The following is a 144179-nucleotide window of genomic DNA, read 5'->3' on the forward strand; positions in this document are numbered from 1 at the left end:
TTCTGATTCCTCCATTAGAAAATTGCTCTGCCATGCTCTTCCTTACCACTTTGCTGAATGATAATAGCCAAGGTGGACATTCCATCTTTCATCCAAACCATTGTTCAGGCTCACTATTAAGAAGAAACCATATTTATCCTGGGAAACCTGGATCTGGGTCATCCTATTAATAACCAATCTTTATTGCAAGTTCATATTGTTCAAGGCACATACTAAATTCTGTGCATGAATTATCTCATTTAATTCCCACATCAACCCCATGTACAAAGTGTCTCCTATTATCGTTATGTAACTGAGGAAACTGAGGCATAGAGAGAGTAAGTAACATTTCCAATCCATTAACCTTTTCTTTGTATAAGTGGCTTTAAAATATAGCATTCATATAGGAATATAGAATATTCCTCTTCTGTAGTTTTCTGGGTCATTATTCCTGATTTAAATCCTTTAAGCAAAGCCCCCATGTATGGCTTCCCTATAAAGAGAGACTTATAACCTAAGACCAAATTTGAAATAAAATTCCTGATGAGTTTTATGTATATCTTCAAGGTCATTGAGGCAAAGAATATTGTTGAGAAGCCAAGATTCAGAAGGATTCTCAGCAATATTCTAGTAAATACTTAAACCATATTCTAGATCCAATAATATTCTTTTCCTTACTCCCTGGCTCTTGGTCTGACATTCTGTTCCCACCTCCTGGTCATTTGTTACTCTGGCTGAACTAAACAATGTCAGTAAGGGAGATCTGAAATTAAAACTTGGCCATCTGTACTATGATTAAATTAATTCTTAATAAGGGACTGCAGAGTCCATGACCCCGAGCTCTCAAAGGAGATGATCAACTATAACTAGGCTATACAAAGAAAGAGGTATTGTTGATCCAAGTTCATTGAGCAGTAAAAATTTGGCCAGAGAGATTTTTGATCCCACTTTCTTCCTCCTTTATCACATTGTACCAAGTTGAAGAACCTTACGCAGTAGGTCATCTTGACACCCTGGAACTCATAGAATAACAAGAGGTTGCCAAGATAATGATGTGAAAAAAGCAAATGATTAATTAATTTTTAAAAAAGAGACACTTAGATTAGTTTATTTAACTACCCTTAAAATTGACAAATCTTAGGCCTAATGTCCTGTCATAAAGTTTTAATAGATTCCTATAGTTTAAAATATTGAATAATTTGATAATAATAAGTAGGACAGAGTCGTTAACAAGGCCCAATAGTGCTCTGGGTATTAAATACAGACCCAACTTGCTTAGAAATGCGAAGATTTCTGTTAGAATTCCCAGCTTTTTGTCCCTGGCTCAGCAGGGTAGGTTGTATAGCTTCCCTAACAAGCCACTACTTACCACTGAACATGGAGACTTCAAGATGTACTTAACCTTGATGGAGGGAAACCTTGTATCTAATAAAGAGGAATAAAAATTCCGAATTACTGCAAAGCACTGCAGCAGGCAAGCTGCAATTCCAGTCGTATAAAACCTCTGTTTACAGTAAAACGATGATATGAATCACAATGACTCTCATATAAGGATTCAACTGTCTACCTAGTCATCTTCCATATATTTATAATATATAATTTCATTTCCATACAAGCTTATTACACATATTAAAGCAATACTTTTCCTTGTACAGCCAAGATCCATTGATAAAACAATGAAGTGAACTAACACCCTTCCTAAATAAAGTTTCACCAATAGCACCGTATGTTAATGGACCTATTTCATTGTTAATGTGACTGACTGCTTATTGATTCTTGCAGGAATCCAGCAAGGGCTTCAGAGCACAATTTAGTTTGGAGAGCTCTGGGTCCAACATCTATGCTCAATTACAACTTTCAGAAGGGGAGATCAATAAAATTTAAATTGCTTATGGTAATCACAACTTCAAATCATTGCGATCAGCATAAGCAATCTGCTGACCCCAGCCAAGCTCCTAAATTGAAACTTGTAATGAGTGGTCATTTAGTTTGGGTCCATTCATATTATTTTGGAGGCAGGTGATGAACAATTAAAGATCAGCCAGCACCTTCTCTGCACAACATTCCCATCTTTATTCCCAAAGTATTAATATGCAGTAACCCTCGGGTTCACGCTTTTGCACTCCTTTAATGGGTATTCTGTATGAATAAGCAATTATATTTTCTATTAAACAATTTCAGTGTAATTGAATTAGCAGTTATAATATTGCTAGGGCAAGCAAAAGCTTTCCTAGGGAAAAATTAAGTGATATTGGGTAGTGCAAATTAATTTATAGAACTGAAAAATGTAACCAATTAAATAGAATTGCCTTAGCCTCCCCCTCCTCCAAAATACAATTAAGCAGCACATTGTTTCAAAGAATATGTTTCAGAGCAATTTGTTTTCAATCATAATAGCTGTTTTTCATTCATTATGAAAAGCTGTCTATTATAATGAAAATTTCATAGGCAGTTTTCCTTGACAAAGCAGGTTGCAAGTTTAAACAAAGATAGCCTACAGATTACTTCCTTGATAAGGAGTCACCTTAGAATTACATTTTAATAAATCATTGAAAATAAATCTTCTGCATTACAGCATGAAGGTTTAGAGGAAGAAAAAGCAAATAGAGAGAAACTAATCAATGAAAATCTCCTGCTGCCAATATAATAATAGATGGACCAATGCTAATATATAAAGTGTATTACACTCACACACACGGCCCAAAAGAAAAATGTAAGATAAATATCACGGAAGTCAACTGTCACAAATGAGACTTGAGTAATAATCCCATCTTTACCATTCATCATTCCCACTGTGCCTCCTCCAAGCACTTTACTGAATTATAAACTAGGGTATTTAGGGCACATTTTTTGCAACCTAATAAGATGAACATCTTTGCAGTATTATTAAGGTTGAAAGCATACTTCTTCCCCCAAATAAAATAAAATGTAAATATATACATATATGTTATATATATACACATACACACACACACAACACTATATTGTATGTACAAATATTTCTAAAGGAACTTAAGACTATATTTGGAGCAATTCTAAATATTTAACAATGATGCATTCAAAAGAAAATTTCAGTGAAAATATCTAGCAAAACTGATATCATTTTTTTTTCATTAATGCTTGGATCTTGGAAGACCAGTGCAGAATCCAAGAGTCTCTATACAACAATTCCATACAAGAATGGTTCAGATGTTTTTGATAGTAGAGAGACTTAAAAGGTGTCTGTGTGAAAAAGACAGGTCAGGTTTGGAACATAGGTGCAGTGAGGACTTTAAAAAGAGGAGAGTTTATCTTTACATGTTCCTATGTAAGTTTTTTTAACTTAAAAAGATTTAATGAATATGTGTTAATTTACATATTAATGGATATTGATGTAATATTTCAATAAATGCATGCAGAGTACACTGTCAAATTCAGTCTGTGAATTGGGCCCATTGTCTTAGAAGATAAGGCTTCTGTACTTGGACAGATTCTTTTTTCAAACTAAAAATATAGCTATTTTAGGATTAGAATTTAAGATTTGAAGACCGCCAGACTTGTGGCTCATGCTTGTAATCCCAGTGACTCAGGAGGCTGAGGCAGGAGGATCGTGAGTTCAAAGCCAGAATCAGCAACTTAGTGAGGCCCTAAGCAACTTAGCAAGATCCTGTCTCCAAATAAAATATAAGAATCGGCTGGAAATATGGCTAAGTGGTCAAGCTGTCCCTGGATTCAATCCACAGAACAAAAAAAAATATTGAAGACATACTATCACTTCCTTTTCAAAATACAAAGAAAATATAAGATATGTTACACTTTCTACTCAGCACCTGAAAATCTAACAATAAACATAATGCATACTACTTTGGGTTGCAAAATATTTTGTCTAGCATTTGGAAAACATTTGTCAGAAATTTATATTCATTTAAAGAGGAAAATATAAAATTTCTCCAATTACAGAAAAATAATAAAGCTAAATGTTTCTAGGGTTGATATTTTTAAAGGTTAACAAACGATAACTACAAGATTCAATTTTTTTTTTCATTTAAAAAATATGAAGACATCGTGGCGCCATTCTGTTCCATATCAGGAACATAGTAGAAACTCAATAAAGCTAAATATGTATGTACATTTGAAATAAAAGCAATTACCCATATATTTACTTTTCCACACATTAAGGCAATTGTGCATATATCCAACAATTGTTATTGGTACCCAACGTTTGTGAGTGTGTGTATGGTGCTGGGGACCGAACCCAGGCCCTTCTGTATGTGAGGCAAGCACTCTACTAGATGAGCTATATCCCCAGCCCAGTATCCAACAATTTTGATGAAGTTATTTTGTCATTTAATAATTCAATATGATTCTTCATACACACACCCCCATGCATGCACACATCCATGCATGCACACACCCATGCATGTACACACAAACACACCAAAGTAATTCACACATTATCCACTTTATTTCAGTAACTTTCAGTTGACATTTGTATGATTATACAGTATTAGAAACTCTATATTTGAAAATTTTTGAAATAGATAATTGCAAGACATATATGAACTTCAGGAATAACCCACTTTCCTTGGCTTTCATGGCCATTATTATCTTAAATTTCTCTACTGATTTCTGAAGTTCAAAATCTGATGAAGCAATAGATGATGAGGTATTTCTCTTTCTACACAAAGATGCCATGTCTATCCATGCTCATACATAGATTATTTTTCACTTGACTCTGCTGTTTCCTTTCATTCTTTAGCATCATCTGCTTTATCCTCTGAAGACTCCCCTGTGCTATACAGCATTTCCATGCACCCAATCCTTAATAAAACATAACTTAAAACTTCAGTGTGCTTTATCCAACATTTATTAAATACCTGCCAAGTGCTGTGCTAGGTGGAAAAAAAAAACTGAACTAAATTCCTTCTTATAACATTTTCTCTTCCTTGCTGAAATCAGTGGTTAAGAATGCTTTGCTCTTCATAATCCAGTGGACCCCTTACAGTGGAGCTTCTAAACCTTGTATTTCACATTTATAAAATGGAGATCAAAATGGTATCCACATCATAATTTTGTGGAGAGAATTAAATGCAATGTTGTCTATAAACTATTTAAAACAGGCTCTGAAACATAGCATGTGCTCAATTAATGTCAGCTACTATTTTCTCTTGAATGAATTAATTTTTCAAACCACTAGGTCAGCCTATTATAAAACTATGTATGTTTGATACACTCAATCCAATTATAGTTTGCAAAGTTCTATGAAAAATGCCCTTCCATAATCCATTTCAATGTTTTCATTCAAACATTTTTATACATACTTATTAATCACTTATTGCAGTTAAGACACTAGAGATACAAAATTGAATAAGACTTTTTCCAGTCTGAAATTTAGTTCAGTACATCTTTCATATTGATGTGAGATACCTCACACTCCTTTCTTGGTTCTCTTCAAACTCCCACTTCCTTCCTCCTTGTCTATTCAAACTTATTGACTACTTTTTACATTAACCACAAATTCCACCAACAGTTAATTTTGATGCCCTGAACTTTCTCCTTATACACTTTCATCAAAGGAGCATTTCTACTCACCTAGTTGTTATTTTTCCAACAAAAAAAATCATGTCTGACATGAGTTATCTCTGACTTCTGCTTCCTCTACATGTTTGCAAATTATTCTGTGATGTAAAAAATGTGGCACAGCTAAAAAATTTAAGAAGATTAAATATTGTCATTGAATAATTTTGATATATTGTTTTTTAATTATTTTTGTTCTTTTTAGTTATACATGACAGTAGAATGTATTTTGACATATCATACATACATGGTGATGTATTTCTCTTGTGTAGCTTCCAGAATTTTCACATAAAGTGTGTGAAACATATTGCATTTCTTTTTGTGTTTCCCTTTATGAGGATGCAAGCCCTGTGAAGGTAAGATTCAGAATACTTTTATCAAATATGAGACTCTGATTGGCCAGTAACTAAAAGAAACAACCAGCTATATACATTTTCATTATAAAAAAAAGAGCACAATTGATAATTTAGGCCCAGTTTTTCATAAAACCTTTCTCCATAAAACTACTAAAGGATCTATTTTAATTGAAAAGTTTCCATTTTAAGATCAGAAAATGTTAATGCCTTGTCACTTATTTGAATGTAGGAAAGGATGCTTCTGTTTAAAAAATATCTCAGAAATATCTTTTAAGACATTTTTTTACTTTACATAAATTTATTATAGTAGTTAAGAACATCAGCTCTGGAGTTAACTTAGCTCAGGTATGTGTATTACTAATACTGGCAACTTTGAAAGTCTACCTGAGGAATAATGAAATAATATTGTAAAGTAGGAAACAACGTTATCAAATGCTTGATAACTCGTCTGTAGTGATATTAAGGGTATTGCCGAGCTTTGAGTTGTGTTTAGCAATGAAAAATTTTAGTTTGGTAGATAGGGTGCTTCCAGGTGATCATAAGTTCAACTAACCAGGTTCAATTTTTGTTTGGCTACTTCCTGAGTTTCTGAAGGTTAAGATGTGATTTGAGAAGCTTTGCTGGTGTATGACATGGCATTCTTGCAATCTACGTGAGCAGAGGTTCCTCTTTAGGGAAAGATCAATTTATTACAGAGAGATATAATAAGAAATAAAGACATGAACTGTAAACAGTTGCCTCTAATTGAATATCTCATGAAAAGAAAAGCAAAAACTTTGCAACTCTCTACAGTTCTCATGATTTTATACACTGCCCACGTTTAGTTCCTCTGTCAGACCTGCCATTTTATGTGTAATATAATACTGCTTAAGGTTATCAATCTTTAAAAAAGTATACCATTGCTTTATAGCCACTCCTGCTTTGCAATACAAATGACATAATTACTTGTTCTGGCTGGAGGGGGTCCAGTTCCTCTAGTTCATTTTTTAAATGCAAATCTTATTAAGTATTTTATCCTAAAATGGCTAATGCAAAAAGGGCAGTCCTAGACTAAGATGGACAACATGCCTAAAAAATAAATACTAGGCGAGTAATGAAACCTGAATTAAATCAGCGTACTGGAAACCAAATTGATTACTTATTGAAATATGTTAACATGGTGTAATGGGTAACTGCCAAAGTCAGATACACAATAATATTACATGAATCATTGTCAGATAATCACAAAGGTTTATAAGAGTACTAAGAAATTTTAAAACCTTTTTTATAAAAAGCCTAGATGCTCATAAAAAATAACAAGTGGTGATCTGTGTATTATATGGTCCAATTAAAATGACCCTTTAGTTTTTTACAGGTTTTTTTTTTGTTTGTCTCAAAAATCATATGTCTGTTTTCAAATAAAATAATGGGTAGTTTTTTCTATTAAATCTTGCCAGAAACTTTGAAGAATGCTAAATGCATTGTCTTTACTTGATTTACTTCAAGATTCAGCTATGAAACTGATTTTTAAAAAATTCTTTTAAATTTTAAAGTGTTGTATATGTAAAGTGTTTTTGTATGGGTATAATGTGTATATGATTAAAAGAAGAGTAAATAAATAGCACTGTATTCCACTGTCCTCACCCAAGAGAACATGGTCTCTTCTTGGAGCTGCCTGGTTGGAACAAGTTCTTTTTAAGAGATTGCTTTAATCTTGAAACTATGCTGAAAAAAAAAATTACATGAAATTGTTTGATTGCTTTAAGGTATAAATTTCTAGAGTATATCCATTACTACCTAGTTTTAAGAGAGAGATTGTCAAAGTCCAGTTGAAACAAACAATTTGCGATGTAATTTTGAAAACTGGAGTATGACAGTTCATACCTTTTGTTTGGTGCTTAACAATTACAGAGCATTTCACAGCTATTGTTATTCTCCATATTATTCATAATCCTAAAAGATAAAGTTCTTAAACAGTGTTTATTAATTTCCTTCATTTAAACAGCAGTAGGAAAAGATTAGGCAGAAAATCAACTACCTTTGAAGTTCACCTTTGGTACTTTCTGCCTCAGTTTCCCCATGTATATAAATGAAAAGCATCCTTACAACCTCCAGGATTGACAAGATATTCAAGTATTTTGACTGCCTGATCAAAGAGAGCTCAACGAAAAGGGGAAAGCCCGCTGATTCACGCTGAGAAGAAAGTGACTTCATTAGCACATCCTAGGGGTGCCCCTTTGAAAGTGTGTTAAATTGTGCTAACAATTTGGTTAAAAGGTGGGAGTGTGACCAGTTTAAACTTGTCTCAGTAATATACTAGTGTGATTCCAAGTTGAATTTTGCAAGCCTGTTACAGTATTTTCTCACTCCTCTCCCTGGAATTCCTTACACTTTCTACCTCCCAGCTTCTAACTATTATCAAGGCTCCGTTCTTGAGTGATTTCTAGCCCTAAGACTCTTCCTTTGTTTCCATCATCGGAAACTGTGAGCAGCTCTTTTTCCCAAGGAAGGGCCGTTTTCCGTTGTATTTGTTGTTTCAGCAGCCTTTTGTCCTCCTCTTGAAGGAGAAATGAACCACCATGCTTTCCAGAGAGGAATGCACCATGGAAGCATATTGCTTTATGTGATGAGAAATGTCGAAGAGGCCCAAGTGACTGGACACACACACCCTAAGGGTTATCCATGCAACCAATAATTAAGTTCTTAGAGGCTGATTACTTTCTGTTGCTTAGATGCAAAGCAAACAGAAGTGTCGTACACAGGATAAAAGCCAAAGAGCTGAGTACGTGTAAACCTCTTTTGGAAGATTTATTACATGTCACAATGCGGCTATAACTTATTCTCATCTGTCCCTCTTGGCACTTACCAACAGTGATGAAAATGGAGAGTCTTTATTCAGGGAACTCTTGACTGCATTACTATTAAATTATTTGCATATTGGTAGCACAGAGGGATCCTAGGATGGCATTTTTCCAACTTTCATTACCCTTACCCTCACCACTCAGTAAGAGTTCCCACAATTCCAGTGAGGTGGGCAAAGAACGGGGAGCTGTTTGCCTTGTGAGTATTCCCACTGTTAACTAATGAAGAACAGAGGTGAATGCATTACATGGAAGAAAGAAGAATGGAAAGACAGAGAAATGAATGGAAGGACTCCATTGTTTATTAACAAAACTAATTGTATGATTCTGGGGGGGAGGGGAGAATTTATGTGAATGAGCACAATTTTATCACAAAGCCACAGAGCTCCGTGTTAGTGTCATAATATAGCTTATCCAGCTTATTGTCATTCTGTTCTGATGAACAGTTCCATCATGGAGCAATTATGTCACAAGCATACAGCCATGGGCTTACCTCCATGCAGTTGTGTGCCTTTCACTAACTAAGAAGCACATCCACTAGGATATCACCTAGTGTCATACCTCACCACAACCACCTTAGCAGCCAAACTTCCATAGAGTTCAACATAGACTGCATCACGTGGTTATTCTGCCTATCTCACTGGGTTTAAAATCACCAATATTCTTATGGGATATTTTTTGTCATTGTTAGCTTGATATTTAAATATCTATCCTTCCCCCATTCTGCTTACTAAAAGACTGAATTTAAAGTGAATATTTTTCTTTAAAATCAACTGGCATAATATTTCCCACTTTTCTCCTTCATTTAGAATTTTCCACTCTGCTCTTCTTCCAACAAAGTAATGCATTTCATTAGCAGAATCAAGATAGCTTGGGGCAAGGTAGGGATGGAAAGAAGGAAAGGTCCTCCCAAATCCTCAGTACCTCTGAAAGCTATCTCAATTTAAAAAGTCACTATACTTATTTAAATAAGAAGTGAACTCACAAACACGTGTTTGAAATTATCAATCTGATTTTATTTTATCTATCTAAAACCCAGACTTTAAATTTTACAAGTGTGTTTATAGAAAAATACAGCCTCTAGCTACATCTCACCTGAATCTGCTTTCAACCACATTGTTGACCTAAAATTCTCACAGTATGAAAACGCTGGAGCTGTTACTATTGTATTCCACCCTGATATTTTTGAAACTGATTTCCTCATGTGCATCACAGTAGCAAGTTTTAATCCTGCTCATGTTTAACTGATGGCTGAATACCCTATCCCCTACATCTATGCCATTTCATAACACATTAATCTTCAACTTTAAACTCTTACTCTTGCAAAAATGCATTATTGAACCCTAACCTTTGACTCACCTACACATTCACATTATCCCTTCTTTGTTAATTAATTATAGAATAATTTCAGTAAGTATTTGTTAATGTAAATTGCAACATAGAAAATGTTTGTTACTCTTTTTCAGTCTTTTCTCAATTGTTATCCTACTGTCCTATAAATATTTTTGTTCCTTAATTTTGTTGTTGTTGTTAAATTTTTTCTCTCCTTGGATTTAGTACACTATTTCTTGGAAAATCTCAACAATTCATTTAGTTTCTTTAAAGTATTATTCTATACAAATGACTCCCAATGCCTTCTCAATGTATCCCTCAGGACATATCAGAAGATTCTCAAATGCAGCAAATTAATTTATTCAGCAATCATTTATTAAGAGATTTTCAATTGTTGCTATCACAAAGTAGCTAATTTCTCAAAGCAAACAATTAGAAAATATGGAATAATATATAAAGGAACTGTTTGTAGACACCATTGAACAACTGGGGTAAAGTTGTAACCCATGAAAAAGGGAAGGCAAGCGGTCAGTATCATGATCACCCATTATGATTTTGAATATCTCCTGGACCGAACATGTGCCAGGAGAGCCTCCAGGATTCCTCGCTGAGAGAAGCTGCCTGGAAAGTGCATAGAATGTGTATCTAAATGTTGTCCTTTAATCTATGTCAAGCTTAGAGCTCTTGCAAGGAAAACATGGGACCCTGACTCTTGTGATAAGTCTTTTCACAAATACATCCAAAAACTTGGGTTCCCCAAACTCTTCTAAATCAGATTCATGAGAGGTAGTCTAGCCCTCCTTTTAAAAGGTTGCACTTCCTCATAGCAGATTTTTGCCACCCCCCCAAAGTAACAGAGTCACCTTCAGGATTTCCCTTCATCTCCTGTCCTGAAGGTCAGCTAAAAAATTGGGGTTAAGTCATCCAAAGAAATTCAAGGAAATACTGAATCTGAGCAGTGAGGAAATTAATAGACCTAACATGAGCTACAATAATTATCCAGCAGGAGTAGGAAAGAGCCTGGGGAATATCTGAGCAACTGGATTGTGAGGGTCCTGATCAAGGGAACAGGACAGAAACTAGGTAAAAGTGAGTTCATTGTTTTAGAGACCTTCTTTCTGGATATGAAAGTAACACTTGGCAAAGGTCTCTAAAGATAGTATAAACTTGCTACCACAGTGGCACTTAGAAGTTTGGAGAAAATAGTGGGCCATACTGAGTGAAATTACAATGCTTTAGTTACTATAACTGAATAAGAAAGGGATAGAAAGGTTTAGGGAAGTAAGTGTGCTGGGGGCTTATAATATGTGGGGCTAGAAGTCTCACCAGAGGATTAGGATTCATGGAAAGGTCCAGAGGACACACATTCAACAAGACCATCAGGAACCTTGGGTCCTTGTGATAGGAACCTTGGAATTGATAAAAAGTTCAGTTGTGGCTCTGTTCCCCAGGCCATAGTGAGCGATAGGAAGGATTGTTATGGAGTCTGGTTTGTCAGAGGGCTGAAAAACCAAATAGAGAAAACCCTGGAAGCAATAAATGCTAAAAAAAAAAAAAAAAAAAAAAAAATTAATCACCAGATGCCTGGAAGTCTCAGTTAACATAATGACTGGTGAGGGTGGAGTGGTAAACATGGGTGGATAATTTCTGGAAAGTTGTGGAAATGATTTATAGCATAGAACAGCTAATATGGATATTTCATATATATTATATATATACACACACATACACACAAAGGAATGCAGGAATGGAATGGATAAGCAGAAGGTTGTGGTTAGCTACCTCAATAACAACAACAAAAAAAATTATGTCCTTTTGTCCAATTCCTGGACTTGACAAAAGTTTCAGATCCGAAATATTTTAACTTAAAACATAATTATGTCTCAAAAAGAAAAGTCTCTTTAGCACCTTATAAACATGTATTTTAATAATCTCTAATCATTCCCCAATAGTTCCAAAACTATGGCTATTTATTTGGGTAATTATTTACTAGGCAAAGGAGCATACCCAGATATTGGTCTTTTAGACACAGGCTTTAAATTGATATAAATTCTTTGAGATCTTAAATATCAACATTAGAGTAAGTAAAAAATGCATGAAGAATTAATGAGCAGTGTAAATGGCTTGACCAGACAGTTCAACAACTGATGAAAGTGTGTTGGAAGATCAAATGTAAAATGGTCAGGAGGAAGACATGTGCATGGATACAGAGAACACATGTAAGATATGAAGATCTAATTTATAACTTTATGCCAAAGAAAGCATCAACAATGAAAGAGGTGTTTTAAAAAAGTTCATAAAATAATTCAGCCGATTGAAATGAGCCTTTGTCATTATCCACTTCAGAACTAGCTCAATGAACATGCAGAGGAATTGCCCACAGTGGTACATATATACCTATGAGACTATGAGACTATGTATTGCACAGCATCGTGGAATACTACTGCCCAGCACAATTCTTCTGTCTCATTCTCCCAAGTAGCAGGGATTGTGGTGATTGTGGTGTGCACCACAGAGCCTGGGTGCTTCTTTTTTCCCACCCAGGAAAGAGCTACTCCTTTAAAAAGTATGAAAAAGTGAATCTACTGGTGATGCCAGAGGGGAATGATGGTAGTCATGGGATTTTGCCTCTCTGATAGCCTTCAAGGAGCACTTGCTGTTCAATTGTATTCAATACAGCGTCAGCCTCCACGGCAGTGCTTTAAGGTTGTACTTAACTTTTGAGCCAAAGCTGTGCTTTCCCAGTGACTAAGCACAGCAGAGATAGTATGGCCTGCCCATTTCTAACTAATTTGGGACTTTTCAAAAGGGAACTCCCCAAAGAGCTGGCCAAGGCTTTATTAGATTTGTGTCATAGTGTCAGGCATTCTTCCTTCTTCTTTTATATTCAAAAGTGTCACATTAGCCTTGTGACATGACGATTCTGCTTTCTCCTTTTATATTTTTTTACAAGAATTACCCTCAACCCCCAATAAACCTTGCATGTTCCTTAATATTGCCCTGATATCTGACATAGTATGTAACCAGAAAAAAATCTGTGTAGTGCTAAGGAAAAAAGTGTCAATCTAGCATGCTAAATACAATTAAATTATCCTTCAAAACTGAAGATAAATAACGATATTCTCAGACAAAGGGGCAAGAAAGGCAAGAAAATTTGTCACCAACAGCCTCACATTAGAAAAATATATTACAATATTTATTCCAGGCTTAAGAAAAATCAACCAAGATAAAAGAATCAAGGTCAAGAAAAGTAAACAACTCTGGAATGGGAAAAGAGATGGATGAGTATGAGACTACTGACCATTTAGGGCAGCAGTAGTAACATTTTGGAGGTTGCTCTTTTTTTTTTTCCATTGGAATTAAATGCATGACAAAAATAGCCAAACAGCACAGATGAGGGAGCATTAAGTGGGGTACAAGTGATAGAAATAGTTTGCATTATTTAGAATGTTGTAAAATACTAATTTAAGTCAAACTACAATAAATTAAAGAATTTATTTTAGAAAACCATGATATTAAATGTTATAACCAAAAACTAAAACTAATAGAGGAGAAAAATAAGGAACAAATTAATGAATCCAACAGAAAGGGAAAACAATTAAGGAACAATGAGCAGATGGATGATAGACAGCAATATAGAAAGCTTAAATCTAACCATGTTATAGTTACATTACATGTAAATTGACTAAATTCCTGCTAAAACACAAGGCTATCAGGCAGGATTTTCAATGATCAAATCGTATACTATTTACAAAGATAGTATTTACATATAAAAGTAAAATTGAAAATAAAACAATGGAAGAAAGGTATTTCATACAAATACTTAGCAGAGATTCTATTGCTAAGTCAATATTAAGCAAAATTGCATTGAAATCAAAAAGTGTTACAAGATAGAGACATTTCAGTGAGATAAAAGAATCATTTAACAAGAAAGTACATAAACCTAAATTTGTATAAATCTAAATAAAGTTTTGGAATATATAAAGCAAAAAATAACAGAACTAAAAGTACAGACAGGTTGTGTATATTATTATGATCGGAAATTTTAGTACATTTATCAGCAACTGCGTCTATAAGCAAAAAAATAGTAAGAGTATAAAAGACTTGAACAATATGACATACCCAACTAATTTAATTGATAGAATGTTATAAGATTTCAGTCCAATTCTCTCAGTAATAGAACCAGCAGACGATAGATAGATAGTAGATAGAATAAGGAAACCCCAAAACAGCAAAGATGGTATTGAAGGACCAAGCTAAATATTACTCTTACTGTGCAGTCTGGCAGTCTGGAAATTCCTATCCTTGATATTTACCCCAAAGACTCGAAAACTTGAGTCCACACAAAAAATCTACTCATAGAAGTTTGTAGCAGTTTTACTCATAATTGTCCATGCTTGGAAGCAACCAAAATGTCCTTCAGTAGGCAAACATGAACTGGATATACAAGGCAATGGAATATTATCCCACACTAAAAAGAACAAGCTATTTAGCCATGAAAACACATGAAAGAAACTTGAATGCATATTACTAAGTCAAACAAGCCAGTCTAAAATGGTTACATACTGATTCCAACTCGATGAAATTCTGGAAAATCCAAAACCATGGAGACAGTACAGAGGTCAATGATTATCAAGAGGTAGGAGGGAAGCAGGGAGTAGTTAGGCAGAGCCAGGAGGATTTTTAGGGCAATGAAACTCTTCTGTATGATACTATGATAGTAAAAACTTCTCATGAAGCCTTTGTCATAACCCATGAATGAATACCACTGAGGGAACAATGAAGTCAAATACAGACTTCAGGTGAGAATGACCTATCACAGCAGGTTCACGGACCAAATAACACTCTATGGGAGATATTGATGGTGGAGGAGGCCCATGTATCAGGGAAGGGGCCTATGGGAAATGTCTATACCATCTACTCCATTATGATGTGATCTAAAACTGCTCTAAAAAATATTATGTTATTATCTGGGCATGGTACATACAGCTACTCAGGAGGCCAAGGAACAGGGTCTCAAGTTCAAAGTCAATACAGGCAACTTAACAAGACCTTGTCTCAAAATAAAATTTGGAAAGAGCTGAGGAGGAAGCTCAGTGGTAGAGCAATTGCCTGTTCTATACAAGACCGCAGGTTCAAATCGCAGCTATGAAAATAAATAAATAAAATCTACCAAGTCAATAAAGTAAGAACAGCATTTCAAAACTGAGAAAGTATACTTTCAGTATGTACACTGGACAAATCATTTGTATCCATATATATAAAGAACTCCAACATAGCAATAGGAAAAAGATAGACAGCTCAATAAAGAGCATGTAAGCCTGTAATCCCAGCAGCTTGGGAGGCTGAGGCAGGAGGATCATAAGTTCAAAGCCAGCCTCACCAATTTAACAAGACCCTAAGCAACTTAGTGAGACCTTGTCTCAAAATATAAAATTTTAAAAAGCTGGGATGTAGCCCAGTGGTTAAGTGCTCCAATCTTTTGGTAACCTCCCCAACTAGAAAAAAGAACATATTAAAAAAAAAAAAAGGTAGTTTTTAAATGATATCCAAATGACTAGGAAGTACAAAAAAATTGATTAACACTACTTCTCATTAAGGAAATGCAAATTCAATCTGCATTGAGATATTACCATAAAACCACCAGAATAGCTAAAATCCATAGCTGATAGTAGCAATTTTTGACAAAGGTATAGAGCAAAGCAGAACTCTGGAATTTAACTTTTGAGTGTAAATATTGATCCAGTCATTTTTAATAAAAAAAAAACCTTTCTGCAACCCACCAATCCAATATTTAAATATATACTCAAGAAGAATAGTAAAAAAAAAAAAATCCATGAAAATGTTGGTTCCATTCCAAGTTTTCCTAAGGAATCTCCATACTGCTTTCCATAGTGGTTGCACCCATTTGCAGTCCCACCAGCAATGTATGAGGGTACCTTTATCCCCAAATTCTCACCAACACTTATTATTGCTTGTATTCTCGATAATTACCATTCTGACTGGAGTGAGATAAAATCTTAGAGTAGTTTTGATTTGCATTTCTCTAATCGATGGAGATCTTGAACATTTTTTTCATATATTTGTCGATCAACTGTATATCTTCTTCTGAGAAGTGTTTGTTCAGTTCCTTAGCCCATTTATTTATTGGATTGTTTTTTTTTTTTTTTGGTGTTAAGTTTTTTAGTGCTTTATATATTCTGGAAATTAGTGCTTTATCTGATGTGTGTGTAGTAAAGATGTTCTCCCACTCTGTGGGATCTCTCTTCACATCATCGATTATTTTCTTTGCTGAGAACATGCTTTTTAGTTTGAATCCATCCCATCTATTGATTCTTGATTTTTATTTCTTGTGCTTTAGGTGTCTTGTTAAGAAAGTCAAGTCCTAAGCTGACATAATGAATATTTGGGCCTGCTTTTTCTTCTATTAGGCGCAGGGTCTTGGACTACTTCCTGGGTCCTTGATCCACTTTGAGTTGAGTTTTGTGCATGGTGAGAGATGGGGTTTCATTTCATTTTGCTGAATATGGATTTCCAGTTTTCCCAACACCATTTGTTGAGGAGGCTATCTTCATTGGTATGTTTCAGTGCCTTTTTCTAGTACAAGAAAGCTGTATTTATGTGGGTTTGTCTCTGTCTTTTATTCTGTACAATTGGTCTATATGTCTATTTTTGTGCCAAAACCGTGCCATTTTTCTTACTATAGCTCTATAGTATACTTTAAGGTCTGTTATTGTCATGTCTCCTGCTTTACTCTTCTTGCTAAGGATTGCTTTGGCTATTCTGGGCCTCTCATTTTTTCAAATAAATTTCATGATTGCTTTTTCTATTTCTGTGAGAAATGTTGTTGGGATTTTAATTAGAATTGCATTAAATTTGCATAATACTTTTGGTAGCATGGTCTTTGCCCACTCCTCAGTCTATATCGAAAGTTCTTAAAATCAGCATACTATAGTGACACAGCCACATCAATGTTCATACCAGCTCAATTCACAATAGTTAAACTGTGGAACCAACCTAGATGCCCTTCAACAGATGAATGGGTAAAGAAACTGTGGTATATATACACAATGGAATATTAGTCATCATTAAGAGAATAAAATTATGGCATTTGCAGGTAAATGGATGGAGTTAGAGAATATCATGCTAAACAAAGTAAGCCAATCCAAAAAAAAAAAACAAAGGCCAAATGTTCTCTCTGATAAGTGGATGCTGATCCATAATGGGAGTGGCTGGGTTTAGGGACTTTGGACTGGGAAAGGGGAGGGTGGGAAGGGAGAGAGGTATGGGGGCAGGAAAGACGGTGTAATAAGAAGGACATAGTTACCTAGGTACATGTATGATTGCACATATGGTGCAACTCTACATTGTATATGACCAGAGGAATGAAAAGTTGTGCTCCATTTGTGTACAATGAATCAAAATGCATTCTGCTGTCAGGTATAACAAATTAGAACAAAAAAGAAAAAAAATCAATGAAATATAATAGAAAAATATTCATAGTAACTTCATTCCTTAGAATTAAAAATTGTATACTTTATGTGCAACCAGAAACGTAAAAAATTCTGCTCCATTTGTGTACAATGAATTGAAGATCTTTCTACGTCATGTTTTTAACTGATTAGAACTGATTTTTTAAAAGTTGGGGGAAAATGAGAGAAAAACTTTAAGAGATAAGTGTTAGTTATCTATAAAATTATTATTTGCTATGGAATGCTGAGCTGTTTATTATTTGAATAAATAAAAAAGAATTAAAAATTGTAAATTTCACATATTCTTATTAAGGAAAAGTGGATAAATGAATCATGACATAATTTATAAAGTAGAATTCTGTACCATGAATGAATTCCTGATCCATGCAGTAACATAGATGACTCAAAAAAAAAAAAAAACCTTATGTTGAGTTACAGAAATTAGTCACAAAATGACAAATACCATTTGGTTACACTGGTAGAGTTCATATGGAATTCAAGATCAGCAGAATTAACTTATTGCATAAAAGTCAGAAAAGAAGTTATCCTTGGTGGCAAAAGGAAGATATTGGTTAGGAAGGATCATGAAGGAATCTCTGGGAAGTTGGAATTTTTCTATATCTTCATCTGAGTTGTGATTCTGTGTCTGTATGCAAATGTAAAAATTATGAGTTCTATACTCAAGGTTCACATATTTGTATTAAGGGATAATTTAATCACATAATATAAACAATCATTGAGTCATCTCTTAAAATTACCACTGTATTTGAACTTGCTACTGTATTTGAATCAGGACTCACAAAAATGAATAAGCAACCTAGTCCACAGTTTGGTGGTGGATTAAGATAGCTATTTTAAAACACAAATTAGAAATGCACTTTCATCACCATGTTGCTGTGAAAATATCTAAAGTAAGAACAATCATATCTTTGGGGAGGACTGATGGAGAAACTTTACTGGAGGATCAGTTTTGTGCTTGGAATTTAAAAGGAAGTAGAAGTATTCCAGGGAGGGAGATTATAAGGGAGGAAGGAATTTGATATTCCAGTGATGAAATAATGTATCAAAATATGAAATTCATAAAATGTAAGTGCAATTCACAGATGCTGAGGTAATTAATGCAGTGAGTCATAGCCATATTACAAAGGGCTAAATAATTTAACACAAATGATTCCTAGACACAAGTCAGAAATCAAAATCATCCTGGAGAATTCTCTAAAATACAAATTATTGCAGAAGTTCTCTTATACCTTCTACCTCTCCATCTTGAGAAATGTTGCCATAGATAGCCACTGTGTCTAAAGTATATCAGATACCCACCAGTGTTTGGGGACAGAAAGGAGGGTTGAGATTCACTCTGGGGGCAAGGCTGTAGCAAGTCAGAAAAAAATGAACCCACTTTTTGTGAGTGACTTACTAAAGTCAAAGGCAGAAATTTTCAAGCAATTTCTGAATTAAACATAATAGGATTTAGAGTCTGTTAGGAAGTAAAAGATAAAGCAACTCTTCCAAACATGAAGAATATGTTCTTTGTATATTTCCTTCTGAGTTTCTCTCCTGTTACCATATTGGAAGACACTTTCTAACACACTTAGTTCTTAATAAAAAAAAATTACATTAATTGTGTGATGAAAATCTTTCTCAAAGTATATATTTTTGTTGTTCACCATGTCATACTTAGTATCTAATAAATGCAACTCTGAGATAGTCATCTGGTCTTGTGGCAGGGTTCCATACAGTCATAACAGAATACAGATAGCTTTCTATCTGGCTTTTTTACATGTCTTACTTTCTCCATACAATTTATATTACACTAAGAAGTTGGAGATTCCTCACGTTTCATCTATAAAAAATATTCTGTGTTGTCAGACTCTTTGAGCAGTACATTTGACAGGCTTTCATGTTCCATCTTTCCCATTAAAATCCTGCGCCATGAATAAATACTGCCCCCAGTAGTTAGTTAAAATAGTATCCTGCCACCTCTCACCCCTTTTGCTCACAAAGTAATCTAAACCTAGCACATTAAGGAGAGATCAAAGTGATGTTGCTGTTTTATGTACAGTAGGTGCAGCTAGCTCATTTGTGAGACACCACTCTCTAGGGCAGAGATAAGGCATGCAAACGGTTAGTTGTGGCCTTTCACCCACAAAATCGAGTTCATAGTGAAATATGCGTGATGCACAGAAGAGATAAATAGGAAGAGATGTAGAAATCAACATAAAGAAGGAAAAGAAGCAGAAACTAGACAAGATTTAAACATTCTCTAGATATTAAAATGTCACAGTATTTATAACGAATAATTATGTCAGAATTCAAATTTCTTTTGTTACGTGCAACCATGGGGAATAGGCTACAGTATCTCTGTCCAACAAAGACGGGACTGATAGACAAGGCAAAGTGTAGCCTTTCTTCATCTGCTAACCCCTAAAGTCAACCTGCTAAGCAACCTCTAATACCCCTTTTCTAAATTTCAATCAGATTTATCTCCCAAGTGTCTTCCCTCTCTTTTATCATCACCAGAGTCTAGTTCCAACATCAAACATTGTTCTTGGAAGAAGAAAATAACTCCCCACTGTCCATGTAATTTTATCCCAGTGGCTGAAGATCACATTTTCCATTGCAGGGCACATTTTGCCTTTCTTTTTGTCTTCCTCTCTTTTTATAGAAAACTATATTAACACCAGCCAGGATGTGGAATGCACACGTCCAGCCATTTCAGTGAAATTCCAGGGGAAATGGCAGGCTTGATTAAAGCAGACAGTGTTCTTTTCTTGCCATATTTCTTTTGAGGACACCGTCAGGTTTCTGCTACCTGGTTGATTTTACAAGCTGTGGAATATTGTGCTATATTTAGCATAATTCTGTCTTCCAAAAGCAGGTAAAAGCTTTTAATGTTTTTTTTTCTTTCTTACAGAGGTAAGCTGGGACATGTCAACTATTCTTAAAACAATGTGAACACTAGGAGGACAACCTGAGACTCAAAAGAAAGACACCCAAAGATACTTGAAATTATCTAGGTTTTTGACATTTTATCTGATAAACTACCAATGAGTCACCTGATAATGAAACATGGACAAATACACCTGCTAGGGATTAATTTGTTTATTCTAAATTTCACTTTCTCTTTCCGCCCTTGCTTGTCTTTTCCAGTCTTTGTGATCCCTTGCCTCAGAGCATGTGTGAAACAGAATGAAAGGTGTCTTCCCTCTCTTTTAGAAATACCTAAATTTTTGGAAGCCATCTTGCAAAGTGCCTGGACAGGGAGAGAAGAGGGTGGTTTGCCTTTGAGAATGACCCAAAGGAAGACAAAGCTCTTTCCCTCAGGCTGAGAACAAGTCTCAGGTCTCCAGAGTACAAAGAACTGGAAAAACAACTTCTGCCAACATTCATGGCAATGATAAGACTGTGGCCCACGGGGCTTGTTCAGGGAAGAATTTCTGAAAGCCACAGACCCCAGGGTGCAGAAGTCCCTGTTTTGCCAAAGATCCAAAAGCCACCAGACCTGAAGGATCAACAGGGGCTAAGTCATCTTGCCCCTCGGCACCTCTACCATAGGCTTTGGTTTTTTGTTTGTTTGTTGTTGACCATTGTTTAGCCCTCACGAGTCAAGAGCCATCATTTCAGGCAATCTCGCCTATACCTTTTCTCCAGATTAGAGTCACTCTACAATTCATGACATGTGTTCTCTCTGGGATATACGTTCTTTCTAACTGGACTAGTTTCCCAGGACTAATCTAAGTTCCTCTTCCTCCAGGAACCCTTCCCAGAGGACTCCAGGTTTAATAGTCTCCTCTTTCTCTAATTGATCCATTTATGCCATTGCTCCTTATTTTAAGTTATTTGCAACAGCTTTAACTTTACTGTAATTATTGTGATTTAGCTGTTTAAATGCACTGAAATTTTCAAATGTTCTGTTTAGATTCTAAGCTCTTTGAAGTTAGTGAGCATGTCATACGGTTCTTCAGATCACCCATACATGGTGCTTTGACAAGCAGTATTGTGTACTGGTGAAAAGCACAGATATGGCAGCCGGACTTCTGGGGTCAGGGGCCTGCCTCAACACTCTTGAGCTGCATGACAAGTTGCTGAACTTTTTTATGCCTTGGTTTTCTCTTTTGTGTAATACAAACATAATGATAGCAATTGTGTCAGTAAAGTTACTGTGAAAATTAGATGGGTACCTCTGAACGCTGTAAAACAGTACCTAATACACGTTAACTGCCGTAACAATTACTATGATCATCATTATTCATTCTCTGTTCACATTTTTGTTTCTGAAAGACCTTCTTTTGCGTTATATATGGGTTCAGATGTTCTCAAAAAAATGTTTTTTGAGTTTCCATTGAGTGAAAAGCACTGTTGTGTGGAACACAGAGACAGAAAGCCATGTGCAGCGTATTTCTTTCTCTCAATGAACCGAGAATGAGAACTGCTGTCCTTTAAGGGCAACTTGTTTCACTTCCTTCATTTAGTCCTTCTGGAAAGCCTCCTCTGAATGTAGCACACTAACAGATCTTAGCTTGCCTACCTAGAATGCAAAATGCTTGAGGACAGGGCCTCCCCTGTGGTCCACTTCAGCACTTGCAACATCTACCAGGAAGCTTTTTATGTTGTAAACACTGGGTAAATATTTGATTGAGTTCTTCTTATTTGTTATTATTTCTTCAGTGCAAATCTCAAGAAAAGCAAATAGCTACTTCTATTAAAAATTCCTTCTTGCTGAAAGAGGTTGTTTCCACCTTGTTGATCTTTGCAGTGAATGGATTAAGTGTTCTAATAATTTTAATACAGCCAAGCAATAAGTCAATTTCAAAAACCTGCCATGTATGTGTGTGCATGTGTGTGTGTGTGTACACATATACACATAGTTGAATTACTGTGGAAATAACTTCTTTCAAAGATATCACACGTGCTTTTTCTTTTTGGGTTTTCCTACAGAGATCTTATGACTCAGGGGCTACTGAAAGCTATTGAAAACTCGTATCTACCATAAAATATCCCCAGAGTAGTGTGTGAAGTAATAATGCAATAAGCACAAACTCAACAGCTGCTTCTACATCTTCTGATGAAGTAATAAACAACACAATCATGTATAATTTTTAATTTTCCACATTTGAGCCTAAGTGGTTAGTTGCTTAAACAATCTTCTTCGAGGTCTCAAGTTACAACTCTTTTCCCAACTTTTAGAATTATAGCTCTGATTTGATGACATGTCTTATCTTCTTATTATCCTATCTCCAGAATTCAGCATGTAAGAAAGAATGAATAAATAAATATTTGTTGAATGTTGAATGGATAAAAATTCTCTTATATGAATATCAGAATAGTGAGGAACAAGATACTCATTTGATGCATGTGTTGTAACATAAATAAATCAAAATTCAATAGCAAAATTTAACTGAAGCAATATTTATTTTAGCTATGTTTTTTTGAGTTTCCATTGAGTGAAAAGCGCTGTAAAAAAGTAAAGAAAATAAAATTTAGAATGCCAAATTTGGTGGACAAATGTTTTTGTAGATATGTTTTTCCCTGGAATTACAAAATGCAACAAACTTATACTGCAAAAGTGTTGCTGTAGGGTGAAATTATAAACAATAATTTATGAATTTACCCAGGCTATTTCAAAAATGCATTGATTTGTATTTATTCTTGTCTGTTATTACTATTCGTGTGCAATTGGGACAAATGAATAAAATTAATTAAGGATAAATAACAGGAGTGTGCTATTAAATGTTAGTATGTTAACTATTTCTCCAGGTCCAAGAATAGTGCCTGGTAGATTGGCATATAGTAGGTGCTCAATAAATATTGTAAAAAGCAAACTTACTGATAAAAAAGATAGATATACTGTTATTCGAATATTTAAAAGAGGATCTCAGGTAAGTTCAGAAATAAATAATGCCAAGTTAAGAAAGCTAAGTTTGTCACTTCTCAAACTTTCATAGCTTATGTTCTTCCAATTTCATAAGACAATTGTTTCTAAACCAAACTAATATCAAATGTGATCTGTGCTTATGAGAAAAACACAGAGCAGAAGCTATCAAAGTAGGGCTAAATTTGCATTCTGTCAAATCGTTTTACTCTAAGTTCTTGGAAGTCAAGAATGTTGGCTAATTCCCCAAAGAGGACTGAATGTTCCAAAAACCAATTCAGAACTCCCACTCTTTTCAACTAGAAAAATAAAAAAGAGAGGAGAAAGACAGCCCAGGAGGTAGATGACAAAAGAGAAAGAAAGGCTACTCAATAAGGTGACAATGATTCTTTGAATCATCCAGGGACTTAACAAGTCACAGAATAATTTCTTAGGAGTCTTTCCTAGCATCCCTCACACAGACACTAACCAAATCCAGTTGAGGCATGATAAAAGTTGAACAGACACATACACAGAAAGACATACACACAATTTGAAATAAATAAGATTTACTTGGAACTACAATGAGATGCAACAGTGATCACAAGAACCAGCAATTTCCATTGTTCAATCTTGTGTTTTAAACCCAGGAAGTATTTTATGTTTTACAACTCAACTACATGACTTTCTAGCACCATTCATAAAATGTGTTTCTTTGCACTAAAGATTTGATCTCAATGATCATTTCATTCATCTATTCATTGTTCACTCATTTCTCTATTCATCCATAAATATTTCTCTGTCCCTCTATGCGGAATATTCTTACTGGTCCAGGTAGAGTGGAAATAAGTTCATGCTAACATACATATGAGATATAGCTTCTTAACTGGCCAGTGTAATGTGCAATATAATAGGGATGGAGGAAAAGGGGTCAACAAAGTAAAATGAGTTTGGGAGAAGAATAGCGATTTTCTCAGATATAGGAGAAAGTTATTGATACATTTTAAAAAGTCCAGGTGTGTAAATAGACTTATTCCTTCTGATAAGGCAGGAAGTTTTAGTATAGTCTCTTGGCTTCATCTTTCAAAATCAACCCTGCAGGTATTAGAAAAGAGGAATAGAAACATAAATATAGGAAAGCAACATTGGACCTAAATGAATGCCTTAGAGAACACTGAAGACTGACTCAGACTAGGATATGTGTGTGTGTGTGTGTGTGTGTGTGTGTGTGTGTGAGATAGTAATTTTATGTGTCAACTTGACTGAACCTCAGAATGTCCAGATATTTGCTCAAATGTTATTCTAGATATTTCTGTAAAGTGTTTTTGGATGTAATTAACATTTAAATCTGTAGATATTGAATAAAGTAGATTGCCCTCCCTGATGTGGGTGGGTCTCATCCAATCATTTGGAGGCCTAAACAGAACAAAATCTCCAGGGTAAGAGAAGTCTTCTGACACTGACTTTAAATTGAGACATAGGCTTTCTTGCCTTCAAACTTGAACTGAGACATTGGCTCTTCTTCATTCTCAAGCCTGCTGGTCTATGGACTATAACTCCACTGCTGGTTTTCCTGGTCCTCAGACCTTCAGATGGAACTATGCACTGACTGCCTGGCGCTCAACTTGCCAGCTCCCCCTATAGCTCTTAAGACTTGTCAGCTTCCATAATGTCATGAGTCAAGTTTTTAGAATAAATTTCTTTATCTATCTATTCACACATGCTATTGATTCTCTTTTTCTGTAGAACCTAATAATGTGTGTGTGTGTGTGAGAGAGAGAGAGAGAGAGAGAGAGAGAGAGAGAGAAGAAGAAGAAGAAGAAGAAGAAGAAGAAGAAGAAGAAGAAGAAGAAGGAAGGAAGGGAGAGAGAGAGAGAGAGAGGAGACAGCATGGTATTAGGGGGATAAAAATGTATTAGAAGAAGGATAGGATGTTGACTAATTTTTAAACTCTATTCTTGGCTCTCTCCTATCTGTCCTTGAGAGAGTTGCTGCGCTACAATTACCATCATGACTGCAAGGTAGAAATCAATTTTTAAAAAGATTCAACTACTCAGGGTAGACTGGGTAATATTTAAGAAGAAAAAGAATTGCTGAGGCCTGATATAGACAAGAATAGATTTTACCTGTTGGTCAGAAACTTACTTATTCACTTCTATCACTCTAAATCTTGAATGACTATGAGTTTTTAAACTAAGATGCTGGTCTATTCCCAGGGATACTTCTTTCAAAGAGATTAAGGTAGAATCCCTATCTGAGAAGTGACTTGGTAGAATGACATCAAATATTGATGTGAACACCTTGTGGACCTTGGGGTCTTTCTATAAGACACAGTCCCTCATCTCTCATTAAACCTACCAGATGACTGTGGACCCATGATACACATGACCAGTCCAGATTCTGATATCTCCAGGATAAGATGAAAAAACAAGTGAAGTAATTAGCCACTTAATGGGAAGAATTTCAAATAGAGGCAGATGACAAACAAAACATAAACCACATCAGGTAGTATTTTTGAAAATGAACAGTGAAACGTGAAATAATCAAAGTAAACCCCTCAAATAGATTAAAGAAGAGATTTTGTAAATGCTGAAGAATAATAAAGAAAAAAATTTTAAGTTCAAACATTCAATGGTTGAAATAAATAATAAAAAATGACAGGGAATGACTAGCAAGAGCTAAACAATATGATTGAAGAAATATTCTAGAAGTCAACAGAAAAGGATGAAATGAGAGGAAATATAAAAAAATGGAAGAATTCCAGTTAATAATATAAAAAGATTGAAAATATTGTAACCACAAAGAAAGAATAACCAACAAAAAAATAATAAGAACTTCAACTGTTCAACAGCATGAGTGATTACATAAAAGCATTGAAGGAAAATTATTTTGAAGTAGTCAAACTATATTTAAGTGAATGTGCAATAAAGATATTTACAGAAGTAAAAATGTAGACATATAGGCTAGGGGTGGAAGTAGGTGGTAGAGCATTTACTAAGCATGCAGGAGCCCCAGGGTTTGATCCCTAGCACTGTAAAAAAAAGAGGAAAAGAGAAAGAAAAAAAATTCAGACATATGATACACGTGGAAATCACGTTTAAAAATACCCTTGATGAAAAAAGATAAATAAAACCAGAAAGTTCTGGGATTTAATGATGTTCAAATAACAAAGTTTACCGGCTTCTTAAAAAGGAAGGAGGAAAGACAAAAAAAAAAAAAAAAAACAGAAGTAGAGCATCAAAAGGCGTAACTACTCAAAGTAATTTATAAATAGACCTTGCACCAATGATGAGAATAAAGAGCAAAGGGGAAAAGATAACTAAATTTTATTATCCTAATTAGATGATGTTATGGAAACAGAAAAGATTAGAAATTACTAGGAATGAATTCTATCCTCTGGCACAAAATTTAATAAATGATTAGGAACAAATAATAGTTCATAAGTGAAAACAACTCTCATAAGGGTTTAAAAAATAAAATGTATGGGTTTTGAACAAGCCAACACTTGAAATCTGAAAAACATCTTAAATAAAATATTTTCATGTAATAAAATCAATAACACTAAATGGCATAATGTACTTAGTGAAGCATATCAGTTTTGAAATATTTTTAATGGAAAAATAAAATAAAATTGATCAAAATTTTTAAAACAAAAGGAAAACAAAATTTTGTGAAGATGCATTATCTGTAAACTTTTTGGAGTCTTCTATAATTCACTATAAAACCTAGAAGAGAAAAATAAAAAACCTACAACAACATCCACAAGAGAGACCAAAAAATAGAAATATACAAATAAAAGTAAGGAAAGGAGTCTAGAATAAGTAAAGAGGAAGTTTTGGAAACATGTACCTAGGAACATTAGCCTGTTCTACTCTTTTTAGAAAACATTTATTTTCTTTAATTTTTTAGTTGTAGATGGACACAATACCTTTATTTTATTTGTTTATTTTTATTTTGGTGCCAGGCATCGAACCCAGTGCCTCATGCGTGCTAGGCAAGTGCTCTACCACTGAGCCACAACCCCAGCCCAAGGAAAATTTAATTTACTTTAAGGGCTGGGGATATAGCTCAGTTGGTAGAGTTCTTGCCTTGCATGCACAAGGCACTGGGTTCAATCCCCAGCAATAATAATAATAATAATAATAATAATAATAATAAATTCACTTTAAAAAGAATAATAAGAAATATTGTGATAAATTCTCAAAGTTATAAGAAAGATGAAAAGTAGCATATCATTAATTAAAAACATGGCAAAATACATGGCCCTCCTAAACAGACAATATGTGTGTGTGTATTAAAGTGAGCTTTAAAAAAGAAATATTACAAAGAATACATGAAAGAACATTTATGAAAATAAATCAGAATTAGAAAAACTCAGATTTGAAGAGTTTTGAGAAAATGAGTTTTTCAAAAAGAAGTCACAGAACTCTAGGAAAGTTGGAAATGTAAGAGCAATTTAAGAAATGAACAATAAAACAGAAGGAACACAGGAGAATAAAAATGACATATAATACTTCAAGAGAAATAGAAGACCAAAAAGGAAAATTCAAAAAACAAAAATAGAAATAAAGACATAAATAAAATTATTCAAGAGTCAGTGAAAGCCATAAAAATAGCTTACAAATCCAATATAAATTGTTCCCTGAAAAAGAATACTAACATCAATAAGTTTAAAAATGTGGAATTAAATAAAACTTGAAACTACATATTTAAAAAGTCATAATGATTAAGTGGAAAAAAATTACCCCTAATATTAGTAAGTACCAAGTACTAAGTAAGTACCAAGTACCAAGCCATATTCCTCTAAGTATTGCTCTTTAATGGAAAAACAACAACCAAAAGTTTAGTTAACCAGGCAGAAAAGACCAACTCATACATAAGAGAAATAAAATTGTCTTATCATTAAACTTTTCAAAACAATGGACTAGCATATTTAAGATACACAAGGAAACAAAATATAAGCAAAGATCTTCTATCTTGCCAAAGTGAACACAAGTACAAAGGCCACAGGCAAACTATTACAAATATTTAAGAATTCTAAAATTTTTTTTTCACAAGCCCTTCCTGAGGAATCTATTAGAGAACAGGATTTAGATAACTCACTAACCTGATGGTCAGTAACAAATATATATTTTTGAAATGTATATACGTACATGTAAGTGTGTGTATACCTATAGATATACGGTGAGATGCTTAGATATATTAATTAAATTATATATGTGTATAAATGTTTACATAGGCGATATTATTGTGTGTAATGGCCAAATACTTATAAATATACAGGTGTAATACAATTAATTTTTAAATTAAGGAAAGAATTTTAAATGTTGGGAGGTAGGAAATAAGAGGAAGTGAAGAAGCGATTAGTTATTTCAATTTTGTTGATAGGAGTGAACCAATAGACAATAGCCAGAAAAAGGTAGAAAGAGTTAAAGAGAAATATTATATGAAGATAGTAATAGTAAGGTAGCCATTAAAACAAAAAGCATAAACTTCCCTAAATACCAAAAGATCAACACAAGTATAATAATCTATATTTGAAAGAATATTTATGAAAACATGTATACATTCAGACATTAAAGCCAAATGACACAACTAAAGTCATTTATGCAATCAGAACAATAAAAACAGAGATGCTTAACCCACGTAGGCTTAGAAATACATTTTAAAATTGATAACAAAGTATATCAAACACTACTCCCTACAGAAGAGCCATGACTGAATTTCTAAAAAAGATTCAAAAATTTTGAGTATAAGGGATGACTGAAGATATTTCAGACAAATATAAAATTTCAAAAATCAGGGATTATAATATTGGTGTCTGACAAGGTAAACCGAGAGCTTAAACAACTAATAGAAGCAAAAAGAACACTTTGCTAAGAACCACAATTCATAATAAAGAAAAAACAGTAATTAATATTTATCCACCAAATAATGCAGCAGCAATTTTCATAAACCAACACCTAGAAAATTTAGGAAGAACACAGTAATAATATGAAAATTTAACACCCCTCTCTCAAACTAAGACCAATAAAATGGACAAAAAAATTAGTATTAATATTGAAGACTTAAATGATGCAATCATTAGGGTAAATCTCATAGATATTCATTGAATTCAGCCCAGTAATAGAGAATAGATCTTTTTCTTCCAAATGCAAAGAGAATGTTTACATTAATTGACTATATTGTAGGTCTCAAAATAAAATTTGTGTTTCAAAGATAATAAATGGTATCAAAAAAGAAAACCCTCTGACAATAATTCAATTAAAATAGAAATTAATAACTTAAAAACAAAAGTCCTTCTATCTGAAAATTTTTAAAGTACTACCAAGTAACTTTTAGGTTACAAGAGAAATAATATAAAGTTGTAGAACAGCTTCAAAATAATGATAATAAACATTTCAAATCTATGGACTAGAACTAAAGCAGTTACCGGAGAACAACACACAGCATCAAATACCCATATCAATAACAATACATGGGTTAACAGCAAATCAAGAAACAAGAAAGGGGCTGAGGCTATAGCCCAATGGCAGAGGGCTTGCCTAGCATGTGTGAGGCACTGGGTTCCATCCTCAGCACAGCATAAAAACTAATTAAATAAAAAGAAGGAAGAACAACAAAGTAAATCAAAAGAAAGCAAAATAAAGGAATTAATAAAGATGAAAGAAGAAAATGAGTTAGAAAACAAAAAAAGAAAATCAAAGATAAAAATATCAATAAATTAGAAAAATCATTGTCTAATCCTGAAAGTAGGAAGAAAGCACAAATATACAAAACTGAAAATAACAAAACAATTAAAGTCTAAAAATCATAACACATTGAGGATTACATGAAATCAATACTTTGTAGAAAAATACAACTCATCAAAATTATCTCCAGTGGAAGCATGAAGTAAAAAAGAACTAATTATGGTAGAAAAGAGAAAGAAAGATTGAGCTTTCTCTGTGATATATAGCAGACTCGGATGGCCTCAATGTGAAATTGGCACCACCCCTAAATAGCCAGAGTAGAAAAAGATTTCCAATTCATCTTATAAAGCAAGTGCAATCGTATTTTGTGAGAGAGCACATAACAAAAAATGAAAAATAGAAATGAATCTCACTTATGAAGAGTGATGACAAAATTTTAAGTACAATATTAGCAAAGAGAATTCAATAGTATATGCTTTAAAATAATTTATATATGCTTATTCAATGAATTAAAATGTTTTAATACCAAGAAACCCATCATGTCATTCACTATATTTTAGAGACTAGAATTTAAAAAAAAAAAGTAGGTAACCTCCAGAGAAAAGAAGGCACCAGAAAAAATTCAACACAATTCATGATTTAAAACTCAAGAAAACAGAAAATAATGGATATTCCTTAAATTTGAAAACAGGTATGTTCCCACAATAGTGTCAAATACTAATTTGAAGCAAGTTTCTAAAATTGAATAATAAATACACGACTTGAAAAAAAATCATATACTCCCAATATTGACTTTTTAATTTTGTTATATTTTTATATACAATATATATGCCATAAATATATACATACACATATAGGTAGAAATGTTGCATGTATATAGCCTTGTTAATAAATGAGGGATTTATTAACAAGGCTATATACATTATTAAAGTGAAATCTCATTGCGATTTTAAGTCTCCATTTCATTTTAAAACTACTGTCAAAGCAATTAATTCTTTTCTGAAGTCATTCCTTTCTCTTAACATAACCAATCACAGCTATGCTAGTGTGAATTCATACTTTAAAATAGTTAGGGTCTGTTATGGCTTTTGTATTAATATATCCTTTCTACTTGTTTATATTTTCCTCCAATTCTTTTTGTTAGCTATGAGGGTTGTTATTTTTCATAAGCTATTTAAAAGATCACTGCTATGGTTTGAATGTGTCTCTTCCAAAATTTAGCTATTAACAATGTGATGGTTCTAAAAGGTAGGCCTTTTAAGAGGTGATTGACAGCAGAGATGCCCATCAACAGAGGAATGTATTAAGAAAATATGGTAAATATATACATTGGAGATTTACTTAGCCATAAAGAAGAATGACATTATAGTATTTTTCAGTAAGTGGATGGAAATGGAGAACATCATGCCAGACTCAGAAAATCAAGGATCAAAATGTTTTCTCTAATATGTGGAAGCTAAAGAAAAATAAGGAAAGGAAAGAGGAGATCAAATATTATGAAGATATAAGATAATGGAGAAGAACAAGAAGATAAGGAGGACAGATAGGAAAAGAGAAAAATGTGGAATTAATTTAATAACTCATTATGTACATATATAAATACACCACAGGGAAAATCACTTATAGGTGTGTGTGGATGAGCAAGAGAAGGATCAATGGAGTGGAAGTGGGGTAAGAAGTAGAGAGGAAGGGAAGAATGGTGACTGAAATACTGTTGGTCAGATTCCATGCAGGAATGATTTTCTTGGGATAAACCCAGCTACTATGTATAACTTTAATGCTCTAATAAAAACAAAATAATGATAATAATAATAAAAGAGGTGATTGAGCCATAAGGTCTCCTCCCTTATGAATTGATCGGGAATGAATACTACTCCATTTTCTGTTACTATAACAAAAATATCTGAGGCTAGATGTGTTTAAAAGATAAGAGGCTAATTTAGCTCATATTTTGGAAGTCCAAAAGCATCACACTGATATCTACTGGCTCTACTGAGGGTCTTTGGCTAGTGAGGATCTTTGGGGAGCACCTGTAAGAGGGAGGGATCACATAGTGAAAAGGGAAATCTAAGATTAGAAGTCAAACTTGCTGTCTTATAGCAACTTACTTTCATGGGAACTCATTCAAAAGAACAGCATTAATTCCTTGCAAGGGACACCCAGTGATCTGATCACTTTCCACTTGACCCCCCACTCTTATAAAGGCTCCTCCACTTCTTAATAAGACCATACTGGGGACCAGGCTTTTCACCCATAAGCCCTAGGGGGACAAACCTGATCCATACTACCAGCAGAGGTTTTACTCAGCATCAAAGAGCTTTGCCTTTCTGCCTTCTGCCATGTGAGGACAGTGTTTCTCCCCTCTGAAGGCTGACAATGATTCAATCAAACTAGAAATAAATAAACTATTTTCTAAAGCCTCTTCTACCAGGAAATTCTAAAAATACTACTAAATAACTTTCAAATTACATGGGAAATAACATTTTTAAAAAACTGTAAAATAGCATAGAATAGCTCTCACTGCACAACCAAACTTTCTGACACCTTGATCTAGGATGTTCCCATTTCTGGAACTGTGAGAAATCCATTTCTGTTCTTTTTCAATTACCCAGTTTCAGATACTTTTGTTACAGCAGCACAAAAATGATTAAGGCAGAAATTGACTCTGAGAGGAGGTATTGTGGTTTGGATGTGAGGTGTTCCCCAAAAGCTCAAGTGTGAGATAATGCATGATAGCCTTAAGCTAATTAGTGAATTAATCCCTAATGGGATTACTTAGTGATAACTGGGAACAGGTGGGGTATAGCTGGAGGAAACTGTTCGTTGTGGGCATGTTTATAGGGGGGTATATTTTATATCTCGAGACTGGAGACTCTTTCTCTCTCTGCTCCCTGATCACCAGGAAAGCTGGTCCCCTCTGCCCCCTTTTCCATCATGTTGTACTTGTCTCACCTGGAGACATGAGGAATGGAGCAGGCTGTCTATGGATGGAGACCTCTGAAACTATGAGCCTTCAAATAAACTTTTCCTCCCCTAAAATTGTTCTGGTCAGGTCCTCTAGTCATAGCAACAACAACAACAAAAACAAAACTGACTAAAACAGCAGGGTGTATTACCATAACAAATACCCAAAAATGTTGCCGCAATCTGGCTGGGCACAAATCAGGAGCCACTGAAGCAGGAACAAACTTTATTTCTGAACTCTACCAGCACACTCCACACACACTCCAGGGAAATCTGTCAACCGCCACACGGCTCCTCCAGGACCCAGCAGCAGGAAATATCCCTCCTCCAGCACTTCCCCAACCAATGGGAACTCTCCGGGAATCCCAGCGAGAGCTCAACTGGAACTCCGCGAGAACTCGCTGGCATCACCTCTCAACCACTACTTCTGGCAAAAATGCCATGCGTCATCCCGACTAGGCTGTGGCCCTCAACAAAATGTGGAAGTGGCTTTGAAATTGGGTGATGGGTAGAAGCTGAAACAGTTTTGGAGTGGATTCTGGGAACTACTGTATGGCCCTGAGTGCAGTACTGAGAGTCATTCTGGTGCCAGCTCTAGAGGAGGTCTCTTGCATCCAGGTCACTTAAGTGCTCATGACGACAAAGATTATTCTGATGATATCTCAGACCTGAAAAAGAGAAACAAGATATTGGAAACTGGAGAAAAGGTCAACCTTTTTATAGATTGGCAAAGAACTTTTATGTTCATATCCTGGGACTTTGTGGAAGACAGGACTCAGGAGCTATAAATTAGGCTATTTGGTGGAAGAAATCTCAAAGCAGCAATGTTTTCAGCAATGTTGTCTTCTTTAAATGCCTGTAAATGCAAGAAGAAAGAAATGATTTAAAGACAGACTTTGCTATCAAGAAAGAAGCAAAACAGAAAGATTTGGAAAATTGAGTGATCATGTAAAGGATAAAAATATGTGCTGAGGAGGAGAAGTCTAGGACTTGGTTAAGCAACTATTTGATAAGGAGACTAGTTGGTAGGAGGAAGCCAGATACTATTGATCAACGCAATAAAAGAATGACCCCAGAGGCAATTCAGAGATCTCCAAGGTTGTCCTCTCAAGCTCCAAGACCTGGAGCGCAGGACAGTTTTGAAGGAGGGGCCCAAGGCACCCTGAGGCCTCTGAACTCATTGCCTGAGATCACCTCAAGTCTCTGCTCCGTGATTTCTGGTGCAGCACTCTTTAGCCTCCCAACTCTGGTTCAAGTGGCTCCAGTTGTGGCTTGGCACACTACTCTGATAACTGTAGGCCATAAACCTTGGCAACACCCATGTGGAGCTAATCTGCAGGTGCCAGGGTGCATGACCTGGGGAGGCATGGTTATCTCCGCCTAGATTTCAGAGGATATTGCAGAGGGCCCTGGGGCCCCAAAAGAGAACTATGGTAGAAGTAGGGGCACCAAAAAGAGCCCTCTGGGACAGTGTCTGTTAGAGTCATAGGGGCAGGGATGTCCCCACAACCCCAGATCACAGGTTACAGTGCCAGCCTGGTAAAGCACCTCGCTCTATTATATCAGAGCTATAGTGTGGGATACACCCAGAAAAATCATGAGGTGACATCCCCCAATGTCTTGGGGTCTCCAACCCCTGCCTTGGTATGTCTGAAAGGAAAACAACCAGTTAAAGATTATTCTCACTCCTTAATATTTAATATCATTTGCTCTGTTTGGTTTTAGACTTACATGGTGCTCATGACACCTTTCTTTGTTTCTTTTTATCCCTTTTATGATGGGGAAAAATCTAACTTGTGTTCTTGTCTCACCAATGAACTTCAGAAGCACATAGAGTGTTTGATTTCACAGGTTCAAATCTGGAAAGCAAATTGCCTCAGAATGAACCACACCACTGGGTCTCACTCACATCTAATTTAATGATATCTAGATGAGGCTTGACCTTAGCCTTTTGAATTGATGCTGGAATGATTGGAGATATTGGGATAGAACATATGTATTTTGTATGTGAGAAGGACACATATCCTTTGGATGGCCAGGGTTGATATGACTTGAATGTGTCCCCTTCAAAATTTAGGTGTCATCAACATAATAGTGTAAAGAAGTGATTAGGCCATGAGGGTTCCTACTTCATAAGTGGGATTAAGGCCTCTATAAGAGGCTTCAGGCAGCATTTGGCCTTCTGCTTTCTGCCATGTAAGGACACAGTGATCCTCCCCTCTGAAAGATTCAGCACATGGCACCATCTTGGAAGCTGAGAGCAGCCCCACCAGACAGACTAATTTACTGGCACCTTGATCTTGGAGTTGACCTTGAACTGTGAGAGATAAATTTCTGTTCTTCAGAATTTACCCAGTCTCAGTTGTTTTCATTATAGCATCACAAAAGAGCAAGATAGCCACCCTTCTTATATGATTTTGCTGATTTTCTTTGGGCTGCAAAATCCAATCACAGAGATTGTTAGAGGGTATAAATTAAGATCAAATATGGACTGAATCCAGGGCTGATTTTTTCTTACCATTTTTATGCCTTTTCAAATTCCTCTAATTTCACTTTTGTTATTATTGTTAAGCTCACTCTCCAATATTTGGGATTTTTTTCCAATTTCTTTGACATTTTCATATCTTGATAAGGAGACTAGTTGGTAGGGTAAGTCTTTTAACACACTTGAAAGCCTCATTTTTAAACTGTGATAATTTTACCCCAGAAAAATATAAATGAAACAATTTCCCTTGAGTTTTAGGGAGTTTCTTAAACCCTTGTAGTATTGGTAATACATGGATTTTTGTACATATTTAAGATATATGGACCTTAGGTTAAGAAGTATGTAAACTCTTAGGTTATGAAATATACAGAGTAGTATCACAGTTTTGGTATGAGATTAAAATCTCTACTTAAACCTTTACAATCTTCAATGTTGGGGGACAGGGACCCTTGTGATGAAGAAATCTACGGTCTTGTGTTGGTAAAGGAGAAAGCGGTTATATCCAGTAGGCGATTTGTACTTTCCAGAGGAAAGAAAATGCAACTCTCTGAACTTCCTGAATCTAATACTCTTTTTTCAACACAGATAGGGAAAAGCTTTCTCCCTAACTCTACAGGGCTGAGCAGTTTGTGGAGACATTCTCTGCACATATTTTCTCTAAATCTAGAAACTGTAGCATTATGAAGTCCCTCCCCTTGCCTTTGTGTTTTGCTTCTTTTTTTTTTTTTCTTACCAGCAAATATTACAAGATTTACTACTCGATAAAGAGTGGCTGGGCACATTACTCCAAGTCCTGCAGGAAAAGTGTGTTACAACCACTCGGAGGCCTTCTCATTCTCAGCCCACCATTGTCATTACACCCCATGGAGGTCTTTGTTTGTCCATTTGCTTCTTCAGTCATTCAACAAATATTATCAAGTGCTCAGTTTAGATGTGATTTCTTACAGTATTCAATTCTGTTTTATGACTTTACGGTGAGTTTACCAGTACATAACCCCATGATAACACAAGAAACATCTGGGCTTATGATTGATTATTTGACATAAATTGTTTTGACTTTATAACACATTTATTAGTTACTAAATGCATTTTCTACTCATTTTTTACTTACAATGAGTTTATTAGATGTAAATCCATCTAAATGGAAGAGGATCTGTATATTACACTTCATCTATTTGTTGCATATTAAATCTATCAAATGCATATGATTTGGTCCTGTTGTAGCTACAAAAGTGAACAAAATAGAATTAAATTCATTCAATCATTGAGTAAATATTTATTATCATATGTTAAACATTGGACCAATTATAGGGAATACTGCAATAAAATAGACAATTTACAGATAATGAATTAAACAATTACACATAATTTACCATGAAGGAGATGTTCATATTAGGACAAGTATTTTTCAAAGAAGGCCAACATATTCCTGGTGCTCAGGGAAAACTTCCCAATGGGAAGAGGTGCTTAGACTGAGATCTAGAAAATGAACAGAAGTTGCCTCAGGAAACAGGGAATGAGAGGTAGAGGTCAGCAAAGGAGACAACTTGTCTCTGGCCAGACAATGTTTTATCAACACAATGGAATAATAGGCATTAAATAAGTGTTAAACTTATTTGGTATAAGTAGAGGAAAATAATTAAAAGAACACAGAGGGAAGAAGTGTTTAATTACACCTGGGAGAATCAAAACAAGTTGTCATTTTAGTTTTGTCAGGAAAAATAAATAGACTTTCTCACACAGAAAAGTGGAAGAGTGAGTATTTCAACAAAAACGAAGAGGTATTACAAAGCCACAAAGACAGGGAAACCTGGTACATATTTTGGAAAGAACTAGTTTAGCCAAAAGGCAAAGGGAATGGAACCCTATGGTAAGAAGCAAGAGATAAAGGGTGCAAAGCAAATATATAGTTGTAGAATCTTGATAGCAGAAGGAAAAATCATACTACATGAAGTTCAACCCTTAACTGGTGACTGGTTTCAGAGCATAACAATAAATGTCATGCTATGAAGTTTGAACTTTATTATAACAGCAATGAGACATAAATGTTTTGTTAAGCAGGAAATAAAGTGATCTGATATTGCTTTAGAGAGAAAAATCTGTTAAGTGTTGGAAGGTTACTGGTCTGAAGAAGAGACTGGATTCAAGGGATCAATGAAGAGTCTATTTAAATAATGAAGGCACAATGTATAATGCCCAAACTTACCAGTGACAGTAACAATGGAACAAGAAAAAGCAAAATGAATGAAAGTGGTATCTCAGAAATAGAACTGACAGGACAACTCACTGAGTTGAGATAAATGGGTTTGAAAACATGCTCATGCTTTCACATTTGAGTGAATAGAGAATATACAATTAAGAAAGGTTTGGGGAAAATCAGGAACTTGACTCTGAGTATATGCAAAAAAAAAAGTAGGCAGGTAGAAATAAGGACTAAGACACAAGGGAGCTCCGAGGTCCTGCTATGTGTACTTGAGCACTAGCTCTATACCTAGTTGTTATTATCAGGTTAGAAAAAGGGTCTGTATTAAAAGGCATAGCACTTTATAGTTTAAGAATTAATGATGATTTGGGATCAAAGAAATAGTCCATTTAATAAATGAGAATGCTTTTATAAAGGTAAGATATTTATAATAAAAAAGCCAAAATATTAACCACATTTAAATATATAATAACAGCCCACACAGTATAAAATAACAACAATACATAAAGAAAAAAGTCTAGATTCCAAAGTATCTGTATTTATATTTTTACATGGTCCTTCTTAGTACTTGTACATATAGGGTTTTGTGGCTATTTTACTGCCTTTGTTGGATTCACCTATCTTATTGTCCTTAATAGGTAGGATACAAAACACCAAAACTAAGCTAAACTCAAAGACTATGATGACTATAGGTAGAAGATCATTCATTCTAGTCCTGAGTTCCTCCTTCCTCAATTAATTAAAGCAAAATATTTTCAGATCCAGAAATACAACTGAGAAACAGTTGTATGAATCAGACTTCATTCCCTCCTATAGATTAATTCGATTACGTAGTGCTAAACTTGTCTGCTTCATTTCTCCCTTGGAAATGTGCACAGGTGAACCCAGTTGAAGAAAAGCCTGACTTTTGGGAACACGTAACTCATGTGGACTTGATCAGTATGAGCAGGGTAATAAAATAGGAAGTCAAAAATCTATCTTATTTTCCAAGTCTGGGGGATGATTCTCATTTTAATGATGTGCTAAAATGACAAGGTGACAGTTTAAAAGGTGAGGAGTTGAGTTCACTTTGTGCCAGATTTAGCTTTGATGGGGTGGCAGTATATGGATGTTCCCATGTCACACAAGCAAAAGCAGATGTAAAACTGAGCACAGCTGAGAAATTAGGCCTTGGATAAAGGTTTGAAAAGCATCCTCATATATAGAGTGGGGTCCATCCTTACAGAAAGTAAGTAGAGAAGTAGTAGAGCATAGATTTCAATCCTGGGCCTTAGAAGAACAAACAATTAACTAGAAGATAAAAAACATCAACACAAACACCCAGACATGAAAAGACGTATAGGAGAGAGGAGACTTAGTTGTTATCAATAACAACTTGCAGATTTAGAATATTTTAGACCAATAGATTTTTCACAGATTGGAACCCTTAGTAAAGTGGCATATGAACAATTTTATTCCCATACACTTTTGGAGGGAAAATACTGTCCATTTCTTCAAAGTTTTTTTCAATTATGTTTTCATCAAGGTCCAGCTGATTCTATGACTTAAAGACCATAATATAGTCATGCAAGTAGACAATATATCCCTCCCCCAAAAAGTGCCAAGAACATTTTATGGCTAACTAAATTTAATGCAACATTTATTTCACACCTTCAGTTGTTCTTGGTTCTTCAGAAGTCATAAAGATGAATAAACCATAGTTCTTGTTCTTCACAAAGAATATAAATAATCACAGAATAAATTGTATCACAGAATACAAATCTGGATAAGTTGTTTTACTGAATGTAAACAGAATAAATTTCTGCAAATGTGTTATGGAAAAGGAAATGTTTGAATAGATCAGAAGATATGCAGAACTGATAGGAGTCTGGAAACCAGGCTAGAGCACTGACACACCAGAGAGAGAGAGATGGAAGGCTAAGATGCCACCACAGAGGAGAAATAGAAGGAAGGATGTGATGGAGGAAGGACCTACTTACCAAGGTGGAATGGCCATATTTTGCTCACTGAGGGAGTGCATGATTGACCTACATTGGGTCAGTTGCCCTTGGATAGAGGAGTGGAATGAGAAACCATAATTACAATAACATAATTCAGGGAACCATTAGGAAGGAGCAATGAATTCTGCACAACTACATAACAAGCCCACAGGTAATGAGCATCATAAAGAGTATATGAGGTACTATGAAAGGACAGAAGATGGCTGAAATAATCCCAGGGTATAAATAATAAACATGGACAATGTGGATTTTCTATTCATAAATTATAGACATAAGGGATAATAAAATATCTGAGAATTGTTCCTTTTTTCACTTTAAAAATGATTGCTATGACCTCGCCTTATGTCCAATCCCAAATAATGAGAAAAAGAAAATAAACTGATAATGTTAAGATTGTTGAATCTAAGATGACATTAGAAGTTGAGGACATGAGCCCAAATGGGGACCAGATTTATATCCCCACGTGAAACAACCAAATTAGATGAAGCAATTGTTTTTAAACAAATCCAATTTTAGGCTCTGGGCTCTGAAAGATATCAGTCCCTAAGAAGAAGGGGGAGAAGGAAAAGGAAGAAGAAGAAAAGACAAAAAGGTGAGCCCTGTGATTGCTCCAGGTTGCTCTTTAGAGAGTTTTCAAGCTATAGTTCAAAGATGGGGAGCAGAGGCAGAACTCAGGAGACTTACATAGTTAAGGAGATAAACTGAGAGGGGAAAATAAGGCAGGAAACCACCTGAGACCCAGGAAAGAACCACCCAACTTAGAAAAGCTAGAGCTCACACGCAGAGAAGACTTGTCTCCTCCAGCCAGAATGGGAAATCTCATCATTCGTGAGCCTTTAGCTAGAACACTCAGAAAAGACTTTTCTCAGTAATTAGTCTTAGAATAAATTCTGCTCCTGTGTCCACTAATATGTCTTCAATGTGAAAACTTCAACAATAAAGCTCTCTCTAAGTAACTTAATTATATGAAATGATTTTGTGTTCAAAAATCTAAAGGAAATAGAATGATGGATGTCAGACACAAGCAAGTCTAGAGGCAAAAGCATCATCCATTATAACCGGGTAGCCCAGACTCTGTTGTCAGCTACAATTTTGCCCCTCAGCTCACTCCTCTGGCCTCATATGGGTTTCCTTTTGACCTGATAATGGAAATAGAAGAGGCTGCTCTTGGTCTTATGGCCTCAGCTGAGGATGGTCTTGTTAGTATAGGCATAACCAACTGAAAATGAACTACCTGAAAGAGAGCAGTAAGAGGAAATCCTTACCTTGAACAGAGATTTGGGTAGTACATCTGATAATCCAGGCTGCTAAAAACACAAGTGTCTAGGATTAAAATACATGTGGATTCATATGCAGACCGTGGAGAACAGATTGGCTGCTCAGAGAAGAGAGCATATGTTTCACAGAAATAGAATTCAGTAACTGTTGATAAAGTGACCTGATCAGATGATGTTAGCTTCAGCAAATGGTCACCTCAGTGTTAACATAATGGACATAAGAATGCAGTATCCATGATAGTAGAATAAAAACTAAGCATATACCTGGCATGAACATCCTCCTCAAGATTTATTTCACTACTGACACAGCTGATAAATGTCCAATCAGAAGCCACAGAGATCTACCAGTGATGGAAAGAGATCAATGAGAATTCCACATAGGGCTCCATCCCTCGGTGAGACCAAATCAACCACTTCATGTCAAGTAAATTACATTGTACTGAGGGCTCAGTAATGAAGCCCTAGCATGAAAAAGGTCTTGAGTTCAATCCCAGCATAGAAAAAATACACTGGACCATGTATTCAGGAAGGGGCTAGGGTTCCTTTTTTTTTTTTTTACCAAAATGGACACATATTTCAAGGATGGGATTACCTTAATTATTTTTCCAGTAGTTAGAAAGCATTTCACACCACTAACAACAGATTCCTTCTAACACTGCTACAAACCAGGAAACCCATTGTACAGAAAAGAAGACATAGAGTGAGTATTATAGCATGCAAATAACACATACCGCACAGTCCAGAACCTACTGATTTAATACAGTGATGGAACAGTTTTGTAAAAGTACAAGTGAGGTAAGAATTAGGAAATGATTCTATGCATGGAGAAAACAATATCCTTCACAAAAAGTGCATATTTGTAAATCTTCAACCATTTTATTGTATTGCATCCTCAGTAAATAAAATATATGTATCTAGAAACCATAAACTCAGTGTAGAAGCAGCTCCACTTGGGGAATTTTTGCTTCTCATTCTTACATTTCTGAGCTCTGTAGGTTTAGTAGTATTGTTCCCTCCAGAAGAATGCTTTCACTAGAGAACAAAACAAGAATTTCATTAAACTTAATGCCAAGACTGTTGCCTGGTCACATCAGGCTCTCCATGAAAAGAGACCAGCAAGCAAGGAAAGGAGTAGCCATATTGTTAGAAGTGATACAACATGATCAATAGAGGAGGTGAGGTTCTCAAACAAGGGGTATACATTTGCTACAAAGGACCTCATTGAGTGTCCAATTTTATTGGTAAATGGACATGTGCAATAGCTCTGGGTCTAGTCATTAGGGATGCCATCTCCTCAGGTTGAAAGGCTGGATTGTTTCATCAAGTTACATAATAGAGACCAAAAGAGATGGTAGCCAAGATTGTGGGGAGTAAGCAGCAGAGGGTAGTAGAGGAAGGAGACAACCAGTATCGATTACAGTATTAAGGACAGAGCTGTAATACACCACGCTAAAATTCCTTAGGCAATTTTTGCCCCCAAAAGATCGGATGGACTCCTGGAGGATTTTTTTTTTTTTTACAAAATTTGTCATATTAAAAAAATAGACTTATGAAACTCAGTAAACTGCTAGGAGCCTAAGCTAATGATTAAAGGAGCTCAGTTGAATCCTCTGGAAAATGCCCTTAGCAGAGGAGAACATGCAGTCTTATCCCAGTTCCCCTCCACTTCCAGTGGACAGCCATGTCTGTTGACTGTTTGATGAAGGAGGATGTAGGTCCAGCTCTGGAGAATCATCTCAGTTTTAGAACTCTCCTTAGGATCTGATGAGGTGTGTTTTGTTTCAACACATCTCTGCTCCTCCTTCTGCCCACTCTCCTTCCCCACTCAACCACCAGTGTGATCCTGATGGCACTCTCCAAAAGCCCTGCATAGAAACCTTTACTTACATTTTATTTCCCAGGAAACCTTACTTAGGATAGTATTCTATTTAGGTTAAAAATCATATGGAAAAAAAGTTATATTCTGAAAGATTTTATTATGAGAATCAGCTTATTGGTGTAATTTTTCATGATATATATGCTTTTACATGACAAGTGATATGAATTTTTTATAGATTTTAAATGTGTTCAGGGTTTCAAAATCAAGATGCCATTGGCCTCCTTGATCAAAAGATTTGGATCTGCAAGTAGGGTATTTTGCCCCAGATGGCAGTTGGTATCTGAATGATGTGGTCTGAACCATCAAAATGCCTCTGAGCATGATTTTTTAAAATACATATTTTAGGTCACACATCAAAGAGGTGATAAAAATTATTTTGCATGATTCCTAAAGCTTATATGGCAAACATTTAAGAAAATAAAATTTAAAAAGAAATGAATTGTTTAACATAAATTTTTCCTTCTAAATCATCCTTAGTCCTTCCACTGAAATCAAACTGCTTTTGGCATTTATATACTTTGGTTTTTCACCAAAATCTCTGCAGGCAGACTTCATCAGCTGCCAATATGTCTCCATCACAGACTCAAGTGGTCTGTTCATTCTGATTAGACTGTTGGAGCTAATTTAGAGTATGGCCTTTGTCTCTAGCAACCTAATCAGCCAGGAAGATTCTCTGACATTCCAGCATCTGATCCATCTCAATGTCACTGAAGCAGAATGGCAAAGATTATGGCCATCAAAGTATATCTTCAGGCTCAGATATAACTCTCCAAACTAGTTCTTATTTAAAATTGTCATGATATTTAAATCAGTACAAGGATATTCATGTTTCTGATAGAAATTCCAGAAAGCTCAGAGATGTCTCAGTTGTTTTTGTCTTGACTGCATCTCATTTCCCTAATTAGAGGATAAGCTTTTATGAATAGATCATGTTCCTCTCAGTATTCTTTACAGTACCATATACATAGCAGGGTTTTATCCATATTTGCATAACAAGGTACATTATTGCGAAAGTTCACTGTTATCCTGAGATTTCTTCTTTTTCCTAAAGCAATCTCATCAGAAAATAATGAAGGTCCCCTTCTACCAGAATTTTATTTCAAAACTTCTGGAATCTACCTTACCACCACAACGAGCCCCCAGGAAAAAAAAAGAATAGTATTTCTTCAGAGTCAGACAAAAGAAAATCCGGGAGAATTTGGCCATAGATGTTTGTGTTTTAAGAAGATACAGACTGAGATATCTGAGAAGAGGAGGAGATAGAAGATTTTGAAGAGGGAATGGTCCAAACTCAAAATTTATGGTTAGATCCCTAAAGCTAGAAAGCAGATTGTCATATTTGGATTTCTGGGATTGGTGGTGAACTGAACCTAATCAAATTAGTGGTAAAATTTTGAGTAAAAATGGCTGCAATTTAAGAAGTATGGGATAGCCCTGGAGAAGAGGCCTAATTTGGGGAGTACAGCCACCAACACTGAATGCGCCATATGAGCCCCAAATGATCCTCTTTCTATTTAAGAAACATAGTCTCTAAACATATGTCCTCCAAAAGTTGGAAGATTTTATGGATGATTTTCCACTCCAAAAATAGAGAAGCAATTTATATCTATTGTATGTTCTATTATATGTGTCTTTAAAAATAATAGAAAACTAACATTTGATGAACACTCACCATGAACTAGATAGTGTGTTAAGTTCTTTGTATGTATCATTTTATCTATTCCTCACGAATTTAGTAGTTAGGTATTATTACTAGCATTTCCATGGAGACAACAAAGGTACCTGGAGGTTAAATAATGTGTCTATGTTCATTAGATAGAGCAAGAATGGGATTTAAGCACAGACTATCTGCCTCCAGAGCCCATGGTTTTATCTTCCTACTTCCTAATGAATTAAAATCTCTCAGAAATTTCTCCAGGAGTATTACGGTTTGCTCCCAGGTCAGCACGGGGTAGTGAAGGAACCAAGAGTGGATGTGACAGCACTTTTTGAAAAGTGACTTTTTGATCAGAGAATAATGAAGATTACAAATCCAGACCTTTTTTGTTGATATAATTGTCAGTTTTGAACAAAAATCATAATGTTTTCCTACTTCCATCTTCCCTATTTCACCATCAGATATATTTTCTGTCATTCAAATCTTGCTGTAATCCTTGGAGATACCATGATAGGCTGCAAAGAATATAAACCTTAAAATTAGACCAGCCTAGTTCCATTTCTGGTTTTACTATTTACAAACTGTGTGTCCTTGGGCATAGTATTTAAAATATTTGAATTTAGTTTTCAATAAAATGAAGACAATAATGTCCTCTCTGTAAGGTGGTCTTGATGATTAGATGTCATAACATACATAAAGCTCAGGACCCATGGAAGATAGTTAATAACTGAGTGTTCCTCTTGCCCTGATTTCGCTGCTTTATTTTCCTGATGAAGGGACACATGTGCAATCAGCCAACAAGTCTTAAAAAGTCTCTCCCTACAGCAAGGAGCAGGAAGCGTTGTTCGAGCTGGAAATTGCAGATTTCCTATTCCCCATATGTAGATGTGCTTTAATTAAGTAATTAAGATAGGACCTCAATTACATTTAAATACTTGTCTTGATACTTAAAATGTGTGCTTTAGTGCTTTCGTATTGTAAAACTAATACCTTTGATGCTTTAGTACTTGTGTTTGAGGATGGTTCTCAGGTTTAGAATTTGATCCATGTTGTGGGGACTCAAAGGCCCATTTCCTCAGATTCTGCAAGTTTGTTTTTCATGGTCTCAAATACCCAGGTCCTCATTAACCTACCATAAGTCAGATGTGCTGATCTGTTTGCTTCACTGCCAAGTATTCTGCTGTGATATTGAGCAGACTTTTGAAATTCAGAAGCTTCATGGTTTGAATGTAAAGTGCCCCCAAAAGCTCATATATGAGACAATGCAACGTTTGGAGGACAAATGATTTGGTTATAGCCTAAACCTAATCAGTGAATTAATCCCCTGATTAACTGAATGGTAACTGAAGTGTTAGGGTGTGGCTGGAGGAAGTGGGAATTGGGCATGGCTTTGGGGTATATATTTGTATCTAGCAAGTAGAGACCTCTCTCTCTCTGCTTTCTGATCATCATGTGAATGGTGTCACTCTGCCACACTATTCTGCCATGATGTTCAGCCTCACCTCGAAAACACGAGGAATGGAGCTGGCCTTCTGAGGACTAAGACCTCTGAAACCATGAGCCCTCAAATAAACTTTTATTTTTCTACAATTTCTCTGGTGGGGTCTTTTAGTTGTAGCAGCAGCAAAAAAAAAAAAAACTGACTAAAACAAGAAGTCAGACAGCTTCTTGAAAAGAGCATAAATCAGAAACCGTTTCACCTGGGTTCTCTTGTTGGTTGTGCTACTCTCCATCAACAAGCCCTTGAGCTAAAAACTGTCTGAGCTCCTTACAGAGTGCATACCATTTCTCACTCATTATCATACTTGGAGTCCAGCAGAGTACCTAGAACAAAGTAAAAATCACACACACAAAAAAAATCTTGTTGAGTCAAATAATTTATTAATCAATCACAATCAATCAATATAAGAATTGTAGTCTAAATAACTTGGTTGATTTTCAGCTGGCTACCTTGTGATACTTCTGATCCATGCTTTTGGTTCATGCTTTTGATCTGGAAGTATTATAGGAGATGAGATGATGAATGTTAATTCTGCAAAATTGCCAAGATCAATTTTCAACAATGAAATTTCAAGAATGTTCAATCATATTTCTCTATTCATTGAAAATTATCTCTATGGTTTCTCTTCACACAAATATATCCAATATATAACATTTTTTTATCTTCACCCTCATCCATTTTGTTTATGTCCTCTGTGTAATGGACTGTATGTTTATATTCTTCCAAAATTTGAATATTGAAACTCTAATCTCCAATGTGGTGACATTTGGAGATGGGGTATTTGGAAGTTAAAGAACTCATGGGGGGAGAGCCCTTGTGAAGGCATTCATTATAAAAATAAATGTGAGAAAATTAAAAAGTTGACTACCCCAACATACATCAGGAAGTGAATGTTCACCAGAACCTCACCATGCTGGCTATCTATTCTTGTGCTTCTATCCCCAGTGCTAAGAAATAAATTTGTGTTGTTTAAACCACTCTCGGGCTATGGTGTCTTGTTATGGTAGCTCAAAATGACTAGTTTCCAACCTTCTATCCCAACACTACAAGCTAGTTCAATATTTAATTATACACCTTTTAATTTCTTTTCAGGCTGAGTGTATGGATTCAGCTGAACGTGACTGCAGCCATCCTGAGTGGTAACCTCCATGTTTGCCCCTGCGTAACCCAGACTGGTGTTCTCCACACAATTTCCTAGTGTACTATAAATAGACATGACCATTATAGTGGTATGTGGAGCTTTCCACCCAGATCCTGGTGCCAGGTATGTGTCTGACCTATTGATATTAGCTTGAGATAAATCAGATACCTTGTTTCAAAGAAGTCAGTTTTACTCTGACCATTATAACATGTTTCTGCTTCTTATCCAAATCACAGGGATCTGTTTGGTCTTGCTGCTGCCCAGGACCAAGCATTTCTCAGTGAGTCCCCCAATAAATTGTACTCTGTAGTATTCTGCATGTGTCTACCTATTTTATTCAGTCTCAGGGTACGTTGGGGCCAGTTCTCATGCACTGGGACCAGGTTGTTCTGAAACATGGAGTTAAACCATGTTTTGAAACTATTGTGTCCAGTTTTGAAACCATAATTTACATCATTAAAACCACAAACTTATAAAAGAATATTTATAAACAATAGGTTTTTTGGTTGTTGTTTTGGTACTAGGGATTGAACATGGAGGTGCTTACCCACTGAGCCACATCCCCAGCCCTTTTCCTTTTTTTATTTTGAGACAAGTTCTCGCTGAGTTGCTGAAGTCTTTGCTAAGTTGCCATCCTTCTATCTCAGCCTCCTAAGTCGCTGGTATTACAGGTGTGCACCACAGCACCAGCTAAACAATAGGTTTAAGTAGAAACATATAATAAGTTTCGAAAATAAATACAATTTGACTTTATAACCAGTGGAATCTGTAACTGCAAAGTTTTTTCCTTCCTCTTGGTCTTCTTTTATATCTTTTCCTCAGATCAATATTTTAATTATCAAATGAAAATGGTAGCTCCATCTGACTCTATGATATACAGTAAAGAAAATTATTCAGTTATTACAATGGGTCCTATATGGGTCCCACATCTGTAGATTCAATGAACTTCAGATTCAAAATATTTGGGAAGAAAATTGCATTTGTGCTGAACAGGTACAGACTTCTTTGCCATTGCTCCCTCAACAGCACATTATAACCACTACTTACTTAGTATTTATATTGATTTTGGTATTATAAGTAATCTAGAGATGATTTTGTTGGGAAAAGTATAAACGGCAGCCATACCCCAGAGAAAAAAACCCCAACATGGCGCCTAAGGACCTCTTCTTCCTACCTTCTTCTTTTCTGCAGTGGCGCGAAAAGTTCCCGCCCGTGTGAACTCTCCCGCCGGCGCCAATTTCAAATCTCGCTGGCGGGGAACCTTAGCCCCAATGAGAACTAATTCCTGGGCTCTGGAGCTGATATCTGGAAGAACTTGCCAATAAACGGGTTGCCTGCCATTTATCTAAGCCCTACCATCTCCCTCTTAGTTCTATATAAGCACACAGCTTTTTGCAATAAAATTGGACTTCTCCCGGCGAAGTGTCTTTGCGTGGGGAATTCTTTCATTCTGGTGCCCCGTGTGAGGATACGGGTGAGCTCTTTCCAACAAGAGCCCCGTCCCCCGCTCTGCCGAGACACTCCGCCCTGGTCCGCTCTTTTTAGACGCAGGCTTCCTGCACTCACCACTGATCTGGCTTAGGTAAGCGTCCCCTGACCCCAGCTCACCAACTCCCTTCGGGCTAATGCTGGTTTTGTGACCGTGATCGTCCGGCACACTCCAGACGCCCGGTAGGGGGGAGGGAATTCCCCCCACTAAGACCTTTACTGGCCACGTGGACCCTCTGGTGATCCGTTTCCCTTTGGGGCGTGAGGCTTCTGAGTTTACAGGAGAGGCACAGGGTTTTTCCTCCTCCGCTGCCGCTGCCGCTGCCGGCTAGAGTTGCTGTTTCCTGCGGGGCTGCTGTGTCTGGCTGAAGCTGCCTTTCTGCTTGGGGAAAACTGAACTCCCGGCCTGGAACTGCGTTCTGCCGGAGCCAGAGTTCTGTTTTCACTACTGACTTCTTCCGCTGCGGCCGAAAACTTTCCTGACGTCAGGTTGCCCATGGCTCCGACCCCAATGGGTCTCACAGATGGCACTTCACTGGTGACGACCGGTAGTGCCCTCTGTATTTCCTCGCGATGGCTGGTCATTTTGGGGACGCCCACCTGACCCCCGTTCGCCCTGAGCCTCCTGGAAGCCGCTCCAGCCCAGGTTTTCTCTTTGTCTCTCTCGCTTACTCTTATTCTCTCTCTCTCTCTTCCATCTTTCCCTGTGACTATGGGCACCTCTTCGTCTGTACCTGAAGCCTCACCTCTCAAATGTTTAATAAAAAATCTGGCCACACTCTCCCTCACACCAGACATCAAGCCCAAACTTCTAATCAAATTCTGTACCCAAGATTGACCTACATATCCACTGGATAATGGCAATCATTGGCCTCCAGAAGGCTCCTTAGATCCAAACCTCCTCCGGGACTTTTTTAACTATTGCCAGCGTCTGAAAAAGTGGAGGGAGATTCCCTGCGTTGAAGGTTTTAGCCTTCTCGCACAGCACCCTGCTCTCTGCTCCTCCTGCCCTCCCTCTCAGGTCCTCCTTGCTTGCAAACCCCTCTCTTCCCCTACTTCTACTCCTGACTTCGCAGATTCTTCCTCATTCGACACAGCAGATGAACCCCCACCTTATCCCCCAGCCCCATCTGCCCCTTCTCTCCCGCTATACCCTCCTCTTCCTCTGCCTGATTCCACAGATCCTCAGCCTTCCGTTTCATCCCCCTCCTCTCCGCCCTATTCTGCCTGCTCCACCACCTCCTCCTCCGCAGAGACACTCCCTTCCCCTCCCTCTCCTTCCTGTCCGCCGCCGACTGCCTCTTTCAGTCCTCCTGTTACCAGGTCTAAGGGACTCCTGCCCAACCCCAAGACAATCGCACCCCTTCGTGAGGTAGCTGGTCCCAAGGGTGTCATCAGAGTCCACGTGCCCTTCTCCATGTCGGACATTACTCAGCTAGAGAGGAAGTTAGGCTCGTTCACCACTGACCCCACCACTTACATTCGGGAGTTTCAATGGGTCCTGCAAGCATATAGCCTCACTCATCATGACATCTACATGCTCTTGGCCAATACACTTCTCCCCGAGGAAAGGCGACGGGTCTGGGAGCTAGCCCAAGCCCATGCTGATGAAAATCATAGGAACAATCCCAACCACCCCACGGTCCTCATCCTGTCCCAGAGCAGGATCCCCTATGGGATTACAACACCCCTGAAGGCTTATAGTCTCGTGACCTTTTTACATCCTGCCTCTTGGCGGGCCTAAAAAGGCCACCCACAAGGCTGTTAACTTTCAAAAGGTGCAGGAGGTCATTCAAAGGAAGGAGGAAACACCTTCAGAATTCCTGGATAGACTAACCAAGGCCCTTCAACAGTACACAAACCTCGACCCAGAAACCCCTGATGGCCGTCATGTCTTAATGACATATTTTCTGGCCCAAAGCTACCCTGACATTAAAGCCAAGCTTAAAAAGCTTGAACAGGGCCCTGCTACTCCTCAGACCAAAATCCTCGCTGTCACTTTCAAGGTCTTTCATGGTAGAGAAGATGAAAGCGAACGCCGTAGGCAGAGGGCTGAAAATGCCAAATTCCAAATGTTGGCCCAGGTCATTCAGAGAAGGCCATCACCACGCCGTCCCAATAAGACACCCCCTGGAGCTTGCTTCAAATGTGGTAAGGAGGGACATTGGGCCAGGGATTGTCCTTCGCCCAGGACATCCTCCACCCCCTGCCCAAGATGCCATCAAAGGGGACACTGGGGGTCAGACTGCCCAACAACCTGGAAGGGAGGTTGGTCAGCTGCCCGGCAACCTGAGCCTCTCCTGGGCTTGGCAGAGGAGGATTGACGTAGCCCTGGGCCTTCCCTCCCGACTATTACCATCAAGAAGCAAGAGCCTAGGGTCACCTTCCTGGTGGATGGACGCTTCATTACCTTCCTCTTAGATACTGGTGCCGCTTTTTCGGTCTTGAGGGAGTATTGGGGTCCTACCACACCCTCAAAAACTCCTATTGTCGGGGTAGGAGGTAAACAGATTTTCCCTCGAAACCCCCCCCCCCCATCATGTTATATGCAGGGATCCCTTTTGTCCTTCACACACTCCTTTCTCGTTATGAGCCATTGCCCCATTCCCCTTCTGGGAAGGGACATACTCTCACTATTGAAAGTCACCATTCACTTATCACCCCACACCTCTCCTACCTCTCATTTCCTCATGATGTTCCTAGGGGCAGATACACCTCCTTCACGCACTCTTCCACAACTATCTAAACCAGTTAACCCTGAGGTTTGGGACACAACTACACCCTCTATGGCTAAATGCAGTCCTATTCATATTGTCTTACGGGACCCTTCAAGATATATTAGTCAACCACAATATCCACTCACAACCACAGCCCTCCTCTGATTAGAACCCATCATCCAGGATTTATTACGAAAGGGGTATCTTAGGCCTACACACTCTCCTTTCAACACCCCCATTCTGGCAGTTAAGAAACCTAACGGGTCCTACAGGCTGGTTCAAGACCTTTGCCTTGTCAACTCCTCTGTGGTCCCCATCCACCCGCTAGTGCCCAACCCTTACACCCTCCTCTCTCAGATCCCTGCCACTACTACCCACTTCTCGGTCCTAGATTTGAAAGATGCATTCTTTTCTATTCCCTTGTCCTCAGAATCTCAGGATATCTTTGCTTTTACGTGGACTGACCCTCACACCCTCCAGCTTACCTGGACTGTCCTCCCACAGGGATTCAGGGATAGCCCCCATCTCTTTGGCCAAGTTCTTGCCCAGGACCTCACATCCTTTCACCCCACCTGTCCTGACTCTACTCTCCTTCAATATGTCGATGACCTTCTTCTATGTAGTCCCTCTTGGGAACACTCTCAATCCCACACCGCCCAGCTTCTTAATTTCCTAGCAGACAAGGGATATAGGGTGTCTCCCCACAAGGCCCAGGTTTCCCAGTCTTCTGTCACCTATCTTGGTTTTCGCCTTACACCTGGGAAAAAGGAAATAACACTGGATAGGAGGCAACTCCTCTCTGATCTTCCAGTGCCCCATACGAAAGCCGAAATACTATCATTCCTAGGACTAGCAGGTTATTTTAGGGCCTGGATCCCAAATTATTCTCTTCTAGCCAAACCCCTGTATGACCTAGCAAAGGGACCCCCTAGTGAATCTCTTGCCTCCTCCCCCAACTACCACTTCCGCAGGCTTCAGCAACTCCTCTTAAAGGAACCTGCCCTTCACCTTCCTGATCTTTCAAGACCATTTCATCTATATGTCCATGAAAAAGGGGGGCAAGCACTTGGAGTCTTAGGTCAAAACTATGGGCCTACATTTGCACCTGTGGCATATTTTTCCAAGCAACTAGACCCTACCATCCGTGGGTGGGCCCCTTGCTTACGAGCTCTGGCTTCTGGACAAATTTTACACAAAGAAGCCTCTAAGCTGACTTTTGGGGCCCCTTTAACTATCCACTCCCCACATCACTTGAAGGATCTTTTAGCTTATAAGGGCCTTCAAACCCTTCCTCCATCCAGAGTTCTGTCGCTCCTCACTTCCTTTCTGGAAAACCCTAATATTACTTTCCTCCCCTGCTCTGCATTGAACTGTGCCTCACCACTCCCAACGACCCCCACATCTGACACACCAACTCATAATTGCTTGGAAACCTTAGATGATTTCCTCCCCTGTCATTCTTCCATTTCTGAGGGACCACTCACCAAGCCTGACCTTATCTGGTTCACTGACGGCAGTTCCTTTAGGCAGAACGGCACTCATTACTCTGGATATGCTGTAGTTTCAGCCACTGAGATTATAGAGGCCAAAGCTCTGCCTTCAGGAACTACCAACCAGCAGGCTGAACTTATAGCAGCCACTCGTGCCTGCCTTCTAGCACAAGGCAAATCCCTCACCCTTTATGCTGACTCAAAATATCTCTTCCATATTTTATTATCCCATGCTGCAATATGGAAGGAGCGAGGCCTACTTACCACCAAAGGTAATGCGATCACTAATTTGGCTCTTATAACCAATCTGATAGAGGCCTCCCACTTACCCACCCAGTTGGGAGTTGTCCATTGTAAGTCCCATCAGAAGGACGGCTCTCTTATCACTGAGGGCAATGCCAAAGCTGACCAGGTGGCACGAATGGCTGCTACCACTTCCAATTATGGCCCCCCTGGGGGACATATAATGGCCACTTTAGACAGCTCATCTGAAGCCCCTACTTCTTCCAGTAAGAACAAGGATCTTTTCAAGTTCCTTCATACTCTATTCCATTCCAATTCTCAGTCTTTGACCCTCTTTTTACAGAGCTTCTTCTCCCTCACCCCCTCTGACAAAGCCATGCTACAAAATATAGCCTCTAACTGTCAGATCTGTCAGTGGACCAACCCTCATACTCCTTTAAGGCCCAAACCTTTCCCTTCCCACCAAGCCCGGGGACACATTCCTGCTGCTGACTGGCAGGTAGACTTCACCAACATGCCCACAGTACGGCACAATAAATACCTCCTTGTCTTTGTGGACACTTTCTCTGGTTGTGTTGAGGCATTTCCCACTTCCAATAAAAAGGCTTCCACTGTAGCTTCAATCTTACTGACAGACATCATCCCCAGGTTTGGTATGCCCACTTCCCTACAATCCGACAATGGCCCTGAGTTTATTTCTAGGATCACACAAAAGGTCTCTCAAGCCCTCTCCTTCAAGTGGCATTTCCACTGTCCATATCGCCCCCAGGCTTCAGGGAAAGTGGAAAGGGTAAATCGTACTCTAAAGGAAGTCCTTACCAAATTGACAATGGAATTAAACTTAGACTGGGTCAAACTCCTTCCCTTGGCTTTGCTTCAAATCAGAGCTCTCCCTAAGAAACCATCTTTACTGTCTCCCTTTGAGATAATGTATGGAAGACCTCTTATACCCCCTGGGTTGGTCGTTTCACAAGGACCTCTCACCCGAGATTTGTCTTTGCCTCTCTTGTTTCATCTCCGCTCGGAACTCTGGAAATATCAGGACTGGCTTCTTCCGGACCCAGTCTCCTCTCGAAACACTCCTCCCTTAACACCTGGGAGTCTAGTCTATTATAATACCCCAGAGGAGAAAGGGCCTCTTGCCCCAAAATGGGAAGGCCCCTATCCTGTCATTCTCTGTACCCCCACCGCCGCCAAACTCTCCTTACCAGACAACAGTCTCACTCCCTGGATTCACATTTCTAGGTTGAAGCCATATCACCAGGAGGCCCCACCTGCTGACGACAGGACCACCCCAGAGGAACTCCAAGAATCACCTCCTGAACCTCCCCTTTACTCCTGCTCTCCACACCCATCTCACCCCTTTAAGTTGCGGCTCACACAGTGTTCCCCGCAGCCCAATTCCTCGTAAAGAAGGCACAATGAGCTCTCCCAACACCCTAGTCTTCTCTCTCTGCTTGTTTTTTGTGCTCTGCTTATTTTCTGTGCTCTGTCAGGACTGGTCTTTACCCTCCTCTCCTACCATGTATTTATTCACTCTTCGGGAACGATACTCAGAACATGGCATGCAGAAGGTCTGCGCAGTGGATGCAACTACTTGCTTCATCCACAACTGCACCTCTATTTCCCTAAAATTGTCACCTTCCAGGACTTTCATCCCTGGTGGCTGGAACTGGCCTTTCATTTGCTTCCTTTTTGATCAAACCAAAGACTATTGTCATTGGTGGCCTGAGATATATAATGGGTGCCCCTATTTGTCATGCAGGTTCCATGATGAACGTGGTAGCTATTCTTACCACTCACTTGGTTACCCTGAAGGGTGGACTTCTAGTTACCTAAAATGGCATAAAGGCTCTTCATCCAATAACAATGGATGGTATACTTTAGATATACCTGACCCCAAGGCCAAACGTTGGGACAATGTTGAGTTTGCTGTCTATGCTCGGACAACCTCAGCCAGACCCACAGGGTGGATGACTGTTGGCCGCACCCTGATTACGCCACCTAAGGCAACCATCCAGGTAGTCGAACACATCAAGGAGTCAGAATCAAAACTTCGAGATCTTATCCATAGCCCATCCAAAGAGGATTCAGAGCCTTCAACCCCCTCAGGTCCCCCTCCCACATGGCTCAATTTGCTACACCAAACTCTTCGATTATTAAACTCCACCCCTCTTTCTGTGCCTGCTTCTCAGTGCTTTCTCTGTGCTTCACTTAGTCGTCCACTTCTAGCAGCGGTCCCATTAGCGGCAGGAAATATTTCAGCAAAAACCTACAATTTCTCTAAGAAAGGACAACCCCTACATGTGACACATATCCCACTATGGGAAAGTTATTCCACCAATACTTCATTCCCTTTCATCTGTTTCCACTTGCCAACAATGAATCCTTTACCCATTTGTTCCTTGAGCTATAGCACCCCATCGAGCCCTGCGTTTATGCAACCTGGACATTTCCTCTGGCGTAACGGGTCTTTAAGTGCCTCAACGATCAATGTCTCTGGCACCTGTTTCTTGGTTACTGTAGTTCCTCAGCTGTCTTTGTATACTCCCACCGAATTCCAACAGTTGGCCCTACCTTCCCGCACCCGTAGGGCAGTCTTTCTGCCGGTTCTGGTAGGCCTCACTTTAACAACCTCAGTGGCGAGTCTCGGACTCTCTGGTGGAGCTATAGGTCATGCTCTATGGGCATCCAATGACCTGCAACAAAAACTGCAGGAAGCACTCGATACCACTGCTGAGTCTCTGGGCTCCTTGCAGCAGCAGGTTACTTCATTGGCACAAGTGGCTTTACAAAACCGAAGGGCAATTGATCTTCTCACTGCAGAAAAAGGGGGTACATGCCTGTTCCTCAGAGAGGAATGTTGCTATTATGTTAATGAGTCTGGGCTAATAGAAAAAAATGTTGTTAAATTGCAGGAATTATCGACCCAATTGCTCAAACCCACCTCCTCCAATCCCATAACAGGGTACTTCCAATCCTCTCTTGCCACGTACTTACTACCTATCTTGGGGCCCCTTATTGGGATGCTCCTTTTTTGTGCTCTCTTGCCCTGCATAATGAAGTTCCTTCAAACCCAACTGCAAAAAATTTCTAATCAAACTTTCAACCAGCTTCTGCTTAGGCACTACCAGCCTCTGATGACCGATGAGCCCCCAACATCTCCAAGAGAACAGTTCACTCAGTGCTGAAGCTCACTACCAGGCACGATGGAATGCAACGGACATCAGACAGCGGGAGACAACGAGCTCAGAGAACCTCTTAATCTGCCATCCTGGATTCATGAGTCTTTATGTCCTTTTAAGCCTCCTCATGGCCCTTGGCCTCTTCTCTGTCAGTCCCCCAACATGGAACTTCTGCCAAAAATTGACCTTTGCTTTAATTTTTATCTTCATTCTGTTTTTATTCGCTCTGATCTTCTTCAGGTGCTGGTGATGTCCAGGCAACGCTTCCAGTATTTCCTAGAGTCTCTGTTACAGGACCAGTGGCTGATACCAACAATCTCCTCCATCCAGGACTGGTTCCATGCCATCGACAACTTGTGGCTTCAGGGAACTTTCATAGACTTCACCCCTACGGAAGTAGCTGTCTATAGCCACTGGGTTCTATTTCTGGCTGCCATGATATCCCCAGACCTGCCCCCAGAGCATGCCTCCACTTCCCTTTCTAGGCCCCACAGCGCCCCCACACAGCAGGAAGCAGCCGGATCTGACCAACGATGCCCCACTTCCTAAGAAAACAAAAAGGGAGGAATGTTGGGAAAAGTATAAACGGCAGCCATACCCCAGAGAAAAAAACCCCAACATGGCGCCTAAGGACCTCTTCTTCCTACCTTCTTCTTTTCTGCAGTGGCACGAAAAGTTCCCGCCCGTGTGAACTCTCCCACTGGCTCCAATTTCAAATCTCGCTGGCGGGGAACCTTAGCCCCAATGAGAACTAATTCCTGGGCTCTGGAGCTGATATCTGGAAGAACTTGCCAATAAACGGGTTGCCTGCCATTTATCTAAGCCCTACCATCTCCCCCTTAGTTCTATATAAGCACACAGCTTTTTGCAATAAAATTGGACTTCTCCCGGCGAAGTGTCTTTGCGTGGGGAATTCTTTCAGATTTGGTATATAAATGAGGATGTGTGTATATGCAGATATTGTACAATTTTATGTAAGGGAGTTGAACATTTGCAGATTTGGATATCTGCAGAGGGATCCTGGAACCAATCCCCTCCAGACACCAAGGATGGCTGTTGTGTGTAAACACACATGGAAAGGACCACTAATCATGTATTATTCTTTTTGCTAAAATCTCTGTATATGAAATGGATTTAAAGGTCATTTCTAGAATATAGATACAAATATTCATAAAAGACTAGAGAATTTTATCTGTGTTTTCTACTACTGATGTTTGAAGATAAGCAAGCCAATCTTGCCATTGAGAATTAAAACTTCCTCTCACTTCTGTGGTCAGATATATTTTATTGATTGCCAGGAAAATCTGGTAAGTAAATAAGAGAAGCTCCTCAGATCTATATCATTTAGAATGCATTCTCACTCACTATGGAAGTTAATACATTATAAAATAAACAATATAAAACTCAAATGTTACTAAGCAAAGTTATCACATCTGTATTCAAACTAGAAAGATGGCAAGACCCATATGAAGAGTAGAGTAAATATCTGAAATCTTAATATTGTGTATTTCAAAAAAAATGTATGTACCAACTATGAAATGCAAATTTAGTTATTAATATTTTAGTTTCTTATACAAATGTTCTAATGTGTCACAAATGTGAAAACATATAGCAATTATCAAAAATATTTTTAAATAACTATTTTGAGGCCTGAGAAAAATCAAGTAATATGGAGGAAGACATAAATTCTTCACATTACATCAATATTTTGAACCAAACAAATGTTTTACTAATTGATTGTGAGTCCCCAACCTATAGAGTATACATTTTGGGGATAGAAAATAATAAATCTGTGTACATAAAACTGAAAGAAAGTAGTTATAAAAATTGCCATTCCAAAGCAATAAGAGAACATGAAAGCTTAGGGGACTTACTTGTCTGGTCGGGTTTCAATATTACTTCTCTTGGTAGAAATTAGTAGCCCATCTTCCCCGGCCTACAATACTATTCCCAAGTTAACTAGCATACTCTTCTTGCTTTTTCATTATTTGGATGGGAAAAGTGCAACACCTAGTAGCTTTCGGAGAATTCAAAATATAAAAAGGAAATCTAGAAGCAAAGAAACATGACAATAAACAACACAAGGTACAATAAAAAATAGCATTTGAATCACAGTTTGCAATTTACAAAGAATTCTCAACATTTCATTTAATAAATGTTGAGTTGCATATTAGAGGTCTTCTTGATATAGGTGTTTGGAGAAGAAAAAGATTGTATGAGTAGAAATAGTTTCAAAAGTCTTCATTCTAGGAAAGTTTTTAAGGGGGCCTTGGGAAACGACCAAGGTGGTATTAAGCTAGAATGAGTGCTGTCTCTGAAATGGCTAAACTCTGGTGGAGACATCATCTGAAACATTTATTTAGGCATCAAAAAGCCAGCATCTGTAATTGGAAAGACTTGAATTTTCACCACCCATAGGATTCACAGTTGTATAAAACATCTTCTGTGAAATAAAAATCATGATACATATGTATTACCTTGAATATTACATTTAGACAGAACATCAGAATCAAGTTGGGGACTTTTAAAAAATGCAGGTATTTTCTATAACCTACTAAAATAAAATTTCCAAAAGGGTGAAGAATTTATATTTTTTGTAAGCTCCATGTGGTTGGTCAGGCTTGAAAATTACTAGATTTGAAATTAACATATATATTTACAATTTCTTAAGACAGTTTGCTTCAAATTGACAACAATGAAGTGCTGAACAGCCAATTCTGACAGAGCTTGCCAAACTTGGTAGCAGCACCCTCATCATTAAACTCATTCTGGGTCTCTCCTCTTTTTTTCCCTGTGTGCCTGTGTGGTGGCGGGGGAGGGGGGGTTACTGGGGATTGAACCCAAGACATTCACATGCTGGGCAAGCAGTCCATCACTGAGGCATGTCTCCAGTTCATGGGTGGCTCCTCTTTGTGGGTCCCTGCCCTCCTGGCTCTGGACTGTTCATGGGCCTTCAGGAGTATCCAATATGAAGGCAAATCCTACTATTTGCTTGACACAGAAAACAGAGAGTAAAAAGTATTTGGAATTGTGTTAGTGAGGGCCATTGGGAAGGTGGTCTAGAAAGGAGGACATAAATAAATGAAAAAGAGAATAACAAACAAGAACTACCTCAACTTTAAAATTAAAATTCCCTTACTTTAAAAGAATAATGCTTTTATTATTAAAACATTTGCAAGATGGCTTGATTTTAAAGAAATAATGGGAGTACTTTGAACTACTTTTTATTTTAAGACAATTATTAGTATATAATGAGGTTGAACTTACAATGCACTCAAAATTTTTGTTGAAACTTGTAACTGTTTCTCCATTTTTCTACCAACTCCCTCACACCCAGGCTACTGATTGGAGCTTTCAGACTTCTGAATCTTTGCAAGCTTTCATATGTGAGATGAAAATGTGGTAGAATTTCTTGTGCCCTAAAGATTAGGCCTCAAAAAGAGGTTTCCAGAATCACAGTAAAAGTTACTCTTCATAGAAAATGACTTACATTGTTTGTATAGGACCAGATGGATGCAACTCTTACCAGGAAAATATAATATTTGCCTACAGTTTTCAAAAAACTTATGTTCACTCGGACTGAAAGAATTCTGCAGAGCCTGGCACAGTAGTGTACACCTGTAATCTCAGCAACTTAGGAGGCTGAGGCAAAATGATCGCAACTCCAAAACAAACCTCAGCAACATAGCAAGACCTTAAGCAACTTAGCAAGACCTTGTCTCAAAATACAAAAATAAAAATGGCTGGGGATGTAGCTCCGTGGTAAATCAATCCTTGGTTAAATCCCCATTACACCCTCCCCCTACTCCACAAAAAAAGCAAATAAAAATTCTGCAAAGAGTAAGCCTTAATAAAATGCTTATGAAAAATAAAAATATAATATTCATATATATATTCATTCATTTGTTTGGCAATTACTACGATTCTTCTGTGTGCCAGGAATTATATGCTGGAGATGCCAAGATTAAATAACACTATTAATTGCATAGTTTAAAAGTGAAAACAAATGTAAACAAATATTGGCAACATTCTTTAACAAGTGCTTGAATGCAAGATATAGTGGTTATCCAAAAGGGAGGGGGTGGTCAACACTTCCTTGGGAATGTGTAGAAAGAATTAAGAGTATTTGAGACATTTGAGATTTATCTATAAGGATAAATAGGAATTCACTTACTGGACATGGGGAGGGGATAAAAGAGGATTCTTGTGTGAAAGGTATTTGACTACTGTCCTTTCCATCCAGATACTGGTGCTGGGAGATTTTTCCCTGGTCAAACTCTACACATCCACTCACCTACTACCCCAGGGATCACAAAATGACTAAGACATTAAAATTTGACCTGTTTCTTCACAATGTGGCTGCTTGATGAAGGTCAGCAGGAGATAGATGTCTTTTCTCTTGAAGAATCCACAGACAACATGCAGGCAGCCATTGATGGCAAGATTCTTAACAGCTACCTGTGCAGCTAGCCTGTCTCCTTACCACCAGTGACATGTGGTGGTCATCCAAGGCCACACAGCACCTGCAAGTATTAGTTTAATTCCTGCACAAAAAAACTGGGGTTAGAGAAGGACAGATGCTAATTTGTAGGCCTCATCTACTCTCCTCTCTCTTCTTTCTAAGCTGTATTCACTGTGTGCCATAACACTTACCCCCAAATAACCACCAGCACCACAGCATCAAGGGTGGGCAGAGTAGAAGTTCCCTCCTTATTTCCAAGCTGATTATTATAACAGATACTTTATATACTGCTTCCTTCAGAGTTGTCCTTCTGAATCTTAAGATCCTTTTCTTCTTTCTATAAAAGGCCAGGTCTTCCAAATTAAATACACATGCACACAAATATATATATATAATGTGGTAATGGTTAATTTGAATTGCTAACTTGATTGGATTAAGAAATGGTGCAGATTAAAGGCTTCTTGGTGTGTAGATGAGGGTGTGTCTTGGAATGACTGGCATGTGGGACAGCCAACTGAAATGGAGATCCTCCCTAAACATGGGCAGCAGCATCCAATAGATTGGAGGCTTGGATGGTATAAAAGTTGGAAGATCAATGAAGCAGCAGCAGATGCAAGCTGTATTCTTCTTGAACTGGTTCTTGACTGCTGCTGCAATCTCCTGAGGATATCAGACTCTTGCTTCTTCACTCTTCCAAAGCAGACTCTGCCAGTGATTTTCCAGGGAGTTTCCAGAAGCCCTCCTTCTTGGACTAGGGTAGCATCATTGATCCCTCTTGTTCTGAGGTGTCAGCATCTTGGACAACACAGCTACTTGTTCTTCCATATCTCCAGCCTGCAGCCAATCATTGTGGACACTGCAGCTTCTGGTCATGCAAGGCAATCTAATAAATCCCCTTTTGATAATCATATTTCCTGTTGATCCTATTCCTCTAAAGAACCCTGAATAATACAGTCTTCAGAACTACTGTTTGGGAACACCAAAAACCTTTCTGAGATGTCCAAAGTAAAACATTGTGTTGTTTCTTTCTCTAAATGCTTGTTATCCACAATTCTAATGCTCCTTAAAGTAATCAATGGCTTTGACCAATTTCCAACTGGAAATATTAATATTCCAAAATGATACCTCACTATATTTGGCAATGTACAAAAACAGGGGGAAAATGTGGAAGTAGACAATCTGATTGGAAAACTTGCATTATCTACTATATTTTGTAAGTTTAAAACAACCCTCAGGTGAGTGTTTTTGTCCCCCACATTATCAATGTAGTTGTTAAAATTCAGGTTGTGCCCAAGGTCACAGTGAGCTGGATTCAAATCAGAGTCTTCTGACTGCAAGTCTGGTGCATTTTTTTAAGTTTGATTTCTATAAAGAAACTAACCAGAATTAAAATAGCTCTAATTTACCAAGTAATAATGGCTAACATTTATCAATAGATGATTAGTCATCAGGCACTTTTCTATGTACTTTATATATTTAACTCTTATTATCCCAACAACAGCTTTATGAGGATGGTATTATCATTACACCAAGTGTCATTTGGGACTTATAGAACTTATGTAATTCTCCAAAGACCACAAAACACAAACTGTTTGAGCCTGAATATGTCTCACCTAATTCCCAAACCTATGCTCTTAATAATTATTTTACACTATGTTCACAGATAAAGAGAGTAAAATTTATTTTGTATCTAATAAACTTGCTTAAATCTCTTATTAATATAATAGATTACATTATATTTTCCTTTTACATGTGCTTTCTAAACTTTTTATTGTTTGGTCTGACAATATTTATAAATTTTTTCCTGTTAATTTTTTAAGGACACAACTTTTAGTTTTATCTTTTCTATCTATTTTCTACATTGTTAATTTCTGTTCTTTGTTGTATCATTTCCTTTCTTCTACTTTTTATGGATTTTATTTTCTACATTTTTACCTATATTTTAAAATGTATAATTTTAAATTTCTAATATAAAAATTTAAGCTCATAAGTTACTTAAAAGTATAACTTTGGCTTCTCCCTAAAATTTTTCATATATAGGATTTTTATTATCATTTGGTTAAAATGTTTAAAATTTTCATTCCAGAATCTTCCTTGGCTCATAGATTACACAGAGGTATGTTTATTCAATATTAAACATGTGAAGTTACTCCCCTCTTTTTCCTGTGTTTTGTTGGTTTTAGTTTCTGGCTTACATACACTGAAGCTAGAAAACATATGCATGATTTCAGCTCATTGACATTTGTTTAAATTTTCTTCATGGACCATTATATAGTCAATTTAACAAGTATTCTCTGTGTGTTTTAAAACAATGTGGAATTTTCAATTGTCTAACATATATATTATATATATCGAATTTTAATTATACTACTAATTTTTTCTGATTTTTAGATATCAATTATGAGGAAACGTTGTTAAACTCTTCCACTATTGTTGTAAAGTTGTACTATTCTCTTTATAATTTAATCATTTTGAGGATTGTTTCCTCTGGATTGGGGTTCATCGTATAGAATTGCCTTCAGTGTGGGTCTCCTGGTGACAAGCTCTCCGTTGTTTTCTTTTGAGGAACATCTTTATTGTATTGCCATTCTTGAAAGTTATTTTTATGAACACAGATTTGTAGTATAATAATGTTTTGCTCTCAGCATATTCCATCTCTCATCCTACTGCCTTCTCACTTCCATGGAAGCTGTTGGAATGAACACTATCCATCCAAATGTCATTTACATTTAATCTTTGCCTCTGTTTCTTATAGCATTTTGCTTTTCATCATGAATTTTTTTGTCCTACTTTAGATTTGTTGAGTTTCTTGTATTTGTGTTTTGGTATCTTTCATCACTTCTGGAAAATTCTTGTTTATTCAATATATTTTCAAATACTGAGGGCTCTCCTCTTTCCATTCTCTCTTTTTTGCTACTTCTGGACCTCTGATTTAATATGTGTTGGATCACTCTCTCTCCCATGTTTCCTCTTCTCTTTTTCATTTTTTTTTTAACTCATTGATAATCCAGGCTACATTCTTGATAGTTTCTCTTGACCTATCTTCAATTCATAGATTCTCTGTCAGTTGAGTCTAATCTACTCCAAAATTCCTATATTTAATTTTAAATTTTGATTATTATATTTCTCATTTTTATAAGTTTAGTTTTTTTCTGTGAATTACTTGTCATTTTTAAAGTTTCTGTTCTCTGAATATTTCAAATTTATATCTTATTTTTTAATCAACTAGAAATTCATATTTTATAATCTGTTGATAAACATCTGAAATCTTTGTGGATACTTCAGAGTCCTTATTTATGATGCCTAATTTCCTTGAACAATTCACAAAGAAATATGTGAAGAACTTATTCTCCTAGAAATTTATTTGTGGGGATTATTTAAGAACTGGAGTAAGGTAATGTGTGTGTGTATATATGATATAGGGATAGATATGATATCACACATATGTAAATATACACATGTATTCTGAAATAAGTTTCTGGACCATTTAGTACTCTGTTGGCTCTTCCCATGAGGGACTCATAACATACTGCTGCCCTTATCAAAGCACAGTGGTTCAGAAGAACTGCAGTTCTCTATTGCCTGAGAAGGAATAAGAAAATCTCTCTCATCAAAATGTGGAATTATGATTCCAAGAGTTTGGAGCTGAGAAGGCAATATATTTGCAGTCTTTATTTGGCCTGACCCATGGAATCATATAAATAAATAAATAAACAAACAAGCAAAATATATAGTTTAATTATATTTTTTAAACTATAGTCTGGTTTAAATGGTTTTCTGTCAGTAAACAGGACAATTAATCACCACTCTCAATGTTGTTATTTAGGCAAATTATATGCTTGCCTTACAAATAAAGGGCTTAATAAATGATTGTTTAGACATAAACTCTTGATGCGTAGAGTAAACAAACTATTTCTTTTCAGTTTGCACAGCTAAAAGACTCCTTTCTACTAATTCTATAATTGGAGCTGGTTTCTGGGTAAACCATCACACTATCACCTAGGTGTCTCTGTGACTAATTATTAAAATTAATCCAAGTACATGGTATTTGCCACCCTATACCATCTTCATTTTTTTCAAATGTGTGAAGTGGCACTATAAAGGCTTCATTTTATAACTAGAGATAATCTCTCTTCCATTATGGCTACAGAAAAATGAGTACATTTCCTCAAAACTGTTATGACAAATTGAATCACAAATTCAGTAAAACATCAGTTTTTCTCTCTTGATGAATTGTGACCATCTACTATAAGTCTTATTATCTGAATATTGGAATTTAATATTAAATCATGAGATTGTATTTGGCAAATCCTAGAATTGTTCACATAAGTTTCCTTATTTATTAAATGATTTATTCTCATAAAGATAGGAGTGAAATGGCATTTTCTGAAAAAGGTAAGTACTTGTGCTTTTTCTCTTGAGATGTGTAATGTAAGTACATTATACATTTGGTGAACTAGTGAGATCTTATCTCCAGATAAAATAAGTGCTAGGGATGTAGCCTAGCGTTAAATCAGTAAATTGTCCCTGGTACAAAATAACATCTATATCACTGAGTTTGTGTATTTTTACTCAATTCACAGTGGGCACTTTCTCATTTAAACTGTATGAATAAAATTTGGGAGCAAAAAGGCCTGAGCTCAATGACTTCAAACTAAAACTTATCTTGAACCTACCAAAGGAGGTCCTTGAATACTCATACAAGACTCGGAAACTGTAACTCTTCTTATTCTTTATTGTGAGTATCTCAATAGTGTGATAAAAAAAGGAGAGCATCAACCCAAAATTTATTTATAATTTTGACACAATTAAATGTGTTTCTTCTCATTCAAAAAAAATTTTAATTAAAAATTTGTTTTATTTCCCCAGAACATTCAGAAACTGCAAGAACTCACACTTTCCACTGCTGCTGCTTCCTGAGATCACCCATTGATTTCTTTTAAAGCAGCCTTCATTTGTAGATTCAGCATAGGGGCTCAGTGGAAATCCAGGCCTGGCCGGGAGCAGGATCCCTGGAAAGACAGAGAGCACACACCACAGCCCCTCTGCATTGCATTAGTTTCCATTCAAGTCTCCTGAAGCTGCCTTGAGCCTCTTTTCTCAAGGTCTGCTAGTTTTAATTCAAGGATATAGAAGTCAGTCTTAACCCTCAGAGCTGGTCTACAAACTTGTCAATCTATAACGAAATGAATCCCAAAATTGGAATTAAGCATTAAAAAAACATTCACTATCAGCTAACACTGATGGACCATCCAAGTACTTAATCAGTGAGTTGATGTCACTCACCAGGGAATACCCACTTTGGGTGTTATCAAACTCACATGTTGAGCTGCATGTGATGTAACTTCCACATTTCGAAGCATGTTCTTCGTGTTTCTTCATGCTAGACAGTTTTAGAAGCTTTGATCTAGGCTATCAAGAGTGGGCTAGGAGACAGGGAAAGCTTAATGAATACAAGTTGGAAAGAGCCCAGGACTAATATATTGTCCTGATTTCTATGCAGTTTCCTGATTCCCTGCATTGTGTGCCCTTGTTTGTTAAATCTGTGCACTAGGGCTATGTTGTGTGGAGTCGCAGCTTGGATGACATTCCACTGTAAACTGCTTCTTCAGAGCCTGCGGAGCTCTTTCCTTTCATCCAGCAGAGTGGAAATATCTTGCTGTATGTACTGCACTGATGTCCAAAAGAAAAGCCACACAGGGACATCTAGTGGCAATGGGAAATCACCGATCTGCTCAAAGGAGTTCAAGAATTTCCAGACCATGAGCTGCTTGGGTGCTTTAGATTCATTTTTTTGTACTTTATCTCACACCCTAGCAAATTACTTCCTACATTTGAAGAAAGACAGACAAGCGTCAGAGAAAACTGAAATAAAACTCTCATGCTGGCCAAAGAATCCACACCTAACAGTCCACTGTAGAGCAAAACAAAGCAGAGAGTGAGGGCAAGAGGCAAATTTTTCAGGCAAATGTGTACCCACAGGCAGGGGTACACATAGGAGACCTTCATTTTATGGGCAATTATTTCAATATTCTCCTTTTAGTTTACTGTAAAAGTGACCTGACCTGTGAGAGGTTAAATTAAAAAGATGCAAAACTCCAAAATAACCAAATACATTAAAAACAGCCCTCCAAACTTGCTGATCTATCAGTTAGCATCTGTAAAACTCATTTTAATGAGAGTTACTCATGAGTTTCTTAATAACACTCCTAAACCACATCAAAAGTAGCCCCCTAAGATTGTTCAACGAAGCTCTTCCAAGAGACCAGCTTCTCCTGAACTCTGATAGTAGGTAGGACTGAAGCTAAAATAGATAGAATTGCAATAGATTTTCGTTGTCTGAATCTGACTCTTTCACAGGCAGACAGATGTGCAAATAAGTAAGGTCTAAATTACCCCGTTAAAAAAAAAATCATGGATTTTATTTAAGAAAAAATATCCAAAGTCTACAACAACTGATTTTTGCTACTTCTATATGTGACGTCAAATATTTATATGCTACAACTTTTGCACCCAAATGTAGTTTTTAAGAAATTTTCTAACTGATGTGATTTCAAAGTACTCCTTTCAACCCTCCAACCCCCACTCCACCTAGTGACAAAAGAAAATTATTTATGTTTGTTTTTGTTTGGTACTAAGGATTTAACAAGGGATGCTTTACCACTAAGCCACATCCTCAGTCCTTTTTATTTTTTATTTTGAGACAGTGTATCACTAATTTACTGAAGAACACTCAATTGTCTAGGCTGACCTTGAACTTGTAACCCTCCTGCCTTCTGAGTAGCTGGGATTACAGGCATGTACCACCTCACACATCAAGAAAATTCTTAAGGGCTGGAGTTGTAGCTCAGTGATAGTGTGCTTACCTCACACATGTGGGGCACTGGGTTCAATCCTCAGCACCACATAAAAATAAATAAATAAAATATACCTTAAAAATATTTCAAAATAAAGAAAATTCTTAAGCTTGTCTATGCATGCTGCTAAATCTCCACTTGATTAGAATAGTCTATGGTAGTTAAATTCTTTCTGGAAACTACTTAATAGAAAAATTTCTCTGCTCCTCCTTCCCCAAGTCAAAATGGGGGTACAAGAGGAAGTTATTCTAAGGAGGTGAATTCTAATTCCTATGTTATAATTCTTCTCCTGGCTTCTGCTTTTCTGATGAGCTGTAACTAATTTCTCCTGGTCTCTGGCTTCAGCCTCGGCCTACATGAATCCCCTGTACCAAGAGCTTAGGTAAAGAAATCATATGGCCGCAGCATATTTAGTACATATTATCTCCCCATTCCTATCCATCCTCAGTTCCTTCTCTCTTCTCTAGCTCTGCGGCCCACATCCTTCTACTACCTCTGCTATGGCCCTCATGAGAGTCATCCCTCACTGCAGGGATCCCTGTGATGGGTCCACTGGTTCTCAGCTATTGGCTATCTCCTGCTGCCCACAGAAGCATGTCAGGACTCCAGAAAACTGTATGAAAGGAAGTCCAGAGAGATTTCAGAATCCTAACTTCTGTGTTTTACCCTTCCAAACGACCTGACACCAGTATTACATTCCTTTGGGCATCTCATATTGCACATGGATACCTTATGAGATGACTTCTCCCAGAGTTTGCTATGAAAAGTCTTCTAAGGCCTATCATAGGAAATTATCAGCAATTTAGTGGCTTAAAACAGAAATACATTCTCTTTTAGCTCTGGATCCCAAACACCTCAACATTCCAAGGGTGTTTATAAAAGATAGAAATGCTTTTTACAAACTCAATAGCTATCACACCTAAAAATATTTAAATAATTATTTAATATTCAATACTCATTCCTATTTCTTCAATTGCTTATCTTTTTTACTTTGTTTTTTGAATTAGAACTCAAACCACATCCATGCACTACAACCAAATGATGATAAATGTCTCGTTTCTTTTCATCTATAGATTTTTCTTTTCCTCTCCTTCTCTTTCCTCTCTCTGCAAGCTTTTGTTGAATAAATGAGCTTCATATACTTAAACTTTTCCTCAATCTGAATTTTTATGATTTGATTTTCATGGTGTATGTGTGTGTGTGTGTGTTTCCTTTTGATTTCTGGTAAATTTGTATTCAAAATTAGAGACTTATGCAGATTTTTGTTGGCTTTTTTATCCACACGACTTCATAGATTTTATTGTGTGCTTCATTCAGGAATAAATAACTTCTGGTTGTTTTTATTTTGTGATGTGAACAGCCATTGATAATCTTTGCTTAAATCCATTATCTCATTAGATGTTGAAAAGATAAATTATTTCTTCAACTATTAGTTGGTTTTCTTCTACACAGAGACATTTCTCTTTCATCAATCATTGCTTGTGCCAAGGTACAGTTTGCACAAGAAAGGTAAGAAAAAGGTTTGGACATTTTTGTCTATAAACAGTTTTCAAAAGTAATATCTTCCCTAACATCTTCAAAGAAGACTATATGTGTGTATGTATACACACATACACATATATAGTTTGTATATACTTGTATGGACATATTTTATGAACCCATGGATTCAGTGATACCTTACAATTTATTGACATGGGAGCTTATTCATTTAGGTTCAAGCCCTTTTGACATGGCACTATTAATCTTGAGTAGCATTATTATTGATGCTTATAACTTATATGGCAAGTTATACCAGGTTCATCTCATATTTCCTGCATCTGGCTACTAGTTCTTTTTAGTGGTGACTCCTATGTGTCTGTCTCCCCCTCCCCCGGCCCCATACACACAGCTAGCCTAATTCATACACACAGCTAGCCTAATTTTTTTAGATAAAACACATCAGTAATTCAAACTAATATTTCCAGTTCAAATTCAGGAATACTGAGTTTTTCCTTAACCTAATCAATTTCATATCTATCTCATTTCTGACATGCCCCAAACCTGGTTTTCAGTGACACTAAGATACCCAAATATTACTAATTTGTTTTATTCCACACTCCATTTACTACAGTCCCTGAATAATCTTGACACTACCACCAATGATATCATTCCTGGTGGAAGAAGGATTTGATTTTTTAAGTTTTTTTTTTCCATGAAGGATGTACAATAAAAAGTTATACTTTGAAGTCACAGTTCCTGAGGGAGGTTATGCCATCAAAAGAATCATATAGTTTTTGTTTATTTGTTTTATTTGAAATGTTTAAGAACTGCTTTTTGTATTTAATTTTATTTTATTATTATATAAAATATTTACATTTTCAAAAGCCATATTTTCAAAATAATTAAAATTAGTTTCTATATATTTCTCCCCTCATGATATTTTCTTCTTGCCTCTATAATTACCTATTTTTCTAAACTCATGGTTTGTCCTTGATTTTTGAAATATAAACACAAATACACACATACTTATCAGAATATGTACATATTCTTGTATTCTGGAGATTATTCCATAGGAAACACAATAACATATTGAGATTTTTCTCACTTTTGTAGATCCATAATAATCCATTGTATGAATTATCAGTTCTCTATCGGTGAATATTTTAATTATTTGCACTAGCTTGCTATTACAAAAAAGGCTCCAATGAATAGATTTGTTTGCAAATACTTTCAAATTTTTTGTCTAATGCTTCTCTGGGATGGATCTCTAGAAACAGGAATCTGTGTAATTTTTATTCTTCATATTTTGAAATACATATCAAAAAACTCTACACATAATGGTCATTGTTTTTGTTTTTGGCAAAGGAGTTTGGGGTGATGTTTGAATTAGCAGATTTAGAATTTGTGTGGCAGAGCAGTGAGAAGTCATGATGCTCCTAGTGGAACAATATGTTCTCTCTCCATAAAACAGTGATAAATTTAAATCCATCAAAGAAAGTAGGAGCAATTTTAAAAGCAATAACCATGACTATATTATATGTGTGCAATATAAAATCACCACCATGAGCATAAATGTCCCAGGAAAAAACAAAGATGTTAAATTAGACATCATCAGCTGTTTCTGAGTTTTCTGTTCATTTTCATTTGGCCATAGCATATTCTGCTCTCAGTTAATGTAAACTCCTTGGCATTGGGTATGAAGTGATTAAACATTAATGGTTTTAACTACCACTTCTGAGAAGTGAGTGATTTAATAGTGGAATGCTGGAAGTGTCATGATTTCTATATATCTACTCCAAGCAAAAAGAGACTTTTCCAGCCAAAGGGGCTTTAAAACTTCAATTTCCATCACAGTAACATCAAAAGTACTGATCTCAGAAAAAAGCTCAGCTACCAGGGAGAGCACACAGAAACTCAAGACATTCTGCTAAAAAGCTGTTTTCAAGGAAGAAAATTGGTAGTATCTAAATTGTTTTAACAATTGAGAAAATGCTTAAAAAATTACCAGGTAGTCCAGAATTTACCAGGATATATAAAGTGCATAATAACTTACAACAAAAATAAATAATTTGGTTTGAGGGTAAATACTGAAATAAAGTGACTTTCTTGGTCACTTTGATTAAATCCTGGTATCAGTAACAAAAAACTGAAGAAATTCAGTACCCTAGAGAAATCAGTAATTATATACTTTTTATTTGATTGTATATATTGGGGGTTAACAAACTTTGTAAATAGGCAGAGTAAATACTGTAGGATTTGAAAGACAGGAGACAAAGCTGAATGTGTTATATAGGTACCTATAAAACAAAACAAAAAATAAATGATCATGTAGTTTTTTTATGAAATTCAAAGGATAACAGTAATAATCGTGCACTTTTTTGGTAATTTGAGGAAACTAATGAGAAGAAAAATGGAATTTTTAATACAGGGAATAACATTTTGCTTAATTGAGGTTCTAGATTAGTATTCTTGGTCATCAAACTGACTGCAAATATTCATTAACAAACAGGCTTTTAACTTGTGGGCTATATACAAACATAGCCATCCAGATTTGGCCCACACACTATGGCAGACTGACCTTTGGCATAGCACATTTTCATTATAGTGTGAGGTCAGTCATTTCAACAAATCTTTTGCTTTCTTTCCAAGCCCCAACTTGAAATACCCCCTCTAGAATGCAAACTCTACAAAGGTAATTATATACTAAGCACCTTCAGCAGTGCCTGGCACACAAAAGGCCCTTAGTAAATTGTACCTTCATGAAAAAAATAGGCATGTCTTGCTATACAGATATTTGGACTAAGTTGAACCTGTCAAGGTCAAGATTTTGGGAGCCCAGAATGAATAAGACCAAGGAAAGCTATGTGATTGATTCATTTCTGGTCATTCTGTTTGTCCTACCATCAACCACCGGTACCAGTGACTGGTCTACTCCACTCATAGCATATTCAATTCTGAAGAGAAATTAATAGAAAAAAACCAATGCATTTACTTAACTTTTTTCTGAAAATTAACAAATGCTCATTTTGTTTTGGTGACATCTCATTAGTGATTCCGAGAGAATTTTAATTGTTAATCTAAGACATTGATAATTTTTAAAAAAATTCTATTTAATTCACAATCTCCGCTTTTTTTTTTCTTGGTACTAGGTATTGAACCAAGAGGTGCTTTGCCACTGAGCTACATCCCCAGCTCTTTTTATGTTTTGTTTTGAGATAGGGTTTTGCTGAGTTTCTTAGAACTTCAATAAGATGCTGAGGTTGGCCTCAAACTTGCAATTCTCCCACCTCAGCCTCCCAAATTACTGGTATTTCATGTGTGCACTACTGGATGGGGCTACAAATTCAGCTTTGACCTCATTAATAGAGGCTACAAGTTTTCTATTATTATTATTCTCACATGTTGATATTCATATTTTATCACTGGAGAAAGCATAGACAACACCTGCATCCAGAATAAACAGAATTTACAGAGTCTCCAGATGTTTCAAAAGTTTTCTAATTAAATATCTTCATTTTAAATGTAAAGTTATGAGAGAGCAGGAGAAGGTGACTTGTCTACTTCCCATGTATGTTGATGGCAAAACTGTTGTTAAAATTCTTGGATCATGCCTATTATATTATATTATATTATATTGTCAAAAAGTTATTTTAAAAAGGAAATTACATTTCATTAATTATCAGGTTTATAGATTGAGTAGCTCAAACAAAGATTTAACACAGCCCTTATTTTCATGATGAATACAACTCATAGAAGATAATATATAATTATTTCAGCAAATGCTACACAGTAACTTCATGTTTAGGCCAGTAATATTCTCTGGCTTACATTGAATATACCAATAGTTAGAAACAGATTAAATTTGATGAAACACTTGGTTAGGAGCAGGGTGCAGATGATAATTTCAAGAGAACAGACTGGGCACAGTTTGGGAACCAACTTGGTTATAGAGGCGATAAGGCTATCCAAATATTTGTTCCTTGTCCCATCTGTCTTCCTAAGGCAGCACATTGCAAATGAGAGGGAGAGGGCCAAGTTCACATAATCAGCACTGTATTGTTTTTTATTTAGTTATAACTATTACTATCTTTCTGAGCACATCACAATTATCATTAATTAAATAAAATAATGACCTTAGAATAAAGGCTATTGTAATTGCAGAATGTTATAATGCTTATAAAATGTTTTTACATGTGTCTGAATTTAACTTCATGATCACAAAGTGGGCATATGTGATTAATTGCATAAATAAAAGAATTTTTTTATTCTTTCATGTATCTACACCTTTGTGCAATGTGACTTTACAGTTGTTCTCACTGAGGAGTTGGAGTTCAGTTTACAGAGCTTGTTCTGAAGTCAACTATGTGACTTCCTTTGGGTAAAGTATTAATTTTGTCAGTTTAGAATTAATATAGGTGGGGCTTAAAGCAATGGCTTGTTGGTGGATGTGGATGCATGAAGACTCTTGATACGGGACTTACATAATTTCATTTCCTCCTTTGCTCCTTTGCCATCACCATGATAGTACACTGAGGCTAACCTACTGAAACAAGATTCAGCAAACTTTCTCTAGATATCCTTTGTTTTTTGGGCCATATGGTCTCTGTTGCCACTACTCATTTCTGCCATTGTAGTATGAAAGTAATCATAGAAAATATGAAAATAGCCGGGCATGGTGGTGCACACCAGTAATCCCAGTGGTTCAGGAAGCTGAGACCAAAGGATCATGTGTTCAAAGCCAGTCTCTGCAAATTAGTGAGGCACTTAGCAATTCATCAAGACCCTGTCTCTATTGGCGAGGATGTGGGGGAAAAGGTACACTCATACATTGCTGGTGGGACTGCAAATTGGTGCAGCCAATATGGAAAGCAGTATGCAGATTCCTTGGAAATCTGGGAATGGAACCACCATTTGACCCAGCTATCCCTCTTCTTGGTTTATACCCAAAAGACTTTAAAACAACATACTCCAGGGACACAGCCACATCAATGTTTAGAGCAGCACAATTTACAATAGCTAAACTGTGGAGCCAACCTAGATGCCCTTCAGTGGATGAATGGATAAAAAACATGTGGCTTAAATACACAATGGAATTTTACTCATCAATAAAAGAGAACAAATCATGGCATCTGCAGGTAAATGGATGGCGTTTAAGATAATGCTAAGTGAAGTTAGCCAATCCCAAAAAAACAAATGCTGAGTGTTTTCTCTGATATTAGGAGGCTGACTCATAGTGGGGTAGGGAGGGGGAGCATGGGAGGAATAGATGAATTCTAGATAGGGCAGAGGGGTGATAGGAAAAGGGAGGGGCAGGGGATTAGCAAGGATGGTGGAATGTGATAGACATCATTATCCAAAGTACATGTATGAAGACATGAATTGGTGTCAAGATACTTTATATACAACCAGAGATATGAAAAATTGTGCTGTATACATGTAATAAGAATTGTAATGCATTCCACTGCCATTTTTTTAAATCAATAAAAAAAGACCCTGTCTCTAATACAATATTTAAAAGGGGCAGGGATGTGGCTCAGTGGTTAAGCATTCCTGAGTTTATTTCCCAGTACCAAAAAAAGAAAAAGAAAATACCAAAATAGCCCAGCATGGTTGTGCTCCTGTAGTCTCACTACTTGGGAGGCTGAGGCAGAAGAATTGCTTAAGCCCAGAAGTCCAAGGCCAGCCTGGGCAGCATAACAAGACCCTGTCTCAAAATAAATAAATAAATAAAGACAAATGAGTACAGGTGTGTCCTAAGAAAGTGCTGTTATAAAAATACCCCATGGAGTGAATACGGCCCAAAGGCCATAGTTTGCTGAGCCCTATACTGGACCATGAAACATTGAGTATAGTTAAATCACCTCAGTAATCCTAGTTGAGATCTTTCTGAATCAATCAAACTTCAATCAATTTCCAGAAATGGGACAGACCTGACACAAATCCAGCAGAATTGCCTGCCCAGACCATAATGTGCGGAAGACATAGGTGTCAGCCCAGCCGTGATCAGCCCAACCCTGTAGAAATGTCAGCAAAGTCACTGAGTCACGGGATGGTGTGTCATGCAGAACTATCATAGCAATAGAGTATTAACTCAGTGGAAAAAGTATTAATTTTGTCAGTTTAGAGTTAAAGATGGGGCTTAAAGCAGCTAAATAACTTGGTCATATCTCAAGCAGCCAGAAAGTCTCAGGGCCACGACTCAGATACAGGTGTTATTCAAGTCTGGTATTTTATCACTTAAAAACTGCTTCAACCCTAAACTTCTGTCTTTATTTTGGGTAGTTTAATTTATACATCGATAGATATGTATGATTTAGTCTAAAACACAAAGAATTTTAGGTAGCTTTTAACTCCTCTGATTTCCCCTCTTAGATTTTGGCCCTTAAAAATCATGTTGCCCTGGCTTGAAGTTTGGAATATTTTCTTTGGGTTACTAATGCAGATGTCTTCATGATGTATCAGAGTCTGTATTGTCCTGGTTAGTATTTTCCAAAACTCCAGTAAAAAGAAATAACGTAAATGGCCTACTCTTGCACACAGCTCCTATCTCTCCATTTTACGGCTCACATTTTATGCAGGGCTGTCAGAGCTTTCTGAATTAAATGTGACTTAGGGCCTGCGCTTGCTGACTGAGGAGGCTCATAGGTCCTATAGCTCTTCCACAATCTTGTACTTGAGCTGTCAAGTATGAGAGATTGGTGCCAAATTCAAACCAACACAGCCCCTTCCCAGTAGTCTGCCTTCGACAACTCCTCCTTGTCAAATCCAACAGTTTACATAGAATATATAGTGAATAAAGTACCCTGAAAGGTACGAATGTAGAGGTGCTGCTTCAGCTGATAGCAGGAACACCTATCAGCTTCCCACAGGGCTGACATTTCAGGCTGGCAGGGGGGAGATGATCATAGGATTTTTGTGCTGCTGCTTCTGAATGGATCGTACGGACTCCCAAGGCAAATCACTGCACTTCTCACCATCTGCCTTCACGAAGAGTCAGTGGGATGCAACCATGTAACTCAAAAAAACTTTTTTTTTTTAATTTATAAAGTAGAGCCCTCAGGTGAATGGTTTATAGGACCCAAACAGGATTCCCTAGGAGTGTCCTCTCTATTAAATTTTAATGCTTTCGGTGCCAGAAACTCTGTGCCCTTCTCCTCACTACCTGGATAAACTTCTGGCCTTAAAATCATCAAACATTAAACCAAGAAGCCATAAGGTACTTGTTAGCAATGCTCAGGGAATCTTGAGAGGTCTGCTTAAAAAAGAGGGACCAAAGTTATACAATTACCCATTGATAGTTGACCTTCCAGCCAGCCACAACATTTGTATGTTGAGTCATTGACTTTCTGGTTAGTGTGACCCAAGAGATAGCCACTGCATCTTGATATGTTGAAAGAAAGAATGTTTCAGTCAGGAAAGAAGATAGCCCAGGAAACAGAAAGAGGAGGATACAAAAAGAGCCTTGGACCATGCTGTCCACAGTAGTAAAGGGTACATGTCATTAGACATGGCCACCCTGGTTCTGACTGCAAAGCTGTTCCAAGTGTGGAGGTGAACGTGGGGAGCTACAGCCAACTGACAATGAATATTTTTAGTCCCCTTCGTGGAAATCATCTCCATCTTGGAATGGATGTGTCAGACTATCTCAGCTCCATGCCATTTAAAGTTCAGTTCCTCTAACTCTCTGTAGACTAAATCCACACTCATCAAACACGTTTTTTTTTTTTTAAGTTAAGTTCATTCTTGTTAGTTATATATAACAGTAGGATTCATTTTGACATAATTATTAAAGCACAGAATATAATTTGTTCTAATTCGGTCCTTAGTCCTTTTCCTTTCCCTCCAATTCTTCTTCCCCCTCTTCCCTCCCCTCTACTGATCTTTCTGCTATTTATTTATAGTGCTTTTAATTCATGTTTTAGTACATGATGGTAAGATTCACTGTGATATATTCATATATGTACACAGGAAAGTTAGGTCAGATTTATTCCATTTTTCTTCCTTTATCCCATCCCTCCTCCCTCCCCATCAACCCCCTTCCTCTACTCCACTGATCTTTCTTCTGTTTTGATAGAATTCTGTCCCCTTTCCTTTTCCTTATTTTGGACTAGCGTCTGCATTTTGCACATAAGCTCACAAACAGCAATGAGCAGAGCACTGTGGTGTGGCATGACTCTGGTGTCTTTAACAGCGATTCTGCATAGAGTACCAACATGGATTCTCCTCTCTTATCACAATTTATCTGCCAGGGCAATTGACTACAGGAAAAAAAAAAGGGTCTAAACTCTGGAATTCAGAAAATCTGGCCATGGAACAAGTACAAGTGTGAGTTTCCCTGAAATTCCTGCCATTCTGAAACTCATTCCAGTCTCATTGATGTTTAAGTTCTTATGAGTCTGCCTCTTCACACCTGATCACATCTGCACCCTGAAAAGAGTAACTTTTTCATTCTTCAAAAATAGAGGGACTTGTCCACCTGATATTGATTGGACAAAATTTCCTCAACCTCATTAAAACCTCAGTCTTTCTATATACACGAAAATCTCATGATGGATCTCCATCTTTCAATGTGCCCAAGCCAAATATCAGACATTTCCAATAAGAAGATTCTACCTCATATAACATTATAAGAGAAAACAATAGGGCTTTGTACTATATAATGAAGATTTCATGTAATTTATATATACACATTTTTTATAAAACTTCTACCACTCTCCGTTTGAGAGTCTGAAACTTCCCCTCAGAACATCCATCATTGCCCTAGATAATTCCTCAGTAAGAGGTACAGAAAAATATCTTCTGATTTCAGTAGAAGGATCTTGATTTACTTATGATAGAGTTGGTTTGGGGCAGTTGAGAAGTGAGCAAGGCATGAATAAACAGAGATGGTATGTTTGAAGATGCAACAACATAACTTAATTACTGAGCATCCATAATGGTTAGTACTGGTTATGGTGGTGGAGGTGGTGGTGGTGTGTGTAAATGTATGTGTGTATTTCTGTGTATACAAATGCGGATGCACATCCAGATATAAATAAACCATAATATTTTATTTAAAAGAGGTCCAACTAAGGGGAAGAAATATGTTCTCTTTTGTATTAGTCATCTTTCCACCACTGTGCCAAAATACCCGAGACCAACAACTTAAAAGTAGGAAAGGTTTATTTTGTCTCACAGTTTCAAGATTTCAGTCCATGATCACTTGACCCTGTTGCTTTGGGCCTATGACAGCATAGCATATCATACTGTCATGATGTGCTTTTTCCCACTAGGCTCCACCTCTGAAAGTTTCCACTGCCTCTCAATAGCACCCCAGGCCCGTGACCAAGCCTTTTACACATAGACATTTGGGAGACATTCCAATGACAGCATCCTTCATAGGTAATGGTGCTAACCCAAGCTGTGCTATCCCCATGTCCCATCCCCTGTTAAAATCACCTACCAGATAAACTACTCTAAAGCCAGTGCTGTCATGTGGTTAGGTAGAGATTTCTTAGTAGAGCATGAACCAATGTTCTTCCCTTCCTGTCCCTCCTATATAAAAGCAGTTTCACTAATAAATCTCCCAACATCTAAAGATTCTCTTATGAGTGAAAAAATAGAAACTATTGTTGTTTAAAAAACATTTTTATTCAAACTTGGAAAGTTAAGTAGCTAGTCTCCAGGCTTTTTCCCCCTGAAGCATGCTCTGCATGTATAGTTTTAAAACTCTAAAATTTAAATGTTCTTTTATCCTAATAATTGTCTAGTAATGGATATCAAATATAGCTAATAATAATAATAGATAACCAATACAATAACCATAATCCATTCTGCTTCTGTTCCGAGAATCATTACCAGGGGAGTAGAAATTTTAAGAAAACAATGGAAACACTGACAAGGGTTAAATAAAGTTATTACTGAAAGCTCAGGAAAACTCAACTAAAAATGGGTCTTTATTATTAATAGATTGCTCTAGTGACACACAGAAAGAACACTTACCTGTGAGATACCATACTTTTTTCATATGCGTCAAATACATAAAAGCACATTACCTTGAACAAGTCATATAAAAAGCTTCAGGAAACTGTAGCTCAGACAAGGTAAGAGGGTTTTCCCAAATCCAGAGAACAGAAGAGAGAGAGTGTGTGTGTGTGTGTGTGTGTGTGTGTGTGTGTTTTCAAACCCAATCCTTGGATTTTAGATTTTTCATGTTAGAATTCATGTTCTTTTCCATTAATTACACCATGAAGATTTACTACAGTTCAGTCCACAGTATGCAGAGCTGCTTTTAACATTAGGAAAACAAGAGAAACCTTGTGAAGAAGTCTACACAGAAAACTGCCTAATAGGTTTTGTTTATAGACTTTAGAGTTGTTCAAACTATTAAAACTAAAATATTGCAGTAATTTTTCTCTTGTGTGACAAACCTAAATGAACATTTCACAACAGTCATTAAAGTACTACTTAAGAAATATGTATTTTAAATTGAGACTAATCAAGAGGTAGAAAGGAAAACAACTAACTTAAATTTAATGGCATGTATAGAAGAATATTGAGATTTAAAAGTTAACCCTCTGTTGTAAAAATTGAAATACACCTAGTTGCATTCAAGAGAAAAAAAATCTGCATTTATACAGATTAATGTGTTTATAGTTTATATATGCTGAATAAATTTTTATGCTTATTTACTTTATTGTAGAAATCAAATTAGGCATCACTGGGTACTAAACTCAGTGGGTAAAAATTATAAGGGGATATTATCCCTCATATGATTATAAAGACAAAAAGATATCTTTATAATAGACAAATCTGGTTAGTATACCCTTACTATGCTGATTGAATTTAATACCACTAATAATAGAGCAAACTGATGTCTTAAACCTGTTGATATAATACAAGAACAGCACATAACCAGACCCCAAATGTTTATTCTGAATCAAAGACTAAGAACATACTAAATAGGAAAAATCCAGAGTAAAGGTCATTCTGTAAAACAACTGGCATATACTCTTCAAAAAAAAAAACCAATGTCACGATAGACAAAAAACAACAAAAAAGTGAAGGAATGCTTCTATTTTAATGAAAATGTAACAGAAGGCAACATATAGGCCTTGTTTTATTCTTAGATCCTAAAGAAGTTATAAAGGTGGTTTTAGAAAAATTGGATAAATTTGTAGAATATATATGTCAAATACCATTGTGGTAATGTGACATTTCTTGGGTGTGGTAATGGTACTGTGGTTTTTGTGGAGACTATGCTGTTCATACAAGAAATATGTCTAAATATAAAGAAGTAAAGTATCAAGATATTTGCCATTTACTTTCAAATTGTTTATGAAAAAAAAATGTTTTTGAAAGCTAAAGCAAATGTGCTAAAATGTGAACAACAGGTGAATCTAGATGAATGGTATATAGAGGTTCTTTATTCCATTTTACAACTTTTCCATAGTTTTGAAATTTTGAAATATAAACAGTTGGGAAAACAAAACCATTCATTAAATTCTTTATTTCATATCACTATTTCCACAGTATTGAAATATAGACCTCGCACACACACAATCAATTTTTTATAGATTCATAATATGAAATGTTGATGAATGTTGAAAATTATAACAATCAGATCTTAAAAGAATCACACAAAAGACTTAAGAATTATTGTTGAATGTCTACAGAAAATATAAAGCAAGAATAAAAGGATATTAGCAGTGCTAATCTTTAAAATGGGTTTTCCCCATTCCTACTTTCTCTGCTCCCTTCCCACTTAAAGCCTCAGAAAATATTCATTATATACTGGAAGTATAGAATTCTTAAAAACCAATTGCATGGGAAGTACTCGATTTTCTTTACAGGTAAAATCCAGTCTTCAGCAACCTGTAGGCCATTGAAAGAGTAACTCCAAATCCAACAAAAAAAGCCAAAGCTCTATTTGGTTGGGGAAGGGGTGTCAAATACGCAATTGTGTGGTAGATCCGTGCTCCAACAAAGAGCCTGAAGTGCAGGAGAGCAGTAGAAAGGTCTGGACCACTCAAGGAATATAGCAGCCCGATTCCAACAAATGGAACAATATTTTCAAGGTCATTCAGGTGGGCTCTGTGGGGAAAAAAATGACTCTTAAAATTTCAAAATCAGCAGAAACGTATTCATTCTTCCCGCCCTCCAAAAATTAAATGTAGATGTTAATGGATCTTTAAACTGCAAAGTAAAAGCCTTTCTCTCAAACTGCTTTGCTTCCTCACTCACTTGACTTTCATTGTTATATCATCTCATTATTTTTGTTTTTTTTTTAATTTTAGTGTATCTCTTTTTTATTGGTTGCTCAGAACATTACCATGATCTTGACATATCATATTTCATAATTTGATTCAAGTGGGGTATGAATTCTTATTTTTACCAAGTGTACAGATTGCAGGATCACATTGGTTATACATCCACGTTTATACATACTGCCATACTAGTGTCTGTTGAAGTCATTTTATAGTTTTGGGAATATCAAAATTGCATCTAGGAAAATTCACTTCATTTTTATTAATATGAAATATATATATATATATATATATTGCAATTCAAGATTCCTCCTACTAAAAACTCTTCTTCACAAAGGAAAAAAAAAACCTTTTGGGGTATAATCTTTCCTAAGAGACTTCCTTTAATTTTTCTAGTCTTTAAAATGGTGATTAAGAAAATGCTTGCCCATTTACCCAAACCACTAGATTACAAACTTAATAGCAATAGCAACTGAATAGCAAAGACTCATCTCTTCAAATAAAAATAGCACAACACATAAATAGCCTCTTGAAGATGGCCAAAACTTTAGCCACTCATATCTTTAAACCACAAAAGGAATAAGTTAATAAGCTTGCAGTATAAAACAGAATATACACAAAAGATGATAAGAAGTCAGGTGTGGTGGTGCACCCCTGTGATCCCAGAGACTTGGGAAGCTGAAGCAGGAAGATCTCAAGTTCAAGGCCAGCCTCAGTAACTTAGCAAGACCCTGTCTAAAAACTAAAAATATAGAAGGGGCTAGGAAAATAAATCAGTGATAGAGCACAATCTGCAGTACTAAAACTTTAAAATATTTTTAAAAGATAAAAGAGACTTCCTAAATTTTATCTTTATATCACCACTAGAAGAAAACAAAAAGTATAGTCTAGCCATAAGGCACCATGGGCTTTCCTGGCTAGAATTTTTAATAAAAGGCACATCTATTACTGACTTGACATTCTTTTTTTTTTTTTTTTTGACTTGACATTCTTAAAAGTTCATAATCTTAAAATCTGATGCCCCTTTTTAAGCCTACAGAATGACAAACTGCTTTAGTTTCTTTTTTTAATATTTATTTTTTAGTTGTAGTTGGACACAATACCTTTATTTAATTTATTTATTTGTATATGGTGCTGAGGATCAAACCCAGGGCCTTGCATGTGCTAGGCGAGCTCTCTACCGCTGAGTCACAGCCCCAGCCCCCCAAACTGTTTTAGTTTCTAAACTAGGACTAGAGATTTTGATAGAGTTTGTCAGCTATTGATACATATACCAAAGTGAAAAACATTTCTTTTATAGGGCTCTTCTACTTTGGCATAAAGGATAATTATTTACAGGCTGCTGGCACACATCTGTAATCCCAGCAGCTCAGGAGGTGGAGACAGGAGGATCGCGAGTACAAAGCCAGCCTCAGCAAAAGCAAGGCGCTAAGACCCTGTCTCTAAGTAAAATACAAAATAGGGCGGGGGATGTGGCTCAGTAGTGGGGTGCCCCTGAGTTCAATCCCCAGTATGCCCCACCTCCAAAAAGATAATTCTTCCATGTTGCCTGCTCAGTGGTCATCGCTCTCCTTCCCTCCCTTCCCTTCTGTCTTCCCGAAGATCTCCAGGCTGCCTGACAAAGACAATGACAGCATAGAAGGATGAAGAAGGCACGCCTGGGAAACGGCTGAAATAAAGAACCACCTGCCCCTGAGTAAAAGCAAAGGCAGAATGAAGTGGTTTTGTCCCCTCTGGTTCCCGGAACAGTGCCAGGACCACTGAGAATCAGGCAGGAGTGGGAAGGAAGGACAGAACTCCGTGTGGAAGGGCCCGCTTCGCCTGTCCACCAGTGCCATTTGCTTTGTTCCTCTGAATTCTCCTGCAAGACCAAGACGCCTTCACTTCCAGTCTCGGGCATGTCATGATTTTCCTTCATGATGATGTGACAGAAATTTCAACGTTGGGGAAGAAATGACAAAAGGGATACCCTTGGAAAACCATGTCTACTCCTAAGCCTCTATTAGATGGCTGTCAAATAGAACACAACGTTAAAGCAAAGAAGAAAGTCATAGGCAATAGGGGGAATGTGGAAGAAGGAGGAGAAAGTCAAGGACTGGGTCCTCTTGGCCTTATTGGGCCCTCCAACATTTTCCTTCTCTCATTTCTCCTTTTCCATTCTTTTTCTCTTTCGTCAGTCCTCGAAAAGCTTTTCTAAATAACACTCCTCATTGTCCTAGGAAGGCCCAATACCCACAGTTGGGTAAGTATACACCTGGTGCCAACCTGCCTGGGTATACACTTACTGACACCCCTATATAGCTCACCCCACCCTTCTCCTTGTCCTTTCTTTTGTCCTTCACCGAGTGGCAGCCTTCTCCATCTAGCCTTATTTATAGACACAGCTAGAATCTGTTACCAGGTAAACATCAGTTTGCCGAAGCAACCATTCTTACCCGGGTCTACTCTCCACTGCCCCATGAGTCCATGTTCTCAGCTTTCCTTCTCTTTGGACAGATGCCCCTTGGAACACACCTGCCCTGTGATGGACTACCACCAGCTCTGTGCTCAAGAGACCATGGTCACGCATTCCCTCAGATCAGAATAACTTGGATCATGGCATCTACCTGACCTGGACTAGAGTTGCAACATGCATTTAAAAACTGTCAAAGGTCGGCCAACTACAAAAGGAGCTGTAACCATACTTCCTGCCTACCCCGTCTTCACCAAACCTCTCAGTCTTAGCATACAGCAGTGTGTCCAAATTCCCACAAAGAAATTTCCTCAAATTGTTATCACATTTTTCTTCTTCCTACTTCTAAATCATATTTTTCAGGTTACTCCTTCATAAAATATTCCTAAGTACATAATATTCTCTATTATAGACATGTTGATCTTATTTTCATGGGGAACATTATAAACCTCTGAAGAGGAACACTAGCAGGAAACGTAATTTTGGGGAGGAAATTGTTTTTTGTTTTTTTTTTTAATTTTGTTTTGTGTTTGTTTGTTTGTGGTACTAGAGGTTGAACCCAGAATTATTTAACCACTGAGCCACATCTCCATCCCTTTTTTAATTATTATTTTTTATTTTGAAACAGGGCCTTGTTTAGCTACTAAGGTTGGCCTTGAACTTGTGATCCTCCTGTCTCAGCTTCCCACCATGAACCTAGTCTTAAAGCTCCTTGACAGGATCCCAAAAGAAGATATAGCAGTGATATATACACAAGGCTCCCTCAATTAATGCTTTGTTCATACACTGGGACCACATGAGGGATCACACAGTTCAACCTCCAGCTCACATTTCAATCTCTCTTTCTCTCTTTTTTTTTTTTTTTTTAGTATTGGGGATTGAACCCAGGGGCACTTAACCAATGTCCACATCCCCAGCCCTTTTTCTATATTTTATTTAGAGGCAGGGTCTCGCTTAATTGCAGAGACTGGCTTTGAACTTGCATTCCTCCTGCCTCAGCCTCCAGAGCTATTGAGATTACAGGCATATGCCACCACGCCCAGCCACACATTTCAATCTCTTGACAGAATCCCCAACAAGTATCACTGAGGATCCATTGAACCCTCCCAGTAAATGGGCATTACCTTTGAAGGTGGGATGGTAGTATGTCCTCAATGTCTCTGCTTTCCCTAAATATCAAACCCAAGTTCTTTTGAATGACTATTTCTGTGGCTGCCCCATTTGCCTTTCAACTTTCATTTATCTTGTGGTAGTGAATGTACATGGTCTGGAATTCTTCCTAGAATAAGTGAAACAGGATTAAATAGATGATTTCCTAATCATCAGTGATTCTGTCTGCCTACAGCTCAAAACAACTGACTTTGAGCCACAAACCTTGATATTTCAACATACATTACTCTGTTTTTAACTAATTAATCTGTATGTGTATATATTTATTTTTTCAATATCACATTCCTTAAAGCTTACCTTTAACCTCATTTGTGTCTCTCCTGGGTCCCTGACATTGAAATATGCAGATGTGCTAATAGTGTTGGATTTATAATTGTGTTATAATTGTGTAATGATGGAGAGAGGGGGAAAAATCTAGGTTAAATGGAAAAAGGAGATTCTTGAAACTCCTTCTCTGAAAATTATCTTCAAAAGTGTATTGTTATTGGGAACTTTTTTTGAGAAAGCCAATAAATTCTCAAAAACTAGAACAGGCAACTAGCACCCTATTCTGCCAGATACCCTCCTCTTCCTCCTCTTGCCACATTGTAAGGTCAGTGTCTGATCACCAGGGGGCGCAGTGCACACAGTTCCTGCACCTCAGGGACAACCCTTTCAGAACCAGGTCAATTGCAACCTGACTGGAGATCAGCTTAGATTATGGCTTTCACTTTCAGAGATACAATCCTGTGGGCACAGGGGTTGAGGATGAGAAGTAGGAAATGATAGTGGGGAAAAAAATCTAAATTCTCCCCAATAAAATAGCTTTTATTGTTAAAACTTTCATATATGAAATTTGGATCTTCCTTTCAATCTTCCTAATACCACTGAGGGTCCTAGCACTTTCTGGTCCTGCTGTCAAAGGCAAACACAAAAAAGGATATATTTTAAACTCTATGTCTAATGGTTTTGAGAAATCTATGACAGTGAGTGCCACTCACCTTTTCTAGTTTTAATTCTTTTCCTTTGATATTGTTTGAGATCCTCACATTGATTCTGTCTTGAAACTATTTTGGATCCACACTCTCTACACAATCCATTTTCAAGATTGACTAATTGACTAACTCAGGAGCTGCTGAATTAACAAGTGTATAATTAAAAGAAACAAAAGTGAACATTTTGTCCTAAATCTCTAGCACAGGCTTTCTGTTAGGAGAGAGAAAAAAAAAACTTGCTTGATAAAAAGCTTGGAGATAAAACTGTTTTTGCATAAATAAAAAAGTAAATTTAATTTTAGTACAGGAAAGGCAAAAAAGTATATGGGGCCAGATAAAATGCTGGATGCTACTTGGGGTACAAGAAGGTGTGGTGCAAATTCTCCCTGAGGACTCTGTAGGACATTGTCAGACATGGAACTCTAATACATAATGCTTAGGTTGCCACACAGTAACCTTCTCTGCACTTCAATTCAGTTAAATCCACTTTTATACACATTTTTTAAGCTGATTTGTCAAGGGAATTGAGAGAAAGACTGAGGTTACACCCAGTGCAGAATGCAGAAGCATGCACAAATGCATGAACCCAGAGCCTGAGTTAATCTTGAGGCCATATGCCATGTACCATGGGAGAATCTGCAGAAATCTTGAGATGGGCTTCAGACTTTCACCAGGAATCAAAAAATGGATAATGCCAATACGATCTAGATACTTCAGCTGGTACTCATTTCTCTGAAGAGTGTCAACTTCCATATTTCAAACCTTATGCAAAAACACCTGTTTCTTCAACCCTTTATATGGGTTGAGTCACGTCTCTGGAGAAAGATGACAAAACTGCAAGAATTCACTGTCTCCATTTTACCTTCTACCTGCCATTACTACTATACAGAGCACAGTTACTAATCCCAACAAAGTCAGGTGTTTTATCTTATGTACATACATGACTATATAACCTGTGTGATTCTACATCATGTATAAGCAGAAGAATGAGAAATTATACTCCATCTATGTATGATGTGTCAAAGTGCATTCTACTGTCATGTATAGCTAATTAGAACAAATAAAAAGTCCATACAAAAGTGCAACTAAATTAGTAATATGTGCAATAACAGTTATATTCAGAGATGTTGAGATCTCTATTTTTCTGTAGTTATACCGAGTGGATGACTTTTTTTTTTTTTTCCTTTTCTCCAAGGCCCAAACAACTTCACTGAGCTCCTTGACCAAAATTCTTTGAGTAGGTAATTTCCAGAGACACTGGTTTACCTTCGTACACGTTCCACCCTGTCATCTGTTCGAAGATACTTCTTGGCATTCTCTCCTTTGCCAAAGCTCTCACAGTCTTCTGGGTTGGCAAACACCTATTCCAAACGCCAAGGGGGGGAAAAAAAAACGTATTGCAAACACCAAACAGCATGAGGGTATTCTACCTAAGTTATCTGCATTTTAATGTCAGAAATGCAGGCCTGTAGGTTGATCCCTAAGCAAAGAAATTTCAGAGCAATAAATCACACAGGAGCATCCACAGTTCATTCACAGTTTAAACCTGAATCTTTATTAACAATACAAACTATATTTTTTAAATATTTATTTTTTAGTTGTAGTTGGACACAATACCTTTCCTTTTATTTATTTATATGTGGTGCTGAGGATCGAACCCAGGGCCTTGCATGTGCTAGGCAAGCGCTCTACCGCTGAGCCACAATCCCAGCCCGCAAATTATTTCTAAAAGCAGCATAAATGTGAACTTAAATGAAAACCAGAATATAAAAATAGTGAGAAGGAAGGAAAAAATAGAAAGAGACATAAGTCTGAGTCAGCACTAATTATTATCATTATTATTATGGTACCCTAGCATTTTTTTCACAATGACATGTGGACACACCCTCCCTCGAGTATTTTAGCATTTCCAAGGAACCAGCTAGTCTGAAGGTAATACATTTAATTACCAAAAGTTGTTAGAAAAAAAGGCAAGAAGCATAAGAAAGTGAGGGATGGTAAAGGTATTTTGTACTTTGATAGGATATGTATGCTTCTTTCTCTTGAGCCAGATAAAACGTTGGGTCAAATAATATTAAATTTAAGAAGCTGAATTGCTTCCTAGGAAGAACAAGTTAACATTTGAGAGCATGGCATGTGTTCATGTATCGCTTCCTCTGATTATTATGCTCTTTGAAATGATTTCCCCATCCCTTGAAACTTGAAAGATGCATTTTAAAAATATTTAAGTATGTCCCAATGTTTAATAATTTATAATAAGGAAAAAAACTATAAAATTAGTTCTAATTTAAGCTTGAAAAACATCTCATAAATGTTATAACTTTTTCTTAATATGATAAGAGCTTTCTTTCTAGATGAAAGTATTGAGGAGAACTGATAGGCAGGGTTGGGATACAGTATCAACAGCTCTTGCAGACAGGCCTGTTGGCCTTGTTCATCACAGTATCCTCTAAATAAATGCCTGGCTATGAGATGTTTGACATGTTCATTTTAAATAAAGAAATTAATATATTACAATGAAAGAGTATGAGATCTGGATTTAAACTATCTGAATTTGAATCTCAGCCTTATCCTCTACTGTTATGCCACTGTGGGGCCCCTCCTGCTATGTACTGAATGTGTCCTTACAAAACGTATATATTTGAGCCTAATCCCCAGTGTGAAGGTATCTGGAGGTGGAGACTTTTGAGAGGTGATTAGATCATATGTGTGGAACCCTCATGGATGGGATTAGTGCCCTTATAAAGAGACAGGGCAGAACTTGCTTCTTTCTTTCTCTATTCACCCCAAGTAAGGATGCAAGGAGAACATGGCCATGTACACATCAGGAATCCAGCCCTCACCAGGCACTGGATCTACTGACATCTTGATCTAGGACTTGCCAACCTCAGGAACTGTGTGGAACAAATATGTGCTATTGTAAACCATCCAGTCCAAGATATCCTGTAAAGGCAGCTCAAGATGAATCTGACAGCTACTGACCTTAACCTCTGTGTCTTTCAGTTATTCTATAAAATGGGGACCAACCTGAACTTCACCTGACTATGCTGACAATAACATAATGGCGCCTGCCACTTCACAAATTCAAATTCCCTCCTTCTTTTAAGACCAGGAGGATTTCCCTGCTTCTACTTTGTTTCCAGAGGACAACTGAACCCTATCACAGAATTAAATATGTGGGAATGTTCTCCAGATATCAACCCCATATCTCCAACAGTGACAAGGAAACACCTCAGAGAGGGCCAGGACCTCTAGACAGGAGCAAGACTCTAGAGGACAAAACCTCAGGACAGGAACCTAAGAGAGAAACAGGAGGCTTCCAGAAAGAAGATGTTTAATAGGCACAGGGATAGCACCAATGAAAATTTTACACTTTGTCTAGCAGCCTCTCTGCTCCTCTCACTTGGTCATAGACCTGCTTGAACATGGGATGTGTACTTCAAAATCTTTCTGTTGACCATGCCTCTTGACTTTTTTAAATTCACTCTTACAATGCTGGGTAGAAATACTATTAACTTAAGTCAGAAGTACACAAAGTTCAATGGTTAGCATACTCCAGTCATAAGAGCCCACTCTGGGAAGAAGAACTTTAATTCTTAGCCTTTTTTCTTTCTTTTATTCAATATTTTTCATCTCTCCCCACTCTCACCCCAAAAGTTATACTCTAAATCTATAATAGAACTGAAAACACTAGTCCAAAAAATGTCTTACCTTTCTTGTTAGTCTATAGAATGCAGTTGCAGGACTCATAAGCATCATTTTTGAAAGGATAATCGTTGTATAGGAGGCAAAAGCCATGAATACTTCATTTTCCAGGAGCTGGGTGAGATCAGCCATTTTTCAATTTTGCTCTAGAATTTTCAAAAGATTTCAGACAAGAAGGAAAAAACAGACATAAATATGCAAAATAACTTCATGATCACTAGGTGTACTTGCAGCATTGACCACATTGTTCTTAAAAATATCTGGGAGCCATTTTCAAAAAAAAAAAAACTGATCATTAAGTTTCAAATTTTTCAATATAAACAGTAGTATATCTTCTCTAGTTCTATGTCATTAAGCCTAAAGATTAAAGATACTAAATAAAAATTTGTGGGTATTACAAGCAAAAACAAATAGCCAAAATGCCCTAAAAATGGACCACAACCATATATTTGCATCAAGATGGACCACAGATTGAATGCAAAAGACCAAAGGCCATGGATTGATCTCTTTGGAAACACCCAATCATATATGCTGGGAGCCATTAGCCAAGTAGGTATGACAATTTCCTTGCCAGCGTACCCCATGTTGCAGTGACATTGAATGTAGGTGACCTTGCTCAAGGACCAAGGCGGATTAGGGCGTTCCCCGGTTTAGGTTCCAGGTTTAAGGTTTAAGATTATTCCTGCTGGGAATAGGGCGTATCCTGCTGCCTGAGTTCCCCTTGAGTTCTCACAGGATTCAGACAGTATTTTTTTGGAGATAGAAGCCCAGAGAACGTGGATTTGGGCAGAGAACGTGGATTTCCCCAGAACGTGTTTGTAGACGGCTGGTGTGAGTTCGGGAATAAAGAGTTGCTGTTTGAATCTACAAGCTGTGTGGTGGCTCGTGATTGTGTGCCCAGCCAGACTGCGGCATTTGTGCCCAGCCAGACTGCGGCACATATACACAGCAGTACCACTGATATTGTATTGGGATGCCTAAGTTCTAAAAGTATGTCCTGCTTTAGAAACCCACCTTACTCCTTTGTGTCATTTCAGGAGTGTTCAAGATCTTAGGTGCCATGATTTGAATTCCAGGCCCATGATGTGTCTATTAATCTTGCTTGAGGAATTTAGCCTCTCTGAGGATAAATGTCTTCATTTATAAGACAGGAATAGTAATAGCTCCTAACATTGACTTGTTGCAAGATTTAATTAAGAAAACATGCAGAAAAATACTTAGCACAGCAGTTGGCCCATAGCAAACCCTCGATAAAGTTTATGATATCCTTAACCTAGCATCATTTTGATCATCATGATCATGGTCATCATTAACACCCACACAGGTGAAGAAAGAGAAGCAAGACAACAGAGACATCCAAATATCAGGCTTGCAAGCACACACTTAGGAAATGGCATGCATGGTACTTTAAAAGAAAGAAGGATGAGCTTTATATGTCTCTTCAGGTCATTTCACCTTCCATATTTACAGCATCTAAATGCTGTCAAGGATAAAGTGAATGAAACTGAGAGTGAATTGGAACTATAATTGGGTCAGGAGGAAAGGTGAGGCACACTAGTGATACTGAAGTCAAAGTGGATAGGAATTTAGGATAATGCTTAAATTTAAATCACAGCCTTATCTTGTGGTCATTCCTTGTAATGTCCTCTTGTTTCGTCATGAGCTCTGCTATCTGCTTCTATCTCTTCCATATAAACACCTATCTTTTCTCCTACCCGACTTAGACCCTATATAATTTGTTTAGACTGCACTGCTCTCTTCTCAATGATGTCCTTTCCTGCCCTTAAATCTCAACCCTTGTTAGACTGACATCTATCCAATTCTGATCATTTTATCCATTTACAAATAATCTACAAGTCCACATATGTATTTCTATATTTTGTTACTGGTCATGTAGTTGTTCATGAGTTGCTGTTGAATTGTGATATAAATCACATCCATAAACGTACATTTTTAATTTCCCAAGAATGTGCTATGTGTCCAATTATACCACATACTCTAGGTGCAGTACCTTACAAAATCTTTTTAACTATAATACTGTAACTCTCGTAAATACATCCATTTCACACATAAAGAAAATGAGAATTAGGGATGTTAAGCAGCCAAGAAAAACAAACCCAGGTCTCTGACCTGACATCCTGTATGCTAACACATTGCACTGAATCCTTCAAGAGACCTGCTTAATTTAGCTTTTGGTTGCTTAATTCTGTTTAATTCTGATTCAACCAAAATTGGATGCCCACTGTGGCTGGCACAGCTAGGTACCCCTTGCATATGTTTTTTGCTTTCCTCTTCCTGTTATGCTATGTAGTAGGTATTATCATTCCCATTTTGCAGATAAAGAAACCAAAGCTTCCTATGTATATTATAATTTTTATTTCCTTAGACTAATAATGTACTCCGTAAATTTAGGCAAACAGAATCTACATACAGCCAGGCACACACCTATAATCCCAGTAAGCAAAGAGGCTAAGGCAGGAGGATCACAAGTTCAAGACCATCCTGGGCAACTTAGTGAGTTCCTAAGCAAATTAGTGAGATTCTGTCTCAAAATTTTTAAAAATGTTTTAAAAAAAAGGGGAGGGGTAATGCTGGGAATATAGCTCAGTGGATGAAATTCCCAGTACAGAAAAAAGAGAAAGAGGGAAAGAGAGAGAAAGAGAGATTGATTACATACAGTTCTCCCTCAGTGTCCTGTGGTTCCAGAATCCCCGAACAACCCACTGTAGAAACCCAAATCTGTGGTGCTCAAGTGCTCAATATAAAATGGGCTAGTATCTGCATATAACCTGTGTACATTCTCCCACACACCCTCCCTTACTTTAAATCATCTCTAGATGGCTTGTAATATCTAACACAAAGTAAACACTAGGCAAACAGCAGTTATACCACATTATCTAGGGAAAAGTTACAAGGAACAAAGATTGTATGTGTTTAATATGGACATGATTTTTTTCCCTAATAATTTCAATCCACAGTTGGCTAGAACCTACAGGTATGGAGGATCAAAGTTAATCTAGATATTAAAAAAGAAAAAACAAATCCTACATGATAGTAAATTAATCCACCTCTATGAGTTTATAGTCTTGAAAGCACAGTATGTTAGGTTAGTTCTCAGTGCCCAATAATACTTTTTAAAACACGTAAAATATGTGTTCTAGTATGGGAAGGGTGGGGATCAAAGATCCTTCAGGGCTCCTGTAAAGTTAATTTGCCTAATAAAGGATCCCTAAGGCCTATGCTTCTGGACAGAGATCTGAAGAAATACAGCAGGGACCTTAACTATTTAAAAATTAGGAAGTTCAAGTAGGAAATGTTGCCACTTAATAATTTTTAAACAGTCTCTGCTGTTTTCTCCATAATGCAATGTATTCAGGGATGGAACAGAAGTCCAAGAAACTTCTTTTCTCCGTAGTAAAATTCAGCATTAAAAGAGCAGAGGAAAAAGTGGAGGCCTTCTGGAACCCTTAGCAGGAGAAATACACAAAAGATGTCAACAGCTAGGGCAAAGGAAATAGGAAGTCTTTTCTTCATATGTGAGCCACACACAGAAAGCACACCTCACACAGTAAGCATTTCTCAATTACCAAGAATGCAATAGAACTCCTCCAGCCTGAATTTGCAGGAGATGGGCCAACATCGAGCCTGTGATACCACACTGAATGGCTTCATGAACTAACTTTCCCACACAATACCTTCCACATCCCAGGTACTGAGTAATAAAGGCAAGAACATTAAGCAATTAGAGTCATTAAATACATGGATTACAGGGATGTTGGTCTGGACTTGGTTTTAATTTTTTTTTTCCCAAAGCCAATTTGTTAACAAATTGTCAGGAGCCAGTGGCCCAAACTGTCATGGCTAGGCACTGCAGTGAAAACAAAATTATGAAAGCTTTCTCCCAAGAATAGTCTCCAAGAGGGCAGAAGGAGTAAAGCAGTGGTAAAAACTAAGAGGGTAAAGTGTAGCCAAGTTTGCAGTGGTGCATGCCTATAATCCCAGCTACTCAGGAGGCTGAGGAAAGAAGATGGCAAGTTTGAGGCCAGTGTGGAAAATTTAGTAAGATCCTGTCTCAAAATAAAAATAATTGTGGGAATGTAGCTCAGTGATAGCACACCCATAGATTCAATCCCTGGCCCAAAAAAGGGACAGGGGTAAAGTGTTAGGTGATTTGAATATTCTAACACACACAACAGGTGGCATGAAGAAAAAAGATAACTATGTGGCCATGCTGCTGTTTACCAGTTCTAGAATTTTCTGAAGGGATTATGACGGCTACAGATTCAGCCTCCCATGAGTTTCATGCAAAAGAGGTCTCAAAAATAATCTAGAAAAGTAAACAGAGGAAAAAAACGGAACAAATTATATAAAATAAATGGTTACAAATGATGAATCGTATTGTACAGTGGTTTACTTGTTTTATTATACATTCATTGGCTGGCATCACAGTGAATATCTGCCCAGAAACCAGCTCCCAGTCCCCTGGTGTGGAGGTGAATGTTCTTTAAGAGGCCAAGGGATCAGATGATGCACACATACAAACTCTAGAGGTAAAGTGGAGTCCTGGCAGATCTCAACACTGCCACTTATTACTTGCAAGTTAACTTTTCTAGGACCTACTCACCTTTCCGGAAAAAAACAAGGTAAATGATAAATAAACTTGCAGGGTTCTTATGAATACTGCTTTTAGTGAAAAGTGTCTTCAAAAGCACTGAGACCTGGCTAAGTGCTATTAAGAGTGTTCGCTAAATAAAGAAGCTCCTACTTTGACACTGTTCTAGGCACTGAGGATACAATTTGTTTCTAAAAAGCTGTGGCATACTTTTTATTTCACTTGATCTCAAAAATCCTAAAAGAGTGAATAATATTTTCTACCTTTGATATATAAAACTGAGGGCCAGAGGCATTAAATGAGTACCCAGACCCAAATTCATAGAGAAGGGAACCAATATCAGGGCCCAGTTTCCTCAACCATATAATTCATGGGCTATCTACCATCTAAGCTAAGAATGCTAGAATGTTCTTGTTTTCTGGAGGCTGTTTTCCCAGTCAATCACATTCCCATTTGGTTTTCCTTTCCCCCAGTATCTATCGCAGAACCTTTTTCAAACTCTTAAGTTGAAGAACATTCCCTTTCTCTTAATAGGCTCTTGGCCAAAAGAGCAAAGTTCTTTTCTTCTCAGGATTACTTGGCTTCTCTAAATCAACATTGTGTAACACAGAAAATATGGGCACAGAGCCACCAGACCATGACTCTTCAATTTTGTACTTTCTGAAACTAACAAACACAACAGGTAGGACAAGGAAAAAAGATAGGTAAGTGGCTATGCTGCTGTATATCAGTTCTAGAATTTTCAGAAGGGACTGTGGTGGCTGCAGACTGAGTCTCCTATGAGGTCTCAGGCAAAGGAAGTCTCAGAGGCCAAATACTGATCGTTTGGGGGGGTGGGGGGGAAGGATAGAGGAGAGAATATGGTGGGGTAAAGCATTCTTAGAGGACAGTGCTGATTTCCCTTTCCAGTCTCAAGGATTAATAAGCTCTACTCCAAAATAAACCCTTAGAAAAATTTTACTTGTCTGCACAAAGAGTAATATTCAAATATGGATCAATTTATCATGTTTTAAAAAATGAATAAGATGGACAGAGCATATAAGTCCTTTTTATATATAAACTTATTTTAAAACAACAAAGTGCAATACCACCTTAACTCCCAGAAGAGCATGCAAAAAAGGTGGGACCAGCTGGGGGTTCACAGTGGACCAGGGCCTGGGAACTCTATTAGACTGTCAGCTGTTCCTACAAATTGATCAACACCCCCATGGCACTCACGAACAGAGAAAGCAGGATGAGGAAAATTGGGGGAAATGATCAGACTGCAAAGAGCCCTGTGACTAATAACGGAAACCAGAGACACTAGAAGGCTCATATGCACCTTCTCTCCACCTCCCCAGTCCACCGTTAGCAGTATCTGAGGTCTTATGGAAAAAAAAAAAAAAAAATCCTTTTCTTTTTTTACTTCTTGGACTAATGGCTTCTTCCTTCGGATTTTGGGTGGGGTAGAGGGGATGCACACATAAGAACCTGCCAAGGGGGTTTCACCCTCAGCTGTTCAGTCGTCTGACTCTAATAACATCACAAGACAATACAACACTCTCATTCAAGTGCTCTTGCATTATCTAACATCATTACTACCACTATTATTTTTAAAACTTACAGATGTTTCTCTTGCCTATCAAAGTGAATAGAGAAGTACAAAGTCTGTCCCTCTTTAGGTACCAAGGCCTTTCGTCCAATCAGAGCCGGCACAGGATTTTATACCGTAGAGTTGAAGTTTCTCAACAGCGATTTCCTGTGTTGCTAAAGCTTGCAAGTACTCACAACTCTCCCAAAGATCACGGGACCCTTTCAAAGGAAATACTACTTTGGCTTGAAAATAAAAACGTGAGGAAATCATCCCTTAAACATGAAAGATTCATCCTCCCAAGTTTCACTCTTGGAGTTTGAGAAAAAGTAAAAACTTAACCAACTTAGGAACAACAGAAACGCAATTCCCTTTCAGAAGTGATCCGACTGCAAAAGGACGGCTGCAGGGAGTTTAGCTGAGCAAAAAACTTTCAGGCTGGCAGAGACCCCGCCAACTCCCGCTCCCCTTCCACCGCCACCCTGCTGGCGCCCTCCCGCAGCATCCCCTCCCGGCACGTACAGCGAGTCCGCGAAGGTGGAGGTCTGCAAGGCCGTGCAGGCAACAGGGCACTGGGCACTGCACGGAGGAGCGCGGCGAGGGCGGGACGCATGCGCCGCCCCCTCTCTGGCTAATTTCCTATGAATTAATTAGCTACTGGCGCTTAGAGCCCGGCCTTGCCAAGCCCCGCCCCCAAATTGCCTGATGCCTCTCTCCCCACAAAACCACAGATCCGCCCGTTCAGTTCTTTGAACCTTTATATTTGGCACCGGTGGAAGCTCTACTTTCCCCTTTGCGATGCGGAGGGGCCATCAGGGATTGCGAAGGAATTTATCATCTCACACCCTTCACGACTGGGGGAGGGGAGGGACAGGGAGGCTGTCAATTTTTATTTTGCTGAAAACAACTTAAAAGATCTTAATGTTGGATTTTTGAAAACTTAAAAAAAAAAAAACTTTACAGAAAATTAAAATCTTGGGGGCGGGTGAGGCTGATAAGAAGTCATTGCCAAATTTTCTTCCATTGAACTTTATCTTTCCTGCACCTGTGGCAAGACTTCCTTAAAAGGCTAGCCCCAGAAGAAAGTATCTTTAGTGAAGATCACTAGCAGCATTCCAAATCACCAAACCACTTGTTTTGTCACTGTGTCCCCCACCTTCAGGGTCCAAAGTAGAACGGGAAGAGATGATACTGGACCAGTTCATTACACCATGGCCTTGGTGTTTTTACAAGGACATTTAGGGAAGTATTTTAGGAAGGCATGATTGCTATCAAAATTGAGATTAGGGATATTCTAACCTATCTCTCCACAATCCCCTCAATAACATTTATGGGTTTGTCTTCCATGAGTTTTTCTGAAGAGTTTTGAGGATTTATGTTTTGCATCTATATTGTTCTTCTCACAGTGATACATTTCACACGTTCACCACATATTGCTGTGTGTACTTCTCTTTTTACCCCTTTTATTTTTAGAGATACCTCCAGGACTAAGTTTCTAGGATTTAATGAGCAAATCCATGTTCTACCAAAAAAGGAATTCAGAACTACCAGTTTACTGTAGAAAACAAAAATTAATCACAGGCAGTCCTGAGAACTATTTCTATGGAAGCAGAATAAGTAGGAGCACTTTAGCATCAGAAGACCCAAGTGCTTCAATTTTATGTCTGTACCTTTTGAAAACTATATTTACTCACCTACCTCTGTTAAGTACTCTAGAATCTAGCCATAACTAACTGGAAAGGACAAAATTCTCTCCAAGAGTTTAGTATTACAACTATTTTTTGAAAACTCTTTTCATTTATTATGAGGTGAACAGCCCAAATCCTATGGGTAATATTATAGGAAAAGGTACAAGAGAGCTATTACTTAAATAACATTATTGGCAGAATGGCATTTGAACAGTTTTAGCATATTTTTGAAAAGAAAAGAACACCTGATTCATCCTAATAATCTAATTGTAAAGTGTTCAAACTATTAACTAATCAATTCGTAAATACTGAGTTCCTACTGCAATCAGTTTTAACAGTTATTGGCTGTGTGTGAGCACACGCGTGCCGCAGTCTGGCTGGGCACAAATGCCGCAGTCTGGCTGGGCACACAATCACGAGCCACCACACAGCTTGTAGATTCAAACAGCAACTCTTTATTCCCGAACTCACACCAGCCGTCTACAATCACGTTCTGGGGAAGTCCACGTTCTCTGCCCAAATTCACGTTCTCTGCCCAAATTCACCTCCATTGGGCTTCTATCTCCAAAATATACTGTCTGAATCCCATGAGAAATCAAGGGGAACTCAGGCAGCAGGATACGCCCTATTCCCGGGAGGAATAATCTTAAACCTTAAACCTGGAACCTAAACTGGGAACGCCCTAAACACGATTATCTTAAAACCGGGAACACCCTAATCTGCCTTGGTCCTTGAGCAAGGTCACCTACATTCAATGTCGCTGCAACATGTCAGCAACATGGGGTACGCTGGCAAGGAAATTGTCATACCTACTTGGCTAATGGCTCCCAGCATCTCCCCCCTTCTGATTAATTAAACAACAAGCAATGTGGCTTAAGGACCGTGCCTGGTAGGTTGTCCAATTCAACATATGGTTCTTACCCGTCATCGGAAAACTGACCTTTAGGCGTCAGCCTCCTGTCTTAGGTTGATACCACTGCAATTGAATCATACCCGTCACTGACTACCGGTCCAGCATACAGCCATACTTGTGGATAGGTCTATGCACCAGTGGGGGGGTGAGGTTCTTTGCCTCACCTCTGTTGGCCCCCAAATTTGGCCTTGGTGCCAGTGGGGGAGTGAGGTTAATGTGGCTTATGGACCGTGCCTGGTAGGTTGTCCAATTCAACATATGGTTCTTACCCGTCATCGGAAAACTGACCTTTAGGCGTCAGCCTCCTGTCTTAGGTTGATACCACTGCAATTGGATCATACCCGTCACTGACTACCGGTCCAGCATAAGCCATTGGCCCCCAAATTTTAGACCATCACTAGCAGAAGGGAGGAGGATACAGAAATGCCACGACACCAAGCCAATTGACGGCTCCTTGGGAAAAAATTGCATCACTGGTGACACCATCAGCAAAGATATGTCAGCACTACCACAATTAACATGGGGTGTGCTGGCAAGGAAATAAAAATTGCATCACTAGTGACACCATCAGCAAAGATATGCCAGCATTACCACAATTCGCTGCACCAAACGATAGTTACATAGTCCAGGCAAGTTCTGCAAGCAGTTCAAAGCAGAGGAATCTATCAATATGTCCATTTCCTCCCAAAATCCGTTTCCTCCCAAAGTAAGTTGACTCTTTGATTGAGCATTACTTGTTGAGTTCTTCACTGGCACTGGGATGGAGATAGGAATTCTGGCAATGATGCTAAAGAGACATTATCCTGAAAAGAATTATTAAATATAATGAAAAGGAAAGGTGAAAGTAAACAAACAGATCTGTTAACCTACTTTAAAAACAATCCTTAACAGCTGTTTACCTAATATAAATTAAACCATTTAAATCACGTGAATAAAAATAATAATAATTCGGATCCATTTTTTCATGAGCGCTCCTCATATAAGAAATATGGACATACGCACATACAGACATACAACACAAAACACAAGAGTGTACACAAACGTACAACACATAAGAAAATAGTAAAGGCCTTGTAGCTTTACCTAGGTGAAATCTCCATTGCAATGTTTAAAAACTCCACAGTCAAAAAATAAAACTGATCAGAAAAACATTAACCTAGGTTTGTATGAGCTCAAAAAATAAAAATAGAACCTTATGATGTGGAAAAATGCAATAATAAAATAGCTATTGAAAAAAGCATCCTGGTTAATCATTGTCACAGATGTAAGAATGGCCAAGCTGGAGTTCTGGATATCAGCTGTTATGGATTTGAGTCAAATCATCTTCTTTTCGATCTGTAGAGACTGTTTTAGTTAATCTCTCTGGAATCCAAATGGGCTGCTGTTCTCCCTGTGGAAAAACACAAACAGACCCCCGACTCCAGACAATCACTGGGTCAGGACCTTTCCATTGTCCTGTTAGAATATCTTTCCAAAGTACTTTAGGCTTATGTACATTTTTTGGATACATATGCCTTTCCGCAGCACTAAGTCCTGATGAATCCAAATTTAAAAAGTTTAGAGTAAAAAGCGTTATTTTAAGTTTATCTTTGGGGGATATATACCCCTTTCCAATTCCCTCTTTTTGCTTTAATAAGTATGTTTTAATAGTTTGATGAGCTCTTTCAACTATGCCTTGTCCCTGTGGATTGTATGGGATTCCTGTTATATGAGTAATACCAAATGATGAGCAAAATTGTTTAAAAGAGGTAGAGGTATAGCCAGGACCATTATCAGTTTTTAACTGTTTAGGAACGCCCACAGTGGCAAAATTTTGTAAGCAATGAGCTATAACATCTTTAGTTTTTTCTCCGGCATGAAGGGAGCCCATCAAAAATCCAGAAGAAGTATCGACTGTAACGTGTAAATATTTTAATTTTCCAAATTCTGGCAAGTGTGTGACGTCCATCTGCCAAATATGGTTAGGTATCAGTCCTCTAGGATTGACTCCAAGATTAACTTGTGGTAAAAATGTCACACAATTTTGACATTGTTTTATTATATGTCTGGCTTGTTCCTTAGTTATTTTAAAACGCTTTTGTAAAGTATTAGCATTAACATGAAACCTTTTATGAAAATTTGTAGCTTCTTCAAATGTAGAGAAAATATGTATGTCATGTGTAGTTTTATCTGCTAAATCATTGCCTAAACTAAGGGCTCCAGGCAATCCTGTATGTGCCCTAATATGTCCTATGAAGAATGGATCTTTTCTGTCCCAGATTAGACTTTGTATAGTGGAAAACAAAGAGAAAACAGTAGAAGAAGGGGAAATCCTACCAGCATCTTCAAGAGATACTATAGCATTAACTACATACTGACTATCAGAAAATAAATTAAATACAGAATCTTTAAACATCACAAAAGCTTGTAAAACTGCATTAAGCTCTACCTTTTGAGCTGATTGTTTGGGTACTAAAAATGTAAAAGTTTGATCAGGGGTAACTACTGCTGCTGTACCATTATTTGACCCATCAGTGAAAATATTTGGAGCATTCATGATAGGTGTTTTTCTTGTCATTTTAGGAAAAACTACAGGATGCTTAGACCAAAAAGACAACAAAGGATTAGATGGTAAATGATTATCAAATGAAACATTAGATTTACACATGATTATTGCCCAAGTATTTAACTCATTAGCTAACTCATCAATTTGATCCATAGTATATGGAGTAATAATTTTATTGGGAGAAATTCCAAACACTCCCTTCGCTGCTTTTATTCCTTTGAGTATTAATTGTCCTACAGCCTCAGGATACCTAGTAAGAATAGCGTTAGGAGAATAAGATAAATGTATCCACAATAATGGACCTTCTTGCCAAAATACTCCTGTAGGAATATTTTTTGTTGGTAGTACAATAAATAATAAAGGCAAACTTATATCAATTCTATCCAAATGCATATTTTCCATATATGTTTCAATAATTTTTAATGCCTTTCTTGCTTTAGGAGTTAACATGCGGGGTGAATTTGGATCTGATGGACCTTTTAGAATATCAAATAAAGGTCCCAATTCTCCTGTTGGTATACCTAGATAAGGCCTTATCCAATTTATGTCTCCCAATAACTTTTGAAAGTCGTTAAGTGATTTGAGTTGATCTACTCGTATTTGAATTTTTGGTGGACGGACCATGGTTGAGGATAATAGAACTCCTAAATAATTAATTGGAAAATTTAATTGTACTTTATCTATTGCTATCTCTAGAGTATAATTTTTTAATAAGTTTGTAAGTGTGGCATAACATTCCAGCAATATGTTTTTATCTTTATGTGCCAATAATACATCATCCATATAGTGAAATATTTGTAGTTCAGGATTTTGATTTCTAAGTGGCTGGATTGCTTTGTTAACATATATTTGGCACATAGTTGGACTGTTAGCCATCCCTTGAGGGAGTACTTTCCATTCATATCTCTGATCAGGACCTTCATGATTTAATGCAGGGATAGTAAATGCAAAACGTGGACTATCCTCGGGATGAATTGGAATTGAAAAAAAACAATCTTTAATATCTATAGCTAAAACATGCCAGGTTTTTGGCAAAGCACACAATTGAGGAATCCCTGATTGAGCAGGTCCCATAATAACCATCTCATTATTAATGGCTCTTAAATCTTGCAATAATCTCCATTTACCAGATTTCTTTTTGATGACAAAAATGGGAGTATTATGGGGAGATATGGAAGGTTGTATATGTCCTTCCGCTAATTGTTGTTTGACCAGATCATGGGCTACTTGTATCTTTTCTTTAGTCAGGGGCCACTGAGGAACCCACACTGGTCTTTCTGATTTCCAAGTAATTTTGATTGTCTCAGTGGCCCTTTCTGAAAATCCAACCCATGTCTGTCTGTTCCTTGATCTATTTGTACTGGTGCTGCTATACCTTGCCCTTGTTTTCCTAATCTTTTTTCTTTCCTAAAGCCTTGTCTAGCCCTAGTAGTGGGCGCATTAGGATTGATGTTATTTGTTAACGTCAAACCTAATTGATCTAGGACATCTCGTCCCCATAAATTTATAGGAAGATGATCCAATACATATGGCTGTATAGTTCCTTCACATCCTTCAGGATCCTTCCAATCTAATATCATAGAACTTCTATGGGGATTAGTCGCCACTCCTAGGCCTCGAAGCGTTTGAGTGGCTTGTTGTAATGGCCAATGTTTTGGCCATTCTTGACGAGAGATAATGCTAAGGTCAGCTCCTGTGTCCAGTAGGCCATTAAACTCATGACCTTGAATATTTAGTTTTAGCATTGGGCGAGAATCTAAATTTAAAGACAACATAGCCCAATCTACACCTGTGGAGCCTAATCCCCTGGAACCTCTTTCTACACTATGACTAGGAAATTTATTATGTAGGCTGGGTATTATTAACAACTGTGCTATTCTATCTCCAGGTGAAATTACTGATATACCTCTTGGAGAACTAGCTATAATTTTTATTTCACCTACATAATCGGGATCAATTACCCCAGGACTTATCATAAGTCCTTTTAATGTAGATGAACTACGTCCCAGTAATAAGCCTACTGTTCCTTGGGGAAGAGGTCCTTTTACTCCTGTGGGAATGATTTGAACTCCCATCTCTGGAGTTAATACTGCTCTGGCAGAGGCGCAGATGTCCAACCCTGCGCTCCCTCGGGTTTGTCTGATGAGGGATTTAATGGACAATGTGTCCTGGGCACTACCCTGATGGTGTTGCTGGGATCCTCCACTGCCCCGTATATTTGTGGTTGTGGGCCCCGGAGCATTGGGCCCCCCTGTCCGTTTTTTGGCAATGGAGCCTGATGCCTTTCTCCACGATATCTTGGATAAATACCTGGTCTTTGTCCGTTTTTTGATAAGGGAGTACCTTCTATGGTGGTTTGAGAACGGCATTCATTAGCCCAATGTCTCCCTCTACGGCATCGTGGGCAAATACCCGGTATTCTATTCCTTTGATACCTACTTTTGTTAAACCCTCCTCCTATGGGGCAATTCCTTTTAAAATGTCCTGTTTGTTCACAATCATAGCATGTTTTTGGCCTGGCATCTAAAGCCTGTTGTACTGCAGCTGCCAAGACTTGCCCTTGTTCATTAATATCTCTACATAATTTAATATATGTGTTTAAATCTTCATGTCTCCATGGTCTAATAACCTCTCTGCAGCAACGATTTGCTTGGTCATAAGCCAGTTGTTTTATTAATGGCATTGCTTGTTCTGTATCCCCAAAAATTTTGGCAGCCGTTTGAATTAGCCTATCTACAAAGTCAGCGTAAGGTTCATTAGCTCTCTGTATTACCTTAGATAGCTGACCTTGTAAATCTCCATGTCCTTGTAAAGTCTTCCATGCCCTAACTGCGTCTGCAGCAATTTGTGCATATATAGCAGGATCATATTCAATTTGTTGCCGTTGACCCTCATAAGGTCCTTTTCCTAACAACATATCTAGATTTCTTTGAGGGTAACCGGCTGCTGCATTTCGCCTAGCTGTCTCCGTGCAAAATTCCTCATTGGCAACCTTCCATAACAAATATTGTCCTCCATTTAGTACAGATTTACACATGCTAGCCCAATCTGCTGGCGTCATGTCCAAGTTAGTAATGGACTCGACCATGCTTACCGTGAAGGGAGCTTGGGGGCCATAGGTTGTTACAGCCTCCTTTAACTGCTTCACTGTTTTAAAATCTAATGCACGGTGAATTCGCTGCCCTCCAGCCTGTTCAAGTACAGGGCATGCTAATCTTTGAGGTCCTGTCTCAGGATCCCATTTATCAACTACGGGGTTTGAGGGCCACTCAGCTGTCTCCATCGGTGGGGCTGTTGGTTGAATTACGCCCTCTTGTGATAAAACGGAGTTAGTAACAGCCTCCTGTTGTGGCCTTTTTCCTAACAACCCCTTTTCCTTTAAATTTTCTTCCTCTGTCTGACTAGCTCGAGAGACCTTCTCTTTTGCTTGATCTAAAATGTCTTTCTCCATGGTCTGAACCTCTAACAATTTACTTAACATCTTTTCGGTTTGTTTTTTACTAATTTCTAATCTACTATAAAGATAACGCAACCCAATAAGATAGCACAAAACAAAGCCGAAACTGAATGAAACAAAAACGGAATAAAAAATCATTGTATCAATTTTCTCTTCCTCAGGGCCGACAAACTTCAAACCTTTAGTCAACCATTTTTTCCAGTTTGCCTGAGAAATTTCTAGGGATAGGCAGCTTGAAACAAAAACAAGATAAATCAAAACAATAACACATTGTTTTTTGAATTGGTCACCCATTCTTTCGCTCTTCCTCAGGGGCGAGCAATTTCACTTACCTCTAAACTTCAGAAGTTCCCCGTAGGGGCCACCAAATGCCGCAGTCTGGCTGGGCACACAATCACGAGCCACCACACAGCTTGTAGATTCAAACAGCAACTCTTTATTCCCGAACTCACACCAGCCGTCTACAATCACGTTCTGGGGAAGTCCACGTTCTCTGCCCAAATTCACGTTCTCTGCCCAAATTCACCTCCACTGGGCTTCTATCTCCAAAATATACTGTCTGAATCCCGTGAGAAATCAAGGGGAACTCAGGCAGCAGGATACGCCCTATTCCCGGGAGGAATAATCTTAAACCTTAAACCTGGAACCTAAACTGGGAACGCCCTAAACACGATTATCTTAAAACCGGGAACACCCTAATCTGCCTTGGTCCTTGAGCAAGGTCACCTACATTCAATGTCGCTGCAACATGTCAGCAACATGGGGTACGCTGGCAAGGAAATTGTCATACCTACTTGGCTAATGGCTCCCAGCACACGCGCGTGTATGTCAATCACTTAGCTTTGGTATAATATCAGCACTTGACTAATTAATTCAATAAACATTCATTAGGTGATTGCAAGCTAATTGGTTTGATGCCAGAAATCTAAAACTAAGATCAATAACATCAAATAATTGTCCTCACAGAATTTATAATATAGCAAAAACAAAGGCAAAAAAAAAAAAACTAGCAAGCTGTCATTAAATTTGTGGAGGAAAGTATCTCAATTTAGAAATAAGAATGACAACTTAGCAGGAAGCAGTAACAGGGAAAAGGCTGGGAAGGAATAGACACTTCGTATTCATCTTCATTTAATCCTTTTGGATGAATGAGAGAGGAAAGGACTATTATTCAACTTGTTTCAGTTGAATACTCAATTTGAGTAACAGGAAGTGATCGTATTACCAATACTTCTTTTTATCATATTTTAACCCAAGAATAAAATCTTTCAGAGAAACTCAATCCAAGCAACAAGACAATTCCCAAATAAATATTAAAAAAAAAAAAAAGAGTTTTAAAGGTCATGGATTTGGGGTGGGGGAGAGCAAAGGTCATTCAGCCAAAAGTAGCTGCCACAATAGAGAAAAGAAAGCTGCCTGTTGGAGAGATTGAATCAGAAATATCTGGAAGAACAAAGCATTAGAAGGCCATTATTTCCTACCCTTTAAAGCAGACAAAGAAGAAATATCAGACAGGAGAGCCACCAGCATGTAACAGGCACTTAGACTCTTCACTTTTGCCTGCAACTGTCCAATGGAGGGCTAAAGGCAGAATTAAAGATTTGGGGTCTCTGCCTGTTTTGCATCTGTCTTCTTGCTCAAGTCACCTTGGATTCCAGGAACAATGTGATCTGAAAAATATCTTATGATTTGTGGATGCTAACTCCCCTCCCACACACCTGGCAACACCACACAGCTTTCTTACCCAAGGCCTCACCTGGCAAATCCTGAGATAATGATTAGACCACACCAGATCAAGATCACCTGCTTTGGCAGCTGTGAATAGCCTCCAACAGTGCACACCCTCCAACCTTGCCCTTATTCCCCTTTCTATAAAACTTCAGGGTCATTGTCAGCCCCTGGAAGGCAGGGCTAAGAACACAGGTCCCCTTGTCTTCTCAGGGAAGCTGCACTGATCAAATTTCTTTTCATGCCTTTATTTATTTTTTTTATTTCTATAGTCTTTTATTTGTTTGTTTATTCATTCTTCTGGTTATGATACAACACCAGGATACACTTTGACATAATCAAAAGCGCTTGGAACTAACCTACTGGTATTCAGTACCCAATACTTCACCAGCCCCCACCCCCTCATCCTCTTCCTCCTCTTCCTCCCCTGCTAATCCCTGATCCCTCTTCAGTCCATTTACAGTTCATTTTTTTTTAATTAGTGTCTTATGGATGTACACAATGCCAGGACCCACAATATCACATGCATGCACACAAATACAAAAGTCCAGTCACATTCATTCCACTGTTCTTCCCTTTCTGTGTCTCTTTTTCTTCCTCCTCAATCCCTTTCTCTATTGATCTTTCTGCTATTTTGAAGTAATTCCCTCTCTCCTCTTTTTTCTTTCCTTTTTAAAAAATTCTTCTCCCCTTCCCGCCCCCATGCTTATTTTGGATTAGCTTCCACATATCAGAGAAAATATTTGATCTTTGACTCTTTGGTGACTGGCTTGTTTCACTTAGTATGATAGTCTTCTGTTCCATCCATTTTCTGTCAAATGCCATAATTTCATTCATCTTTATGGCTGAGTAATACTCCAATATGTATATATACCACATTTTCTTTATCCATGCATCTGTTGAAAGGCATCTAGGTGGGTTCCACAGCTTCACTATTGTGAATTGTGCTGCTATAAACATAGATGTGGCTGTGCCACTGTAATATGCTGATTTTAAATCTTTTGGATATATACCAAGGAGTGGGAGAACTGGGTCATATGGTGGTTCCTAGTTTTTTGAGGAATAATTTCTATACTGCTTTCCAGAGTGGTTGCACTAATTTGCAGTCCCACCAACAACTTTCATGCTTCACTATTACCTTTTGTATTTGGTGTTTGGGGTGAGTGGTCAGACCTGATTGAATGGATACCCAGAATCAGGCCTCTGGCCTAGGGCTCCAGTAACCACTAGACTAGGCTTCCTGCAAATAGGTGGAGATCAGCAGCCTATCACCACTTTCAATTGTCTCAAATTTTTATTTTCCCCTATATCCACAGTATAAGTGCCCCCACAATCTAATGACGCAGATCCTTCTTAGAAATTTCTTAAGAAATACTTAAGAATATGTCTTGAGAATAAGGCTTAAGGGAAGCAAAAAAAAAAAAAAAAAGAAATAAAAATAAGCAATATTCTAAACATGCAAATTTTATTTTAGAATTATAAATGCATATAAAATAGTTTATTGCTCCCAACAACTCTATAAGTGAATTCTTATTTTTCCTACTGTAGATATGAGATTCAGAGCAATGTGAAAGTTGTGTTAACTTCTGAAATAAACTCTGAACCTAACACCTGCAAGAGGCAAAAGTATCCACAACAAAAGAAAACTAAACATGATAAAATTCTTTAAGGTAGTCAAGAGAGTATGGTAAGGGGATAAAGATAAACCAGTGAGTCAAAAGAACCGATGACAGTCCAGAAGTAGAACCACATTTAATTGGTCAATTGATTTTCAACAAAGGCTCCAAGGCAATTTAAAGGAGAAAGAAGAAAAACTTTCAACAATGAGGACTGGAACAGGAATAGCCATATGGAAAAAAATGAACTTTGACCCTTAGCTTACACCATACACAGAGACTAATTCAGGATGGATCATTGACTCAAAGATAATACTACACAGCTTCTAAAAGAAAACATGGATTGTCTCCATGACCTGGGATAGGCAGGGGTGTTTTAGACAGTACATGTCTATAAGCATTGTCTATAAAACAAAAACCTGATCTATTGGACTTTTTTAAAATTAAAATCTTCTTTTCAACAAAAGATATCATTAAAGAACTGAATAGGCAATCCACAGACCATGAGAAAATATTCTCAATATACTTATTTGACAAAGAACTTATATGCAAAAAAATGACAATAAGAAACAAGAAATATACAATTAAAAGTGGAAAATATTTGAACAGACACTTCACAAAGCAAGATAAATGGACGGTTTAAGTGCACATGAAAAGGTATTTAATGTCATTAGTCTTCAAAGATATGCAAATCAAAACCTGGAGCATTAGAAAGGGAAGAATTACAAAGACAGACAAAATCAAATATTGACAAAGGAGTAAAGCAAATGGAACTCTCATGTCATGGAACACCAACTAGAGAAACTGTATTATAGTTTTTTATAAACATGGATCTGTCCTATAATCTGATAATTCTATTTCTAGATATTCACCCAAGACAAATTAAAACTTACAGCCTCAAAAAGGATAGCTCAAGAAGGATTTTTGACTGGGTGCAGTGGCACGCCTATAATTCCAGCAAATCAGGAGGCTGAGGAAGGAGGATCTCAAGTTTGAGGCCAAGCTCCAAATTAGTGAGGCCCAAAGCAATTTAGTGAGACGCTGCCTCAGTGGTGAAGCACCCCTGGGTTCAATCCCTAATACAAAAAAATGAATAAATAAAAGATCTTTGTTGCTTTATTCATAAGTTCATAATTGCCCAAAACTGGAAAAAACAAAATGTCAACCAAAAACCAAAATGCATATGCATAAAAATGTCAACCAAAAACCAAATGCATATGCATAAAAAGATATATACTAATTACATCACAATAAAAATAATAATAACCTGATAAATAAATAGCATGATTAAATCTCAATATTATGCAAAACAAAAGAAACCAAACAGAAAAGAATATGATTTCATTTACAGGAAATTCAAAAACAAGCAAACTAATTTATAATCATAGAAATGAGCAAAATGGTCCTTTCTCTTGGAGGGTAGGCAAGTGATTGGCTGGAAAGGAGCATGCTTTAGTTTGTTCAAAGTGCTATAACAAAATACTTTAGACTGAGTAATTCATAAATGACATAAATGTGCTGCTCTTCGCTCTGACAGCTGGAAGTCTGAGATGACAGTACCAGCAGATTTGGTGTCTGGTGAAGGCCTGATCTCTGCTCCTTAAGATGGCAACTTCTTACTCCATCCTCTCATGGAAGTATGGACAAGGAGCTGCGTTCTAGTTTTGCTTATAAGGGTACCAATGCCATCCTTAACCCTTCCCCAAAGACCTCACCTCTCAGTATCACCACAATGAGGATTAGTTTTCCACATGAATTTTGGAAAGACACAAACATTCAAACCATAGCATAGCATAAAAGAACTTTCTGGAGTGATAGGAATGTTTAGGGCATTGGTTACATGGGAGTATACACTTGTCAAAACTCACTGGCCTGGATGCTGAAAATCTATGCATTTCACTGTACACAGATTGTATCTGAAAACAAATTAACTTTAAAAAATTCATAAACTTTATAAAAGGTGGCAATAAACTAAGACTAAAATAATTATATATTTACCACTAGTACTGCCACTTTCATATTAGATTGAGAATACTGAAGGTAAATAAGTCACAGAGGAGTCTGTAAAATCCTAGTTAGTTTCTGTCTTTCTGCCTCTTCTAGGAAAACAATAAATATTGTTATTTGTTTCCTTGTTTTTCCAAGAAGGAGGATATTCTTAAGTCAATTGTCTACCAAGGGTCAAGCAGGAGATCATCCTTTCCTTCAAGTAGTCAGACATTCCCTGGCAAAGGTTTCAGGAAACATGGAGACATAATTATCATTTGTGGCATTAATATTGACTTTTTCACTCCACTAACTCCTGGATCCTATTAAAGGGGTAGAGAAAACATCCTGCTACCTCCGTACCAGAACTGTGTGTGTGTGTGTATGTGTGTGTACATCTTCAGAGTAGCATTATAGGTGATGTTTTAATGGCTTTAAAACACTGAATTCACAGATGCAAACCTGAAAATATTATTTCAAGTTCAGAAAACAGGCACTGTGCACTACTTGCTATATCTGTAATTGCTTTTGTGTCTTTGACATCACATAAGATTACTGACTACAATTACCAGAACGTACTAGTAAAAGTTACCACTGTTTCTATCATGAAACTTCTCTTAGAAAGATTACAGCCTTCCATGGGTGGAGAAATCACTTGGTAAATCTTTGTAGAATCTATTTTTTTTTCTGCCAAACTTGTTTAAAATTCTTCTTTTTCTCAGTTTTGATTTAGTAACTTTAGATTTCTGCATTATGTTGTATTTTGCAGGGAATTATTGACTGTAGCTAAGGAACCGTGAACAGTAATTATTTTGCATGACTAAGCCGTGGTTCACCATTGTCAGACAGGCACTTTACAGTACCACTAGTTTCAAAATTTAGAACAGAACTGTCAAACAAGCAAATGCCTACACCAAAGACTTCTATTTTCAACTACAGGCATGAGTTCTATGATGTGCAATAATAGAGTGAATCTTTGTGTTTTTGTGAAAGCTCCTGGTTTGACAGTCCTGGAAACAAAAGCCTGTTTCTTTCTGGAACAGATACATCAGTGGTAGCAACAGCACAGATTTTCAAGTACAGCTGAGGTAAGGCATTAATACTTGGAAAGGGTGACATGGGCACTGAGATTATTAAATATTATTAAAAAGAATTGTTTTGTGGTGAGCAAAGAACAATTTACCCCAAACTGAGTGCTTCTGAGATGGCTCATCTCAGTTGGACATGTTTCCAACCTTTGAAGAAATGAAGCTACCTATGTACACTCAGTTAAAGTTTTTATGCTAGAAAGATTACATATTAAATTCCAGGGTTTCTCAACATTTTACAGAGTCTACGATTGCAACACATTAGAGCAAACATTATTATTTTTATGGTTATTTATATGTTAAATATCTTTTTCAGCACCTGGTATAGCCCACTCAGGAACATAAGGTTAAACAATTTCTATTTCCAAAGTTGACCTTTTATCCCATTAGAAATCTTAAAAATTACATTTTTTCCAAGTGTTTTCCCTTCTATTGATAACTTGAGCCTCAAAACAACACTTCAGAACAAATATTATCTTGCTTTCATTGATTAGGAAACTAAAGAGCAGAGATTAAATGACATTGAACCCCATGTATGAGGCCAGCCTATGAGAACCAACCCAAAGATGCTGTGAAATTAAAGAGGCAGACAGATCCAAGATTACACAGAATACAATTTAGTGGGGACTTGATGGAAGTGTGATTCTGAGAGGCAACAAGAGCAGGAGGATGCATGAAACACATATCAGAGGATGGGGGTGTATATAAAGTGGTCAGGACAAAAGTTACTTCCTCCAAGTCAGAATATACCTGGTTTATCTCAAGAGTCAGTCACACCTCCAGTGCCAGGGTCAGTCATAAGGCTCTACATACAGATCTGTTGGTTTAGTCTATCTATAGTATCCTAGAAAACTATGTGAAAAAAACCAACCAGGTAACTTAGGGGCAGTCATGGTGGTTATGATGCAATGTGACTCCAGTCACATCAAGGTGAATCCATACAGTTGGGTGGGCTGCCAATGCTGAATCTCACAGATGGCTCTACCTTTAAACATTAAAATATCTTAAATATTTGAAACATTTCCTTTTTATGGCCCAAGCAATTGTTTCATCTTTCTAGAATGAATGCAGAGTAACATATTTATGATTACTGATTTGCAAATCAGAATTCCAATTTAATAAGTAAAAGAGGTGGGTTCTGTCTTTCCATTCATCAGACTATGCATATCTACTTAGTAAAGCAATCCCGTCTTAGGTAGAAAACCAAATGAGAAATAGCAAGTTTTCCAGTACAAAAAGAAATGCTTTATCTGAGCTATAGAAGAATTTGGAGAATTATCTCACCTTCTGGAGGATACTTGTCAAGTAACCACATAATTACCTCAGTAACTGGATTCTCCCAATTTTAACCTCTCTCCCTATCAACATACCCTGCCTCCTGTCCCAGCACTGCCTGTTTAGTTTTCCTGAAGCACAGCTCTGGTCAAGCCACTCTTTCACCAAAATCCCTTAGTGGAATCTAAGCAACTTAATGATTTCCATCCTTAATGTGTCACATTGTAGTATAAGATCAAATATTGGGGAACTGGATCATCTTCCTACACAATTTGGTCAACTTCTGGGTTGTCAAAGTCTTGACTATAATAATCAAGATCCACCTGTACTAAGTTACAACAGAACTTGAAAGAGTGATGTTTCTCTTTGAAGGAGTATGAAAGATTTGCAGAGCACCATTAAGCAGACATTTTGAAAATAAACATTATTTTTCTGTAACCTTATAGAAAGTTTTTAAAATTCTACCTGGAACACTTAATAATTTGCAAGTTGGCACCTTTGAAAAAAAAGTAGCTCTTAAAATAGAATTTAGAGGGCTGGGACTGGGGCTCAGTGGTAGAGGGCTTGCCTCACACGTGTGAGGCACTGGGTTCAATCCTCAGCACCAAATAAAAGTAAATAATAAAGATATTAAAAATATAATTTAACTCATTCTACAAGAGATTGAAGGACGTAAACAGATTGGAGGGTTACTAGAGCCAAAATTTTACCAAAAAGAGCCAGAAAACCTTTAGGAATAATTGGGCAGAGGGATAGGAAAGCTGAAATTGCTGGTGAATGAGATGAACTTCAAAGGAAGAACAGATGTGACTAACGGAGATTTTCATTGAGTTTTCAGGCATGATGTGTAATGAAACCCTCCTCTTCTTTTCCCATAGTCTTCAGTAAAGTATCCAGCTCTCTAAAATCTTAGGGAATTGATTTGTCTTTGGTGAATTGTGAGAGGTATTGAGTTGGGCTTCAAACAACATGTTGAGAATAGAGAGGGGCTCTCAGGCACAGCCACATCTTGGTTAAACAACTAAAATAGAATAAGCATACAACAGGCTCTGATCACAGTTCCAGCTCCTCCTTGGAAATAAGCTAGCAATAATTCAATTCAGTAACTCAGTAAGTGGTGATAACTTGATTCAAAGTGGATTTTTCTCTTGTGCATTTCTCTACTCTATTTTGTCCTGCAAAACCCATGCTGCATTTTGCTGTAGAACCTTTACTGGGAAATCTCAATCTTTACCTGGACACTTGTTCATGGTGCAGTCTATGTATGGAAGTCTACATGTGACTTCTATGAAAAGGTTTTCTTTTCAATATGATCTTTAAATGCTGTCTGGCTACAGATGATATTCTCCTCGTCTGCCATCTCTTTGTAAGATCAACATCCTTCTGTTCTCTTACTCACAGGGGATGTAGTTTAAAACCCTTATTCTGGGCTGGGAATGTGGCTCAAGCGGTAGCGCCCTCGCCTGGCGTGCATGCAGCCCTGGTTCGATCCTCAGCACCACATACAAACAAAGATGTTGTGTCCACCGAAAACTAAAAAATAAATATTAAAAATTCTCTCTCTCTCTCTCTCTCTCTCTCTCTCTCTCTCTCTCTCTCTCTCACTGTCTCTTTAAAAACAACAACAACAAAAAAAAAAAAAAAAAACTTATTCTGACAGGAAGAGTTACTTCCTGCTTTAAAGGAGATCCAAAAATAGATTGTTCAGTTAACAGAGAAGGACACTTTCTTTAACACCACAAAACCTACCTCTCTCACATTACTATCAGCAACGGCTTAGAAATGGTAAAATAGTTTTTAGTTTCTGGGGCCAATAAGAAAACTGTTGGTGTCTTGACGGCATATGGAATTCCTGATGAGACAGAGAAAGTGAAAGAGTAGGGTCAGAGTCTCAATGCGTTGCTTAGTCTGGAGGTGGCTAATTGACATATTTCCTCCAGCTTCCATTGCTATACTGCTCCTCTGACGGTCCTATCTTAAAGTATATTCTTTCTCACATCAGTCTAAAGTCTGTACAATCTAACTGAGCTCCTATTTCTTCTTAATTCTGAAGCTCTTCCCCAATTAAAAGATAATTCATTCTCTGCTAAATTTTTGCAGCAAATATTATTTATCTCTTTTACTCCATGTTTATATCATCTTGCAATTTGATATCTTGTGTAATTCAAAATTTCTACTGAACCATCCTAACTCAACATTTAAATATGCAGTATGGCCTTAAGTGGGTTGAAAACTCTATTTATTTATATATACATGTGCACACACATATGCACACGTATACATATATGTATATGGGTGTGTTCATATTCTTCCTGATATATTCTTGAAAATGCCCATTATGATATGTATTAGTTATAATGTTCAGCATAAGGATACACACATTTGATCAAAAAATCCAAATGTATTGCCGGGTACTGTGACTCATGCCTATAATCCCAGCGGCTCAGGAGGCTGAGGCAGGAAGATCACAAGTTCAAAGCCAGCCTCAGCAAAAGCAAGGCTCTAAGCAACTCAGTGAGACCCTATCTCTAAATAAAATACCAATGGGCTGGGGATGTGGCTCAGTGGTTAAATGCCCCTGAGTTCAATCCCTGGTACAAAAAAAAAAAAATCTAAATGTCTTATTATATCCTTTAGCAATGGTACTTGCCAAGAGATATTAACAAAACTTATAAACAATTTATCACCTAGGGTTATTCGCTAGAGGGACAGCAGAGTTTCCATGCTCATGTCACTGACAGATCTCAGGAGCATCAGTTCAATTAGTTCTCAAACTTTGTTTTCATAGAATTCTGAATTCTGTTTTTGAATGCAATCTTTATGTATCTCTGTGTATGGTACTGGGGATTGAACCCAGGGGTGCTCTATGACGGAGCTACATCCTCATTCTTTTTTGTTTTTTGAGACAGGGTCTTACCAAATTGCCCAGGCTGACCTCCAACTTGTGACTATTCTGCCTCTCAGATGACCTTGTTAGTGACTGAGGTAAATATATACTTCCTTGGTTAGAAAATCCCTGAAGCACCTCCAAAGATTCTTGGGCTTCATCCAGTCCAACTACCTCATTTTACCAAAAAGGATATTGAAGCACAGGGAGGTTATGGTAACTTTTCTAAGATCATACTTTTTTTTTTTTTAAGTCTAGATTCCTGCTATTTGGTCATACTATCTCAATAATTGCTTGTGATTATTTTAGAATATTACACGTCTCACATTTAATTCCAAATTGTGACATCTATTCAGTGGAATCATAGAGTCTCTATACTCTGTTTACACCCTATCTTCAAAGTCTAGAGTTCTGTCCAATACGGTGGCGCACATCTGTAATCCTAGCATTTTCAGAAGTTAGGGCAAGAAGATCATGAGTTCAAAGCCAGCCTCCACAACTTAGCAAGGCCCTAAGCAACTTAGAAAGTCCCTGTCTCAAAATTTAAAATTAAAAAGGGTTGTGGATGTGACTTCGTGGTTAAGCACTCCTGAGTTCAATCCCTGGTACCAAAAACAAATTTAAAAATGGAATCTAGAATTCTGCTTTCATTTCAGAAGCCAGGGAAGTTTTTCCTATCAAGAATCTCTGTCACCCCGTGGCTATGTTCCTGACCACTTCGTGCTTGTCCTCAACTCTTGGCTTGTTATTAGCCATTTGTTCATCTTCTATGTTGCTCCTCCTTTGACAATGAAGATTTGATGAAACTTGAAGGTACTTACACCTTTATGTCTATTCTACCCTGGGCCTGATTCTGCAGTTGAAAGCACTCCATATGCCTGTCCCTATATTTACCACCCCCCTCATGCTGAACAACAACATATCTAGACTTTACCCCTATTCTTCTGCTTTCACTTCACTCAACCTGTAGGGAACAGTGCTTGAGTCATTCTATCTTGGACCTCTAAGAATTAATTGAGGGGATGCATCTCTCATTCTCTTTCACACACACAAATCTGCCCTGTAATAAGACAACAAAGGACTAAAGGCTCATGAACAGAACAAGCAAAATCATCTTCAATGGTTCAGAAAAAGGCAAGAGCTATACTGGTGAAAATAAACAAGAAAATGCTTCTGAAAAACAGCCCTTCTCTGCACCATTGGATAGACAGTTAGAAGGAAGCCGATATGCAAAAAATAATAATCAGAAATACAAGGAGATTGACCTGCATCAAGAAAAAAGTGAAATGCTTATATAAGGGAATTCTTCCAAGATTATTTTTCACTGGAGCATGGGATTAATTATTTTGTAGAGTATATTAACATAACTTTAGTCATAAATCCTTCAAGATTTCTAGTTTTGATTTAATTGATTATGACTGCATCCTTCTCTTTGTTAGTCATTAGGTGAGCCTTAGGCAAAGTCATGAAGTAGGCAATAATTTATATGGCAGAAAAGGTCAGCCAGGCTTTTCTCTGCACCTATGAAAATATGAAAATGTCTGCAAAGTTACCCTAGATCTGTGTAATAGTCAACAGCTCTGAGAGAGCATGGCAGCTACCTGGAACTTGAAGTTGAGCTCAAAAGAGTTTGGGCTCCTTCCCTGCCTAACTTCTCTTTACGTATTTGTTTAGAACTTTTGAATGTGGAACATATGAGACTAGCCAACCCAAATTCAACCAACAGGGTTTTATTGACTGATGTAATTGCATTTAAAAGAGCTAAAATGGAATTTCATAAAATGATATTGGGACTGCTCTTCTGTTCTCTTCTCGGCTCCCTTGGTGTAGGGCTGCATTCCAAGCAACCCTTCCCCTCACCTTTGTGAGATACATCTGTCCCAAAGCATATTACATCACCAGAGTAAGTCTCCCTGACCCCACTTTATTTTAATTATAGCCTTTCCCTTTGCTGGTCCCAATTTTAAAATTAGTTCATCGCCTAGATTATAACTCTGAGCTTCTCCTGTTAGAGCCAGGGGCAGTACAGAGGAAGGGATGAAAGCAGACATACTGCCCGCCCAGGTGCTCTTGCATGCCTGATTTTCTTTGGTAGCATACTCTTCTGCAGAAATAAAGTCTGCCTTGCCATACTACTTCTGAGTATGTTTTTGATTCCTTGAGGCATGCCAATATTTCTAACACTATGAAGATCATCTAATTTAGTACTTTCCAAAGTAGGATACATTGGAAACTTTATTCATTCAGTTAAACAGAAAATATATTAAAATTGGTTTTTATACTATAAGAAATGAGATGACTACTAGATGAATGGATTAAAATAGCATGTAAACATGATTTAAAATAAATATATATTAGAGGATACATGATTAAAAAAATAACTAATATAAAAGCAAAATCAAAAAAGTTGAGAGACCTATGATGTCATGGACTCCTCTTGCTTTACAGAGGAGGCAAGGGACCCAGAGAAGAGAAACAATTCACCCAAGATCTCAACTGAGAGTGGAAGAACCTGGCTCTCAGTCAATGTGACATGACTTCAGGGAGGTTATTTGAATCCACTGGATCCCAGTTTTCTCCTCTTTAAGGAGGGAACGATAAGCCTATTAAATAGGATTGTTATGAGTATTAAGTTAAATGGGAGTATATTTTAAAAGAGTAATAGAGGGCTTGGCACAAGGGTTCAATTAATGTTATTTCTGCTTCACTCATGCCTCAGAGTCAATATATTTCCACCGAATGATATTGTCTTTCAAAAAACTGGAGATAGATGTGGTGGCGCATGTCTGTAATCCCAGTAGCTTGGGAGGTTGAGGCAGGAGGATCTCGAGTTCAAAGCTCAGCTTCAGCAATAGCAAGGTGCTAAGCAACTCAGTGAGACCTTGTCTCTAAATAAACTACAAAATAGGGCTGATGATGTGGTTCAGTGGCCAAGTGCCCCTGAGTTCAATCCCCATACCAAAAAAAAAAAAGAAAAAAGAAAAACTGGAATAAATAGTACTATACTATTTGGTGTGAACAAAGTGATGTGTTACTAGGTAAGATTTTTACAATTTAGAACAGCTTTTAAAGGATACAGACTTAAGAATAAAACAAACTCAAATATCAATGTCACAGTACAGTGGTACCTGAGACATGTAGGGGTGAGGGGCTTCTTTGCCACTCTCCCCCCAATCAGTACTAGTGGATCAAGATTACGGTAAGTCCCACCATACTCTATTACAGGAATTTAGGGGCAGCGATCTATTTTAAAAGAAAAAAGCAGGGACTTTTCCTAAAGATACTGTTTACTTTGATGCATGTTTATTTGGAGTAATATTTTTAAGGGGGTATTTCTGTTACATCCCCCACATCAACACTGGTTACTGCCACTGATTGTCATATGCATCTGCATTCCTAGCCTTGTAGTCGTTCCATTCCTTCTCAAAAGCCTATGCAAACAATAATAAATCTCCTTTCATATTCATGTGTGCTCTAAATAGCCACTATACCATGTGAACAGTTTGCTTTCAACTTAATAAGTCTTCCCATCCCTAAATCAAAACTAATTAGCTTTGTTTTTCAAATTGCTGACACTGAGGGTCTTCACTATAACAAACCTGTGTGTGATTAGTGATATAACGGCTGGTGCTGAGCTTGGGCAAATATTTATAGAGTAATCATATTGGATAGGGTTGAATAACCTCTTGGATTAAGCATGAGCCTCTGCCAGGCAATGCTGCAAAATTGTGCTAATTTAATGGTACAGTCCATTGTTCCGTCTGCTGATACAACCTCTGTAGACACTGATACAAATATAATCAGGGATATTAGGGCACAGTATGGCTCCTTTATTGGCACTCCTGGCAGCAATGCGCCAGAAGAATCCAAATATCACTTTGTAAATATAAATTATGTGATAGGTAAATGGAAGCTCATACAGGGAGAAGATCAAATATACACACAGGGATGAGCCTAAAGTAAGTAGTCGCTGGATAAATAGTTGTTAGGTTATTTATTAGTATATTAGATATGAGAGGAACCATTTTGCTTTTATTTACTTTCAGGAACAGTAAACAGATTTTAATTAGGCAAGTCAGTTTTAGTGTTAAGGAAGAAATTCTTCTATATAAAGCTGTATTGATATTAGCTCCGGCTTCTGACAGAAATACTCCAAATAAATCTGAAAATATACAGTTGATTCTTCATTCTTGTTCTGTTGGTTTTTTCGTTGCTGGAGACCTAACTCCAGTCTTGCACAGGTCAAGCAAGCTCTCTACCATTGAGCCATATTCCCAGCCCCAGCTGATTCTTCATATTTAGTTTTTAACCTGTAATCTGAAAGGAGACTCAGACCTTGGGGAGGAAGAGTTGAAAGCCAAAGTTTTTCCAGATGATGCAGTTAAGCAATGGCGGAATGGAGACTCGAAATCCCATTTTTCACACAGCCAGCCCTGCACTTTCTCAATCAGGGTTTAGAGATCTATAAAAGTAAAATATCTAAAAGTATAACATTGATATATTAATGACTTTAAGAACCTGGGTCATTTCCTTACAAATAGTCCTTACCTGTATTGTTATACAATTTCTAATTTAATAAAGTTTACGTATTTGATATGTTCAGATAAAAAAGACCTTGAGCTTTTTATTTGCATTGATTAGTTGCAATTGCACCATTTTTTAAGAGCAGCTTAGCTATCTTTCTTAGACACTCCAACCAGTTAGCTATATTTAGATGTGAGGAGGAGGCAGAGTAATTCTTAAAGAGTTTTATGTTTCTTACAACTGACTTGACTGACAGTCCTTAAGTGCTATTTCTTTCAAAGCAAATATGACTCACAGCCCTTAGGTGCAGTGTGTGCACGGGCTAGAAATATTGATCTGTCCACATCCTAGAAACATTGAAACACAATAAAAAAGAATTTTAATCTAATTCTGAATAATGCAATAGCAAAAACACGAAGAGTACACAATTGACAATGGTAATGTACCTGTAATATTTTATGTCAAGGTTTTAATTTAAACTCCAGAAACAGAAACTGTCTTTCCAGTGCAAACTCACCTTCTTCAGTTTTGCTGTGACAGTTCTAAGAACAGAAGATGCCTAAGAAACTTATTTAAAGATATAAATAAATATGCATTAGTTAAGTCATTGAGTACAAGTTAACCACTTTGTAACTCTAGGTACTAGCTCAAAATTTAGAAATGAGAGCAACCAGGAGGCAGTTTGGTAGGACTTCCTTTTGGAATTTACTGATAATGGAATGCAATGTTCCTCTTTATACCAACACTGGCCAGAGTATATGGAAAAAGAGGCAAGTTGCAGAAGGCAGTCTGTAACTCCCAGTCGATAGACACCCCCTCTCTTGTGTTTGGAACTACTAGGAAGCCCCTTTTTCTGTTGCTCCTGGCCAGCCCTCTTTCTGCAATTATTTCTGGTTCCCACAGGAGGAGGCAGAGAATAATCAATACTGCTGTGGGTTACAAAACAGAGTTTCTAGATTTGAGCTCTGGTGGCTCTCACAGCCCCCCAGAGGTGCCAGAAGCTGGATTCTTCTTCCTTCCAGCAGTAGTTCAAAATGCTGTCACCACCTTAAAAGTAATATTTTTCATTTTTCCCCAAAAAGTTTAGTTTTCTACAATTAGCTCTGTTACCATTTAATAAATATATATATAATCCTTTCCTAGGGCCATGCAGATACACTTCTACATGATTACATTACAGGGGAGCAGATGTCAATGGATGAGAAAGACATGGGCTACCGGCAGAAAGAGCTGGGGAGTGGGAAGGATGAGACTGACATGTCACCCCAGGGCTTCTTCCATGGCTGCTGAGTTCTATTTCCCCAGCCTGCCCCCTGTAAATCATTGCCTTAGTCTCTCACCCACACCTTTCCCAGTATCTCTCTAGAGTTTGGTTGGTTTCCTCTGTGTAGATCAGAATATGGATTAGAAAAATGTCTGCTTAGCCTTCATCTGTAGGCTAAGACTTGCCTCATATGGTGAAATCAGACCAGTTCATAGTCACAGGTAATTTAAGCATTCATATCTAAGAAATTTTATCTCCATATTAAATCATTTTTTTTATCATGACAGCATAAGTTTTTTTGAGACTGGGTTCCTGGTCCCAAGTCATCTCTATTACCTGGGATCTCATGTGATCATATGAACTGAATGTTGGTGTCCCACCAAAATTTAAACACTGAAATATATTCAGGATGAAAATAATTAGGTCAAGAAGGTAGAGCTCTCATGATGGGATTAGGGTCCTTATAAGAAGAGACATCAGAGATATGACTTCTTGTTTCACTATGTAATAAGAAAGTATCCATCTGCAAACCAGGAAGAGGAACCTGGCCATGAACCAAATTGGCTACCACCTTGATCTTAGACTTCTCGGCCTCTGAAACTGCAAGAAATAAATGTTTGTTGTTTAAGCCACCCAGTTCATAATATTTATAATAGAACATCAAACTGACCATGACTTCTAATTTGTGCCCATCCCTACATCTGGTTTCTTGACATCAACTACTGAATATCTGAATACACCCCTCTTTGCATCTCTGCCAGTTGTGCTTTCAACATGCCCCCACAATGACTACCTGCTCCCCTTCTCTGCTTAAGGTGATTTATATCCTATGTGTTTTTCCCCCTTTAAGTAATCTTTCAATTTCAGAGTCCCTTTCTGTAATTACATCCGTGTTTTCCCACAGCTAGATTAATACTCTGGTCAGTATTCTATCTTAGAAGTCCTGAGGGTATCTATGTACTCTTGTTCTGTCTTTCTTTGCTATGTTTAGTTCTATACCCCAGATAAAACAAGTGCCATATTGAGTAATAGAAATTATGAATGATAATAGTAGCTTCTACTTGTTGACTACCTGCAAGGTATTAAGCACTGTGATTTCAAGCATGATTTTAATATGAACAACAACCTTTTCATTTTTGCAAGGCTGATAGCTGATGGACATATGGGTATCCTAGTTGGTTAAATACACCTCCTCATGGGTTGGTAAACAGCCACTGAACTCAGTGTTCCAAGTGCCCCTCCACTGAATCCCCAGTTTCCTAGGCTTTCTTGCCACCACCTGTCCCACTACCCCATGATCTAGCAATTAAAAGCTTGGCAGTACTCTGGCCAGTATTGATTCTGATTGGTTGCTACTGTGCTATACTCACTGTCAGTTAGTTTTAATGTTAGCTCCTCACTATCAGTATTATACATCCGAGAATTGACATTCAAAGAAGTTTACTTACCCATGGTCACATAATTAGTAAATGATAAAGCAGCGTCTCAAATCCATGTCTGCCCGTCTTCATGGACCATTCTCTTTCCCCTATAGTAGATGGTCCATGGACACAGAGAGATGTTTCCCAAACTTACTGATAGTAAGAGTAAGCATTTTGTCAAAATTACCAATTCCCGCACCCCTCCCTCTGGAGATTCTGATTCAACCCAGCCTAGTTCAAGATTAGAATCAATATTTTCAATAAGGTGAATTATATGGTTAGACAAATTTTGGAAACACTACCCTAGGGCATTTTATCCAGCACAGAATTTGAAACAGACTAGAAATACTATAATATCTCCAAATGAGTATGTAAAGAATTTATCACAATTTCCACATTGTAGAAGAGATTTTCTAAGCAGAATGGAACATATGTCAGGCGGTAGGCCACTCGCTGGCTATTTTAGGTGTGATGGTGCAATTCAAAAGTAGAATCACTGTTTGACAGGTCTGGAAACATCATTAGTAACAATTGATGATCAGAATGAAGCACAACTGCAGTTTACAAATAGGTCAAATGAAAAGGACATAGGATGAGGGCTAAAATGAAAGCCATTCCACAAAACCTAGAAAGGAGGCACTGACGTGGCTAAGAAAAATTTGTTTTACTAAAAATGATAAGTTTACCCGAATAATACTCATAGATTTGCAGAATAATAACCCATGAATAAAGGACCTAAATATATGGTGCTATCTGGGAAGGCCACTAGTTCTTTCTGCCTAGCACGTCACTGCTGGTCTGCAGCAGTGTTTTTTCTGTTAATGCCTGACAATATGGTCTGACACATAAAGCCTTCTCAGCCACTTCTCTCTCCTGACATTTCCCTCCCATTTCTGATGTTAACAAAGCTAATCATGAAACATAAAAAATGTGTCCAGGAAAAGGCAAGCATCACAGAGTAATTTACATATAGCGGGTTTATGATGCAATTCTCTTTCAAATGAAAGGGCTTAGGAAAACAAACAAACAAACAAAAACCAGGGAGAAAGAGAGCAAGATAGAGAAGCCATTATCTCTAGACGGGTCTTACAATGGAAACGGACTCATTAAATATTTCTGAGGACAGCAGAGTCATCTAACTCAACAGAACCTCCTAGATGTTCTTCCTGACATGTAAGTCATCAACGAGCAGGAGTAACCTAGCGTGGAGCTGAAATTTACTACCACAGGACACAGCCCAAGCTGGGTTGGGTGTCTTCCAAGTGACAGACCCTGCCAAAGGCTTAAACACCTGCTGCCATTATCAGTACACATATTCCCTTAGACAACGGAGAATCAACTCACTGGGTAAACCAATAAGTAAAATAAAGTGCCAAACACACCCTCAACAGAGACTGATAAAATAAAACATTTAAGTAAATTTAGCTGAATACTTCCAAATGGCACACCTGACAATGTAGAGAATGCATAGTAGTGGGAGCCATAGAGAGAAAAAAATGTGAGGCTTTTTCCCCATAATTCTAAAAATTCAAACCCATATCTCTCTGCACCTTGATCATTTACAAATTATATAACTTCCTAACCTGAAATGAAGAAAAATAAAACAGAATACAAAAATAGCAGCAATGACAATAGCAAGCCTTAGTATTACTTGGTACAAAGGACTGGGAATAAGGAACACTGTCCTCCCCTATTTATTTGGAAGAAGCCTGAAGCTTTTCTTCATTTACTTGTTAGGGGCTTTCCGCCCACCCCCCCTTTCTGGTGCTTAACACGTATATGAAAGTCCCTGACTTAAAAGGTAGGGCTTAGCTAATGAGGTGTGTCAACACAATTGGAAGCCCATTTCTAAATGAAAATTGCCCTGTGCTGTGAGCACAATCCCTTCAGGTTGAAGAGAGCATTCATAAAGCAGCAGGGGTAGTTGCCAGTGCTTTCTCTTTGAGAAGGGGCCTGTAGGGTTACCACAGCTGGGGGACAGAGAGGCTGACCTAGAGCTACGGGCTAACGTGATAATTCTCCTCAAAATTAGTCATATTTCTCCAGGTTACCTTCCTAGATAGTGAGTAAAGGCAGATATAATCCCTTTCCTAATTGTAAACCAGCACCAGCCTAATTATATTCCCATTTACCCCAGATACTCTAAAATCATAGGCTTTCTGTTTGCTAATTCCTCTTATTCATGGTTTTATGACTCCAGAGGAGGCTTTGGGGAGTAGGAATTGAAAAACAGCACAGTGAGTTAGTTCCACATAGACATTAACTATGAAAAAGTAATGACATGGAGGAAAAAAGAGTGTGGGAAGAAAACAGTCTCGTATTTAGTTTGGACTGGTTGCAGTCAAGGCCTTGCTTAGCAAGCACAGAGTCAAACCACAGCTTCAAGAGTGATAGCCACCCAGTCTGCTTTTCTTATCTGTTAAATAAAGCCATCTGCCATAAATTCACTCCCTCTTTGTCTTAGAATGTGTCTTATCTTTATCCTAGTTAATATTTAAGATCCATATAATTTTTTAGTGCTTTTATATCAACCTATTCACACTGGCCTAGGGAGAGACCCATGCACTGGAGGTTACTGGGTAATGCTGAAGGTAACCTGGTGTTAGGAGACAGGACATTAGGACAAAGGGTGAAGATCATGGTGGCAAACAAGTCCTTTCAAGTCCTTTCAGATAATGTTAATTCCAGGCTCCTGTCACTCATTCTTGCTCCAGATGATGTGTGTGGTTTCTGACCACATTAGGGGAAAGATCATTTGAAAGAATATATAATGACATGCTCAGAGAAGGTAGCATGTGGTCATGTGTGTGTGTGTGTATATGCGTGTGTGCATGTAGGCATGTGTGTATGTGTGAGACAGAGTAAAAGAGAGATAACAAACTTAATTCTTGATTGAGAATGAATTCTCCTAAGATAGGTTTAAAGGGCTTTTTTTCCTTCTATGACTTTTGGTGTAAGAAAACAATAAATATCATCCACATTATTGCCAAGATCCTACAACCTTTGTTTCTAGCTTTCCCAAGATCACAACTAATAAAGGGGGTTATGGTACCAATATTAGAGTGCGATATCATGAAAGGCCAGGCATTCTCTTACAGTCTTTAGTTGGAGAAATATGTCCAAATATGTCCGTAGCTAGCTCACCAGGTCAGTGCCAGCTCGCAAATAGAGGAGGAGCAGGATTTAAAGTTCAACAGGTGCCCAGTGAGCAAGTGCACTGAGAAAGAAAGTTCATGCCTTTCCTGGAAATGTGGACATTTCAGATGGAGATGTTTGGGATCTGATGCCAGAATTTGATCCTCCTCTGCTACCAGTTAGGAATTCAATGGTCAGCTCTTTCACAGGAGGTCCACATTTTACTAAAAACCAACTTCATAAGCAAGCTGAGAACTGGAATGCTGTTCTACTCATTTTTCCTCCACCCTCACAGCCTGGAAGAGCTCTTTGCATAGATTAAGTACTCGAGCAACATTGCTTGAATTGGTAATAGAGAGCAAATGTAATAATTTTCTATGAAAATTCTTGCTTTAAAGCAGACAGATTGTTTGTATTTTGGTTTTTGTTTCTAGTGCTTCCTTATCCAGGTCATGAAACATTGAGAAATTGAATTTAAATTTGAAAGTTGCTTGGTAAATATGGAATCAGAGAAATGGAAATTGCATGGCCTCAAGAGATGATATTTTCATCAAGCTGTGAGGCCTGGTGAGTCATTGCTCTCCACTGAAGGGTTATGTTTACCAATTTAATCATATATTTGTGTTCCCTTGTCAAGTTACCCTCTTGCTTTTGAAAGCTATTCTTTCCCTGGAAACACATTCATTCTTACCTTACTTTTTATTTCTACAGTTTTAAAAAATATATATTATTTGCATTTATCACCACACTCCCCCTTTTTAATCTGCATCATTTTTTTCTGCCAATCTCTAGAACATTCTCTCAACTAAGTTGTTAATTTTAATGTCTAACTTAGAACTTTTCTTTCCTCCCCTATTGATGCTCTCAGGACTTGGATATTTAGATGTGCAACCATCCCGGGAAAGCAATGGACGAAGGACTAAGTGGACACAAACAGTCTTAGGATATGGTCTTTGCTTTATTCATCTAGTATCCAGGGCCACACCCATGAGAGTTAGGCAACTCAGGAGTAAGGTGGACAAGTACACAGGCTCTGAACACCAACCACTTGGATCACACCTGCTCTGACATTTGTGATCTTGAACAACAACTTATTCAACTGCTTTGGGACTGCTTCTTTATTTATAAAATAAGAATGCTAACAATTGTCTTTACTTTGGAGAATGGTAGTAAGAATTAAGTGAATTAATATGGTTAAATTTCTTTGAATAATCCTTGTCAAACAAAACCCAGTGTTTTTGCTCTTTTTTATACATGGCTTTTACAAAAGCTGTTCAATTTCTTAGACTTATTTCCCACCCGGCCCAGCCCCCTAATTTTCTACAGGCACAGAGACATCTTATGTACTATCATTATGTGAGTGGTCTTTGTCACCTAATTCTCTAACTCTGTTAATCATGAAGGTGTAGATGTGCAATAATTCTTACTTAGACTCATTTATTCATTCAATAAGTAAATTTTTTTGAGTGCCTACTCTGTGTCAGGCTCTGTTAGTACTGGAGATACAAACATAAACAAATAAAAACATGAACAGGAAGATGGCATCTGGCCTTATGAAGCTCACAGAAGAGAGAAGCATATACAGAAACAATGATTTTAAAAGGCAGTTAAAAATTGTGATACCATAAGCTAAGTGCCTTCATTTTCTCATTTAATTCCCAAAACAGCCCCATAGGTATTTACTATGATTCTGCCCAATTTTATAGATGTCCTGAAACTAAATCTCAGTAAACTCGCTTTTGCAAGGGGCTAGAGCTGAAGCAGAGAGCACAGTGCTAGGATCGAATCCAGGTCAGTGATACAAGAGGCTCAATACTGAACCACTACAAAGAACTATTCTGTTTTGTACTATGGAGGCATCCCCTAACTCACTCTCTCTGTCTCTGCCTCACTCTCTCTGAAACACACACACACACACACACACACACACACACACGAACACACGATCACATACATCCCCCTCTCCTTACAATCAAATTCTTCCCTCGGGGAGAATATCACTCTCAATCCCTCCAAAATCATTAATGATCTATAGAGTTTTGGTGAATTATATCTTCCGTTTCAACTGCAGACCCACTAATTGTGAAAGTCAAGCTTAAACAATTCAGTAGAAGAGATGCTTCCCGAGACACAGCAGCCTTACTGGTGCCTCTGATAGCACATCACAGCCAGGCCTGTGGATATATGTGGCCTTAGCCAGGAACGGATAAATGATAGATGATTTGGAGGAAATAAATGACAGGAGTGTTAAAATGTTTTAGAGCAAGGGACATTCAAATAAATGCTATTGGATGATTTATTTTCCAAAAGGTGTTATATTCGCTGCTGAAACACACCTACATGTCTGCCAGAAATGTGGCCGTAAAAAATCTGTGTATAAAAAATGTATACTGTAGTGAGCTGACCTCAACCTTTCATTTACTAAAGCCACCACCTTAGCTCCAAGCACACATTTCCAACTTCCTCCGAGACTTCAACACCTGGATGTCCCACAGCTACCCCAAGCACAATGTGTTCAAACTTCAGCTCATTACCTTCTCTGCAAATGTTTAATATTTGAAAATTTTCAGTTAATGCATCATTTCAACAGTTGCCAATGCTATAAACTTCAAACTTTTCCTAATTGCCTCTGTTACCCCTATTCAGCTTTCCAATTCCAATTCCTTTCAATAGCAAATATGAAAAATTATCCTCTCTATTTCCCACATCTACCTACCCCTCTTTACCATCTGCATTGTGACTCCTGTAGCTCAAATCTTTAACAGGACTCAGTATCATAGCCCACATGTTCTTTTAAAAAAAATCAGAGTTTAAGGTAAAGGCTAACACTTAATTGAAGGGAAGAGTGAAAGGAAAGAAAAGTGAGGCAGAAAAGGAGGGAAAACAAATATAAGATGATTGACCACTGAACCAGTCACAGTTTTGCAAGGAAACCCAGGCAGTGACTTGCACAAGGCAGAGTAAAGGTACTGCTAGGAAAAACCCATGGGAGAGGAAAGGTAAGCAGATCTACTGATCCTGTCTTCCATCTCTTACTGATACAGTAAAGCCATTGGGGCTTTATTTTCCCACACTGTGTCCCCAACTAGACAGCCACTGGAGAAGCTGGAGGCTCATGGTATCCACTCAAGTAAGACACGAACACTGAGCTACTGTGGCTTTCCCAAGCCATTGCAGAGGATATGATGAAGGTTGTCCTGAAGCCTAGACCTAAACAACAGGACATGGAAACAATTAAAGATATGAAAGGGGTGGCTTAAACTGCAGCCCAGCACAGTGTCTGCAGCTGCTGGAGCAATCTGGACACAGGGCAAGGCCAATGGCTGAGTGTGGGGTGGAGAAGCAAGGGAGACCAGGTTGGTCTGCAATGACACAGAGACTGAGTCTAATCAAGATCACTCTGAGCCTCTCAGTTCTGTTCACATCTTCTAATAGTATATGGCCCTTATGTGTGAGCAAGATGCCCTCACTTCTTCTCCAGAGGGGACTCACCAATCCAATCTTCCAAGATTTTGCCAGTTGTCATCTTCAAAAAAAAAAGTAAAGCAGGTTAGCAACTCAAACTATTTCCCAACTTCTTTAACTTATCCTGTAGTAATATTGACATTTATCATCTCTCTCCTTTTCTATACAATCTAGATTTTCCCCACCCTTGTCCAGAACTCCAGCTGATCAGGATTTCTAACCTAGTAGGATGACATAGATCTTCACTCTGAATGGGTCTGAGCTCTTAGTTTCCTTGTCTTTATCAACCTGACTGCTACAATTTTCTATTCACAGTTACCATAGCACATAAGAGCACCAAGGGAGAATCCACTGAATCCCCTCTGTTCCAGACGTGCTCCTCCTTTCCCCATTATGTAACAGAAGCTCAAGTCCCTGAGAGTAGCTAGGATCAACTACCCTCCTTTAAAGAAATTCCTTTTTGCCTGCTATCTACTGGCACGGAAATGCCAAAGAAGCCAAGCAATATTCACAGATTTCAGTTCCAAGCTGGCAAAGCTTAAGTTTTCTAGGTAAGAGGCAACTGGATGTTTAGTGAGACTTGAGCAATCTACTTCTATCCCTTCATTCTTTGTCTTACATATTCTTTCTATCAGCACAACATCTCCATATACTGCTTGTAGGTATAGCACATAGATTGTGCTAACTTCTCAGAGGTTGCCCCCATGCTGGTCCCTCAGATGAGCTTTCAAGAGGTTCTCACATCTTTTCAAGCTGATTCTTATGAGTTATGAGGGACACTTAGGAATTCCAGAGGAACAAGCCTGATATTGCAGCTCCTTTACCAAATAATGGCTCTCCTGGCCCAAAGCTATTTTGCATGAGATACCACATGAAGGGATAGATAGGTTGTTTATAGGTTCTGAACTATAAAAGTAGCATGGCCATTGAAAGCTGGAAAGACAAAAACATTTTATTCGTTTTCTATTGCAGCTATGAAAAATTGCTACAATTTAGTATTTTGAAACAATACAAATTGATTAATTATTTAATAGTTCTACAGATTAGAAATCCAACACAGATTTCACTGAGTTTATATCAAGGTGTTAGCAGGGTATGTTCCTTTCTGAAATTTCTAGGAGAAAAATCTGTTTATGTTTTCCTTACAGCTTCTAAAGGCTGCCCACATTCCTTGGCTCTTGGCCTCCTTCCTCCATCTTCAAAGTCATCAGTGTTAAGCTGCATCCTTCTCACACTGCCATCTCTTTGTTTCTGTCTTTCAATTCTCTCTTTTGGTTTTAAGGACTCTAATATTGACATTGGGCCCAGCTAAAAATTCCAAGTTATTCTATCTTATAGCCAGCTGATTAGCAACTTTAATTCCATGTAAACTTGATTCCCTGTGCCATGTAACTGACGTTGTCTCAGAGCTCAGGAATTGGACGCAGGTATGTATGTGAGAGAGAGGGGAGCATTATTCTGTTAGCCACACTCACACCCAGAATAATGTGTTTGGTTTAACCAAATAAAATTGTCATTTATGTAGGATTAAAATGTTCAAACATTGACACATTTGTGCACTTAAATCTATTTTTGATTTTGATAAGAATGAATTACTGTCCCCCCAAGATGGAAGGGGTTCAAGGTAATTGACCTGCCACCATATGATTGGTTATTCTCTTCAGAAAAAATGCTGCTAATCCAAACTAAGTGAATCATTGCTACTGGCAAATTATATTCCACATCACCAGCAGGTAGATTAGCTACTAAAAGGAAGGCCTTGCTCCAGAACCCTAAAGGTCTGCCCAGAGATCCTCCTCCTGAGACATCTTTATTCATCATGATGGTTACCTGCAACACTACTGGAACTGCTGGGTCATATGGTCCAAATGGTAGGTGGCTTGTGCTATAGCCTAGGCCTATTGATAGAAGCCATTCATTTACTGTACATGATTATAATCGGAAATTTTCCAAAATACCTGGATGGATAGATGATATTTGTGATCTTCCAGAGCCAGAAAGGACCATCAAGTAGTGGGTTTCTTTCTTTGTTGTAAGAGATAGAAGGTGCCTCCTTCTTAGTGGTCAGAAGTAAAAGTCCTTTACCAAAGGTCTTCTGACCATGCTCCAGAAGGCTGGGCTTCAAGACACTCCACTGATGCAACAGGCCCTGAATCTTCTCAGAATTTTTCTTTTCTCTGCTTTGTCAGATATTTTATGACAGCATCTAGATTACTTGTGGCCTCTTATTCACTAAGTCCAGTTCATATGATACCACAAACAGATAAGCAGTGTGACAGGCTGAAGAATGGAAAGATTAGCCAGGTCCCTATATTATTACAGGAAGCAGGAAAACTAAATTTACCCTGTGAAAAACAGTGAGGGGTATATTTCACTGTGGATCTAAAAGAAAGCATTCACAAAATAGAGTCGCATACCAAGTACCAGCAGTTATGTTGAACGAGCAGTGAAGATTCTACATACGACTCAGCCACTGTGATTAGGGATCCAAATTTAATCAGTCTCCCCTTTAATCAATGAGATCTTGATCCACAAACTGACTTCAATTTGTAAACTGAGTAAGAGGCCTCAATTTTCCAATATAGCAACTAACTTGTACTTGCCAAGAAGTACAACTTGAGATGATTATCCATACAAAAATAGAGTAACACTGTCATGAGCTGTTCCCATATCTTACTTTTAGGAATACCATGTCTTAGCACTACCACAGATTCCTGCAACCTAAAGGAAACCTATCAAAATTGCTTTGCTACTTTTATTTCCAGTGCTATGATTAATTCTACCTTATCTCTAATTGCTAAGCACTACTGCTAATCACAGCCAGCAGAGAACAACCACCTGTAAGTTCTCAAAGACTTTCAAGTCATTCTTTTTTGCCTGAGTGAAGAACAGGCTCTCTCCTCATCTCTCTCTCTCTCTCTCTCTCTCTCTCTCTCTCTCTCTCTCTCTTTTATTTTTCCTGAAACCGTCTAACGGACCGTAATCAGCTGGTGGGTCCTACCTAAAAAAAATCACTTTACCATTTTCACCTCTATGACCCTTCTCTCACCTTTCTCAATAAGATTTCAAGGAAGTTTTGGCCTCTCCAATTTACTTATTATAATGTCAATTCTCATATAAAGCTTCAAAGAGTCATGTCTATAAAATATCACAAACCTAAATAGTACCAAAAGATTGAATCAGGAGTTTTGTTGAGTACCTGCCAATGGGTTTTTGTCATATTCAGATACTATTCTTCAAACCCCAGGCAAATATCTCAAGATCTATTCCCATATGTACTCTCCCAAAATTCCTGTTGGTATATAACAAGTCCCATAATTTATTTGTATTATAGGTTTGTCTTCTGAAATAGGGCTTTTAAACTTTTCCCACTGATGCTGTGTTGCTACACTAGACTAATATTGGGAGTCAGGAACTGAAGGGGTGAAATGGCACATCTCCAGAAGAGCAAGTGTCACCTTACATGTCATCTACATGGCAGCTGAGATCACTGAATGGTGTTCAGGTGATATGGTCTGAATGTTTTCCCCACAAAACTGACATTTGAAATATAACTAATAAAGTGTTATTATTAGGGGATGGAGTCTTTAGAAGACGACTAGGTCATGGGGGCAGAGTCCTTATGAATGGGATTAGTGCCCTTATTAAAGGACCTCAGAGATCTACCTTATGCTTCCACCATGAAACAACTTAGCTATAAGGTACCCTCTGTGAACCAGAAAGAGAGCCCTTGCCAGGACCCAAACATCCCAGCATCCTGACCTCAGATTTTCCAGCCTTCAGAACTGTGAGAAAAGAATTTCTAATGTTTATAATCACCCAGTTCATCATATTTTGGTACAGTATCCCGAATAGACTAAGACATCCGATAAATGAAGACTATTCTTCTTTAACAAAGGAGAAAGGGTTTCTTCTGCCACTCAGGAGCATTCCAAGGAGCTGTGGAGTTTGCTAATTCTCGGATTTGTCTGCTTAAATGTGCAAGGGTCCTATTTTTTTCCTGTGAGGCATCAAACTTTGACATAGGACATCTGACAAGGCTGTCTATTTTGTTTCCTCTGCTGCATTGCTTTATAATAAGATCCTAACCCTGATTTCCAGCACAATCTGCCATGTGTCTGCATGTGATAAGAATCTTCTTTAAAGCTGCCTGTGGCTTTAACAGAGTGCTTTCACTTGGCAAGTTCTCCAGTACTGTCAAAAGTAGCTATCCTACAGCAAAATCCTTAGAATTATCAATGCTCTCATATTGGGCTAGTCACCATTTCCTTTCACAATATCTTGCTTTGCATATACATCTTTTCTCCAATTATATAACAGAAAAAGTTTTTTCCTAATCACTTTATTAAAGTAATATTGACAGGTAAAATGCTGGACACATTTAGTTTATATAACTCCATGAGTATGGGGATAAGGATACACCCATGAAACCATCATCATCAACAAGGACATAGACATAATCATCCCTCCATAGGAGTATGCTTTAAATATTGGGATGTCGCTGCATGCTGTGCAGTATTATACCTTCAGACTAGTGGGAAAGTCAACTTCAAAATACTATCCTGAGATCCTGATTCCTAGACTAACCCTTAATACAGTTGTCTTATTCTATCCCACAGATTGGGGCAACCATGCAAACTAGTGTTCTACTCTGTTGGGAGATAAAGAAAGATAATTCTGTTAAGTAGGAGTGAAGAGAGAGAAAAGTGAAGCAGGAAAGAAAGACTAAGCAAAACTAAGGTGAACTGATTACAATATCCAACAACAACAACAACAAAAACCCACAGTAAATGGGCAAGACTACATAGTACATCTACTCATAACTTGTCAAAAAGAAGCTATGCATCTGTTGATTCCTCCCTGGCCTTCTGTCTCTGGCCAAAATTCTATTTGTTAACTCTTCTATGCTTCTGTAATAGATTACTCATCCCTGGGGGAATGGCTAGACAAGACAAAGTTTTCATATACACATGGTTGGTTTACACTATTTAAAGTGCTGTGTAGGTTGTGCCAAAGAACCTTGCTCCAGAGAAGGCTGAGCCAATCGGTGGTATTAGGAGATGTAGTGGTGCTTCTAACAAATGATCACTTCCCAACAGAACCTTCTATAACACGACTAACTTTGCATGAAGGTCCCAGGCCTTAAGACCCCAGTCAAAGTCACATCCATTGGGAACATGCAAATGTGAAGTAGTAGAAAGAGCATAGAACTTGAGTAATCCAGGTTGGAATCTATTGTTCTGCTAGGGTTGTCACAGCAAAGCACCACAAATATGGTCGCTTAAATAAGAGAAACTTGTTTTCTGACAATTCTGGAAACTAACAATTCAAGATCTAGGTGTTGGCAAGTTTTGAGAGGTATAAAGATGAATCTGTTCCATGCCTCTTCCCCAACTCCTGGTAGTTGGGTGGCAATCATTAATATTCCTTTTCACATAGAAGCATTACCTTGATCTCTGCCTTCACCTTCATGTGGCTTTTTCCCTGTGGTATATCTATCTCAAAAATTTCCACTATATAAGGGGAATACCCACATATTGTATTAAGGGACTGTCCTACTCCAGTATGACCTCATCTAAATTAATTATATCTATAATGACACTGTTTCCAAGTATGATCACAAGCTGAGATCCTGGGTTTTAGGACTTTAAACTAAGAATGAGGATGAAAAATTAAATCTATAACAGAATCCCAATGTCTTTGGACACATCTCATAAATTTCTAGGGTCTCATTCTCCTAATGAGAAAAACAACAATAGTAATAGTACTGATTAAAACAAAAAGAAGTATGTCCGTATATAAGATTTGGCCAACTGGCTATGTCAGATTAGGATCTTGGGTTAAAAGTTTGGTCAAAAAACAGAACAGAGCAAGAGAACAAGTGCATGAAATTAGAAAGAAGTAATAAGTTCCTCATTTACTGAGTTTTTCTTTAAAGGGTTAGAGAGCAAAAGCTACAGCAAGCAAGAAAGAAAATAAGTGCCTATTACATAATCTTTCAGGGGCTCATTTTCCACATCTGAAAAATGCTTACCTCCTATGGGTATAAGGAAAACACCTTGAGTGCTAAACTAGCTGTAACTGGAAATACATTAGCAAATGCAGATTAGCAACATTGATCTCAAAGTACTTGCAGTTTTATTCCATGCACATCTTTGATTTTACTTTCTTTTGTGTGTGCGTGCTTCTCTACTACCAAATTCAAATTTTTACCTGTATCCATAGGTATTCTGTTCCACTCCAAAGCAATATAATTTTTTAAAATGTAGTATATTTTTATAAAAATTTTATTATGTAGGGGACAAAAATCTTTAGGATCAAACTCATTCTTGAGAGTACTAGCATTGTACAAACTTTGTATTCATTGGAATAACTGCTAGAAAAATTGTATATTAGAATCCCCAACAAAAGCATTTGCATTATTCACAGTGTTTAAATGAGGCTGCAAATCTCATTACACAATAAATAAGGGGGTTATAATTGTTTTGCATAGTCATTGCTATTAATACTTTTAGCAGAGACTTCCTAAACTTCATTTGAATATTAATAAGGCCCTCAAACACACACACACACACACACACACACACACACACACACACGAAAATAAAAGCTCGAAAGGAGACAGATTCTTCAGCCAGTCCTGTGCTCAGATAAATCACAACTCAATACTTCAGCATTTCTACCCTGGATCTATAAGTTTCTCACTATCAACTCCATCACAGTTTTAATTTTGTCATCATACCAATCATGTATAGTCTTACATTATGTTAGTTGCTATGAGTAAAAAGAGTAAGAGGAAAGACCAAAGGTTGAATGCATAAGAATCTCTTACAATCAAGGAGGTTGGAAACGTGTGCATAAATAATTGCAATGTAAAGCAGACTACAGCATAGAAAGAAGGAGATGATGGTGTGGTTAGGTGAGGAAGAAATCACATACTCTGGGTGGAATTGAAAGAGGACCAGCAGAAGTTTGATATAGAAACAGAAAGCCCTTCAAAAAGGGCTTTCAGCAATTAGCAACAGTTTTTGGAAAAGGATCCAGAGACATTGAAGATTGACTATAAAGTTGGATATATTTGTGGAGGAAGAAGGAAAGATAAAGTTGCATGTTTGAAATATAAAAATGGTATTTTTTGTGGTCAAAATTTTGTTGGAACCAAACTGTGGAAGATCTTGAGTGTCAGAGAAAGGAACCTTAACAATTGGGAGACCTTAGAGAAAAGAGCAGAGCTGTGCTCTGTTCTAAAGAAGATTCATTTGCTAATTATGAGCTCATATGGAAAATAGGAATAACGGTTAGAAGCTCTTGCAATATTGGGTAAAACCAAGTCCCCAAATCTCTACTAGACTTCAGGCCATTCAACAAATATCTCTTTTTCCATGCATCCATCTCCTATCATCTCTTGCACATTCTTATTTATTCAGCATCCTTCACTAGTTCCTTTGATTTCACCTGTTATCCCTATCTAGTCATAGGGATTCTTACCTTTCCACCTAGAAGGGCAAAGCCTAGCTCAGCAGGTAGATGGAATCAGTCAAGCTAAACTTGTATCACCATTATGAAGCAAATGCCATTTTCTATTTGTTTGCATATTGCCGCAGTCTGGCTGGGCACAAATGCCGCAGTCTGGCTGGGCACACAATCACGAGCCACCACACAGCTTGTAGATTCAAACAGCAACTCTTTATTCCCGAACTCACACCAGCCGTCTACAATCACGTTCTGGGGAAATCCACGTTCTCTGCCCAAATCCACGTTCTCTGCCCAAATCCACACTCTCTGGGCTTCTATCTCCAAAATATACTGTCTGAATCCCGTGAGAACTCAAGGGGAACTCAGGCAGCAGGATACGCCCTATTCCCAGCAGGAATAATCTTAAACCTTAAACCTGGAACCTAAACTGGGAACGCCCTAAACACGATTATCTTAAAACCGGGAACACCCTAATCTGCCTTGGTCCTTGAGCAAGGTCACCTACATTCAATGTCGCTGCAACATGTCAGCAACATGGGGTACGCTGGCAAGGAAATTGTCATACCTACTTGGCTAATGGCTCCCAGCAGCATATCTCTCCCCACCCCTGCCCAATCCCCCCTCTGATGATGCTCTTCTGAAGGGGAGTCATAATGTTTATCTATGTGCCTAGGTCCTAGCAAGGCACCTGGCACATCCCAGATGTTCAATAAAAATCAGTTTGATGAGAAAAATTCTTGCCATAGAGACTCAGAAAAAAACTGTATTAAAATCTTTCCTGACCTCCCACTCAGCCTCCTGATAGCATGCAATTAGTGAGGTTGTGGCCTGGGTTTTCCAGAATAGTTACAATGTAAAATAGCTTAAAATTATCTAATCCCTATGATATTTGTTTCATAGAGCCATATTTAACACATCTTTTCAGTTTTCCTTAGGACTTACCATGCATATTTCTGGGCATATACAAGTGCTTGGTAAATATGTTTATTGATTTATTAGATAAATGTTTTACAAATTTTAATCATCAATGAAACCAAAGAAAACCCTGAGTCAACCCTCTAGCTTCACTTGCTTTTCTCACAAATTTTAGAGGTCACCCAGCTAAGCAGTGTAATCCCATTCGCTTTATTTACACAGCAAGTCTGACATACCTATGTTGTTCTTATTTAGGAAGGTAGTTTAGACCTGTTTGAAACCCCAACTCTTCAGTTGTACAAGTGTTTAATGGATGACATTTTGATGTCATAAAGCCTAAATTCCACTCCCAGAACCCATTAGTGCCGCCATTTTCTGAACAGGTATTCTATGAAGAGGCATGAAGTTTGGTTAATCATGCACTAACTTTACTGCTCTTTACTTCCAATATAATTTTCCTACATGTCAGAACATCCTGTTATTTTATCCTATGAGAACCCTTCAACCCTATCCTTAGAGAAGCAGATTTGAACTTCTCTCTCTCTAGTATCGGTGATTGGCCACTCATGAACAAAGCCTCCTTTGCAAAACTTGCCATTTCAGTAATTAGCATAATGGGCAAAACGGGGCTGGTTCAGTAACACCAGATACCCAGAAGTACTTTGCCACATTTATCCAACATAATCACTGGATGCCTGCTATGTATGACACTATATTAGATGCCAAGGGAGCTACAAGCCTTGGACAGGATGAGGAGTGGGCCAGAATCTAAAAGGAGTTTGTTCCTATTGCATTTGTCCATTTGCATATCCAAATAAAACTTGAAACTTGACCTGATGAGGTGATCTAAATGTCTCTTAAGGCTCATAATTTTCCAAGGCTCATTATACAATTTCACATTAGAGTTTCCAGCTCTTTCAATCAAAAAGTAATAGACCAAAAACAAACTAAGAATATAAGCAATATTTAGATCACCATAGGAAGGCTCATCCCCCTCTCAGCTAATTGACTGAACCAGAAAGCCTAATTAGTGCAACAATCACTTCCTGGTGGAAAGCATTCACTGCACATTAGAACAATCTAATGTTAACTAACACTGTACATTAAACCTAGATCATGTTCACTAGCAAGGAAATCATTTTTAATGGAAAGAATTCCGTTTTAATGCTCTGTAATGGGCCATTTATTAGTATACAAGAGGGTCAGAAGAACTAATTAGAGACTATTTGAGCAAGTGTAAGTAATATCGTTTTCCCAGGTTGCCAATTGGGATTCCAAATCCCAGAGCAGAATACTTAGATGCAGATATAGTATCAGATTTTACATGCCTGTGGGATTATTTGACTGCCCCAAAGCTCAATTTAAATACCAGGTTGTGAAAATTTGCTTCAGTAAAGCAAGTTTAAGTCACATTTGTCCCTTTGATTTTTATGGGAACTGAGCAGCTATAAGCCTCCTTAGTTTTTAAAAAATTAGCTCCATGGCATTCTTTTTTTTTTTTTTTCATTTTATGTACTCAGTATAAACACTGAAAAGCAAAATCTTTCCTCTTCTTCACACTATCTAGTATTCGTGACAGTAATTATCTGGATTGCTTAATTTCTGCTTTCTTTCTGTTTGCCTGTAACACACTTTACCAAAATTCCCTCAATGCGAGACCATTCTAACAGTTTCTTTTTTCAGCAGTTGTGAGGAAAGCTGCCGGGGGAGAGGGAGTAATTTTGGAATTTGATAGCAAAGCCCCTGGGGATATGAAAACTAGCTCAAAATGCAAAATGTTTTGTACAACTGCCTCAGGCAAGTAAGGTATACCCCAGCTATGAACATCTGGCTTGCAACTATTATTTACATAATGAACTCATTCTTTACCACCCTCAGTATTTATTTACCTCAAGATCCCCTGCTGTCTTCCTCAGGGAATGCTCCAGAGTGGAGCTGAGCCACCCAAGCCAATCTAGGCCAGCTGGGAGCCAGAGTGACCTCCACTTCCTTATCTGGCTCTTCAACAGATCAAGTACATGCTTGCTGCTCACTTCCATCTTTTATGACTTTCTCTTTCACTGTTTCCATTTAAAATTCCTTCTTTTCTTCAATGTACAGACCTGTCCTTTAAGCAAAAATAAAAACTCTTCTTTTCTAGAACCAATCCACTATAAATAGACAAGTGACAAGAAATCAGTAGAGGAAGGAGAGCAGGGAAAAGGGAATCATGAACTGAAATCAAATTCCACACATGTATGAGTTTGTCAGGATGAACCCAATTGCCATGTATTACTAAAAAGCTCCAATAAAAAAACAATAACAAAAAAGGACCTCACAGAGACAAGAGCTCTAGTGCTCTAGCACGAAGCCACCATACTCTCAGTCATCTTTCTTAAACAGTTTGTTCCTGATTACCTCTTTCTTTCACTTTCTCTGTTTAATTTTGAATCAAAATTGCAACCCATGTAAAAACAGACGATAAAGTCAGATGATAAACTTATATAAAAGGAGTGAGTTTAAGTAAATTTAAAATCTGATAAAGATCTCAAGCTAACTTTCTTCCCCTGATTCATCTATAAAAGCCATGGATTCTACAAATAAATAAATACGGTAGAACAACATGACAGTGTGATTCTGAAATTAAAATAAGAGTGGCAAAGCAATATTCATCTAGGACAATCTTCAATAAGAAGAACAAGGCGTGGAAGATTTGTCCTACTGACTCCGACTTTTTATTAGAGCTATAGTAGGACAATGTGGTATTTGCATGGGGTTAGCCGAGCAGAATAATGCACAAAAACAATGTCTTGAAATAATCCTATACAAATAATCAGAAGCAGAAATTATAGATGAGTAGGGGAGGGCAGATAATGGTAATTCAATTAACAAACCTGGGATAATTAGTTATCCACAAGAAAAATAAATAGGTTTGATTCTTAATCCATATAGCTTTCAAAAATCAGTTACTAGTTATACATTTAAGACAAGTATGAAAGGTAAAAATTATAGAAACTCTAGGATAAGATATAGAATATCTTTATGATCTCAAAGTGCAGAGATATTTATCAATAATAAAACCTGCACACCATGAAACCAAAGGTATATCCCTACATTAACTAAAAACTGTATTTATCACAATATGTTAGGAGTTAAAAAGACAAATCACAGAATGAGAGCATTTTGCTATACATATTTCTGACAAAGGATTCATAGGTAGAATTAATAAGAAAAAGACAACCCAGTAGAAAATGAGTCCAAATATGAATGGACATTTCATGGCAAGGCAGCACAAATGGCCCTATGTGTGTGAAAAGATGTCCATCCTGATGGGTAATCAGAAAAAAGAAATGATGCTCATCCTGATGGGTAGTCAGAAAAAATACAATTTAAAGCCACAGAGATAAAGAGTTAGTTTTCTATGAAAATTAAAATGATAAATTTTAAACTAAAATTCAGGCTCCAAAAGTGAGGGACTTGGACACAAGGCTGGTAATGGTGTAAGTTGACTGTCACATGGAAACAAAATGTATCCTGATGTTACTAAGGAAAATTGAACATAGGCATAGCCTATGATCCAGCAAGTCCATTCCTAAATATATATCATAGAGAATCTAACTATGAAGAAAGGGGTTTTATACAAGAATGTTCTCAGTAAACAAGAATGAGTTCATTGTCCATTAGTAGGACAATGAATGAACTGTGATGTAGTCTCACAATAAAATAAGACATGGGGATGAAAATGAATGCATTACTATTACATGCATCCGTACACGCATGTAACAATATATATTACTAGAAAGGTATATGCTGCTTGGGAGGGTGAGGGATGAGGATAACACAGTAAAGAGGAGGGCTTGGGGGGCTTCCAAGGCACTCCTAACACGTTGCTCTTAAACTAGGGGCTCATGTGTGTTCACTGTATTATTATTTTTAAAACTATTCAGAAGGGCTTCATATACTTTTATGCATATCATTTGTTTCATAATAATCAAATACCTTTTAAAAGAATCAGAATAGTCAAATTTTAAAACCCTCAGAAGTTCTCTTCAAACCTTTGTTCAGATTGTTTTAGTTAGGTGGACCATCATTAGAAATCAGTACCTCTCTGCAGTATTCTTTCAACTCAAATGAGTTGTAGAGCAGAAATAGAGGCCACTCATTGGCAAGTTCAGATCCACAAATTTTATGAGCGAAAACACGCTCCTACTGGGTCTCTGCCACATCAGTTTTGCTTACCACTGCATCCCTGATACTTGATCTAGGATGTGACACAGAGTAGCTACTCAATGAATGAAAGTAACACATCATGAAACTATAGAAAATTGGATCCATAATGGGCCCTTAAATTCTATTTGGGCAACCCTCACAAGATGAGGGCTGAGACTGAACCACCAGCAGTATGGTACTTCTGTATCCAAGCACAAAGAAGAGGAAAGTGAAAAGATGTACAGAAAAGCAACTTCCTCTGAGGAAGCAAGCAGAAAGTCCATACATCACTTTTAATTACATTACTTTGGTAAGTATTTAATCACGTAATATTGCATTGCTTCAAGGGAAAATGAAAAACCTAATCTCTAGCTAGGTAGTCATTCGCCCTTCTAAACTCATGTGAAAGTTTCTATTTCCACAGAGAAGAAATGGAATAATACAAGACTACACACAGAAATGCAGCCTTTTCTGTCCACCTCTAGCCAAGTCCATCCTTTCGCTCCCTCCCTGAAGACACCCTCTACCCTGAATTTGTTGATTATCATTCCTATTCACATATATTTTTTCCATGTTAATTATTGGTTATTTTAGCTTTTAACCATGGTTAAAACCATGTTAGATGTATCATTCTGAAAATTCCTTTTTCCATTTGACCTTATGTGTTTGAGATTTTTTTTTTCTTATTTTTCCAATCCATGCAACTCTACTCAACTTACCTGCTATACAGTGCTCATTATGTGAATGTCACATAAGCTATTTATATATTCTCCATCAAACTGATAAATGGTGAAAATAAGGTTGCTTCCAAGTTTACTCCAAAGTCCTGGGTTAAGAGAGAAGGTGTCAGTGATAGTCTAGAATGGGGACAACTGTACTCTGAGCCAAGGTCTGTGATGTGAAAATTAAGCAAACAGCAGATTTGGGAGAAGGAAAACTCATTTTTAACCTCCCTTACTGGCATGGCACTTTTTCATCTTACATTTTAATTTTCCCCCAAGTTTTGTCCTTCTCATGTTCTGTGATTTCCCCCTAAGAAATATTATCTGCATCAGTGAATCAAAGTATGTGGTGGGCCACTGTAGGGATTCAGGCTTCAGTCTTCCTTCGCTGCTCAGTTCTCTTTTCTCCCTCTTCTTTCCCTTCTCCGTGGATCTCTATCAAAACCAAACTCCGCCATTTACTCACACGAGCAATTCAACTCTTTCTACCCACGACCTCCACATTTAGCTTTGTGTCTTATCTTTTGAGAGTGGGGCATATCCAAAACCTGAGCAGAAAATTTGAAAAACAATATACAGGATTTGATTATGCTCTTGCTAAATCTGTTTCCAAAATCTGTGTCTGTTTGTTTGTGATGGGATTTTAGGGGTGATAGCAGATGGGAATGTCAGGTTTCCAGTCACAAATGTGAGGGTATCTCTAGGTGTGTGTCTGAAAAATTTCCTGGTGTGTCTCCTCTAAACACGAATAATCACTGATGGATTTAAGTACTTGAGTGTTTCAGTCACTTTCATGCTTTGAATCTCAGGCTTGAATATAGTTGCCAGAGATAGCACTAATTAATTAATGATATTTAATTTTGCATACCTGGAGTAGGGCTTCATGGATATTAATGCAGATTTATGTAAAAATAAGCAAATTAATACTCCTCTCCACTTCTTTTAATGGGACCAGAGCCCAGTTCTAGATTGAAATGAGCTGAAGTATACACCTGCCCTTAGGAACTATTTTCTTCAACCAGAGTTGATTTTGATTTGTCTCATAGAGTTAAAAAAAAAAAAATACAACATTCAATGAAAATGCTAAGGCAGTGAGAATCTTTTTTTTTTTTTTTTTCTTTTTTGGATGTGGGTACAAATTAATAAAAAAGGGTTGGATTCTTCTTACTAAATCATAACTTAGTGTGAAACACAGTCTAGAAATCCTTGTTGCTTCCAGCTTTCTTACAGGTAATCTGCACAAGACTATACTTCAGGCAGTACTCCACTTCTCCTGGGTTTTCTGCAGATGTTGATCAAGCTGACTGCCCACTGGCTTGACCAGTACCAGCCAGAAATCCATCCAGTTGTGTGGGGTTGGGACCCTCCTGTCCATACCACATACTCATAAAGCCTTTTAAACATTTTAAATATACCACATCTATATCCTAAATCTTAAGACTCCATTGCCTTTTATTATTTGGGCAGTAAAGAAGGATATAAAATAATACAAAGGAAATAGTCAATCTCTGGAGACCTTAAAAATAAACTTGAAGCATAACAAGCTTTTAGATTCAGTCAAATGGTATCATGTTTCATCACTTTTTGCTCATACACATACCCTTTGCTTTCTCTGAAAATTTAATTAATATTATTGATCAATTAATTATAAATAAGATAGGGGAAGGCCTCTAGAATGTCTGAAATGACTTTTTAGTATGAAACATTACATTCTATTGATATGAACAGGCAAGATTGAGATGCCCCAAATAACATTTGCAAATATAGTTAGAAAAATTGGAAAAAGTTGAAAGGGCTTTATAGATCAAGAAGGAATCATTGAGGGGATGTGATCAGTAAGTGGATTATGAATTAGCAGTAGCAGTAGCATCTTGAACTTATATGGAACTTTCTATTTAATATCAATCATGGAAATTCATTAATAATTAAATATAAAGTATACCTTGGTTTCCTGTCTCTGTGAAATGCATGTTAAATTCATCCCAGATGTTCATCTACATTTGCCAACATGCTCTCGTCGATTTGTGCAATAGAATAGTCTTCTTAGCAAAA

General features: G+C 37.6%; 1 protein-coding gene and 1 long non-coding RNA gene across 3 annotated transcripts; both read right to left on the minus strand.

Moving 5' to 3' along the window:
* Window positions 1-33251: 33251 nt before the first annotated feature.
* LOC139705028 (uncharacterized) lies at window positions 33252-67156 on the minus strand. The gene is made up of 2 exons (XR_011706926.1): window positions 65666-67156; window positions 33252-33710 (listed from the first exon to the last, which is right to left on the minus strand). It is a non-coding gene; the product is annotated as an uncharacterized lncRNA (long non-coding RNA).
* A 13423-nt stretch (window positions 67157-80579) lies between these two features.
* Window positions 80580-96464, minus strand: Mgst1 (microsomal glutathione S-transferase 1). 2 transcript variants are annotated; one of them, XM_027955967.3, is made up of 4 exons: window positions 96357-96464; window positions 89659-89798; window positions 87214-87308; window positions 80580-81178 (listed from the first exon to the last, which is right to left on the minus strand). In XM_027955967.3, exons 2-4 carry the CDS (start codon window positions 89782-89784, stop codon window positions 80932-80934), a joined length of 468 nt encoding a protein of 155 aa, XP_027811768.1. In that variant the 5' UTR covers window positions 89785-89798; window positions 96357-96464; the 3' UTR covers window positions 80580-80931. The 2 variants fall into 2 exon arrangements, with proteins under 2 accessions (XP_027811768.1, XP_027811769.1); XM_027955968.3 differs by having other exon boundaries at window positions 89659-89814; window positions 96357-96428.
* Window positions 96465-144179: the final 47715 nt, after the last annotated feature.

The sequence above is a fragment of the Marmota flaviventris genome, chromosome 3 (genome assembly GCF_047511675.1).
Source record: "Marmota flaviventris isolate mMarFla1 chromosome 3, mMarFla1.hap1, whole genome shotgun sequence".
In the NCBI taxonomy this organism is placed as follows: Eukaryota; Metazoa; Chordata; class Mammalia; order Rodentia; family Sciuridae; genus Marmota; species Marmota flaviventris.

Coding starts and splice junctions, on each gene's coding strand:
- Mgst1 (XM_027955967.3), bottom strand. CDS start 89,784: ATGGCTGATCTCACCCAGCTCCTGGAAAATGAAGTATTCATGGCTTTT. Junction 87,309..89,658: donor TCTATAGACTAACAAGAAAG/GTAAGACATTTT, acceptor CGTTTGGAATAG/GTGTTTGCCAACCCAGAAGA. Junction 81,179..87,213: donor AGGGTGGAACGTGTACGAAG/GTAAACCAGTGT, acceptor TTTTCCCCACAG/AGCCCACCTGAATGACCTTG.